Below are 144,179 nucleotides of genomic sequence, written 5' to 3'. Positions count from 1 at the left end.
CTTATATGTTTCAATAAGATCACCTCTCATTCTTCTATACTTCAATGGATACAGGCCCAACCTGTCCAGTCTTTCCTTTTTTTACTCGCTCCTGGGATGTGGGTGATGCTGGCTAGGCCAGAATTTATTGCCCAGCCATAATTGCCCTTGAGAAGGTTGTAGTGAGCCGCCTTCTTGAAGCACTGCAGTCCTCGAGGTGTAGGTACACCCACAATGCTGTTAGGAAGGGAGTTCCAGGATTTTGATCCAGTGACAGTGAAGGAACAGCGATATCGTTCCAAATCAGGATGGTGTGTGGCTTTGAGGGGATCTTGCAGGTGGTGGTGTTCCCATGCATCTGCTGCCCTTGTCTTTCTAGATGGTAGAGGTCGCGGGTTTGGTAGGTGCTGTCGAAGGAGCCTTGGTGAATTCCTGCAGTGCATCTTGGAGATGGTGAACACTGCTGCCACTATGCATCGGCGGTGGAGGGAGTGAATGTTGAAAGTGGTGAATGGGGTGCCAATCAGGCGGGCTGCTTTATCCTGGACGATGTCGAACTTCTTGAGTGTTGTTGGAGCTGCATCCATCCAGGCAAGTGAAGAGTATTCCATCACACTCCTGACTTGTGCCTTATAAATGCTCGATAGGCATAGGGGAGTCAGGAGGTAAGCTACTCACTGCAGTATTCCCAGCCTCTGACCTGCTCTTGCAGCCATGGTATTTATGTGGCTGGTCCAGTTCAGTTTCTGGTCAATGGTAACCCCCTAGGATGTTGATAATGGGGGATTTAGTGATGGTAATGCCATTAAACATTAAGGGGAGATGGTTAAATTATCTCTTGTTTGAGATGGTCACAGCCCTGGTACTTGTGTGGTGCGAATGTTACTTGTCACTTATCAGCCCAAGCCTGGATGTTGTCCAGGTTTTGCTGCATGTGGACACGGGCTGCTTCAGTACCTGAGGAGTCACGAATGGTGCTGAACAGTGTGCGATCATCAGTGAACATCCCCACTTCTGACCTTATGATGGAGGGAAGATCATTGATGAAGCAGCTGAAGATTATTAGGCCTAGGGCACTACATTGAGGAACTCCTGCAGTGATGTCCTGGGACTGAGATGATTGACCTCCAACAACCACAATCATCTTTCTTTGTGCTAGGTATGACTCAAACCAGCGGAGGGTTTTCCCCTTGATTCCCATTGACTCCAGTTTTGCTACGACTCCTTGATGCCATACTCAGTCAAATGCTGCCTTTATTTTTATTTATTTATTTTATTTAGAGTTACAGCACTGAAACAGGCCCTTCGGCCCACCAAGTCTGTGCCGTCCAACAACCACCCATTTATCCTAACCCTACACTACCCCCATATTTTCTACCACATCCCCACCATTCTCCTACCACCTACACTAGGGGCAATTTATAATGGCCAATTTACCTATCAACCTGCAAGTCTTTTGGAGGTGGGAGGAACCCGGAGCACCCGGCGTAAACCCGCGCAGACACAGGGAGAACTTGCAAACTCCACATAGGCAGTACCCAGAATCGAACCCGGGTCGCTGGAGCTGTGAGGCTGCGGTGCTAACCACTGCGCCACTGTGCTTTGATGTCAAGAGCAGTCACTCTCACCTCACCTCTGGAGTTCAGCTCTTTTGTCCATGTTTGGACAAAGGCTGTAATGAGATCAGGAGCTGAGTGGCCCTGGCGGAACCCAAACTGAACGTCAGTGAGCAGGTTATTGCTGAGCAAGTGCTGCTTGATAGCACTGTCGACAACCCCTTCCATCACTTTGCTTATGATTGACAGTGGACTGATGGGGCAGTAATTGGTCGGTTTGGATTTGTCCTGCATTTTGCGTACAGGACATACTTGGGCAAATTTCAGATATGCAAATACTTCAGCGTTGTCTTTTTCACTGATGTGCTGGGCTCCCCCATCATTGAGGATGGGGATATTTGTGGAGCCTCCTTTTAGATGTTTAATTGTCCACCACCATTCACGACTTGATGTGGCAGGACAGCAGAGCTTGGATCTGATCCGTTGGTTGTGGGATCGCTTAGCTCTATCACATGCGTGCTTCCGTTGTTTGACATGCAAGTAATCCTGTGTTGTAGCTCTATCAGGTTGACACCTCATTTTTAGATATGCCTGCTGCTGCTCCTGGCATGCTCTCCTGCACTGCTGATTGAACCAGGGTTGGTCCTCCGGCTTGATGGTAATAGTAGAGTGGGAGAAATGCCAGCCATGAGGTTACAGATTGTGGGTGAATACAATTTTGCTGCTGCTGACGGCCCATAGTGCCTCATGGATGCCCAGTTTTGAATTGCTAGATCTGTTTGAAATCTATCCCATTTAGCATGGTGGTAGTGCCACACAACACGATGGAAGGTATCCTCAATGTGAAAACTTCATCATCACAAGTATTGTGTGATGGTCACTCCTACCAATACTGACATGGACAGCTGCATCTGCGACAAGGTGAGGACAAGGTCAAGTAGGTTTTCCTCTCTTGTTGGTTTCGTCACCACCTGCCGCAGACCCAGTCTAGCAGCTATGTCCTTTAGGACTCGGCCATCTCGGTCAGGAGTGGTGCTACGGAGCCACTCTTGGTGACGGGCATTGAAGTCCCCCACCCAGAGTACAATCTGTGCCCTTGCTACCCTTCGTGCTTCTTCCAATTGGTGTTCCACATGGAGAAGCAGCGATTTATTAGTCGAGGGGGTGGGGGGTGCGGTAAGTGGTAATCAGCAGGAGGTTTCCTTGCCCATGTTTGACCTGAAGCCATGTGACTTCATGGGGTCCGGAGTCAATACTGACACTGTGAGTCTGTAAGCTATGATTCTGTGAGTATGCCTATGTCAGGCTGTTGCTTGACTAATCTCCCAATTTTGGCACTAGTCCCCAGATGTCAGTGAGGAGGACTTTGCAGGGTTGACAGGGCTGGATTTGCTGTTCTTGTTTCCAGTGCCTAGGTCAATGCAGAGTGGTCCGTCCATTTTATTCTTTCTCTTACACTTTATAGTGGTTCAATACAACTGAGTGGCTTGCTAGGCCATTTCAGAGGACAGTTAAGAGTCAACCACATTGTTGTGGGTCTGGAGTTACATGTAGGTAACTCCAAACCAGGTAAAGACAGCAGATTTCCTTCCCTAAAGGCCATTAGGGAACCAAATGGGTTTTTACAACAATCAACAATGGTTTCATGATCATCACTCGAGTAGCTTTTTAATTCCAGATTAATTAATTGAATTCAAATTTCACCATCTGCCATGGTGGGATTCGGAACCATGTCTCCAGAGCATTAGGTAGGCATCTGGATTACTAGTCCAACAGCATTACCACTATGCCACTGCCTCCCCGTTCTAAGATATATCCTCATAAAATAACTCCTTCATCCCAGGAATCAATCAAGTGAACCTTCTCTGAACTGCTTTTAATGCAATTATATCACTTCTTAAGTAAGGAGACCAAACCTGTACACAGTACTCCAGATGCGGTCTCATCAATGCCCTGTACAACTGTAGCAAACTACCCTACTTTTATATTCCATTCGCCCTTCAATAAATGACAACATTCCATTTGCTTTCCTTGTGATTTGTTGTATCTGCATATTAACTTTTTGTCAATCATGTACCAGGACAGCCAGATCCCTCTGTACACAGAATTCTGCAATCTCTCTCCAGGTAAATAATATACTGCTTTTCTATTCTTCCTGCCAAAGTGGACAGTTCACATTTTCCCACATTATACTCCATCTGCCAAATTTTGCCCACTCACTTAACCTATCTATTACCCTTTGCAGATTCTTTATATCGTCTTCGCAACTTACTCTCCTACCAATCTTTGTATCATCAGCAAATTTAACAACCGTACATTCTGTGCCTTCATCCAAGTCATTTATATTGTCACGGAACTGTATTTATTTTCTCCTCAGATTAAAACAGTGTGCCTTTAAGACTCTGTTTGAAACAGTGTGCCTTTAAAACAGGAAGAGAAGCTTTTGGATTTCTGAGGCACAGTGTGCCAGCTGCATTTGTTACTTTGGCCACAGCAGGAGAGAGAGGGCACATGGCATAATGTTTCAATTTGACTGTGCGTAAAACTGGCAAAAACTGGTCTGAACCAGCCACCAGCGAGGCATGCTACTGGAGAAAGGAGCTGTCTATTCTCTCTCAGCAGAAATTCTACAAGGAGCTAAAGGCTGAGTTAATTGCTTAAGGAAGAAAAAAGCCTTTTCTTTGAAGAGACCATTTGTATTGCTGAAGGTAGCAAAACTCCTTTTCTTTACTTCCAAGCCAGGAAGCATTTTGTCAAGATTGAATTTCTTTTGATTGACTATATTTTCTGGAATTCGCCGGTGGTCTTGATGCCTGCTGCAGCCGAAGTGTTTTGAATGCATATCTACTGAACAGACTATTTCATCAAATCCGCATGGAGTCTTTGAGTAGCATTTGATTATTTTCACATTAGAATACCTCACCCATTAGGAACGTAACCCACAAAGACATACTTATTTATTTATTCTTAAGAAACAGCTAAATTTTAAAACATCCTTTTTTTAAAAGTACCCGCTCAACTGTGATTTTCGAATGTATGTGTGAGTATGGGGGGTTAGGTTAAAATAAGAAGTTATAAGGTCTTTAGACATAGATTCATCTTCATAGTCTTTAAGATTTAGTTTTTAAGTTAATTTGTTGTTGTCTAAAGATACATAGTTGGTTCTGTTTTATTCTGAGGGTTATTAGAGTGTTTAATTTGGCTGTTTTCTGGTTGGGTGGGAAAACTTTAATAATATGCTGCAACCTGTGGAGTGATGGGACTGAATTGACAGTGCATTTCTCCCGCCTCAGTTGTAACAATATAGACTGTAAATAGTTGAGGCCCCAGCACTGATCCCTGTGGTACTCCACTAGTTACAGCTTCCCAACCTGAAAATGACCCATTTATCCAAACCTCTCTGCTTCCTGTTAGCTAACCAATCCTCTATATATAATATGCTACCCCCTACAACATAAGCTCTTATTTTGTGTAGTAATCTTTGATGTGGCACCTTATCAAATGCCTTTTGGAAATCCAAATACACCACATCTACAAGCAAATGGCATGTTGGCCTTTATTGCAAGGGGATTGGAGTACAAGAATAAAGAAGTCTTGCTACAGTTGTGTGCAACTGTGTGCAATTTTGGTTTCCATATTTAAGAAAGGATATACTTGCATTGGAGGCAGTACAGCGAAGGTTCAGTAGTTTGGTCCCTGGGATGAGAGGGTTGTCTTATGAGACAGGCTGAGTAAATTGTGTCTGTATTCTCTGGAGTTTAAAAGAATGAGAGATGATCTCATTGAAACATTCAAGATTATGAAGGGGGTCGAGAGGATAGGTACTGAGACATTGTGGGAAATTTTATGCTCTCCCCCGCAGCGGGTTTGAGGTGGGGAGAGCATAATATCTGGTGGGATGGTGGCAGGGCGGTGGGTTTCTGCCAACATCCTACCTCCTCCAAAATTTAGTCCAGGGCGGGAAGGCTTGTGAATGCTTTCCTGCCCTGCAGCCAGTTGAAACCCTTAACTGGGCAATTAACCCCAATTAGCCGTGCAGCGGGTGGCCCTGTCGCCACACGGGAAGCATGGCATGAAAACTGTGTAGGTTGCTTCCTGACTCTGGTGGGGATGGGAGGGTGCCTTGTTAAAAGGCATTTAGTGCCTGAATGAGGTACCCAGCATTGGGCAGGGGAGGGCCCGCTAGAGCCACCCCCGCACCCGCCCTTGCTGCCAACCCCACTCCCCCAACAACCCTGCAACCTCCACCCCGCAAAACGCCTCCCATCCTGACCTACCTGTGGCCTGGGTTCCGCAATGCTCCTTGGCCTTTGGTAGGTGCTCCTTCAGCAGTAGCCACTGTCTCTGTGGTGGTGCTGCAGCTGCCAGTCTCTGATTGGCTATCACCTCTTCAAGGGCGGAACTTCTGGCGATGGGGTCCTTGATCCTGTGGAAGGCCCACAGCTGTCCACTTAAGTGCTTGATTGGCACTAGATTCAGCAGGCCTTCCGGAGAAGAGGTGATGCGGGGATCTCAGCATCGCTTTTTCCAAACGTCGAGACCCCTGCTACCAGAATAAAATCCCAGCCATTGTTTCCCTTGGCTGTGCAATCTAGACCAAGGGGGCAGGATGTGAGGCCGCTCACTGAGGACTGAGGTGGGGAGAAATTTCTTCACTCAAAGGGTTGTAAATCTTTGGAATTCACTACCTAAGAGGGTTGAGGATGCTCCATCATTGAATATACTTAAGATTGAGATGGACAGATTTTTGGTCTCTCAGGGAATCAAGGGATATGTTGAGGGGCAGGAAAGTGGAGATGAAGCCCAAGATCAGCCATGATCATATTGAACGGCAGAGCAGGCTCGATCGGCCTTATGGTCTACTCCTGCTCCTATTTCTTATGTTCTTAAGTTCTAGGAGATACTTAAAAGGTTGGCAAAGCTCACCCAGTCAGGATGGAATGCATTCTAGGTTGCTGATGGAAGTAAGGGTGGTGATAGTGGAGGTTCTGGCCACAACCTTCCAATCTTTCTTTAATATGGGACGAAAAGTGAGACCTGGGATCTATGTACACAAAGTTTTTGAGATGGCAGGACAAATTGAAAAAAGCATATGAAATCCTAGGCTTTATAAATAGAGGGATAGAGTAAAAAAGCAAGGAAGTTATGCCAAACTTTTGTAAAACACTGGTTGAGCTTCAGCTGGAGTATTATGTTCAATTCTGGGCATCACATTTCAGCAAGGACATCAATGTCTTGGAGATGGTGCTGAAGAGATTTACTAGAATGGTACTAGGGATGAGGGACTTCGAGAGATTAGAGGTGGGATTGTTTTCTTTACAGCAGAGAATGTTAAAGGGAGATTTAATAAAGATGTTCAAAACTTTGAGGGGTTTTGATGGAGTACATAACTTTTTCCAGTGGCAAGAGGGTCGATAATCAGAGGATAGGAATCAAAGGCAATTGGTAAAAGAACTAGAGGAGGGATGATGAGAATTTTTTTAAGCAGCGAGTTACTCTCTGGAATGCACTGCCTGAAAGAGTGGTGGAAGTAGATTCAACAGTAATTTACAATGGTGAGTGACTAAATACTTGAGGGGAGAATTTGCACGGCTATGGGAATAGGGCAGGAGAGTAAGACTAATTGGATAGCTCTTTCAAAGAGCCGACACAGGCGTTAAGGCCAAATGGTCTCCTTCTGTGCTGAATGATTCTGCGATTCTATATACAGATATTTTTTATATGTTAAATTAATAAGGCTAAGAAGATTCATGTTTTCATAACCATATTAGCCTTTCAAAATGGAAAAAAAGTTATTACAATGGCAAAATTGGGTAGCGGGAACAGTAAATTCAAATGTGTTCTTTTCAGAAATATAATTTGAAAGATTGAACCATACCAGAAAGTCATTTAGCCAAAAAGGCAGGAATGTTACAAACCATATGATAAATATAACATGTCAGCATTATCTGAATTTAAGTGGGTTTGTTCTCCACCAACTTGTTGCAGTTGAAAATGTCAAAGACGGCAGAGTGTTTTGACACAGGTAGTTCCCACATCAGGGAGAAAGCCCTACACCTACCTCTGGAAGGAGAGCATTCTTGAAATCATTGGATCTGAATGCTCTGAACCCCCAGATGATATATTGTCAACAAAAAGGAGGTGTCCGTTTGTGAAGCAAAGCTGCATTATACAAGGATAGTAGCTGCATGTAGTCTACAGGCACATGAAGGCTTCTTTGTAAATTCATAACAGGCAGTGGGAATGCAAATTTTAGAGCATATGGGAAGGGGTTAAGGATAAGTGCAGCGAATGGGAAAAACCATTTGAAATAGTAAGCTGGGTGGGGGGGGGGGGGGGGTGGTGGGTGGAGTGTACAGAAAGAGGGAATTGGGTCGAGAGGCTAAATGGCCTATTCATGTTCCTATGAAAGGTGTACCTCAGGGCAGATAGGAGAGAGGTTGAAGAGAGAGAAGGATAGTGAAGGAAACATGAAGAAAAGTGTGAATGTGACACTGTTTATATGCAAGTGCACAAAGCATTAGAAATATAAGGCTGAGAATCTGTGATTCTGCTGTACAACTGTAACTAGAGGAGATCTGTGAGCCTGATCCCATCAGAATTCTCAGTAGTGACAAATTTTCAGATTATAAGTGGTCACCCATGACAACATCAATGGGTGACTACTGGAGGCATGGGCAGAAAAATGTGGCACTTGCCAGCCACTTGCTGTCAATGTCAGTAGATCTGGCTTCAAAAAGCCAAGCATATTTTACGAAAGAACAGATTTCATCATGGCCACAAGTTCATTCCTTGAGTGAGCCAAGCTTGGAGCACTCCTGTGCACTCTACTGAGCATGATACCATGTCAATGTCCAGTACATTCAGAGCAGAATAGGCAGGAGCAATGAGAACTCCAGTGGATGATTGCGGGTCCTGCCTTTTCTTATGTCAGGATGCAAGGGCAGAAAACCTATCCATTCAGCTCCATTGTGGATGATGCCACTGCCCCAAAGATCAGCTAACCCCTGTCAATAACAACAACAACAACCTGCATTTATATAACTCCTTTAATGTCAAAAAACATCCCAAGTTCCCCATAGCAGCTTAAAATGAAGTAGAAACATAGAAATTTAGGGCTGTGTTCACTGTGGATTGGCTTGGTAAATTGGGGCCCAGGTCAGTGACTAAACCCAGTGACCACCTCCCAAGTTAACCATAGGCGTTTTAGGCATTCATAGGCAACTAGTTGATCCTGAGCCAATCATATTTCCATAGGTGTCTAATGTCAGGTACTGTGAGGTTTATATGTCGTCTGTGCTCCCTTTCAGTCCCATGTCGCCTAAATTAATGCAGGAAGAACAAATGGTAGCAGTGCTTCTCAGCTGGAAACTGCACAGTGTTTGCTGCATGTCTGTTATTTCAAGTCCAGTTAAAAATAAAAACAAAATGAAACACTGCTGCCCGGAATAATTTAATGGAAAGTTAGTAGTGGGCAGTGCTAGAGGAACAAAAAATCTGCACACAGACCATAACTGGCTTTGACAAGCTGACTAATCCAAATGAGTACAATACTTGTATTAAAGGTTTTAGCAATTTCTGTTGATAGCCTGAATTGTCACTGCTCACCCAATTTGCCTTGTTCTCCATTGGGTTTAATGCCTGAAATAGTGGATCTGGCCAAAATTTGGGCGCAAGAAATAGAGTTGGCTTAAGAGAAAAGGAAAACATTTGGAGTTAAGTGATCCTAAATGTTTCACCTCAGACCGGATGTGCTGACAGCAGTCAAGATCTCCAGGTAAAATACCTTTTACTTTCCATTTGTGAATTTATGTATTTGCAGGGCTATGGTGAAACAGCAGGTGAGTGGGACTAATTGCTTAGCTCTTTCAAAGGGCCGGCACAGCCCCAATAGGCCAAATGGCCTCCTTCTGTGCTGTAAGAATCCATGATTTTATGAAATTCAAATATATAAGTTAGATCACTCGTTGGAAAGTAGGAACACTAGTGACCCAGGTATTTTTTTTCCAGATAATTGGATGTTTTATCTATTACTTGGAGTATACAGCCATATTATCAATTTACTGATGGAATGACAGTAATGAACTGCATGTTGTGAATCTTAACATCTCTGCCCCATAGCAAAATAATTGCTAGCATGGAAAAATCTCGTGTGAGTGTCTGCATATGAATTTTATTATTACCTGAGCATATAATACAACATTTATTACCTTAATAAATTACAAATAAGATATTATTCAAGAGCATGTGAAATCATGGCCATGTGGTTTCTCTGTAGCATCTGCTAATGCTTAGTAGAGTGCCTTTTCAAAAAAAAACCACACTGCGTTTCAGTATATTTAGCAGAGCAAATTAAATCTGAAGCATGTAAGGTGGTGCACTTATGGTACAAATCAGGGTCAGAGTGCCACATCAAATTATTTTTACAACATTTATAAAAAAACAAATCTTTACTCCAAACAACAACTTGCATTTATATGAAGACTTTAACATTGTAAAATGTCCCAAGGCTCGTCACAGGAATGTTATCAGTTTGACACCGAGCCATATAGAGATATTAGGAGAGTTTGGTCTGGTTTAGGGAGGAAGTTCCAAAGCTTAAGGCCGAGGCAGCTGAAGGAACAAATGCAGGACATCAGAGTGGAAACCAGTTAATGGGGTCGATGGTGTAATTTTTCTATTATATTTATGCTGCCAAGTAAGTCTTAACAGCTTAAATAGGTAGTTTCCTGACCCATTTTCACATTGGAATGCACCTTATCTCTGAAAGGATGAAGAGGATGAAACAGCTATGTATGATGCTTTGTTAATGCTGTGGCCATTTTCTCCTTAGCATGAACATAAGCAAAAGCAAATATAAATTCACACTTGGCCCTGAGTACCATGCGAATGTAACTTATTGCTTTTGATTCATCTTTGATGAGATGTCCTGTCAATACTTCACAGCAGAATAATGTATTTTATATTGTGCTGGTTGTGGCAGGTTTACCATCTTAGTCAAAGTAAAACTCCTTTGGCAATAACTGCACATTAAACTAAGTCTATCTCTGCCAAAAGACATGGTCAACAACAATAATTTGCAATTCTATACCACCTTTAATGCAGTGTCTATGGATTCTGATGTAGTATTTATAGATTTCCAGGTGGTGTTTGATCGGGTGTTAGAGAAATTCAGCTATATGGTGTAAGAGGAAATGTAGCAGAATGAACAGAAATTTGGTTGATGGACAAGAAGAAAAATTAGAGTAATGGGTATTGCTTGGATTGGAGAAGGGTTGAATGTGCTGTACCCCAGGATCAGTGCTGGGGCCACTTTTCTTCTCGGTCTATATGATTTGGACTTGAATATAAGAAAGACAATTTTAAAGTATGTTGATAACACTAAAGTAGGAGATTTGTTAAACAGTGATAAGAAAGATTTTAAGAAGACAAAGGGGTAGATTTTGACTTTATGCAATTGTGTAAGGCTGGTGATTGCAAATTGGCAGCTCGTTTACAGCGTTCTTGATTTTTATTTCTATTGATTTCAATGGAAGTAAAAATTGGGAAGGATGTCAAAGAAACTACCAATTTGCTTTCACCCATTTTATACTTTCACACATCAAAATCTACCCTATAGACAGTTCAGCAGAATGGGTAGACAGGTGGCAGATGCCATTAAATGCAGATAAGTGTTAGATATTAGATTTTGGGAGACAAAAACAATGAATGGGAGTATAGACTCAATGGAAAGTCACTAAGTGGTGTACATGAGTACAGAAACCTAGGGACTCAAATAAATAATTTCCTGAAAGTGCATGCAAGAGACTGTAGATAAAGCCATTAACCAAGCACAATAAGATAGTCACTCTCTAAATAGGGGTGTTCAGTACAAGAGTAAAAACTAAAAATGAATTCATACAAAAAAATTAAGCCACAGTTAGAGTATTGTGTGTAATTGTGGGCATCTTATAGAGAGGATACAAAAGCCATAAAGCACTTTCAGTTTTAGATTCATAAATGTTAATGCCAGGGATAGGAATCTATAGTTATGAGGAGAAACTTGCAATATTGGTTCTATTTTCACTGTAGCAGAGAAGGCTGAGGTGATTTATTCGAGGTTTTCAAAATTATGAAAGATTTTGATGGTGAATAAGGAAAGACAATTTCCTCTGATTGGGGAAGCAATTATGAGGTGTTATTTGTTTAAAATGAACATTAAGAGAGTAAGGAGAAAGTTTAGGAGTTTTTATTTACACAGAGGATTGTTAGAGCATAGAATATGCCACAGGGAGTAGTTGAGGAAGATGCCATCGATTCCTTTAAGGGATAATTTGATAAATATTTGAAACAGAGAATGATACAAGGCCTTAGGGAGCAAATGGGGTGCGAGAATAGCTTTAAATTGCTTTAGCAAATAGTTACCACAAACACGAAAGGGTGAGTTGCTTCTTTCTGTATTGTGAATATCAATTGTTCTATGACCTTCAGCAGAGGTGTAAGGAAACAATGGTCATTAAGCCAAAGGAGAAGAGATTATAGGGGATGTCCAGAAGCTTGGTCAGAAATGTGGGTTTTAAGGTTGGTTTTAAAGGTGGAGAAGAGGGTGTGCAGATGAGGACAGATTCAAGGAGGGAATTCCTAATGTTTAGTTGGAGCAAATTGTGGATTGTCCAAAAATAAGTGTCATAAAAGTGGTCTGGCAGCGTAATGATAGTGGGGATGTAGATCTGCGTGTTATCAGCATATATGTGGAAGCCAACCCTTTATATGCAGACAATGTCACCAAGGGGCAGCATGTAGAAGAAAAGAGAAGCAAGAGAATGGCTCCTTGGGGGTTTCCCAAATGGTAAGGAGGTATGTATATCTTGGATTTGACCAAATCTATGCTGTAACTTGACTGAATTTAATGTACCAGTATGCCTTGAAAAGCTGAGGACTGTGTTACTGGGCAAACTTCTGTAAGATGGGATTGCAGAGTTTCAAGCTGTTCTAATCTAAACATGGTTACTTGATTGATCTAGATTTTTGAGCTGTGTAAGCAACCGTCATTGTCTGTAGCAAGCTATGAAGTTAACCTGATTAGAACTAGACAGAGGTATCAGACTAGAAAACCGCAAGGCTACGGTTGGGACATTTGCATCTCAGATAAGGAAGTGGACTTGGAGAATTCTGGAGGACAAATCTATAAGCCACTGCAAAATGAGGAATTCTGCAACCCCTGCAGAGATGGCATTGAGGCCCACTGGCTTAAGATAAAGAGAAGCGATACCAACGATGGACAATCGTTAACGAGGTCTGGGACACGTATATATTGGGAGGCCGGCCAAGTTTTGGGGTATAAAAATAGCAGTTCGAAGACACTCACATCTGCTGCAGTGAGTGGGGCAACTTGATCCTTTGCACAGAAAGAACATAACAGTCACCACCAAACTGATCACTCACTACAGTATGCATGTATGCATGCTGATGTTTGTTTTAATTATTATTTATGCTCATGCTTGTTTCTATTCATTATTGATTTTAAGTGAAGAAACTATTATCTTGAAATATTTGTCCTGAATTCTCTTTTCCACCACTGGTTCCAACTTTGAGTACTGTTAGACTGAGGTAAATGTAGTTACAAGTCTTACACAATGCAGGGGTTGGATGAAAAACCATTGCTAGAGATACTCAGGCTATGATTAGGTAGGTGGAAGTGGAAACCAAAGAGGGAAGCTCCAATTTGCTGGATGACAGAGGAGAGACAGTGGAGGTGCTGCAAAGAAATCAAGGAAGGTTAATACACCATGGCACCATGGACTGCCCTCATGCATCTATTAGTGACAGACCAAGATTGGTTTTGGCAGCAGTCTGAGAGAACACCATTTGTCCTATTCTTTTGAATACAAGTAGTGTGGGGGGAGCAAATCAGGGGAAAACAATGCAGTGTCATCTCATTAAGCTCATTAAAAAATATATTGACACAGTGAAGGATGATTTTTTCCTTTCCCTTGTCTGTCACAGCTAGTCAATGGATGAGTACTACAGTCTATCACAATTTCAGTCATAGACCATTACAAGCCATTATTTTAAAAAAAAAATAGTTCAATGCATTCCCCTAAGCCAAACACGAATTATGTTCTCATGCTCTCAGCTGACCAGTGCAGAAAATAAGCACTCACTATCCTACAGTCTGTCATTTCACATAGCTCCACACTTGTTAAGGGCCAGTCTTGCTAAGCATGTTAGGCTTCTGTAAATAAAAAACATTCCTGAAGACTGGCATTAGGCATTTAAAGCTTCAGCTATTTATAGTGCAGTCTGTTCAGTGACTCTGAGAGATGGAACTACTGAGTCATAATACCAACCACTGTTCCCAACAATCTAACAATAGAAATAACACCTATATACTTTTATGAAGTTCTTATTATTGTGATTTTAAGCATAGCAGCTCACTGCAGTCAGGCTGTTCATCTTGGTAACTCCTGTGACGGCTGACATTGCTTTTTATACATACTAGTTTATCCTGTGTGGTGTTTTCATGATAAGTGCATGTTACTTTATTTGACATTGACTGGAGTGTTATACTATGTCATGACAATTGTATTATTGTCCTATAAAATAGAGCCATGTTTACTGTAGTCTGGGCCTTTAAGTTTACAGAGTTTTATTAGAATAGATATTTCCTAGTTTTTCTCTTCATTAAGCCTTATATCAACAGGCTTTTGTTCGTGACATTCTGAAATTGAAGCTCAAAGAAGTAGCCTAAGATAATTCTCTACAAATTGATCCTTTTGGATGAATTTTTAGACTGTAAAGTGATGTACACAATTCCTGCAGAATCTACTGTATTTCAGCTCCTTCTATGCAGTGCCAGTTCATTATAGGTCAGGGGCATAGCAAAGTATTTCTTACTCTGTCCAACAATGAATTTAAACTACAACCTCAGAAAAGCATTCTCTGCTGCATTGATGTGACTTTTTGTTTTCATTTCTTGCACCATTGATCCCTGGCTCCTCTCTGAGATTGATTTTGATACTGTTGTGCTACATCAGTACTAGCAGTTTAACATGTTAATGTGGACAACAAAGAATCAGGTTCTTATTCACAAAATGGGCTGGGTATTAACTAGGTGGTGGGGAAGCCATGTTGTTGTGATGAATTGGGGGGGGGCGGGGTTGTTGCTTTGAGGTCAGAAAATTCAGAAGAATGGGTTTCCCTCATGTCCTGCCAAATCTAATGGCAGGACATGCTTCGCGTTTTTGTCTCCATTTCAATGCTGCAGATAACCAGATTGTGAGGCTGGCATGCTGCCTTTAGGGTAGGCTTTCAGCACCAGGCCACAGCCAGGGAGCAGTGGGGAGGGAGAGAGGTAAGGATCAGAGACCTTGGGGGTAGATCATAAGAGTCGGGGGTAGATCGGAAGATTTGTGGAGGAGACCGGAGGCCTTGGAAGGGCAGGCAGAAAAGTTGGTGGGGGGAAATCGGAAGGGTTGGTGAAGGGGAGGGGAGATTGGAAGGGTTGGAGGGAGGTTTGAAGGGTTGGAGGGAGATTTGAAGGGTTGGAGGGAGATCGGAAGGGTGGGAGGAAGAATGGGAGAGTTGGTGGGGGGAGATCAGAAGCGTCAGGGGGATCGAAAGGGTTGGTGGGGAGAGATCAGAAGGGTTGTGGAGGAGATTGGAAAGCTGTGGAAGAGTTTGGAGAGTCGTGGAGGAGATTGAAAGGATTGGTGTGAGGAGATTGGAAGAGTTGAGGGGCTGTCTGATTGCAGGGGGTGAAGCAGATAAACAGGATCCTGTCGGTAAGTGGAAAGGCACTTACCACCTGAATTCAGCAGTCCTTATTTCCTGAGACACAGAAAACTCAGGTGGCCAGGGCTAAATTTAAAATACTCCTGAGTTCCCCATCATCACAGATGCCAGTCTTTAGCCACTTTGATTCACTCCCTGTGAAATCAAGAAATGGCTGAGTGCACTGAATACAGAAAAGGGTATGGGTTCCAATAACATCCTGGCTGTAGTGCTGATGACTTGTGCTCCAGAACTAGCTGCACCCTTAGACAAGCTGTTCCCGTACAGCTACAACACTGGCATCTACATAACAATGGGGAAAACTGCCCAGGTATCTCCTGTTCACAAAAAGCAGGACAAATCCAACCCAGCCATTTATTGTCCCATCAGTCTACGCCCGATCATCAACAAAGTGATGGAAGGTGTCATCAACAGTGCTATCACTTACTGAGCAACAACTTGCTCACTGATGTTCAGTTTGAGTTCCACCAGGACTACTTGGCTCCAGACTTTAGTATAGCCTTGGTCCAAACATGGGCAAAAGAGCTGAATTCAATAAGTGAGGTGAGAGTGACTGCCTTTTGCATCAAGGAGGCATTTGACTGAGTGTGCCATCAAGGAGCCCTAGCAAAATTGAAGTCAATAGGAATCAGGGGAAAACTCCCCACTGGTTGGAGTCATACCTAGCACAAAGGAAGTTGGTTGTGGTTGTTGGAGGTCAATTATCTCAGCCCCAGGCCATCACTGCAACAGTTCCTCAGTGTTGTGTCCTGGGCCCAACCATCAGCAGCTGCTTCATAAATGACCTTCCCTCCAATATAATGTCAGAAGTGGGGATGTTTTCTGATGATTATATAGTGTTCAGTCCCATTCGCAACTCCCCAGATACTGAAGCAGTCCGTGCCTGCATGCAGCAAGACCTGGACAACATTTAGGCTTGGGCTGTAGGTTGCAAGTAACATTGATACCACACAAGTGCCGGGCAATGACCATTTCCAACAAGAGAGATTCTAACTACTTCCCCTTGATATCCAATGGCATTGACATCGCTGAATCCCTCACCCTCAACATTTGGGGATGGGATCACCATTGACCAAAAACCGAACTGCACCAGGCAAATAAATACTCAGGCTACAAAAGCAGGTCAGAGGCTGGGAATTCTGTAGCACTTCCTGACTCCCCAGTGTCTATCCACCAACTACAGGGCACAAGTCAGGAGTGTGATGGAATACTCTCCACTTGCCTGGATGAGTGCAACTCCAGCAACAGTTAAAAAGCTCAGCACCATCCAGAACAAAGCAGCCCGTTTGATTGGCACCCCATCCACCATCTTAAACATTCACTTCATCCAAAAAATGATGAAAAAATGACGCACAGTGATAGCAGTGTGTACCATCTACAAGTTGCACTGCAGCAACTCACCATGTCGCCTTCGACAGCACCTTCCAAACCCGCTACATCTACCACTAAGAAAGACAAGGGCAGCAGGTGCATGGGAACACCACCACTTGCAAGTTCCCCTCACCTGCTCACAGCCTCATTATAATATTTAAATTTCCAACCCATGTCCAGGGAATGGGTTGGTTGTCTGTACCCCTGACCCATTTCCAATAACACTCAATTGGTCGGGTTAGCCTCAGGATTCAAACTTTTAACATCCCACCCAACCCAAACACACCAATTCTTGGGGTTAAAATTCTCGGCAGTGTTTGTTCTGAATACTTGAACATTTTGGGTTTAATGGATGTGCTGCTTTGATATAAACCATACGCTTCTCATGTGCCATACGATTCTTTAAAATCAGTAGCTTTTTGTGTCATATGTGAATGTTAGCACTGCTCTGAACACAAGCATGTAAACTGTATCCACACCACTGTCAGAGTCTCCTATTGTACAGTTGACATTTTTTGCTAATTAATTTGCATCTCCCAAGTTATCTTTACATATCTGCATAAATTTTAATAATGAGGACCCAAAGGCAAAAAAGCCCTTCATAAGTTGGAAGAAATGGAATCTGCTAAACACATGGGGAATTGTCCTTTATGTGGGTTACATCATAATTTGAATAAGTTTGCTCTGAAAAGATAATGATTGCATGGAAAAAAATGGCCTGGATGATTCATTAGTATAGTTTATGAATCATTAGTAAAAAAGGAATACCTTTATATAGTAAAAGCAAGATTCAGAGCAGGATTTTACATTATTGCTAATATAATTTATTTATCAAAATGGTATTCATTCTAACATCTGTTTTCTTGTCCCTAAGTATTCATCCATTTTATTCTTCCCATGCTAAACAATGCTCATGGCTGCAATGACAGGCAGGTGACTTGCTGCCAAGCTTTTGCCAGAGTTGCCACAAGGAAGTATGTGACTGCCGCATAGATAATTATCATTTTATCCTAATGTGCCTCAGAACTCTGTGTTCATTATTCAATTCGATGTCATCAAATGCTGTTTGACATATCGAAAGAAATTTTAACTTGATAATTTTCATATTGTTCAAGCACAAATGTCCCACAATTCAGCAGCAAAACTGCTCTCATTACATTTAATGAATTTATGTTTCAGGGGTTTAAAAAATTAGCAAATGTCACACAAATTCAGCAGAATTTTTTTTATCCCTGCTGGCTCAATGATTAAATGCTTTGCATGATGTGGTACTCAACCTTTCAGGGGTAATTTTGACTTTCAGTAACAATGCAAAATGGGTGATAGTGATTCGGCAATCCATTTTGACATCTCACTCAATGTTTATTTCCATTGAAGCTAATGTGTGAATAATGGGTATGGATTTGGGAGGTGACAACATGTTCAAGGTCTTTGGAGAGAAAAGGGAAGTTGGGGTTGTGCGCTATTTGCAAAGGCAAAGAGGTTGAAAGTGGAGGGGGTGGTGATGGTGATTTTGAAAGAGAGGGTAACAGTAGCTGAGGAGAACATAGAACATAGAACATAGAACAGTACAGCACAGTACAGGCCCTTCGGCCCACGATGTTGTGCCGAACCTTTAACCTACTCTAAGATCAAACTAACTACCTACCCTTCATTCTACTATCATCCATGTACCTATCCAAGAGTCGCTTAAATGCCCCTAATGTATCTGCTTCTACTACCACCGCTGGCAGCGCATTCCACGCACCCACCACTCTCTGTGTAAAGAACCTACCTCTGACATCTCCCCGAAACCTTCCTCCAATCACCTTAAAATTATGCCCCTTGGTGATAGCCCTTTCCACCCTGGGAAAAAGTCTCTGACTATCCACTCTATCTATGCCTCTCATCATCTTGTACCCCTCTATCAAGTCACCTCTCATCCTTCTTCGCTCCAATGAGAAAAGCCCTAGCTCCCTCAATCTTCCTTCGTAGGACATGCTCTCCAGTCCAGGCAGCATCCTGGTAAATCTCCTCTGCACCATCTCTAAAGCTTCCACATCCTTCCTATAATGAGGCGACCAGAACTGAACACAATATTCCAAGTGTGGTCGAACCAGGGCCTTATAGAGCTGCAGCATAACCTCGCGGCTCTTAAACTCAATCCCCCTGTTAATGAAAACCAACACACCATACGCCTTCTTAACAACCCTATCAACTTGGGTGGCAACTTTGAGCGATCTATGGACATGGACCCCAAGATCCCTCTGTTCCTCCACACTACCAAGAATCCTGTCTTTAAGCCTGTATTCCGCATTCAAATTCGACCTTCCAAAATGAATCACTTTACACTTTTCCAGGTTGAACTCCATCTGCCACTTCTCAGCCCAGCTCTGCATCCTGTCAATGTCCCGTTGCAACCTACAACAGCCTTCCACACTATCCACAACTCCAGCAACCTTCGTGTCATCGGCAAACTTGCTAACCCTGCCTTCCACTTCCTCATCCAAGTCATTTATAAAAATCACAAAGAGCAGAGGTCCCAGAACAGATCCTTGTGGAACACCACTGGTCACCGAGCTCCATGCTGAATACTTTCCATCTACTACCACCCTATGACTTCTATGGGCCAGCCAATTTTGTATCCAGACAGCCAACTTTCCCTGTATCCCATGCCTCCTTACTTTCTGAATGAGCCTACCATTGGGAACCTTATCAAACGCCTTGCTAAAATCCATATACACCACATCCACTGCTCTTCCTTCATCAATGTGTTTTGTCACATCTTCAAAGAATTCAATAAGGCTTGTGAGGCATGACCTGCCCCTCACAAAGCCATGCTGACTGTCTCTAATCAAACCATGCTTTTCCAAATAATCATAAATCCTGTCTCTCAGAATCCTCTCCAATAATTTGCCCACTACCGACGTAAGACTGACTGGTCTATAATTCCCAGGGTTATCCCTATTCCCTTTCTTGAACAAGGGAACGACATTTGCCACCCTCCAATCATCCGGTACTACTCCAGTGGACAGTGAAGACGCAAAGATCATCGCCAAAGGCGCAGCAATCTCTTCCCTCGCTTCCCGTAATATCCTTGGGTATATCCCGTCTGGCCCCGGGGACTTATCTGTCCTCATATCATTCAAAATTTCCAGCACATCCTCCCTCTTAACCTCAACCTGTTCGAGCATATCAGCCTGTTCCACGCTGTCCTCACAAACGACCAGGTTCCTCTCACTAGTTAATACTGAAGCAAAGTATTCATTTAGGACCTCCCCTACCTCCTCCGACTCCAGGCACAAGTTCCCTCCGCTATCCCTGATCGGCCCTACCCTCACTCTGGCCATCCTCTTGTTCCTTACATAAGTGTAGAACGCCTTGGGATTTTCCTTAATCCTACCCGCCAAGACTTTTTCATGTCCCCTTCTAGCTCTCCTAAGTCCATTCTTCAGTTCCTTCCTGGCTACCTTGTAACCCTCTAGAGCCCTGTCTGATCCTTGCTTCCTCAACCTTAAGTAAGCTTCCTTCTTCCTCTTGACTAGCTGTTCCACATCTCGTCATCCAAGGTTCCTTCACCCGACCATCCCTTCCCTGCCTCATCGGGACAAACCTATCCAGCAGTCGCAGCAAGTGCTCCCTAAACAACCTGCACATTTCTGTCGTGCATTTCCCTGAGAACATCTGTTCCCAATTTATGCTCCCCCGTTCCTGCCTAATAGCATTGTAATTCCCCCTCCCCCAATTAAATATTTTCCCATCCCGTCTGCTCCTGTCCCTCTCCATGACTATAGTAAAGGTCAGGGAGTTGTGATCACTATCACCGAAATGCTCTCCCACCGAGAGATCTGCCACCTGGCCTGGTTCGTTGCCAAGCACCAAGTCCAACATAGTCTCCCCTCTAGTCGGCCTATCTACATATTGAGTCAGGAAACCTTCCTGGACACACCTGACAAAAACTGCTCCATCCAAACTATTTGCACTAAGGAGGTTCCAATCAATAGTAGGGAAGTTGAAGTCACCCATGACAACAACCCTGTTACTTCTGCACCTTTCCAAAATCTGCCTCCTAATCTGTTCCTCCATGTCTCTGCTGCTATTGGGGGGTCTATAGAAAACTCCCAACAAAGTGACTGCTCCTTTCCTGTTTCTGACTTCCACCCATAATGACTCAGTAGACAAACCCTCCTCGACGACCTCCCTTTCTGCAGTTGTGATACTATCCCTGATTAACAATGCCACTCCCCCACCTCTTTTACCTCCCTCCCTATTCCTTTTGAAACATCTAAACCCCGGAACATCCAACATCCATTCCTGCCCCTGTGATATCCAGGTCTCCGTAATGGCCACAACATCGTAGCTCCAAGTACTGATCCATGCTCTAAGTTCATCACCCTTATTCCTGACACTTCTTGCGTTAAAATAGACACACTTCAACCCATCATACTGGCTGCAACTTTGCCCTGTCAACTGTCTAACCTTCCTCACAGACTCTCTGCACTCTGTATCTGCCTGTTCAACAGATACCCCATCCATTGATCCGTTGCTCCGGTTCCCATCCCCCTGCCAAACTAGTTTAAACCCTCCCGAAGAGCTCTAGCAAACCTCACGCCCAGGATATTGGTGCCCCTCCAGTTCAGATGCAACCCGTCCTTCTTGTACAGGTCCCACCTTCCCCAGAAGGCATCCCAATGATCCACATATCTGAATCCCTCCCTCCTATACCAGTTCTGTAGCCATGTGTTCAGCTGCACTCGCTCCCTGTTTCTAGCCTCACTAGCACGTGGCACCGGTAACAATCCTGAGATTACTACTCTGCTCGTCCTGCCTTTCAGCTTCCAACCTAACTCCCTATATTCACTTTTCAGGTCCTCATCCCTTTTCCTAGCTATGTCATTGGTACCGATATGTACCACGACCTCTGGCTGCTCCCCCTCCCCCTTAAGAATCCTGTAGACTCGATCAGAGACATCCCTGACCCTGACACCCGGGAGGCAACATACCATCTGGGAGTCTCGTTCGCGACCACAGAATCTCCTGTCTGTTCCTCTAACCATTGAATCTCCTATCACTATCGCTCTCCTATTCTCCCCCCTTCCCTTCTGAGCCACTGAGCCAGGCTCAGTGCCAGAGGCCTGGCCACTGTGGCTTTCCTCTGGTAGGTTCCCCCCCCCCCAACCGTATCCAAAACGGTATACGTATTATTGAGGGGAACGGCCACAGGGGATACCTGCACTGTGCGCCTATTCCCTTTCCCTCCCCTGACGGTCACCCAGCTACCTTTATCTTGTAACTTAGGTGTCACTACCTCCCTATAACTGCTCGCTATCACCCCCTCAGCATCCTGAATGATCCGAAGTTCATCCAGCTCCAGCTCCAGTTCCCTAACGCGGTCTGCGAGGAGCTGGAGTTGGGTGCACTTCTCACAGATGAAGTCAGCAGGGACACAAGTGGTGACCCTTACCTCCCACATTCTGCAAGAGGAGCATGCAACTGCCCTAGCTTCCATCCCCTCTGCTCGAAATTGACAACAGAGATTTTAAAAAAAAGGAAAACCTTACCTTACCAAACCCTCCACACAAGAGTCCTTTTTTTTTTGGTTAGAGGAGGAGGATGGATGGGAGACACTACAGGTGTAGTGTTTCGGGTTTAGCCACTGCCCGAATATATAGGTTCACTTACCCAGCAGTCCCCTGGTCCGCCGAAACAAAATATAAGTTATTTTAAACTGAAACTCACCTTCCCAGCTGACACCTCGCTCGCACTATCGCTGCTTCAGAAAAAGCTTCAGAAGAAATCACTTACACTGTCAGGGAGCATGGAGGCCAAGGTGGTTTGTTGGGTGGTCGTGAGTTTCGTGGGAATGTGTTTAATGGAGCAGGAAATGGGTCTCATGGACAAGATAAACTCGGAGAGGGTATAATAGTACAGATAGGAGAGAAACTGGAGAAAATGCAGGTTCAGGGTCAGAGTGCAGGAGAGGGGATTGGGAATAAGATTGTCTTGCTGAACAAAGGAAAGGGGGCAGATGAGGCAGAAACAGCTGAATGGATGGTCTCAATCGTAATGATAAAAATGCCGTGAGTTCCTCATACTTGTTAGAGGTGAGGGTGGAGGAGCCACGGGAGAGGGTTTTAAGAAGATGGTTGATAGTGGGGAAAAGAATCTTTGTTTTATCTTTGTTCTCCAATCGGATCCTGTTGGTGTGAGTGGTTTTGGCAAAGGCGAGCAAGCTCGATGTAGTCAGATCTGCCAATGGATGGCTAAACTATGGGCTGAATTTTATGATCCCGTCACCGCACAAAAAGGTGCCGTTCCTGCTTGTGATGTGAATGGGTGCGCTGCTGTGATTACCTGGCAGGCGGTCATTTGCATAATGGTGTTGGCCGTTCACCCAATCACATGGTGGGGGCAATGATGGAGACGCCGTCCACAGCATCACCTGACATTCCCCCATTCACACACAATCCCCTTGGACACTGAGCATAATGGCAATGGCCACTGTAAACCCCACTTCCCCTGTGCTACTCTGGTTAAGTTACTTTCCCTTTTGCCGCACCAAGGTCTCTTGCTCGGTGGCGCCATCTTTTCAAAGTTGCAAACCTGAAGGCACATGAGTGCCACACGTCAATCACAAAATTGAGAAACCTTGGTCGGATTGCAGTGAATTAGGTTCTAATTTACTTAAAGCAACATTTCTAACAATTAAATGACGATGCCTTCGCTTTAGGGTGTCAGTATCACCACGGTACTTCCCTGCCTCCAACAAATTCGGCACAGTATTGCGGCGAATTTTGTGGCGGACAGCTCCATGGAGATTCGCAAACTCCTCATACCACCAAACACACCTCTGACAAGAGAACAAAATTCAGTTCCATATGTGCATCAGCTACACTCGAGGGATGAAAGGTCACTGACCTGAAATGTTAACTGTTTCTCTCTCCACAAATGCTGCCAGACCTGCTGAGTATTTCCAGCACTTTCTGTTTTATCTCAACTTTGTGCCTCTTGGACTTGAGATATCAATGAAAACGCCATGCAGGCCATGCAAGTAGCAGCACATGCAGCTGCCTGCCCCAGGGAGTTGATGTAAGTCTGCATAGCACTGCTAGAAGTGGTGGTACTCAAATGAATTTCTCCCCCTCAGTATTTTACTGAGTACAAAGTAATTAAAGGTGGATGTGAGGAAATGGCTTAGCAGGTTGTCAGCTGCAGAAGTATTGTGGTAAATGGAGGATCAAAGGCTGGACTGTTCAGAGTTTGAAAATGCCATTGTAAGCGACTTAAGATTTTATTCTGAGGCAGAGCAGAAGAAAGTCAGCATGGAAGGGGGTAGCGGAATGTGGGTGATGAAGGACACAAGGAAGTGATTAGAGATGGCCTCGTCTGTGATTGAGATGATAGGAATATGAGATGGAAAAGTTGAAAGGGTGTAACTATTGGTGGGAGAGTTTATGGCTGTCATGCAGGCCCCCACCTGCCAAGAATGAGGCACACAGATATTTTGCCACATGGACATTAAATTTTAAAATTGTTGCTGGGAAGAAAAGAAGGCCTATTACAAGGAGTTGCCGAGCCCCTGACTGGAAAGATATTTGCATAGTGATAGACGGTGCTGGAGAGGACGAGGGGGCCGCTCCCTGCTCCAATTTAATCCACAATTGACTTTTGAATACCAGATCTTGAATGCTAGCATTCCAGGTTAACTGCTAGGATGGCCCATTTACACAAACAGATGTGGTCAGACCAGTTTAGTCACATGACTAACTGGCTGTTGTTTTTTTTTATTTGAACTTGCCACAGGGAATTTGAACTCAGAAAACTGTTTGCTCCTGGACTAAGAACATCTCTCTCCTGTCTGCTCCCATCTCTTTCTCTTGGAACTGAAGACCACAGTGAGCTCAAAGCACAGGAACAAGAAATTCTTCTGATAGTGCCTCAAACCTCTACTTTATTTTTGCTTCTGCACTTTTCTGTCTCTATTTGCATATGCGTATCGCGTATGCATACTAGCGTGTGGTGCGGCATGTATCCTCAGGCATTAACCAAATTAGAGTTTAAGTTTTAATAAATTTCACTTTTCTTCTTTAAACCCAAGAAGGCCTGTTTTGTGCTCATTTCTTGGCCTTATAATTGGAAAGCAGTGAACAAGGATTCACCAAGAGAAACCTCAAAACACAGTGTTTTTAAAAACATAAACCCTGTTACAATAAGACCAGGTGAAGGCTAAAAAGGATCCCTAGACACCTTTCTCACCTGCTCATAACAATGCGGAGGGAGAGTTTTAGGGAGAACAGAGGGGCAGTGAAATTAAAGGAGAGAGGGCAAGGTGAGTTGAGAGATTAAAATCGCTGAGAATGAGGAGTGGGTTCAGAAGCCAAGGGAGCAAAGGAGGGATGATAGCTCGTGAGACACCTTGGATAGGTGAGAACAAGGATTGTATAGGAGAAGCGAGAGAAATATTATCAGCCATGAGCCAAGTTTCGATCAAAGCCAGGATGTCAGAGGGAGAAAGGATGTGCATAGTTATAATTCTCCAGTCATTCATGAGGTGTGGGGGAAGTTTGACGAACCAGCTAGTCTTTTCCCACCTGCCATTTTTGTATGTCTGCATGTTCATAACATGTGTCATGACCACTTTTTTGTCATTTGCACCTCTGCCACAGCCTCTTTGCCAGGCACCCAAGTTTGTGACTGCTGGATTGATCACATTAAATTAAATCCTCCAATCTTTCTGTCTATTTCACTTGATGTAAAGAGCACTTAACAGACTGTCCCAGACAGTGGAAATTCAGAATTCTACCAATCAAGTACCATTTTGAACTTGTGCTTATTTTGTATCTTGGTAAGCTGACAAATTTAAGCAAATGTGGAAGATAACATCCATATTTTTATGTGGTTCCAAAATCCTGTAAAATGCAGCAATTTTGATGCATGTGGGAGCACTGTGCATTTCGGAGAATAGACCTGCTTCAAAGCTATGCTTGATCCAAATTGTTAGAGGCACAAAAGATACATGGAATGACTAACTTGACCATTTTGCCTCCCTCTTGTAAAGTGCTTAGTCTCTGTCTTATGCTTTCTATACACAGCATGCCTGAGATTAATCGGGATCATGACCTTGCACAGAATTAAGGGCCTGCACCTTCACATTGTGAGACACAGCATACTGGAGCACAACCATGCCTACTGGAGACAGGAATACATTTTTCAGCTGTTCATCACATCTCTTGAGTCTGTGGAAAATTCTATAATTTAGTTTGCAAAAAAAAAAATCCCCTTATTGTACCATGCCATGAATGATGAGATTTTTTTTTTTGTAACATGACATTACTTTCTACAAACAGTAAAATTTAGAACTACTTTTAACGGATGTTAGCAATGTTCTCATTTTAATGATACCACAGCATAACAGTCTTAGCATGTATCCATTGACATGGGAAAACTCTCCGTCATGCATCCAAAAGGCTCACCAGACTTTCAAAATCTCAATAATTTATAAAAAGTGCCAAATCACAGCAAATCCTGTTAACTGAATTATACTGATTGCCTTGACTCTGATTAATTAGGTAGGAAAGTTACCAATGAAGAACTAGCAATCAACCAAAAAGAGTTACCACTAAACAACCACCAAGCAGAAGAGAAAGCATTCAAAATACTTTTTAAAACTGCTTTCAATCATAATCTTGCATTATCAATAACTTGAGGATGTAGTGCTTTAATAACATTATTGACATAATATACAGAAAATAGGTAAATAATGCTAAAGAATCCACTAAATGTTACCTACTGTTCCTTATAAATCCCTTTAGAAATTTCGTTCTACACAAGGGTTTCATTTTCTGAGTCTGGGGAGCTCTACTCAGGCCCTGGACCTTCTATTTACTTGGCCCATAAGTTGCTGAATTCACAACTGAGCACTTTCAAATTTGCCTAATTTTACACCATTCATAATGTACTTGTGAAACTCATTGTTCCTTCTAATATGGAGTACCTTGCACTTGGCCCTTTTGAATTTTGCCCGTATTTGAATATCATCTGCTATTGTTTTGCCCACATAGACTTGATCAACTTCTAAAAATATTTAATTGTTTCGTGAGAGCCTTTTGTAAATCTATATTTGAAAGAATTAGCACGTTTGTATGGTGGAATGCATTCTTTTTAATGTACCAAACCTGGCTCAGTGATTGCACTCTCTACCCGAGTCAGATGTTGTTGGTTCAAATCCCAATCCAGAGATGTGAGCAGAAAATCAAGGCTGACACTCCAGTGCCATACTGAGGAGTGCCGTCTTTTGGATAAGACATTAAACCAAGGCTCCATCAGCACATTCAAAGAGCAGAGGCATTCTCCTCGGTATTCTGGCCAATATTTATCCCTCAATCAACATCACCAAACCATATTATTTAGATATTATCTCGTTGCTGTTTGTGGAAGCTTGCTGTGCGCAAATTAGCTGCTGTGTTTCCACGATACAACAGTGACTACACTTCAAAAGTATTTTATTGGCCATAAAGTGCTTTGGCACAGCCTGAAGTTGTAAAAAGTGATAACATAGTAGACTAATGATCTGGAGACATGAGTTCAAATCCCACCATGGCAGCTGGGGAATTTAAATTCAGTTAATTAAATGAATCTGGAATAGAAAGCTGGAATCATTATGATGACCATAAAACTACCGGGTTTGCATAAAAACCCATCCGGTTCATTAATGACTTTTAGGGAAGGAAATCTGCCCTCCTTACCCAATCCGGTGTACATGTGTCTCCAGAACCACAGTAATGTGATTATCTCTTAACTGCCTCACTCAGTAGTATCAAACCGCTACACAAAACTATAAAAAGAATAAAACCAGACCGACCACCTAGCCATAACCTAGGCACTGGAATCAGACACAACAAAGGCACATCCAGCTGAGTCACCCCTGCAAAGTCCTCCTTGCTAACATCTGGGGACTTGTGCCAAAATTGGGAGACCTATCCCACAGACATATCAAACAACAGCTTGACATAGTTATCCTCACAGAATCATACCTTTCAGCCAACATCCCAGACTCCTCCGGGAGGGGGTGCTCCGTTCCCAGAAATGGCGTCCGGCGCCACTGTGAAGGCATCACTGCCATTATTAAAGGGCTTCAAGCCCTTACATGTAATTTGAATTTTTAAAGTTCTATACATGATAAAGTAAAAAATTTAAGAAAAGATTCAAGCTCCTGTCCCACCGGCCCCATGACTAAACAATTTATTAATTGCCCTTTCCACCCCACAAAAAACTGCTTGTGATCCAGACCTGTCCCCCCCCCCCACAAAGTTTATTAACTTTCACCTTCAAACCTTTCCAACCATCCCGTCCACCAATTTCAATAGTTTTCCCCGCTCCCACCCCACCCCTGACCTGAAAACTTACCTGCTCTCCCCTCCGAACCAATGTGCTGCCTCGGATCTCCGAATGGAGATCCGAATGCACGAGCGTCTCGGCAACCGACCAGAATATGACAGTGGGATGGCCGACAGGAGCAGGTAAGTCATTAATTAATTAATTTAAATATTTAAATCCTGCTCCCGTCGCTGAGCAGCGGGGTGGGGGGGGCCACGAGGCCCTGCCTCTGGTAACATGGGGTGGGGCCTTCCTGGCATCGAAGCCCATGGTGGGCTTCTCCCGGAGGCATTTTACGGGCCCTCCTGCCATGACCTCTGACGTCGGGGGGCCTGATAAAATTCACCCCCCTGTTTGACAAATTTAGTAGAGATTTTTGAGGATGTAACAAATAGGGTGGATAAAGGGGACCAGTAAATGCAGTATACTTGGATTTTCAAAAGGCATTCAAAAGGGTGCTGTTCAAAAGCTTAATATGCAAGATAAGGGCTCATGAATTTGGGGCAATATAGTACTATGGATGGAGCATTGGTTAACGGACAGGAAGGGATAAATGGGGCATTTTCAGGTTGGCAGGCTATAACTAATGGAGTACCTCAAGGATCAGTACTGGGGCTTCAGCTATTTACAATCTATATTAATGATTTAGATGAAGGGACCAAGAGTAACATATCTAAGTTTGCTGCCGATACAAAGTTAGGTGGGAATGTAAGTTGTGAGAAGGACACAAAGAGGTTGCAAAGTGATACAGACAGGTTAAGTGAATGGGAAACAAAGTCATAGATGGAGTTTAATGTGGGGAAGTATGAAAAAATGAACATACGAACGTATGGACATACGAACATACAAATTACGGGCAGGAGTAGGCCACTCGGCCCCTTGAGCCTGCTCCGCCATTGAATCAGATCATGGCTGATTGGATTGTAACTTTGGCTCCACATTCCCGCCTACACCCGATAATCTTTCACCCCCTTGCTTATTAATAATCAATCTACCTCTGCCTTAAAAATATTTAAAGATTCGGCTTCCACTGCCTTTTGAGGAAGAGAGTTTCAAAGACTCACGGCTCTCTGAGAGAAAAAATTCTCCTCATCTCTGTCTTAAATGGGTGACCCCTTATTTTTAAATAGTGATCCCAGTTCTAGATTCTCCCACAAGGGGAAACATGCTTTCCACACCCACCCTGTCAAGACCCCTCAGGATCTTATATGTTTCAATCAAGTTGCCTCTTACTCTTCTAAGCTCCAGTGGACACAAGCCTAGCCTGTCCAACCTTTCCTCATAAGACAACCTGTCCATTCCAGCTATTACTCGAGTAAACCTTTTCTGAACTGCTTCCAATGCATTTACATCCTTCCTTAAATAAGGTGACCAATACTGTACACAGTACTCCAGATGTGGTCTCACCAATAGCTTGTATAATTGAAGCATAGCCTCCCTATTTTTGTATTAAATTCCCCTCACAATAAATGATAACATTCTATTAGGTTTCTTAATTACTTGCTGAACCTGCATATTAACTTTTTGTAATTCATGCACTAGGACGCCCAGATCCCTCTGCATCTCAGAGCTCTGCAATCTCTCACCATTTAGATAATATGCTTCTTTTTCATTTTTCGGGCCAAAATGGAAAATTTCACATTTTCCCACATTATACTCCATTTGCCAGATTTTTGCCCACTCACTTAACACATCTATATCCCTTTGTAGCCTCCTTATGTCCTCTTCACAACTTACTTTCCTACCTATCTTTGTGTCATCAGCAAATTTAGCAACCATACCTTCAGTCCCTTCATCTAAGTCATTTATATAAATTGCAAAAAGTTGAGGCCCCAGCACAGATCCCTGTGGCACACCACTCATTACATCTTGCCAAACAGAAAATGACCCACTTATGCCTACTTTCTGTTTCCTGTGAGGTAGCTAATCTTCTATCCATGCCAATATGTTAACCCCTACACCATGAGCTTTTACTTTCTGCAATAACCTTTGATGTGGTACCTTATCTATTGCGCTAATACCATCATTAATTAAAAGAGCCACCCCTCCACCTTTTTCTAGCTTCCTGTCCTTCCTAAATGTCATGTACCCTTCAATATTCAGGTTCCAATCTATGTCATCCTGCAGTCATGTCTCTGTACTTATCAAATGTTTCTGGAAATCTAAGTACAGTACATCCATTGGTTCCGCTTTATCCACAGCAGGTTACTTCCTCAAAGAACTCCAATAGATTGGTTAAACATAATTTCTCTTTCACAAAACCATGTTGACTCTGCCTGATTTCCTTGAATTTTTCTAAGTGCCCTGCTATAACATCTTTAATAATAGTTTCTAACATTTTTCCTATGACAAATGTTAAGCAAGCTGGCCTATAGTTTCCTGATTTCTGCCACTCTTCCTTTTTGAATAAAGGAGTTACAATTGCTATTTTCCAATCTAATGGGACCTTCCCCAAATCTAGAGAGTTTTGGAAAATTAAAACTAACACTTCAACTATCTCACTCGCCACTTCTATTAGGACCCTAGGATGAAATCCATCAGGACCCAAGGACTTGTCAGACCGCAGCTCCAACAATTTGCTCAGTACCATTTTCCTGGTGATTGTAATTTTCTTGAGTTTCTCCCTCCCTTCCATTTCCTGATTTACAGCTATTTCTGGGATGTTACTTGTATCCTCAATAGTGAAGACCAATGCAAAATACTTGTTCAATTCATCTGCCATCTCCTTATTTTCCTTTATTAATTCCCAGCCTCACTTTCTATAGGACCAACACTCACTTTGTTAACCGTTTTCTTTTTTAAATATCTGTAGAAACTCTTACTATCTGTTTTTATATTTCTAGCTAGCTTTCTTCTGTACTCTATTTTTTCCCTCCTTATCAATCTTTTAGTTATTTTTTGCTGTTTTTTATATTCTGTCCAATCTTCTGGCCTGACATCCATCTTTGCATAATTAAATGCTTTTTCTTTAAGTTTGATATGATCTTTAACCTTTTTAGTTAACCATGCATGGTGGGTCCTCCCCTTAAAATTTTTCTTTCTCATTGGGATGTATCTATTCTGTATATTTTGAAGTATCCCCTTAAATTTCTGCCACTGCATCTCTACTGACCTATCCCTTAACCTAATTTGTTAAATCACTTTAGCTAGCTCTGCTTTCATGCCCTCATAATTGCCTTTAAGTTTAAAATACTACACTTGGACCCATTTTTTTCGCCCTCAAACTGAATGTAAAATTCAATCATATTATGATCGCTGTTACCTAGGGGTGCCTTCACTCTGAGGTCATCAATTAATCCTATCTCATTGCCCAATACCAGGTCTAGGGCGGCGTGCTCTCGGGTTGGCTCCAGAACGTGCTCTTCTAAGAAACTATCCTGAAAACATTCTATAAACTCCTCATCTAGGCTCCCTTTGCCCATCTGATTGTTCCAGTCTATATGTAGATTGAAATCCACCATAATTATCACCGTACCTTTCTGACAAGCTCCCATTATTTCTTCCTTTATACTCTGTTTTACCATGTGGTTACTGTTAGGAGGCCTGTACGCCACTCCCACGAGTGACTTCTTATCTTTATCATTTATCATCTCTACCCAAACCGCTTCTACATCCTGGTTTTCTGAACTTAGGGCATCCCTCTCTATTGCGCTAATACCACCATTAATTAACAGAGCCACCCCTCCAGCTTTTTCTAGATTCCTGTCCTTCCTAAATGTCATGAGCTCTTCAATACTTACCTGGAAGAGTGGAGCGGAGTGGACCTGGGAGGAATCGGCATCAGAGAGGGAGAGGATAAATCCAGTCAGAGGCTCGAGGCCCACACTTACCTGGAAGAGCGCACCTGGGAGGATAAACACAGACACAGTCTGGAGTGTTTGAAAAAAACATCAACAGTGACATCACAGGAAAGCTGCAAGGTGATTGGTTGGTGAGTAACTGCTGTTAGGGGATAGCTCTAAATAGCTGGCTTAATAACTAAAGTAAGAAAGGTCTACAGTTTATTTTCATATATAGTAAGTAGTGTTTTTTAGGGAGTTCTGTAGTAACGAGGACCAGGGAAGAAGGGCCCTAGAGTAATTGATATTATTTGATATTAAGCATCTTCCAAAAGGTTTAATTTGAAGGGTTAAGTCATGGCAGGAGAGCTCAAAGCCGTGGTGTGCTCCTCGTGCTCTATGTGGGAAGCCGGGAACAATTCCAGTGCCCGGGACCAGCATGTGTGCAGGAAATGTCTCCAGCTGCAGCTCCTGGAAGCCCAGGTTTCAGAGCTGGCGCGACGGCTGGGGACACTATGGAGCATCTGCGAGGCGGAGCGTATCGTGGATAGCACGTATAGAGAAGTGGTCACATTGCAGGCTCAGACTCCACAGGCAGGAGGGGAATGGGTGACCACCAGGCAGAGCAAGGGGACTAGGCAGGCAGTGCAGGAATCTCCTGTGGCTATTCCCCTGCAAAACAGATATACTGCTTTGGATACTTTTGGGGGGAATGGCCTCTCAGGAGAAAGTAGCAACGGCCTAATTCGTTGCACCGGTTGACTCTGCTGCACAGGGGAGGAGTAAAAAGTGTGGGAATGCAATAGTCATAGGGGATTCAATTGTAAGGTGAATAGATAGGTGTTTCTGTGGCCGCAAACGAGACTCCAGGATGGTATGTTTCCTCCCTAGTGCTAGGGTCAAGGATGTCTCAGAGCCGTTACAGGACATTCTGAAGGGGGAGGGTGAACAGCCAATGGTCATGGTACACATTGGTACAAATGACATAGGTAAAAAAAAGGATGAGGTCCTAAAAGCAGAATATAGAGAGTAAGGAAGTAAGTTGAAAAGTAGGACCTCAAAGGTAGTGATCTCAGGATTACTACCAGTGTCATATGCTGTTCAGAGTAGAAATAGCAAGATATATCGGATGACTACGTGGCTGAAGAGATGGTATGAGGGGGAGGGTTTTAGATTCCTGGGACATTGGGACTGGTTCTGGGGAGGTGGGACCAGTCCAAACTGGGTGGGTTACACCTGGGCAGGACCGGGACTGATGTCCTATGGGGAGTATTTGCTGGAGTGGTTGGGGAGGGTTTAAACTAAAATGGCAGGGGCATAGGAACCTTTGCAAGGAGTCAGAGAAGGGGTGATCAAAGACAAGAACAAAAGACAGTAAGCGGAATAAGAAAAGTGATAGGCAGAGAAATCAAGGGCCAGAATCAAACAGGGCCACAGTGAAAAATAGTGGGAAGGGGACAAGTAATGTTAAAAAGCCAAGCCTTAAGGCTTTGTGCCTTAACACGCGGAGCATTCGCAATAAAATGGATGAATTAATTGCGCAAATAGATGTAAACAGGTATGATATAGTCGGGATTACGGAGACATAGCTGCAGGGTGACCAGGGATGGGAAATGAACATCCAGGGGTATTCAGTATTTAGGAAGGACAGACAAAAAGCAAAAAGGCAGTGGAGTTGCATTGCTGGTTAAAGAGCAAATTAACGCAATAGTGAGGAAGGATAGTAGCTCTGACGATATGGAATCTGTATGTGTAGAGCTGAGAAACACTAAGGGGCAAAAAACATTAGTGGGGGTTGTATATAGACCCCCAAACTGTAGTGGTGATGTTGGGAATGGCATTAAACAGGAAATTAGAGATGAATGCGATAAAGGAACATCTGTAATTATGGGTGAATTTAATCTGCATATAGATTGGGCAAATCAAATCAGTCACAATACCGTAGAGGAGGAATTCATGGAGTGTATACGGGATGGGTTTCTGGACCAATACGTTGAGCAGCCAACTAGAGAACAGGACATCCTAGACTGGGTATTGTGTAATGAGAAAGGAATAATTGACAATCTAGTTGTGCGAGACCCCTTGGGGATGAGCGAACATAATATGATAGAATTCTTCATCAAGATGGAGAGTGACGTAGTTGATTCTGAGACTAGGGTCCTGAACCTTAATGAAGGAAACTACGAAGGTATGAGGCGTGAGTTGGCTCTGATGGATTGGGAAACGTTACTTAAAGGGATGACGGTGAATAGGCAATGGCAAACATTCAAAAAGCGCATGGATGAACTGCAACAATTGTTTATTCCTGTCTGGCGCAAAAGTAAAACGGGAAAGGTAGCCAAACCATGGTTTACAAGGGAAATTAAAGATAGCATTAGATCCAAGGAAGAGGCATATAAATTCACCAGAAAAAACAAAAGACCTGAGGATTGGGAGCAGTTTAGAATTCAGCAAATGAGGACCAAGGGATTGATTAAGAAGGGGAAAATAGAGTACGAATAAGCTTGCGGGGAACTTAAAAACTGACTGTAAAAGTTTCTATAGGTATGTGAAGAGAAAAAGATTGGTGAAGACAAATGTAGGTTCCTTACAGTCAGAAACAGGGGAATTTATTATGGGGAACAAAAAAGTGGCTGACCAACTAAATGCATACTTTGGTTCTGTCTTCACAAAGGAGGACACAAATATCATACCACAAATGTTGGGGAACACAGGGCTTAGTGAGAGAGAGGAACTGAAGAAAATCAGTATTAGTAGAGAAATGGTGTTGGGGAAATTGATGGGATTGAAGGCCGATAAATCCCCAGGGCCTGATAATCTACATCCCAGAGTAAGTGGCCCTAGAAATAGTAGATGCATTGGTGGTCATCTTCCAAGATTCTATAGACTCTGGAACAGTTCCTATAGATTGGAAGGTAGCTAATGTAGCCCCACTATTTAAAAAGGGAGGTAGAGAGAAAGCAGGGAATTATAGACCAGTCAGCCTGACGTCGGTAGTGGGGAAAATTCTGGAGTCCATTATCAAAGATTTTATAGCAGAGCACTTGGAGAACTGTGGTAGAATCGGACAGAGTCAGCATGGATTTATGAAAGGAAAATCATGCTGGACAAATCTACTAGAATTCTTCGAGGATGTAACTAGTAGATTTGATGAGGGGGAGACAGTGGATGTGGTTTATTTGGACTTTCAGAAGGCTTTCGACAAAGTCCCACATAAGAGATTAGCATGTAAAATTAAAGTGCTTGGTATTTTATTTATTTAGAGATACAGCACTGAAACAGGCCCTTCGGCCCACCGAGTCTGTGCCGACCATCAACCACCCATTTATACTAATCCTACACTAATCCCATATTCCTACCACATCCCCACATTCCCCTACCACCTACCGATACTAGGGGCAATTTATAATGGCCAATTTACCTATCAACCTGCAAGTCTTTGGCTGTGGGGGGAAACCGGAGCACCCGGGCGAAAACCCACGCAGACACAGGGAGAACTTGCAAACTCCACACAGGCAGTACCCAGAATTGAACCCAGGTCGCTGGAGCTGTGAGGCTGCGGTGCTAACCACTGCACCACTGTGCCACCCATTGGGGGGTAGTGTATTGCGATGGATAGAAAATTGGTTGGCAGACAGGAAACAAAGAGTAGGAATAAACAGGTCTTTTTCCGAATGACAGGCAGTGACTAGTGGGGTACCACAGGGATTGGTGCTAGGACCCCAGCTATTCACAATATATACTAATGATTTAGATGACGGAACTAAATGTAATATCTCCAAATTTGCAGATGACACAAAACTGAGTGGGAGGGTGAGTTGTGAGGTGGATGCAGAGAGACTTCAGGGTGATTTGATCAAGTTAAGTGAGTGGGCAAATGCATGGCAGATGCAGGTATTTATGTGGCTACACCAGTTTAGTTTCTGGTCAATGGTAGCCGCTAGGATGTTGATCATGGGAGATTCAGCGATGGTAAGGCCGTTGAATGTCAAGGGGAGATGGTTAGTATCTCTCTTGTTGGAGATGATCATTGCCTGGCACTTGTGTGGCGCAAATGTTACTTGCCACTTATCAGCCCAAGCCTGGACATTGTCCAGGTCTTGCTGCATTTCTACACGGACTGCTTCAGTATCTGAGGAGTCACGAATAGTGCTGAACATTGTGCAATCATCAGCGAACATCCCCACTTCTGACCTTATGATTGAAGGAAGGTCATTGATGATGCAACTGAAGATGGTTGGGCCTAGGACACTACCCTGAGGAACTCCTGCAGTGATGTCCTGGAGCTCAGGTGATTGACCTCCAACAACCACAACCATCTTCCTTTGCGCTAGGTATGACTCCAGCCAGCAGAGGGTTTTCCCCCTGATTCCCATTGACCTCAGTTTTGCTTGGGCTCCTTGATGCCATACTCGATCAAATGCTGCCTTGATGTCAAGGGCAGTCACTCTCACCTCTCCTCTCCTCTTGAGTTCAGCTCTTTTGTCCATGTTTGAACCAAGGCTGTAATGAGGTCAGGAGCTGAGTAGCCCTGGCGGAACCCAAACTGAGCGTCACTGAGCAGGTTATTGCTAAGCAAGTGCCGCTTAATGGCACTGTTGATGACACCTTCTATCACTTTACTGATGATTGAGAGTAGGCTGATGGGGTGATAATTGGCTGGTTTGGTCTTGTCCTGCTTTTTGTGTACAGGATATACCTGGGCAATTTTCCACATTGCAGGGTAGATGCCAGTGTTGTAGCTGTACTGGAACAGCTTGGCTAGCGGCGTGGAAAGTTCTGGAGCACAGGTCTTCTGTACTATTGCCGGAATATTGTCAGGGCCCATAGCCTTTGCAGTATCCAGTGCCTTTCGGTCGTTTCTTGATATCACGCGGAGTGAATCGAATTGGTTGAAGTCTGGCATCTGTAATGCTGGGAACATCAGGAGGAGGCCGAGATGGATCAACTCAGCACTTCTGGCTGAAGATTGTTGCAAATGCTTCAGCCTTATCTTTCGCACTGATGTGCTGGGCTCCCCCATCATTGAGGATGGGGATATTTGTGGAGCCACCTCCTCCAGTTAGTTGTTTAATTGTTCACCACCATTCATGGCTGGATGTGGCAAGACTGCAGAGCTTAGATCTGATTGGTTGGTTATGGGATCGCTTAGCTCTGTCGATCTCATGCTGCTTACGCAGTTTGGCACGCAGATAGTCCTGTGTTGTAGCTTCACCAGGTTGACACCTCATTTTGAGGTATGCCTGGTGCTGCTCCTGGCATGCCCTCCTGCACTCTTCATTGAACCAGGGTTGGTCTCCTGGCTTGATGGTAATGGTAGAGTGGGGGATATGCCGGGCCATGAGGTTACAGATTGTGGTTGAGTACAATTCTGCTGCTGCTGATGGCCCACAGAGCCTCATGGATGCCCAGTTTTGCATTGCTAGATCCATTCGAAATCTATCCCATTCAGCACGGTGGTAGTGCCACACAATACGATGGAGGGTATCCTCAATGTGAAGGCGGGACTTCGCCTCCACAAGGACTGTGCGGTGGTCACTCCTACCAATACTGTCATGGACAGAAGCATCTGTGGCAGACAGATAGGTGAGGACGAGGTCAAGTATGTTTTCCCCTCTTGTTGGTTCCCTCACCACCTGCCGCATACCCAGTCTAGCAGATATGTCCTTTAGGACTCGGCCAGCTCGGTCAGTAGTGGTGCTACCGAGCCACTCTTGGTGATGGACATTGAAGTCCCCCACCCAGAGTACATTTTGTGCCCTCGCCACCCTCAGTGCTTCCTCCAAGTGCTGTTCAACATGGAGGAGTACTGACTCGTCAGCTGAGGGAGGGCGGTAGGTGGTAATCAGCAGGATGTTTACTTGCCCATGTTTGATCTGATGCCATGAGACTTCATGGGTCCAGAGTCGATGTTGAGGACTCCCAGGATAACTCCCTCCCTACTGTATACCACTGTGCCACCACCTCTGGTGGGTCTGTCCTGCCGGTGGGACAGGACATACCCAGGGATGGTGATGGCAGTGTCTGGGACATTGTCTGTAAGGTATGATTCCGTGAGTATGACTATGTCAGGCTGTTGCTTGACTAGTCTGTGGGACAGCTCTCCCAACTTTGGCACAAGCCCCCAGATGTTAGTAAGGAGGACTTTGCAGGGTCGACAGGGCTGAGTTTGCCATTGTCGTTTCCGTTCCCTAGGTCGATGCCGGGTGGTCCGTCCGGTTTCATTCCTTTTTATTGACTTCGTAGCGGTTAGATACAACTAACCATGGCTTGCTAGGCCACTTCAGAGGGCATGTAAGAGTCAACCACATTGCTGTGGGTCTGGAGTCACATGTAGGCCAGACCAGGTAAGGACAGCAGATTTCCTTCCCTAAAGGACATTAGTGAACCAGATGGGTTTTTACAACAATCGAGAATGGTTTCATGGCCATCATTAGACTAGCTTTTTTTCATTCCAGATTTATTAATTGAATTCAAATTCCACCTTCTGCTGTGGTGGGATTTGATCCTATGTCCCCAGAGCAATACCCTGGGTCTCTGGGTTACTAGTACAGTGACAATACCACTACGGCACCGCCTCCCCAACTAATGAATTGATCAAGTCTTATTTCATATTTGATTGATTTAGATTAAATTAAATTAAAAGCTTACTGATATACTCACCCCTGCCAGCTTTCTGTTTCCCTGCTCTGTCTGTTGATTGTGACGTCACTCAGATGTCACTTTTTGATTTTTTTTCTTCTGCTTTGCTCCCACTGCTCTCTCTCTGGCCATCAAACTTTTGGCGCTCTTTTTACATCTCTACTCTGCTCCCGCTGCTCTCTCTGACCTCTGACCTTTTGGCGCGCTTTTTGAATCTCCGCACTGCTCCCGCTGCTCTCTCCATTTTAATAGTAAATAAGAAAAGCATAATTTTTTTAAAAGCCATGAAAGTTTTAAATGTTGATGTTCAGAGAGACTTGGATATACTAGTACAAGGAACACAGAAAGTTAGCATGCAGGCACAATAATCATTTAGGAAGGCAAATGGCATGTTGGCCTTCATTGCAAGGGACTGGAGTACAAGAAAAAGGAACTCTTGCTACAGCTGTATAGGGCTTTGGTGAGACCACACCTGGAGAACCGTCTGCTGTTTTGGTTTCTATATCTAAGGAAGGATATATTTCCCTTGCAGGTCGTACAGCAAAGGTTCAGTAGATTAGTTCCTGGGATGAGAGGGTTGTCCCATGATGAGAGGCTGTGTAAATTCTCTGGAGTTTAAAAGAATGAGAGGTGATCGCATTGAAAAATACAAGATTCTGAAGGCGCTTGACAGGATAAGTACTGAGAGGTTGTTTCCACTGGCTGGGGAATCGATAACACGGGGGGCACAGCCTCAGGATAAGGGGTCAATCATTTAGGACTGAGATGAGGAGAAATCTCTTCACTTAGAGGCTTGTGAATTTTTGGAATTGTCTACCCTATGCGTTCGCAACCATTTTCAGCCAGAAGTGCCGAGTGGAATAGTCATCTCGGCCTCCTCCTGAGGATCCCACCATCACAGAATCCAGTCTTTGTGATATCAAGAAATGGCTTTGCGTACTGCATACAGAAAAGGCTATGGTGCCTAACAACATCCCAGCTGTGCTCCAGAATTAGCCATGCCTCTAGCCAAGCTATTCCAGTACAGCTACAACTTTGGCATCTTCCCAACAATGTGGAAAATTGCACAGGCATGTCCTGTCCACAAAATGGACAAATTCAATCCAGCCAATTATGGCCCCATCATTCTACTTTTGATCATCAGCAAAGTGATGGAAGGGGACATTGACAGTGCTATCAAGTGCCACGTACTCAGTGATGCTTAGTTTGAGTTCCGCCCGGATCACTCAGCTCCTGACCTCATTACAGCCTTGGTCCAAACATGGACAGAAAAGCCGAATTTCAGAGGTGAGAGTGACTACCCTTGACATCAAGGCAACATTTGACTGATGGGAATCAGGGAAAATCTCTCCACTGATAGTGGTTGTTGAAGGCCAATCATCTCAGTCCTAGGATATTGCTGCAGGAGTTCCTCAGGGCAGTGTCCTAGGCCCAGCCTTCTTAAGCTGCTTCATCAATGACTTTCCCTCCATCATAAGGTCAAAAGTGGAAATGTTCACTGATGACTGCATAATACTCAGTTCCATTTGCAACTCCTCAGATGCTGAAGCAGTCTGTGCCTACATGCAGCAAGACCTGAACAATATTCAGGTTCTGGCTGATAAATGGCAAGTAACATTTGTGTCCACAAGTGCCAGGCAATGACCATCTCCAACAAGAAATAGTTTAATTACCTCCCACTGACATTCATGGCATTACCATCGCTGAATTTCCCACTAACAACATCCTTGGCGTCACCGTTGACCAGGAATTGAATTGGATCAGCCACATAAGTACTGTGGCTACAAGAGCAGGTCAGAGGCTGAGAATTCTGTGGCAAGTGACTCACCTCTTGCCTATCCAAAGCCTTTCCACCATCTACAAGGCACAAGTCAGGAGTGTGGTGGAATACCCTACACTTGCCTGGATGGGTGCAGCTCCAACAACACTCAAGAAACTCGACACCATCCAAGAAAAAACTGCCCACTTGATTGGCATCCCATCCACCACCTTCAACATTCATTCCCTCCACCACTGGCACAACATGGCTGCAGAGTATAGCCACAAGATGTACTGCAGCAACTCGTCAAGACTTCTTCGACAGTACCTACCAAGCCCATGTTCTCTACTGCCTAGAAGGACAAGGGCAGCAGGTGAATAAGAGCAAAATACTGCGGATGCTGGAAATCTGAAATAAAAAACAGAAAGTGCTGGAAATACTCAGCATCTGTGTAGAGAGAAACAGAGTTAACGTTTCAGCTCTGTGTCAGGAGAAAGGGAAACTAAAGACTGAGAGTGGAAGAAAGGCAGTTATGGAAGATCAACAATTTAAAAAAAATGTCTGTAAACCACTCAGTTGGATATCAACTAAATTATGTAAAAGATTGTGTTGAAAATGACTACATCAAAAAGTTAGAAATTATGAAATTCCTGGGAAATTTGCATGATTCAAAAGACTAAAACACTTGTGTCACTTAGCACATCCTAAAATTCTTTCCAACTCATTTCAAAAGGCATGTTGGTAATTCACTCAATATTATATATCCTTAACAGTAAAATGGATATAAAATACCTAAACTAAATTATAAAAATAGCACGAAACTTCCACAAATTAGCTCTTGGACATTTAGATGCCCTGCATTGACTTTCTCTCCAGTCATACTAGCTTACTTCTCTCTCAGGAACTTTGACCTCCTATTGCTCCTGCAGCTCCTGTTATTCAGGTCAGCTTCCTTAGCTGATATTTTCCAGACCACTGCATATGCATCACTTGAATGCCCATTATCGACTTCAATTTGCCTTTTCGTCTTCTTTCTGCTGCCCCATCCCCATGGTGCACATGCAGAGCCATTCAGATTGATGCACTTGCAAGCCTCCACAGTGGGGACCCTAAAATGCTCTCTACTTCCTTTGCAGATTTTTTCTAAACATCTTTTTCAACTATTTTACTGTCACCAGAAATAAGTAAAATGTTTATAGCCCCAAATAACCACAATCATGAAATAATGAACACACCCTGGGATGGATTTTGTAGTCCCACCACCAGGAACAGCAGCGGGCCTGGAACATGGTGGCCATCCCCTATCGGACCTGTGCTGCCTTGCCATGATCACACAGTGAGCTTTACATATTGACGGCGGCTGCCCCTCCAATCATGTGGGGGCGCGGCCTCAGTGACGCCATTCATGGAGTGACCTGTTGAAGCAGCAGGTGCTGCCGTCATTTTTAAAAGGCTGCCAGCCCTGCAAACAGCACACCATAACGTAGAGTTCACTCCTTCCCCCCCACCCATCAGAGTGCAGAGTTTACCCCTTCCCCCCCACCCCCATCAGAGTGCAGAGTTCACCCCTTCCCCCCAACCCCCATCAGAGTGCAGAGTTTACCCCTTCCCCCCAACCCCCATCAGAGTGCAGAGGTTATCCCTTCCCCCCCAACCCCATCAGAGTGCAGAGTTCACCCCTTCCCCCCCAACCCATCAGAGTGCAGAGTTCACAACTTCCCCCCAACCCCCATCAGAGTGCAGAGGTTATCCCTTCCCCCCTCCAACCCCATCAGAGTGCAGGGTTCACCCCTTCCCCCCACAACCCATCAGAGTGCAGAGTTCACAACTTCCCCCCAACCCCCATCAGAGTGCAGAGTTTACCTCTTACCCCCAACCCCCATCAGAGTGCAGAGTTCACCCCTTCCCCCCACCCCCATCAGAGTGCAGAGTTTACCCCTTCCCCCACCCCCATCAGAGTGTAGAGTTCACCCCTTCCCCCCCAACCCCATCAGAGTGCAGAGTTTACCCCTTCCCCCCACCCCCATCAGAGTGTAGAGTTCACCCCTTCCTCCCCAACCCCATCAGAGTGCAGAGTTCACCCCTTCCCCCCCAACCCATCAGAGTGCAGAGTTCACCCCTTGCCCCCCAACCTATCAGAGTGCAGAGTTTACCCCTTCCCCCCAACCCCCATCAGAGTGCAGAGGTTATCCCTTCCCCCCCCAACCCCATCAGAGTGCAGAGTTTACCCCTTCCCCACCCCCCCATCAGAGTGCAGAGTTTACCCCTTCCCCCCACCCCCATCAGAGTGTAGAGTTCACCCCTTCCTCCCCAACCCCATCAGAGTGCAGAGTTCACCCCTTCCCCACCAACCCATCAGAGTGCAAAGTTTACCCCTTCCCCCCACCCCCATCAGAGTGCAGAGTTCACCCCTTCCCCACCAACCCATCAGAGTGCAGAGTTTACCCCTTCCCCCCACCCCCATCAGAGTGTAGAGTTCACCCCTTCCCCCACCCCCATCAGAGTGTAGAGTTCACCCCTTCCCCCCACCCCCATCAGAGTGCAGAGTTTATCCCTTCCCCCCACCCCCATCAGAGTGCAGAGTTCACCCCTTCGCCCCACCCCCATCAGAGTGTAGAGTTCACCCCTTACCCCCAACCCCATCAGAGTGCAGAGTTTACCCCTTTCCCCCACCCCCATCAGAGTGTAGAGTTTACCCCTTCCCCCCACCCCATCAGAGTGTAGAGTTCACCCCTTCCCCCCACCCCCATCAGAGTGCAGTGTTTACCCCTTCCCCCCACCCGAGTGCAGAGTTCACCCCTTCCCCCCCAACCCATCAGAGTGCAGAGTTTACCCCTACCCCCCCAATCCATCAGAGTGCAGAGTTTACCCCTTCCCCCACCCCCCCATCAGAGTGCAGAGTTCACCCCTTCCCCACCTTGGTGGAGCCAGCTTTCCCTGGACGGGAAAGTGAAGGGGCGTGAGTGCTGCTCATCATGTTGAAGATCGGGATCTGAAGGTAAGATCACTGTGGTTTAGATTTTAATTCATACAAATATATAAGTTAAATATGTTAACTCGGGTCCCGTCGCAGAGCAGCAGAGGGACCACCATGGAGCTTCCCTGCTGCAGGGACGATCGGGCCCGACAATCCCAGCATCAGGTTCTGTGGAGGCCACTGCCACCATCCCCGCACCCACCCCCCAGCACCACCCACCCACCCCCCCCCACACCCCACCCCACCCCCGCCAGGGAACACCTTGTCAGGCTGGGAACAAAATTCAGGCCCCAATCTCTCGATCTTGGCAGATGCATTATATCATACCCTCTGGGCCAGTGTTAAAGGTACAGGAACATGTGGTGTGCACTTAGACAGTGCTCCAGTCCTCATCTTCTCAATGGAGTAAGCAGACAAGGGGGACAGGAGCTCACAACCTTCAACAAGCAACTCATTTGTATTAAGACTTTCTTCTCCAGGACTTTCAGGAATGGGGGTAGTTTTCTGTCATCTAAGGAACAGGAGGACAAAGAAACCCTTATGTTAGTCTTATTAAACCCAGAGGAAATATTAACAGATAGTTATTGTGCCCTGCAAGATGCATGGGCCAAATTAGTATTATTACTATTTTTTGTACTGTACATTTACAAATCAACCATTCTTACACCCCGAAAACATTTTAAGCTAATAATTTGCTTTGCCAGCTTTTCAGTTTCATCAAGCAAGCCAACTTTTCTGTAATATTTTCTGGCTGTAAGTGCACAGCCCCCACGGCTACTGACTCACTGCGAGTAACAGCACAGGAGATCCATTAGTCGTAATATAAAAATAACGTTCGGTATAATGAGTTTAAAAGGCTGTAATTTCGGCTGGGAGTTCAGTTGATAACTAAACCACGCGACCTTTACCCATCCATTATGAGTGTGGAAAATGAAGTAGGCTATTTATAACTAGTGCAGTAAGTGAAAGAAATATAAAAAGGAAAGCATGAGTTATATATAGTAATATGGCCTTTTTGTCCTTCTGAACATTCACTGTTCAGCTTTGCTCGACATAGTGTAATAACACAGATTGGATAAGAAAGATTGTTGTCCTAGTATTGTTCTTTTAAAAAAAAACTGAACTAAAATTGGCTGCCAGCCTAGTTAAACATACACAGCCAAAAGCCATAAGAACATCTTTTTCATTAATAACTAAGTTGTTTGGAAAGCTTCTTGAATGTTATGGCTACAAGAATTGTGATAAAGATTGATTATATATATTGACTCGTTAGAAGGTGATATGCCTTTTCGCGAAAATATAAATATAATTTTAGCTGATTGAGTATTGCAAACCCTGTAATTCAAAACAGAAGCTCAGTTAGTATCAATGAGAAGGTTTAGAATCTGCTGTCTTATCAACTGCAGTTTTAGCAAGCCTGCCATTTTAATCTAAAACCATCTGTAATCTTGTTGTGCCAACAGTTAATTTTGTTTGCTACAGCTATAACAGACACATGCACAGTTTTTCTTTGCAGTGCATTAACAGATTATCCATTATTTTATACAGTTTACTATATAGAGGAGCTAGAATATGATCCTGAGCTATATTAATATGTCCCATTCTCCATTACCAGACACCAAGCAGTGTTGCCACTCTCCTGTCTTTGTTATTAGTTATTTGTTCATATACATATCGTACTGTACATTTTACTTTGTTCTACAAAAAGCGAAATTATTCATTATTACATGCCTATTATGTAGTTTTAAAAAAATCACCTCTCATTCTGCCAAAAGTGAAGCATTCTTTTCTTTTAAACTGCATATTGAAATAAACATAGAAAATTGTGGAAATACAAAGATCAGTCAGCTTCTGAGAGAAAAGGTTATTGATGTTTCAGGTGCGTAACCCTTTAAAAAAAGCTTTTCTCACTCTAGATGCTGACTGTCCCATTTCCAGCATTTTCTCTTTTGTTTCAGATGTTCAGCCTTTGCAATTTTTTCTTTGTATTGGTAGTTTTCATTTCTGCATCAATCTATGTGTGCAGACAGCAGTAACAGCTGGCCTAGAAATATTGACAAAGTTATGTAACACAACAGAAGCAACTGTTCTTGATTAGAGCAGACTAATGTTTTCTCACGTATTCAGGGAGCAGAAACAAGACTGAAGTTGGGAGGATTGTTATTAAATACAATGCTGAAGGAGTGTAGCACATTCTAATCAGCTCTTGTCCTATCCCCGGTGGGGTGATATATAAATGACAATTCTCCTTCACATCCTAACATCAGCCCAGAGTTGATTTAAAAATCAAACAGTCCAGCAGAGTAGATATTGGGTGAAGATTTTAAAACAGGATCCTGATCTGGTACTGAAATCATGAGGAAGTGTTAACAGTCATCAGAGGGCAGGATGAGAAGAGCGTATGTAAATATTTACAGCTTGTAACTTTACCTTGGTACATGTGGAAGTTAGCAGCATTGCAGATCTGTAGAATCTCTTGAGCATTTCAAACATCTCATGATTGGACCTGTGAAAGGTGAGATGACACATGATTGGTCCTCTCACTACCTTGGAGTAGATTGGGGATAACATTCATTGGCTGAAAAGGAGGATTCTTCCTGACCAGTGACTTCAGAAACAATTTTGGCTTCTGCAATAGGTTGAGTGGAGATGATTTATCTGCAATGACAAAACCCATGTTTGAAACTACTTATGAGCGCAAGTACACTGGAATTCAGAACGTACAGTTGGACATTTTTAAAGAAAGAACATGCATAAGTGAAATGCAATTACAGAAACAATTTTTACATGTAATTTTGATGCTTTGAAGACTGCATTTTAAAGATACTTATTGTACAGGGAAATTACCTGGAATGTGAGTGTAATTAAATTACCAGACATTGGGGGCTCCCAGGTACATGCTTTACACTTCAGTATTCTGAAGATCTATGCAATATTGTCCTCCAGCCATTAGAGTTTTCTTTGGTGACGTTAGAATAATTTTATCATGGAGCAGCATTTGGATTTGGGAGGGGTTGGTCAGTTAAAGCTGGTAAAATTGACAGTATGTTGGGAAACTGCCTCCAACCACCACCAACCACTACCGACCACCCCCCCCCCCCCCCCCCCCCACCCCCCCCAATCCCCGCCACCCCCAGCTTCAGCATTTCACTCTTGTGTATTAGGCTGCATGTGAGAAACCCCCTTGGGAGAGGTGGATTAGCAATGAACATATATCAATGTATAATTAGAGCGATATTGACACAGATTTTTCAGCTTAACGTATGATCCACAGGTTTCCCAGGCTTCCTGAAACTTGTCAATGAAAGCAAGGTGAAAACACAGCGGCAATTGAGAGAGTCAATCAATCTCAGGGAAATATGACATGACATATTCAGTACTCAACTGCTTTCTTAGTTGGTAGTGGAAAAGGTTTTTCACATTGCAAAACTGCCTTTGTATTCTCCTGGGCTCCATTTTTAAATTTTACCACCAGCAGTATGATGTCATGATAATTTGAATTAATTAACTTTTTCATTCATTCATGGGATGTGGACCTCACTAATAAGGCCAGCATTTATTACCCATCCCTAATTGCCCTTGGGAAGGTGGTGGTGAGCTGCCTTTTTGAACCACTGCAGTGGTGAAGGTACTCCCGTGGTGCTGTTAGGGAGGGAGATCCAGGACTTTGATCTAGTGATGATGAAGGAACAGTGATATATTTCCAAGTCAGGATGGTTTGTGACTTGGAGGGGAACCTGCTGCCGGTGGTGTTCCCATGAGTCTGCTGTCCTTGTCATTTTAGCCGATAGAGGTCATGGATTTGGGAGGTGTTATTGAAGAAGTCTTGGTGAGTTACTGCAGTGGTGCACACTGCAGTCACAATGTGTCAGTGTGGAAAATGGTAATGTGTCAGCATATGTTCGTCAAGTGCATTTTGAGAGGATAGATTGAATAATGGCATCTAACTTGTGAGTGGGTGCCAACGATCGGTCATTAGAAAATGCTGCATTTCTCCATGGACATAGGTGTAACAATTTTCCACCGACCAGCTCTAACAACTCACCATGTAGAAAATCACATCATTCAGCCTCATGCCAAATTTGAGGTAGCTAATGTTGGATCCAAGGAATCCAAGTCAAGAGGCAGTACTGGTGTTCTGCCTGTAGATGTGTTTAACATTCTTTATAAATATAAATGTATAGTTTACTATTTGTGCTGGTGACATCTGTATCTGAAAAGTAGTGCACTACCAATATATGTTTTAATATGAAAAAAAAATGACAGTTTATATATAAATTTATTTTATAAATCAAATCAAATCAAAAATCAAAAATATATCTTGAATTATTTATATTGTATTGGGATAGCCATTGAATGCTGATCATGTGGCTAGATTTAGCATGGCTGCTCTCTGCTTCTTATTTCTCAATGTTGATTATGCTCTTCAGGTTGCTGCCACTTCACTCTTTTCCTACACAAGGCTATAAATATTAGGGATATCCTATAATGGCTTGGAATTCTCTGCAATGGTGACTTTGGTGACAAAAACCATAGGTTAAATCATTGTTCCTCCTAATCCTCCAGTTATGCCACATTTGCTGAAAAAATATTTTAAATATGCTGCAGTGAGCACAGCAATGGATCGAGAGCAGCATGGTTAATGTCTGATACACATGCAAGGTACAGAAGCTTGAACCAGAATGGAATAACAGAGGACAGGAGAGATTGTGGTGGAGAATAGGGAAATGGCGGAAAGAATAAACAATTACTTTTTGTCTGTCTTCACGGAAGAAGATACATAAAATCTCCCAGAAATACAAGGGAACAAAGGGACTTGTAAAAATTAGAAATTGAAAGTAATTAGTATCAATAAAGAGACAGTACTCGAAAAATTAACTGGATTGAAGGTTGATAAATCCCCTGGACCAGATGAGCTACATCCCAGAGTATTGAAGGAGGTGACTATAGAGATAGTGGATGCATTGGTGGTTATCTTTCAAATTCTATACATTCTGGAAGGGATCCTGCAGACTAGAAAGTAGCAAATGTAACCCCATTATATAAGAAAGGAGCGAGAGAGCAAATGGAGAACTACAGACCTGTTAGTTTGATGTCAGTAGTAGGGAAAATGTTAGAATCTATTATAAAGGATGTGATAGCTAGACACTTGGAAAATAATGATATGTTTGGGCAGAGACAACATGGATTTATGAAAAGGAAATCATGTTTGATAAGCCTGTTGGAGTTTTTTGAAGATGTTACTTATGGCATTAATAAAGGAGATGTGGTGTATTTGGATTTTCAAAAGCCTTTTGATAAGGTCCCACACCAGAGGGCTGTGGAAGCTCAATCATACAGCATGTTCAAGACAGAAATTGATAGGTATCTGGATACTATTGGCATCAAGGGATATGGGGATAGTCGGGAAAAGGCGTAGAGGTAGATGATCAGCCATGATCTGTTTGAATGGCGGAGCAGGCTCGACAGGCCAAATGGCCTACTCCTGCTCCCATTTCCTATGTTCATATTTCCTATGTCCCTATGATGCATTAGGAGCAATTGTTCTGAATTCAAAAGGTGGAGATGGGTCACAGTATGTACAGACAGAATGTGCAGATTGGGTTTAATTTGATTGATGAATTTGTACTGAAACAGTATAAAAGATACAAATTGGCATTAAGAAGGGACCCATATGCTTAAGGTTGTCTCCTGGACTGCATACAATCCATAACCGTATTTTGCTACTAATTGCAATCCATTCTTTGCACACAAGCTCAATAAATATGAATATAAAAATAGCAGCAGTTGGGGAAGATCAGAACATAAAAAACAAAAAATGCTGGAAATATTTGGCAGGTCAAGCAGCATCTGTGGAGAGAGAAACAAAGTTCATATTTCAGATTAGTGACCTGAAACATATTTCTGATGAAAGATCATCAACCTGAAATGTTAACTTTCATTCTTTCTCCACAGATGCTACCTGGCCTGCTGAGTATTTCCATCATTTTCAGTTTTTACTTCAAATATCCAGCATGTCCAATATTTTAGTTTTGTATTTTTTTTAAATCAGAAGATGGCTGGCTGTCAGAACACTTATTTAATTACTTAATTGAGGTTGATGATTTCAATGAAGTTCTTAGAATGTCAGTAAAAAATCAAGCACCATTCTGTATTTGTCTCAGTGGCATTAATTTAGCAAACTTAATCTTACCATTGATTTAATGGAGATGGAGCAGTACAATTTTCTCAGTAATGATCTCTGTGGAGCAGTGCAAATGTCCTAGCAGATTCTGACATGGAATATGTAAGTGCATAATTTACTCATGCCATACATTCCTGGAATTCCTGCACCATAATAATGGCATAATATTGCCCATTGCCACCCCTTTCTCAGCTAATCAGTGTGAAACCCTCATCTCTACCTTTATTACCTTTAGACTAAATTATTCTAATTCTCTCCTGGCCTCCCACCATGCACCGCCTGTAAACCTGAGCATATCCAAAACTCTGGTGTCTTTGAAAGAATATCGGGAATGTAGGACCAATCTGAAACGAGGAATTAAGAGGGCTAAAAGGGGTCATGAAATATCTTTAGCAAACAGGGTTAAGGAAAATCCCAAAGCCTTTTATTCATATATAAGGAGAAAGAGGGTAACTAGAGAAAGGATTGGCCCACTGAAGGACAAAGGAGGAATGTTATGCTTGGACTCAGAGAAAATGGGTGAGATTCTAAACGAGTACTTTGCATCGGTATTCACCGAGGAGAGGGACATGACGGATGTTGAGGTTAGGAACAGATGTTTGATTACTCTAGGTCAAGTCGGCATAAGGAGGGAGGAAGTGTTGGGTATTCTAAAGGGCATTAAGGTGGACAAGTCCCCAGGTCCGGATGGGATCTATCCCAGGTTACTGAGGGAAGCAAGAGAGTAAATAGCTGGGGCCTTAACAGATATCTTTGCAGCATCCTTAAACACGGGTGAGGTCCCGGAGGACTGGAGAATTGCTAATGTTGTCCCCTTGTTTAAGAAGGGTAGCAGGGATAATCCAGGTAATTATAGACCAGTGAGCCTGACGTCAGTGGTAGGGAAGCTGCTGGAGAAGATACTGAGGGATAGGATCTATTCCCATTTGGAAGAAAATGGGCTCATCAGTGATAGGCAACATGTTTTTGTGCAGGGAAGGTCATGTCTTACCAACTTAATAGAATTCTTTGAGGAAGTGACAAAGTTGATTGATGACGGAAGGGCTGTCGATGTCATATACATGGACTTCAGTAAGGCGTTTGATAAGGTTCCCCATGGCAGGCTGATGGAGAAAGTGAAGGTGCTTGGGGTCCAAGGTGTACTAGCGAGATGGATAAATAACTGGCTGGGCAACAGGAGACAGAGAGTAGCAGTAGAAGGGAGTTTCTCAAAATGGAGACGTGTGACCAGTGGTGTTCCACAGGGATCCGTGCTGGGACCACTGTTGTTTGTGATATACATTAATGATTTGGAGGAAAGTATAGGTGGACTGATTAGCAAGTTTGCAGACGACACTAAGATTGGTGGAGTAGCAGATAGTGAAGGGGACTGTCAGAGAATACAGCAGAATATAGATAGATTGGAGAGTTGGGCAGAGAAATGGCAGATGGAGTTCAATCAGGGCAAATGCGAGGTGATGCATTTTGGAAGATCCAATTCAAGAGTGAACTATACAGTAAATGGAAAAGTCCTGGGGGAAATTGATGTCCAGAGAGATTTGGGTGTTCAGGTCCACTGTTCCCTGAAGGTGGCAACGCAGGTAAGTAGAGTGGTCAAGAAGGCATACGGCATGCTTTCCTTCATCGGACGGGGCATTGAGTACAAGAGTTGGCAGGTCATGTTACAGTTGTATAGGACTTTGGTTCGGCCACATTTGGAATACTGCGTACAGTTCTGGTCGCCACATTATCAAAAGGATGTGGATGCTTTGGAGAGGGTGCAGAGGAGGTTCACCAGGATGTTGCCTGGTATGGAGGGCGCCAGCTATGAGGAGAGGTTGAGTAGATTAGGATTATTTTCATTAGAAAGACGGAGGTTGAGGGGGGACCTGATTGAGGTGTACAAAATCATGAGAGGTATAGACAGGGTGGATAGCAAGAGGCTTTTTCCCAGAGTGGGGGTTTCAATTACTAGAGGACACGAGTTCAAAGTGAAAGGGGAAAGGTTTAGGGGGGATATGCGTGGAAAGTTCTTTACGCAGAGGGTGGTGGGCACCTGGAACGCATTGCCAGCGGAGGTGGTAGATGCGGGCACGATGGAGTCTTTTAAGATGTATCTAGACAGATACATGAATGGGCAGGAAGAAAAGAGATACAGAACCTTAGAAAATAGGCGACATGTTTAGAGAGAGGATCTGGATCGGCGCAGGCTTGGAGGGCCGAAGGGCCTGTTCCTGTGCTGTAATTATCTTTGTTCTTTGTTTTTTTTGTCTGTATCCTAACACACACTGAGTCCCCTTCATCCATTAGCCCTGTGCTTGCTGACCTAAATTATCTTCCCATCCAGCAACGTATCAATTTTAAAATTCTCATCCTAGATTTCTAATGCTCAATGAATGGGACCTTCTGTGTCTCTAACCTCCTTCAGCCTTACAGCTCTCCAATATATCTGCACTCCTCCGATTCTAGCCCCTTTTGCATCCCAGATTTTTCTTGCTCTAGCATTGGCAGCCATGTCTTCAGCTGCCTTGGCCCTAAGCTCTGGAATTTCCTCCCAAAGACTTTCTACCTCCCTCTCTTCATGTTAGATGCTCTTCAAAACCTACATGTTTGATCAAGCTTTTGGTCACCCGTCCTAGTATTTAATTATGTGACTGTAAAATTTTGTTTCATAATACTCCTGCAAAGTGGCTTGGGAGGCTTTACGATGTTGAAGGTGCTATATAAATGCAAATTCTTGTTATTATACACTGTTACTATGGCACAGGTTTTCAGCAAATTCAGGCAAAATATCAGAAACTATTTGCAACTTCTGCATGATGAAAATAATTTTTAAAACTTCAACATATGAAATCAACACTCAATGTGAAATTCCTATATTTCTTTCAACCCCAATGAAAACCCAGGGCTGGATATTGAGTTGGAGCTGTGGCTCCCGACGCCATGCCGAAAAGCTCGCATCTGCCTTTTTGTGCCTCCCACCCCAACCCACGGAGCGATTTTCCTGTCTTTTTTAATCTAAGTTTCAGGAGGCAGAATCCCTGTCCCTTTAAAGACAAGTATCCCGGCTCCAAGAGCTGCCAGACAATCAGAGGGCTGGCAGCTCAGCGGTATCGGCAATGTCACTAGGCATGGTGGCCTCTGCTGGTACTGCAGAGGCCTTGGACCCAGGCCCAGCGCTTGAACCCCGGATCTCTGTCAGTGAGGTGGGGTTGCTGGGGTCAGTCCAGTAGGCCATGGCGAGGGGATTAGGGGGGTGGTTTTACAGTCAAGGAGAGTGGGGGGAGGTCCCAGGGGGTAAAGTGGTTTCCGGCAGGGTTCCTCTGTGGGCCACAGATTGCCCAGGGAGGAGGGACCACCCCTCCAAGCCCGCAGGAACTGTATCTCGTGTTACAAGGCGCCCTTCCTAAATGTCGGAGGCACCCTCTGCCACTGGTAAGATACCAGCAGTGGCAGGAAGAGACCCTTAATTGGTCGTTAATAGGTCACTTAAGGTCTCAATTGGCCTCTCGGCAGGAAGGCCTTGTCGGCCTATCCTGCCCCTGGGAAGATTGACTGGTGATGGGGAGGCGACGGGCCCTCTAGCACCCCCACCACCCGTCAAGATACACCCTGCTACCCCCCAACCCCCACTTCCGACTCCGCTCAAAGGATTATATAAAATCCCGGTCCCTGTAGCTAATCTGAATGGTATTTTAGCTATTTAAAGGAGCACTTTGGACATAGATGGACAGTGAATTCTCCAGCTAAAGCCCTTTAATGATAATTTATTGACTAACATTCAGAATTTGATCCCTGATTTGTGGCAATTTCAGTTGTAGGGAACTATAAAGGAAGGGGTGGGAAGAGAGCAAGCATCAGCTAGGATCTGTCTCCTGCACCACCTAGTGATCTTTAGTGGAAATGGGTTTCAAATGAGAACAGATCAGTTGGCTTAGGGTTGATCAAGCTAACATGCATGTCTCAGCTGATACAGTAGTTACTTGGCTAAGGTAACTGAAGGTGGTTTACACTCAAGCAATTATACCTCAGCAATGTTGGAAGAGGAGAGAAAACCTAATTGGAAAATTATCTGATTCAATGTGGTACTGAATCTAAAATAATTTTTGCAAGTGCAACATTGCACAGTCGAAATGCTACAAATCCAGTATATTTCATCTCCTGGTCATTTGTTGCTATTTAATTTGTCTTCCTTTTCAAGATTAAAGGTGATTGAATCTAATAGTAGTTAGATTACACAGATCAGCAGGTAGCTAATATTTATTGTGCATAATCTAAATTAGAGCTTGTAAAAGGGAAGAAATTATTAATTTGCGTTTCCTTCACTTGACACAGATGGCAAATGAAAAATGGCAACTAATGTAGACATTCGGTGGAAACCAAAGGGTTGCAGAGTTCATTTAAAATACACAGTTTGTTAAATACAAAAGACGGAATTTTAAACTGATAGTCCTTGGCCAAAGGTGGGACCATTAGTGGGTGGAGAACCTATTGGATTCTGCAGTCAGCTCTTTAACTGAGCCCTGACATTAGCATCCCAGTTCTGAGTTCCCTGACCAATCAGGGAGGACGGGCGAGATGACACATTGGATCTGTTAAAGGAAGGATTTCTAATTGAAGGGACATGACATGGGTAGAAAATCTCACCAGCTCTTGGTGTTTTCAGGCTGCAGCAACCACAGGAATGGAGAGGAGACATTGGGAAGGCTGCTCCCCAAGTGTCTCACTATTACCTAGAGATCCTGCTGTGGGATCTGAGGGACTGCAGTGGTGATCTTTCCCAAGGATGGGAGGAAGAGGACAACCTCTCCGACCAAGCAGGTGTGGATGGAAGTGACCGAGGAAGTCAGCAGCAGAAGTGCTATCCCTCCAACCTGGAGACAGTGCACCAAGAGGACCAGGGCCTCAAGAAAGCATGACAGATGTGTGGCATATCACTTTCATGTGCCAAGCACCACCCTCTGACTTGTCCAGCATTCTCCTGCACAGCACTCCTCAGGTCAGTACGCCTTGCAGCTCCACTCATTCCTCTCTCTGCAGGCACCTCATATTCTCATCTGAACAGCCAACAGTCACACTCACCCTTCTCCTGTTGCCCTCTTGCATCCAAGCCTCACAGTCACCTTCCACAAATGGTGTCCTTCCCTCCTCTCCACACAAATCATTATGAACACTCATAACTCTCTATTTTCTCTCCTTGCCCATCTGTTCCATTGGGAATTAAATCTTTTTCCAGAAGGCTGCAAATGCCAGCAACAACCTGCCATGAAAACCTGGGCCTCCTGAGGCACTGGTACTCGCACATGTGCTGATCCTCTGCCTGTATACCCTGTGTCGTGAGTATCGCCTCCTTGGAGCTGGATATCTATGTCCATCCCCCTGTCTTGTGGAGCGACATGTGGTTGAGGAGAAGGCAACTGGAGGTATTGCTGGTGCTGCTCCAGGTGCTGCGGTTGGTGTTGGTGTTCCTCTCGTTCTTCATTAGAAGTGCAAGGTAGAGCTGCATGATCTGTTCCCATGCCGTGGTGAAGGTTGGCAGCAGGGAAGTGAAGCTGAAGGTGAATGAAGTGCAAGACAGATGAAGTGGCTTTCAAGAAGTTGTCAACTACCTGTCAAGCAGTGAAAGCACTCTCTGAGAAGGAGTGCTGTGAGCAGTAGCCTCTCACCTGGCCATGCCTGAAGCTCTTGAGTTTCACTGATCAAAGCTTCCCAGCCTGTCAGTTTCCTCACTGTGCACTCATCTCGGTGACACTGGTGAGTTACTGACAGCTCAGGAAACAGGTCCACTGGCTGTTGAAGCCAGAAACCTTGGTTAAAACGGAACTTAATGATCTATTTTAATATTTAAATACCTTATCCAACAGCTTGGGGGGGTGGGTGATGGTGTCCTAGCTATCATTCAAACCTGCCAGGTGAAACCCGGAAAAGAGCAGGATGATGTTGGGATTCTGACCCAACTTCATTTTTAGGGGATTTAACTCCCCGCATGTTTAGTTTAGTTTAGTGATACAGCACTGAAACAGGCCCATCGGCCGACCATCAACCACCCATTTATACTAATCCTACACTAATTCCATATTCCTACCACATCCCCACCTGTCCCTATATTTCTCTACCACCTACCGATACTAGGGGCAATTGCTAATGGCCAATTTACCTATCAACCTGCAAGTCTTTGGCTTGTGGGAGGAAACCGGAGCACCCGGAGGAAACCCACGCAGACACAGGGAGAACTTGCAAACTCCACACAGGCAGTACCCAGAATTGAACCCGGGTCTCTGGAGCTGTGAGGCTGCGGTGCTAACCACTGCGCCACTGTGCCACTGTACCCAAACCCCCTTCCAATTACCTGTAAAAATTCTGCCCAAAGATTTATTTTTAGGTACAATACCAAACTCTCGACAACTGCAAAGAAAGTTGAAGTACCTACAGATATAGAACCTCAAATGACTCTGGGATAAGCTGTCTACAATAAATAACAAAAAGAAATGAGGAAAAGTAAATCTTTGTGAGACTCACACATGGCCAAAGAGTAAAAGAAATACTTGGGCAGAATGAAGGGTGGCCAAATGGAACTTATTTGTTTAGGTCAAATGCCTCAATTTCCTGTTGGATGCAATTATTGTAATTGATTTCAGATTGGATGTTAACGTTTTTACTGGCAGAAAAATGATCTGTGATAATTTTGTCATCTAAATCTTGGTTGAACTGGATGATTTGGGTTGATTGCAATGAAGACATGAACAAGATTGATCCAAATAGACAAGAATAATAGTGACATTGAAGACATTTGAAATGCTTTCAAACCATCCTTGTACAAAAGGAAGCCATGTATTTCCCTATATTAAAAGAAGGGCACATGGTAAAACAAAATAAAATTGCCTAACTAGTTACGATCAAAGACAAATTTCACCTGAGCAGAAATATTTTTACAGGCTTAAAGAAAATAACTCTCAGGAGAACAGAGGCAGATAACAAACTCTGATGAAGGTAGTGAAGGCTGTTTCTAGAGCAGTCAAAAGGACACTAGGGATTAGGACTGTGGAAATATAAGATAGAAATACTGAGCCCTTTTTCAGTTATATTTGGAGTTAGAAGGTCATAAAAGACAGTGAAAAGGTTATTAGAGAATTCTGAAATAGCTTCTGGAAAAGACAGCTCTGTAATTATGGTCAGACTGTAACACTCCCCAAACCCGGGAGCTGGCTAGGAGGCATGGGGCATGGGGGGACGTAAAAGAGGGTTGAGGGAGGGGGTGCCGTGCCCGTCGCCCACCCGCCCCACTGCTACTTCATCAGTGGTGGGGAGGTGGCAGACAGCCCACTTGCCATTAGGCCAATTGAGGCTCCTAAGTGGCCATTTAATTGCCACTTAAGGGCTTCTTCCCGCTGCCGCTGATATTTTATCAGCCGCGGACGGCACTTCAGCACCTGAGGAGGCCATCCATTAATACTTGGCAGCCTCCTTGTGGGCTGCAGGGCCCTCCTGCTTGGGCACTCTGTGGCCCACGGAGTGTTCCCCAGCAGCATGGACCGCTCTCCAAAACAGCCCCCCCCACCCTAGACTCCCACTTCCCCCCACCCTTGCTAGAGCCTAGCCCATTGCCCCGGCAAGGCCTGCCCCCAATTACCTGTTCCGGAGCCTCTTCAATTGTTGCTGGTCCTGTCTGGGTGCAGTCCCAGCAGTGGCCACCACTCCCAGTGGCGCTGCTGGTACCGAGGAGCTGCCTGCCCTCTCATTGGCCAGCAGCTCTTGGAGGTAGGGCTTCCGTCCCCAGAGGGACAGAAGTTCCGACTGCAGCCAATTAAGGGCCTGAGACATGCAAAATAGCAGCATGGCTTGCAGGCCTGGCGGAGGTGGGCTCGCCCCTGGCTTTCCAGATGGAGGGGGTAGAGCCACTGCCCCACCATTAAATTCTGACCCAGGCTTTCACCTGAAGAGTACACTGGTCTTGACTTCCCAAGTGCAACGCCATAGGAGATCAACTATTTAATTTTAAAAAGTTGCATGTGTATCAGATTCTGACTGACATCATGAAAAATTCTACCATTATGTGAGAAATATGATTTCAAACCACACCTGTAGAGTTTAAATTTCTCATGTGTGGAAATGGTAAAGTTGCAGTTGTTACAACCAGGTGCAAAAGGTGTCTAGGGGTCTGTTACTATCTTCATCTGATCTTATTGTAACAGGGTTTAATTTTAAACACACTGTGTTTTGAGCTCCCCCTTTGTGAATCCTTGTTCACTGCTTTCCAATTATAAGACAAATAAATCAATTCACACAGGCTTTCTCAGGTTTAAAGAAGAAAGATTAAATTTTATTAAACCTTAAAACTTAAACTCTAATATGGTTCACGCCTACGGATATACAATGCACCCACGCTAGCATGCACACGCAACACACACGTGCAAATAGGAACAGAAAAGAGAAGAAAAAAAGATAAAGTGGAACAGTTTGAGGCAATATCTTGTTATGGTGCTTCGAACTTACTATAGTCCTTTTGTAAGTAGTCTTGCTTTTTGTTAGGGCCTCGTAATCTTCTTAAACTTTGTTCACGTAGGAAACCTTTCTCTTCGAGTTTCATGTGTTTTCACAAGATTCAGTTCCATGGGAAGGAGATGGAAGCAAGCAGGAGAAAGTTCTGCTTCAGTTCCAACCGGGAGCACACGGCATTCTGATTTCAATATCTGCGTTTCTGGTTTAAAACTCCCCTAGTTGCCCAGCAGGTGGTCATGTGACCGACTGGTTTGACCAGGTCGCTTCTGTGTATTGGGGGGCAGGAACTGTTTCCCTTTGTTTCCACATTGGCCGGTACTATGCAAATATCTTTCTAGTCAAGGGCTTGCAATTTTTAAAAAGTTTTTAATGCTCATGTAGCAAAATAATGTGTGTTTCAGTCTAGGCAGGTAGGGGGTTTGCCTGACACAGTTTAAGGTTAAAAAGGAACCCAGTAGAATTAGAATCTGGGTCCAGTTCCAAGCTATTAATATACTGCTTTAGTTGACCATTTTACCATTTCTATTTGTTGTTGTTGCACCACGGACATTTGACAAAATTATTAACTCAGCCACGGACATGGGGGCTATTAATCTGTATATAAAGTGTATAGCCAATCTAATGCCATCAAAACATAGTCTGATTTAAAACGTATTTCTCCCTATTTAGTGAGATACCTGCCATTGTTTTGGCTTGCAGAAGTAGTCAATGTCCGCCCACACACTTGATGTAGTGATGTGCAGAATTTGGATAGATGTTCATCTATCAGGAGTGATCTTGATCTCTTTCTCTTCTCTCTTTCTCTCTTTCTCTCTGTCCATCTCTCCCCCCTCTCTCTCTGTCCATTTCTCTCCCATCTTTCTCTGTCCCGTTTCCATCTCTCGGCCCTCTCTCTCCCCTCTGTGTCCATCTCTCTTCCTCTATCGCTTCCTCTGCTGGTGCTTGTTTTAAGGGCTGGCTGACTCTCAGCGTGCTCCCTCACTGATGCGCCATGCCCCTGGCTGTGTGCTGTCCCGCTTCCTGCTCTCCCCTCAGCCTCTCCCTCCCTCTCCCCTGCAGCAGCAATTCGCACTCACTCCCTGAATTGTGCAAAAACAGCAGGAGTGGCCGATCCCAGCGCGCCTGTGGCGCGAACTATCAATCAGCACTCACCCTGCCTGGACAGCCCGCTGTCAGTCATAGACACTGAGCAATCACAGATAGACGGCCACCATATGTCAGACACAGGTCCTGCCTACCCCCTCTGCCTGACGTACATTAATAGGAGAGCTGTCAATCAAAGCCGAGCCCCGAGCAGTCCGCTGTCGGTCACAGAGGATTGGCGGGCCGGATGCAAACCTTGAGTGGGCCACTATGTTATTTTAAAGCACAAGATTAAATGCTTGGAGCAAGACATTTAAAATTACCCTGGACCTCAAAATTATTTCCACGGATACTGATGTTCGTGTATGGATACGTTTCCGACGCTTGGTAATGTGTCAATAATAGAGGTGTATGTGCAGGATAATTTTCATACTCATTTTATAACTTCTTTAGTTGGCATAGATAAAATGGTGAATGCATGAAAAGAAAATATAGCAATAAAAAAGGAAGGTTTGTTGAGGTGGCGAGATTTTGGGGAAATGATTTAAATTGACAGCCGTTTGATAGAAATCTTTAATGCTGTACTTGACAGTCTGTACAAAATTTCACTTTCCCCCCTTATAAAGAAACAAACAGCCTACCTCTTTCTTCCTATCACCATTTATTTTTATAAAGGAAAACATTCAGATTACTGCAACAAAGGTTAATTGGGTAAATGTATAAAACTTGCCTTTATACAGTGTCTTTCATATAGAAAAGCATCCAATCTGCCTTTTAGATTTAGAGATACAGCACTGAAACAGGCCTGTGCCGACCATTTATACTAACCCTGCACTAATCCCATATTCCTACCACATCCTCACCTGTCCCTATATTCCCCTACCACCTACCTATACTAGTGGCAATTTATAATGGCCAATTCACCTATCAACCTGCAAGTCTTTTGGCTGTGGGAGGAAACCGGAGCACCCGGAGGAAACCCACGCAGACACAGGGAGAACTTGCAAACTCAACACAGGCAGTACCCAGATTTGAACCCGGGTTGCTGGAGCTGTGAGGCTGCGGTGCTAACCACTGCGCCACCCCTTACAGAGGTATAATCAGACAAAAATAGATGAAGCTTCAGAAGTAGCTGTTAGATGAGGTCACTAGAAGATGTGCTTTAAGGAAGATCTTAATGAGGAACGTCAGATGGAAAGAGTGAGCGGTTTAGGGAGATAGTTCCGGAGTGTGAAACCTGGATGACTGAAGGCATCGCTGCCAATGCACGGGAAGAACATACTAGAAGCCAGAGTCAGGGGAACAGAAAGTTCTTTAGGGAGAGGGGTGTTGTAGAAGTCAAAGATAAATCTGTTACATCATGTACATGTCTAAATATCTTTATTCCAATTAATTGGGCAACAACGGCATTCTATAAAAATTACACTCCTTGCTCAATCTCCGGTTTGCGCAAGTAGGAACAATAGCACAATTGTCAACCTGGAAATCCTCTTCTCTTTCTGACAAAAAAAATTTCCTCCTTCTGAACTTGGCACGGTCAAAAAGGCACCCTGTAACAAAATTTAATTTCCAAAATCTTTGAACAATATTCTCCGGGTTTAAAAAAAAACAGCTTTGTCATTGCACTCAATTAGATGCTGAAGATATTTTTTCAAACTACCCATCACAAAGTACGAATGCTGTACTAGTTTGCTCTAGCATATAACTACAATGGGTTTTAAAGTGAAAAAGTTAATTAGTGTTATTTATTGGTGTTGGATGTGGTTTCCTATTTGGCTATGGATAATGGATATGATTATAAATCATCTCTTGACAGAAGTTAAATTAGATCTAAATTACTAAGTGGGGAGGGTATACCAGACATGTAAATTGGGCAGGAACAACCAGTAAAAGCAAACATTGCAGTGTAATCAGAATTAAGGTTAAATGTAATTATATTAAATTTAATTATAATTTTTCCCATATACGTAATACAAGGAAGCTTATGATTTGATTAAAGCTGCACTGCTGCTACATTGTTGCCATGGCATTTCTTTGCAATACAACAGATTAGACTAAACAGACTTATTGGAAAGCTTATTGTCCTTGGGTTAAATTGGAGAAAGTTCAATTATAATCAAATCTTGTTTGCTGTATGTACATTTCTAAGAACAGTACTGATTGGAAACTTGGAAAAAAAAACAAGAAAACAAGAAAGCTGCAAATTCATGTTTTCCAGCAAGCTAATCTCACCATGGACTGTTACCCCTGTATCCGCAAATTGATTGCACTACTGGGACCCCAAGGAGAACAAGTGGTTGCATTATATTATATTTAATATATCCCAATATTAACCGGGACAGTTTTAGTGTGAAAAGAATTGAGGGAGCAGAATTCTTGAGGTGCATTCAGGAGAACTTTTTTGGCTAGTATGTAGCAAGTCCAACAAGAGAGGGCGCAGTTTTAGACTTAGTTTCAGAAAATGAAGCTGGGCAGGTGGAAGGAGTGGCAGTGGGAGAGCATTTTGGTGGTCGTGATCATAATTCAGTCAGCTTTAACATAATTATGGAAAAGGACAAGGATAGAACAGGAGTTAGAGTTCTCAATTGGGGCAAGACCAATTTTACTAAGCTGAGGAGTGATTTAGCGAAAGTGGACTGGAAACAGTTATTTGAAGGTAAATCAGTGTCCGAGCAGTGGGAGGCATTCAAAGGGAAGATTCAAGGGGTTCAGAGTAAACATGTTCCCACAAAGAAAAAGGGTGAGACAGCCAAATCCCAAGCTCCCAGGATGACAAGGCGCTTACAGGGTAAGATAAGGCAGAAAAGGAAAGCTTATGTCCGACACCAAGAATTCAATACTAAGAAAGGTGAGAGGAGTATAAAAAGTGGAGGGATGAAATCAAAAAGGAAGTTAGGAAAGCAAAGAGAGGGCATGAAAGAATACTGGCAAACAAAATCAAGGTGAACCCAAAGATGTTTTATCAATACATTAAGAGTAAGAAGATAACTAAGGAAAGAGTAAGGCCCATAAAAGAACAAACCTATGTGTAGGGACGGAGAATGTTGGTATTGTTCTTAATGAATACTCTGCATTTGTCTTCACAAAAGAGGGGGATGATGCAGATATTGTAGTTAAGGAGGAGTGTGAAGTATTGGATGTGATAAATATAGGGAGAGAGGAAGTATTAATGGGATTAACATCCTTGAAAGTTGATAAATCACCGGATGAAATGTACCCCAGGCTGTTAAAAGAAATTAAAGTAATTGGTAGAAAGATTAGAGGGGAGATGAGGAAAAAAATTTTCATGCAGAGGTCTGGAACTCACTACCTGAAAGGGTAGTAGAGGCAGAAAGCCTCAACACATTTGAAAGATGTCTGGATATGCACCTTAAGTGCCGTAACCTGGAGGGCTATGGGTCAAATGCTGGAAGATGGGATGAGGCTGGTAGCTCATTTTTCGGCCAGTGAGGTCCTTTCCTTCAGCTCTGTTGGAGATGACTATTTTGTCAAATTAGGCCACAAAAAATGTCTGTACCTGTGAGCAGGTAACACCCATGCACAGATATTATGCAACTGGACTGCACAAAATTGTATAAAAACAAAAAGTGCTGGAAATACTCAGCTGGTCTGGCAGCATCTGTGGAGAGAGCAGAGTTAACCGTTTCAGGTCTCTGACCTTTCAATGGAGGAGACAGAACAGCCACCACTGATGATGTACAGAGGTGGCCGCTCCGTCCCCGGCAACGGCGTCCGACGCCACGGCCATTTTTAAAGGGCATCAATCCCTTCAGGTGAATCTACATCTTTAAAGGTCCAGCCGCACAAACACTTAGAAATAAAATGTTATTTAAACTTTGAATCCCACCTGCTGTTCCCCCCACGACTGAGTTCTTAATAAATAAAATGACCAGAAAACCAATTTTTATTATGCCGAAATTTCACCCTGCAACTTCAGCACCATTGACCCCTTCCCATCATCCCCACAACCAATCGGAGCAGTTTTCCCCACTCCCTCCTCCTGCAAATTTCCCTCCTCCCCCCTCCCCACCAGTGTCATGCCTTGGATCTTTGTATGGAGATCCGAAGGTACGGGAGTTACGGCCAGCAGCTGGAATATCGGCGGGGGCGGCTGTCGCTACCAGGTAAGTATTTATTCATTACTTTTAATATCATTATCATATGGAGATGAAGGCTCCACTACCGAGCGGTGGGGGGCCACACCGAGGCTTTGCCACCACGGCCTTCCCAGCAAGGGGCTGGTGGAGGGCCTCTCCTGCAAGAATTTTCTGGGTCCCCTCCCCGCTACCACAACCCCGATGTCAGAGGGCTGGTAAAATTCAGCCCTATGATGCAAATTGAAAACATTATCTGCCACAGATTCTGCCTCAACATGTACTGCAGCAACTTGTCAAGTATTCTTCGACAGCACCTCCCAACTCACAATCTCTACCACCTAAAAGGACAGGGGCAGTAGGTGCATGGGAGCACCACCACCTGCAAGTTCCCCTCCAAGTCACACACCATTCTGACTTGGAAATATATTGCCATTCCTTCATCGTCCTGGGTCAAAATCTTGGGATATATTGACTTGCCTGAAGCCAGGCAAATCCCCCACCTGCCAAGAATGAGGCACACATTATTTCGCCACATGAACATTAATAACTTTAAAATGTTGCTGGGAAACAAATTTTAAAAACTGTGCACCTGGGAGGTGGGTGAAGTGCAAAATGAAGAGCTTGACTGCAAGACAGATTCAAGGTAAGGCTTTATTGGAAGCTTTCTGAAAGGGCAAGAGTGGCAGGAAATTGCTCTGTATTGGTACATCCCGAGCCTCCCTTGCACATACATCATTGCGTCTTGCCTGCAGTCCAATGGGTCCCTCATCTTACATCACATAGTCAGCTGGCTCCTCCGCATCCTCATTTTTGAAGGAGGCATTGTGATCAGCGATGTTTTGTACATATAGGCCTATGATCAAGGCTTTAATGTAGCTGCCAAATTAAATTCCTTTTGATTACATGTGACTTCAGGATTTAAAAGAAACTAATTTAATTTGTTTTTCCTGTGAAAAACAAAATCTAATGGCTTTACCTTGATTATTCTGTCATTACTTTGAAGCATACTAGAGTCTTATTCAGTTGTTTTTGAAACTTCTGAAAGGGAAAATATAAGTACCAAAAGCATAAATTGGATTTTTAAAAAATTGTATGGTTTTGCAGCATTTTGGAGTCTAAATTGAGAAGATGTCCATGTCCACACCATCACAATTTCCTCTGAAAAAGAGTGCTGTACTCAAAACAGATGCTTTACAACACAGTTTTAATAGGATGGTTGATAATAGGCAGTCTGGTTTCATTCCTCTTGAAGGATAGATTCAGTAAGTCTTCCTATAATACAATTTTTAGAGCCAAAGCACTCATCCGAGGTAAAATCCTGTGCTGTATATTCTCTGTAATTCTATGTAAAAATCTAAGATTTCACCATATACTCCCATAGTTTCCACCTTGAACATTGCACAAAATCAGAATGAAGGAGTTCTGAAAATCCATGGAAACAATGCCAATGAATTTCTTGAACCTTAGAATTCTATGATCGCAAACTCATGATGTGCCCTACATGGTCATCAAGCCAAAAAGCCAGTTGTTTATTTCTGATTAATGACAACCTCCAAAATACATCCCATAAGCCAATGAATCACTTTAATAGCCACTGATACCAGCTAGTTTGATCAGTAGCTTGAGCTCACCAAGGTCCCCCTTCTCATGGACAGAAATCACAAGTGGAACATCAAGAATATACATAGCTCAAACAGAATTGATGAGACTCCGAAGAGGCAGCTCCAAGGTGAATTGGTAGTTTCCAAGATTATTGTCAAATGTTGATGGTTGGTAATGCATACATCTTTTCACAATATAAGGATAATGTCTGATATTGTCAAGAAAACACGATATGTCAAATGAGAGACTTTTAATTCATAGGTTGGAAACTTACATTAAACTTTTAATGGGAAAAATCCTGTAGTTAAATAAAGAAAAACAGGCAGCCAAGATAGCCAGCTCAATTTGCATCTGAAACACCTTTTCACATGCCAAAGACCGACCCAGAGACAGTAGTGTGAGCTGCATGGACCCAGGACAATGGTTTGCTCGAAGTGACTGAATTACCTAAGATCGCTTCATTAGCACAGCATTCAAGGCAATCCTAACACCTTGACTTTGAAAGAGCAAACCCCCTCCAAGTGTAAATATTGGCATCCTGGGGCCTGGGGAGCCAATTCCAAACCTTGAATCTCATTAGAAGGTTCCAGTGAATACACTGAGGCAGTCATGTGACCGTCTGTCCCTCTCTGTGAAAGCTTTGAACAAAGACAGACGGGCAATAGGCATCCACTGTTTCTAACGATGACATATGACTGGATATAAAACAAAAAATGTGATATCCCACATTTTATTTTCTAACTATTTACGCCAAATCACAGTACTATAACAGTCCATTGTTAAATATCTTCTCATTACCAGCATCTCAAGTTCCTCTATAAAAATGTTGGTCTTGGTAGAACATATAGAAACGGAAGTGTCCAGAGTCCCTTTGCCATTTGCTATCTTATTGAAACATACAAGATTCTGAGGGGGCTTGACAGGGTAGCTGCTGAGAGGATGTTTCCCCTTGTGGGGGAATCTAGAACTAGGGGGCACAGTTTCAAAATAAGAGGTCTCCTTTTTAAGAAAGAGATGAGGAGGAATTTCTTATCTCAGACGTCCATTAATCTTTGGAATTCTCTTCCCTAGACAGCATTGGAGGCTGGATCATTGAATATATTCAAGGCTGAGTTAGATTTTTAATGTACAAGGGAGTCAAGGGTCATGGGGGGCTGGCAGGAAAGTGGAGTTAAGGCCACTATCAAATCAGCCATGATCTTATTGAATGGCGGAGCAGCCTCAAGGGGCCAAATGGCCTACTCCTGCTCCTATTTCTGATGATCTTGTGTAAACTAAAAGCAAACTACTCCAGCTGTTGGAAATCTGAAACAAAAACAGAAAATTCTTGAAATACCCAGGCCAGGCAGCATCAATGGGCCCTTCCACAGAACTGGAGGATATTAAAGGTGAACACTTAAAAAGACAAAACAACAAGAAGGGGCAAAAGGACAAAGTAAACAATGACACTCAGCAATAGAAATGGAATGACATGTAAAGTGTTTAAATAAAGAACAGGAGGTAGTTAAATGGCAGAAGTAAATAGCATGAGACAGTAGGAAGCCTGAGAAAAAATTAAAGAAATAAATGTATACATGAGAAACAGTGTATTAATACCTAAAGTGCTGCGGATAGGCAGATAGAAAGGGAAGCGTTCCAAATGTGTCTCTTCCCAGCAATATAATGCAGTTTTCCTATGGTTGAATTAGGATGGGGATGTGGGGACATTGTATAAATTGAATACTGGTGGAGTTTGCATGAGTAATCCCATTGTGTTGGTGAGTTGATTAGTTCAGGGGCTGGAGAAAATCAATGCGCATCCTTTATTTGGAATCAGATAAGTGCATTTTTTTTTGTTGATATATTATGTCAAGTAGGGGAAGAAGTTAGTCTTCGGTACCAATTTAGGAAGAATTATACAACTGCCATCACGATAGGTTCTTGGGCTTTGCAATCACCTGAACCCTTGCTGTGGGTGGAGGCGCAGAATTGAAATAGGCATGAGGATCACAATGCACAATTAACCCACGCCCATTTGTCACAATGCAGGTAACACACAAGCTTCATGCTGTCTGCTCATTTACACAATTGGAGCATGCAGCACACTGTTGAGTGGCACTTGGAAGATAATTTGGGGAAGTGTGAAATTACCTATTTTGGAAGGACAAACAGAAAAGCAGAATATTCTATACCTGCTGAGAAATTGAGAAATGTTCCAGGACTTGTGTGTCCTTATACATGAATCACAGAAAGTTAACATGCAGGTACATCAAGCAATTAGGAAAGCAAATGATAGGTTAGCCTTTATTACAAATGAATTGAATACAAGAGTGAAGAAGTCTTACTGCAATCATCGAAACATAGAAACATAGAAAATAGAAGCAGGAGTAGGCCATTTGGCCCTTCGAGCCTGCTCCGCCATTCATTATGATCATGGCTGATTATCCAACTCAGCCAGTTCCGGCTTTCGCCCCATACCCTTTGATCCCTTTAGACCCAAGGGTGAGATTTAGTTCCTTTTTGAAAACATTCAATGCTTTGTCCTCAACTGCTTTCCGTGGTAGCGAAGTCCACAGGCTCACCACTCTCTGGGTGAAGAAATTTCTCCTCATCTCAGTCCTGAAAGGTTTACCCCGTATCCTTAGACTATGACCCCTGGTTCTGGACTCCCCCACCATCGGGAACATCCTTCCTGCATCCTGTCAAGTCCTGTTAGAATTTTATAGGTTTCTATGAGATCCCCCCTCACTCTTCTGAACTCCAGCGAATATAATCCTAACCGACTAAATCTCTCCTCATACGTCAGTCCCGCCATCCCAGGAATCAGTCTGGTAAACCTTCGCTGCACTCCCTCTATAGCAAGAGCATCCTTCCTCAGATAAGGAGACCAAAACGGCACACAATATTCCAGGTGTGGCCTCACCACTAACTTCAGGGGGAGTGCAATGAAAAGTTACTACACCAATTTCTGGGGTGAGGGATTGTCTGATGGAGGAGAGATAGACTGGGAATATGTTTCCTGGAATTTAGAAGAATGAGAGGTTTAGTTTAGTTTAGAGATACAGCACTGAAACAGGCCCTTCGGCCCACCGAGTCTGTGCCGACCATCAACCACCCATTTATACTAATCCTACAGTAATTCCATGTTCCTACCACATCCCCACCTGTCCCTATATTTCCTTACCTACCTACACTAGGGGCAATTTATAATGGCCAATTTACCTATCAACCTGCAAGTCTTTGGCATGTGGGAGGAAACCAGAGCACCCGGAGGAAACCCACGCTGACACAGGGAGAACTCCACACAGGCAGTACCCGGAACTGAACCCGGGTCGCTGGAGCTGTGAGGCTGCAGTGCTAACCACTGCGCCACTGTGCCGCCTGCTAGGTGATTTCATTGAAACATATAACATGCTTAAGGCCTGGATAAAGTAGATGCTGGAAGCACGTTTCCCTTGGCTTGGCATCTAGAAATAGGGGTTACAGTCAGAATAAGGAGTCAGCCTTTTTATGACTCAGATGAGGAGAAATTTCTTCATTCAAAGGGTTGTGGATCTGTGGAATTCTCTACACCAGAGGACTATGGATGCTCAGTTGTTGAGTATATTCAAACCAGAGGCTTATAGATTTTTGGACAGTAAGGGAATTAAGAGAAATGGGAATAGTGTGAGATGGTGGAATTGAGGTATGGAATCAGCATTGATCATACTGAATGGCCAAGCAGGTTCAAAAGGGCCAGATGGCCTACTCCAGCTCCTAGTTATGTTCCTGCATTCCGAAAATATATTGCACCACACTCACCAACATACATTCCTCTCTGCTCCCATGGCCAGTGGTGGGGCTGAAAAGATTGAAGATGTCTTTATGTTCCTCCCTCCTTCCCACATCTCACATTCCCTTTATCCCAAGCTGATTACCAAGCTGCAGATGGTGTAAGCATGCATCTCTTGCCTTCCCTCATCAGAACCCTACTTTGTGCCTTTCTCCTTTCAGATACTCAAAAACTGCCAACTGGCTAAGCAGGAGCATGAAGTGCAAGAGACTGATGAAGATGAAACACTGTCACTCAATCTCGCACTCGCAGCCACCAGCTCAGATACGGGAACAGCATGCACTTTAGAGGGTAGCATAGAGGCAGGATCTGCATGTGGTGAATCACTTGGCATGATTTGTCTGCAGGTAGGGCAGGGAAAAAGATAGCACAGGTGCCAGCTACCTGGAGGGTGAGGGCACAAAACAGTTTTGCTGCAAAGGAATCAGATGAGGACTTTTATGCAGTGGCATGAAGAAAAAAGCTAATGGGCATGTACAAGGACAGGCTTGGTGCATTGGCAGGTTAGCTAGAAGGCCTGCTATCACTGCCAAGGATAGCAGGATAGAGGAGTTCAGCACAAACTTGGCACAGGGCTTTGTGCATAGCTTGGAGCCCACCCTTTACAGCTTGAAAGTGGTGGCCAACTCCATGAGAACACTTGCAAGCCCAGCCATGATGCAGTGTTTGAAGACCTATATCTCAGCTTCCAATGCAGCACAAGCAGAAGCCACTCACCGTTTCAGTACTGCAGTGGAAGCTCAGACTGAAGTCATAGAAGTTCAGTTTGTTGCTATGCAAGCACAGCTTAGTGTTATGCAGACTCAGTCTGCTATCATCATGGCTGTGGATACGAACACGCAAAGGGGTTTCTAGGGTCTCACAGCAGTCCAGCAATCTGCACTTCACCAGATTACAAGGATTGCGGAGACTTCACCACAGGGGAGTGGTAGTGGCTCAGTGGAGCACTAATTTGCTGTCCAACCTCAAGATGGCAGAATTTGTCCTTCCACTACTGCCACTGTCCTTGCTGTTGCCTGTCAACCGAGACTGCTGCCACTAAAGCCCAGCCTTCTAGGCCCAGAGTTGCTGGAGGGCATCCTGTAAAGCTATCTGCACTCTCTCCCACTGAAAGACAGGGGTCTTCCACCACCCATGGTGCAGCTACTGGCATAGTACTGTATAGCAGCACTAGGTCAAGCAAAGGCGCATAGAAGACTGGCACTAAGGGAATTGCCAAGGGTGATTAGCTGACTTTTGTATGAAATATTGGATGCTTTTGTTTGATAAATTTGGTTTGGAATAGTTGCTTTGGGGTGGCTTTTATTTCAGCATTGTAGCCAAGAGATGCGATGGTCAGTAACAGAGAGAAGGTAACCTATGAGACTGTTGTTGAATGGGAAATTGGGGCTGCATTTACTGGCACCGCCAGTTGATCATGGACATCCTGGCCAGAAAAGGGATGCGTTGGTTGCCTCCTTCCCCTCCTCTGCTAGTTGCTCCTCATAGCAAGGTTGTGTAAAATGCAGATCATGATGAATGGTGAGTACTGCAGGGATCTTCCAGAGCAAACCATACAGCAGAAGCATTGCTTGAGCACCCCACTGGTCTAATCAATGAGATTTTGTGTGGTAGCATGCCTCCCTTTATGTGCATGCTGCCCACATGTTTGGCTTGTGCATTGGACTCATGAACCAGGTGGTCAGCAAATAGGCCTGGTCTCTCTGATTTAATGTGGTGGTTGTAATACTGATGGTACACCCAACTGGACTGCTGCCAGGATACCAGGTATTCACCTGCATGATGTGCCAAGCATGATCACATACCAACTGCACATTCAAGCAGAACCCTTTGCGGTTGTAGTACATCTCTGCATTTAGATATGGCAGCCACAAAGCCACGTGTTGGGCCAATAGCACATTACACCATAGAGAAACCCACTATCCTGGTGACATCATGTGCACACTCTGCCTACTTCTTTCCAGTTAGAGAAAAAACAAAATATTCCATCTCAAGGTGTATGGTAGCTGTGTTATCTCTTACACAGCAGTGCATGGCAAACTGGAAGATGTTAGAGCTGTTGTCTGCTCCAGCCTGGAAGGATCCTGACACAAAGAAGTTCATGGCCTCAGTGACCTGGACAGCCATTGGGAGCACTGTCCTTGGCCAGCTCTGCCTACAATGGTGACAGAGTTTAATCAGCAGTTCCTTTGTAAAAGTGGCATTGCTCCTCACAATTTTTTTTTATTCATTTGTGGGATGTGTGTGTTGCTGGCAAGGCCAGCATTTAGTACCCATCCCTGATTGCATTCAGAAAGTGGTGGTGAGCCACCTTCTTGAACCACTGCAGTCCATGTGGTTATAAGTTCACCTATGCCGCTGTTAAGGGAGGGAGTTCCCAGTTTTTGACCCAGGAGGGTGTGTGGCTTGAAGGGGAACTTGCAGGTGGTGGTAGTTGCGTGTATCCATTGCCGTTGGTCTTCAATGGGGTAGATGTAGGGGGCTTGGAAGGTACTGGCACCTTATAGATGGTACATACTGCTGCCCCTATGTGCCAGTGGTGAATGGTGTCTGTCAAGTGGTATGTTGGAACTGAACGCATCCAGGTGAGCAGAGAGTATTCCATGGTACTTGCTGTAGAATTCCCAACCTCTGACCTACTCATGCAGCCATATTACACATGTGGCTGGTGCACTTCAGTTTCTGGTCACTAGTAACCCCCAGGATTTTGATGATGGGGGAATGCAGCAATGGTAATGCTATCGAACATTAAGAGGAGATAGTTCAATTCACTTATTAGAGATAGTCATTGCCTGCTACTTAGAGCCCAAATGTTACTTGTCACTTACAGCCCAAGCTTGAATGCTGTTCAGGTCTTGCTGCATATAGACATGAACCACTTTAGTATTTTCTGAGTGACGAATAGAACTGAACATTGTACAGTCAGCAAACATCCCCACTTCTGGCAGTATGATAGACAGGAGATTATTAAGGAAGTAGCTAAAACTGGTTGAACCTCAGGGGCATGTTCTGGGACTAAGATGATTGGCCTCCAACAAGCACAACCATATTCCTTTGTGCTAGGTATGACTAACCAGTGGAGGGCTTTTCCCGATTCCCTTCAACAAAATTTGTTAGGGAGCTGTAACACCACGTAGTCAAATGCTGCCTTGCTGTCCAGGGCTATTGACCTTACTTGTTTAGGCCAAGGCTGCAATGAGGGCTGCAGCATTAATAAACAGGTTATTTGTAATTGCCATTTGATAGCAATAACACTACCTTCCATCACTTTGCTGATAATTATGAGCAGAATAACATTGCAGTTATTGGCCAGAATCAATTTGTCTTACTTTTTGTAAACAGGCCATACTGGAGCAATTTTCCATGTTAGCAGTTGATGCTAGTGTTGCAGCTGTACTGGAACAGCTTGGGTAGGGGCACAGCTAATGCTGGAACATAACTAACACTACAGTTAAAAATTGCTCTGAGGAGGCTGGGTGGCATGGCCTTTTATTAGGATCCCAGTTCCTGCGTTTACGAGCAGAGGCAATGTAGAGGGGAATAAGCTGCTCAATCTCCCTAACATGTTACAGGTCAAGAGGAATAATAAATTACTACTATCAGGTCTGGGTGCAAGGGATCTGAACAGAACCCTTGAAGGTAGAAACAAGGCTGTCACTATAAGCCACACAATTTCCTGTGGACTGTAGGGGTTTAATAGTGTTTACTTATTTTAAATAACACTAACAAACTCAGCAGTAGCAATAGAAAGCAACCAACAACTAATCTAAAAAGCCTGCACTGGTACCTTGAGGGGTCTTAGCTACAGTGGTAGTCAAAAATGCTGATTTGTATATCAGCATTATATACTTATGAATGTCACAATTTGCCTACTCTGCCTGTTTGGTGTATGATCCTAACACTTGTGTTAATGCCCTCACCAAAATAGTAAATATAAGTTACACTAGAAGTGTGAATCCCTTTTGCAGTGAAAGTAGCACCTGTACTGCTAAAAATGCAGGTACCACAGAGCCAAATTTTGCTGTAGAGAGATCTGTAAAGCCAAGTTTGAAACCGATGACAACTTGCATTTATATAGCATGCTTTAAAAAAAATCCTAAAATGATTAACAAATATAAAAAATGGATGCCAAGCCAAAAGGGTGGGGAATAAAAGCTTGAATTAGATATGGGTTTTAAAGAGAGTTAAGGAATAGGAGGGGGGGGGGGGGGGGGGGGGGCGGGTGGAGAAATGGATTTAGGAAGGGAATTCCATATCATTGGCTTATTTGTGCCTCTTACCTTCCCTTTTGCCCAGAGTCAGAAAGTGTTCTGGAGACATTGCTGAAGGAAACTACAGATATACCCAAAGATTTAAAAACATGAGAATTGAAAACTGAAGTTATTACAGGAGGAGGCAATGGGTTTCTAGGTGAGCAGGACTTGGTATGGAAGAGGAGGAAGAGCTGAGGTTGAGTGCATAGAGGATGGAAGCCCACTCAAGGGAAACATTTAAAAAAAGTTGAATCTAGGTGGCGACAAATGCATAGACTATTGTTTCAGCAGCAGCTGGAATGAGGCAGCGGCAGGCCTGACAATATTGCAGAGGTGGAAATAGGTGATCTTTGCAATACAGAACACTAGTGGCACAAGCTCAGCCAGGGGTCAAATAAGACATTGCCTTAGGTTGAACCACACTATGAAATCTCAATGACTGGTGAGGGGGAAAAAGGAATCAATGGCAATAATGGAGGCTGTGGTAGTAGCAGAGATGAACATTGCTAAATGTTAAGCTTCATGTTTTGTAACAGGGCTCATGGATACTGGGGTACAGAAGTAGAAACATTATCCAGGAGCAAAACTTTATAGACCTTCTCTGCAAAACAATGATCCTTTGAGAATTTAAGGTTAGCCCTTTAATCCCAGGCATCCTTCTAACCCCCTATTTCAGGGGTGGTCAACTGATCAAATCATAAGAGCTGAAAAATCAGAGATCTCTATCAGCATTCAGGTTTCATGCAAGTTTGGGCTTCAACTTAAACAAAGTGAACCTCTGTCTGCTCAGAGGCCAATACATTAATGTCCATGAGTCCTGCTGGCAGCATAGCAAGGTCACAGTACTCCATTGCTGTACAAGTACATTAAAAAAAAGGACAAGGAACAGAAAAGGTGATACTCAACTGGAAGAGGTCTAATTTCAATGAGCTGAAAGGGATCTGGCAAGCTTGTAAGTAAGTAATTTGAGACCTCCATTGGCAAGATCAGTCTACACACATTAAAGGGATAAAAAAGGAAAAAAGTATCCAAAGCTAGAGCTCCCTAGATGACTGGAGGTATAGAGATTAAGTGACAGAAAACAGTTCATGGTAGATTTCAGATGCATAGTACTGTAGATAAAATATAGGAAGTACAGAGAAGAACTGAGAAGGAAGTAACAGGCAGAGAATGTATGAACACAAATTAGCAGCAGGAGTAGGCCACTCAGCCCTTCAAGCCTGCTTCACCATTCAATAAATTCATGGCTGAAATTACTCCACAATATGATTCGGACAAGGTGAGTGAGCAAATGCAGAATAAATATGAGCTTATCCACTTTGGTTGTAAAAACAGAAGGCAGATTATCTGAAAGGTGATAGATTGGGATAAGGGGGAGATGCAATGAGACCTGGGTGTCCTTGTACACCAGTCACTGGAAGCAAGCATTCAGGTACAGCTAGCAGTTAGGAAGGCAAATGGTATCTTGGCCTTCATTGCAAGAGGATTTGAGTACGGGAGCAAAGATGTCTTACTACAGTTACAGGGTCTTGGTGAGACCACATCTAGAGTATTGTGCACAGTTTTGGTCTCAGAGGAAGGATGTTCTTGCCATGGAGGGATTGCAAAGATTTACTAGGCCGAGTCCTGGGATGGCAGGGATGACATATGAGGAGATCAGGTCAATTAGGCTGATATTCACTAGAGTTTAGAACAAGAGGGGATCTCAGAAACCTATAAAATTCTTAATAGGTCTAGACAGGCTAGATGCAGGGAGGATGTTCCGATGACTGGGGAGTCCAGAAACCAGGGGCCAGTCTCAGGATACCGGGTATGCCATTTAGAATGGAGATAAGAAATTTCTTCAGAGGATGGTGAACCTGTGGAATTATCTACTGCAGAAGGCAGCAGAGGCCAGGTCATTAAATATATTCAAGAAGGAGATAGATATATTTCTTAATGCCACAGGGATATGGAGAGAAAAAGTGGAAACAGGATATTGAATTAGATGATCAACCACGATCTTGGAGTGGGCCAAATGGTCTACTCCTGCCCCTATTTTTGTTTATGTTATTACCACTTTGAGGTTCTGCTTCTTAATTTGGTGCCCAGTTTCTCACACTATGCAGAACCCCTTTCCTTGTCCTGCCTTTGTTGGTGGTACCTACATGAACCATGAGTGGATCCTCCCACTATATGTTCTTCTCCAGCCTGAGCAGATGTCCTAAACCCTGGCACCAGGCAGGCAAGACAGCTGTCTAGACAGAGAAAAGACTAGTGGACAACTTAAAGTTCCCATTTATAAAAACAGTTTAAAAAAAGTCAAAGGGATGAACCAATTAGGGACCAAAAGGAGACAGAGGGTGTGGCAGGGGTACAAAATGAGTAACAAGAAATGCTGGAACCACTCAGGTCTGGCAGCATCTGTGGAAAGAGAAGCAGAGTTAACGTTTCGGGTCACTGACCCAAAGTTTCCCTTGAGAAGGTGATGAGCTGTATTTTTGAACTGCTGCAGTCCATTTGGGGCCGGGGGGGGGGGGGGGGGTGGGGGTGCGGTTTACACCCACAGTGCTGTTTAGAGAGAGTTCTAGGATTTTGACCCAGTGACAAAGAAATGGTGACAGAATTCCAAGTCAGGATAGTGTGCGCCTTGGAGGGGAACTCACAGGTGGTGGTTTTATGCATCTACTGGTACAATTCTCATATGGTATAATTAGAGGGCACAGGAAAGGAGAGCTGGGACTTTTAGATCAATCTTTGAAAACATGGGATTGTAGGCTTGGTAAAAAAGGAGGGATAGAGTACAAAAACAAGGAAGTCATGTTCAAAAAGCTAGTTAGGCCTCAGGTTGGAGTATTGACCAATTCTAGACATCATAGTTAAAGAGGAATGTCAAGGCCTTGGAGTAAAAGGGATTAGAATGGTACCACAGTTGAGAACTTCAGTTAGGAAGAGATCAGAGGTGGTGAGATTGCCTACAGTAGAGGCAGATATTTAACAGTTGTACAAAATTATGGGGCTTTAAGAAACTTTCCACTGGCAGGAGGGGTGGTAGTCAGAGGACAGGTTTAAAGGTAATTGGCATTGGCTCCAATCTGATTCTATGACTAAAAAAAGCAGAGTATTACATTCAGGCAGCATATTTTAGAAAGGGTGGTAGAAGTAGGTCCAATGGTTACTTTCAAAAAAGGGAATTGAATACATACTTGAAGGGAAAACAATTGCAAGGCTATGGGGTGGGGAGGAAAAAAGTTGTAGGGGAATGAGACTTAACATGATAGCTCTTTAAGAGAACTGCCCAATGGTGGCCTTCTGTGCTGATTAATATGTACAAGCCATTCAGTGCAATAGCTAAATACTGTAGATGCTGTTAATGATAAACTGCTGGAAATAGTCAGGCAATATTTGTTGTTATTGTTGCAGGTGAAACAAACTTTCAGGCCCCACAGATGCTGCCTGACAAGTATTTCCAGAATGTGTACAAATTAGTTGATGTGTTGAGTTTACACAAATCCAGTTCCAAGAGGCTTGGTTCCCCAAAAGTACAAATTTGAGCACTACAAAATTGTAATCCAGTTGCACATGTAGCAATGGAATATTGTACACTAGACCATCAGGCACAGGAACAAAAACAATGACATACTTGATTTCTATTTTCTTGAATGCTAGTTTATGGCTAGTGCATAAGAGTCTACTAGAACAGCTGTAGATTGACTATGTCTATTGCCAGTAAAGGGTAGGAATATTTTGACCAAATAGAAGTTTGTGCACATCCTTTGTAGTGGCTCTAGTTCAGGTCAGGACCAGTAATTCAGTGCTTTGATAAAGGCAGGAAGGACAACTTTTGAAATAAAAAATTGCTGAATTTATAAATTTAAAAGAACCTCTTAATTAAAAAGCATTGCAGTGGTCAGGGTTAAGCCAGAAACTCTGCAGTGGTCATTGATATTAAAATTTAGACCATTAAAATCAAGCTTCATTAGTACTTTGCAGGAGCAGCCAGTTACTTCATCTGCAGACAATGCTAGTTCCACTTCCTTAGCTTTCCCCTTGCAGAAAAAAGCCACCCAATTTGCACTACACCATATAACCAAAAAGGTCAATGAGCCACCGTTCAGTAGTGAATCAAGTTAAACATTTCTATAGTGCCTTTCATAATCAGGATGTTCCAAAGCAGTTACAGCCAATTGAGTACTTTTGGAAAGTTACGAAATGAAGGAAACCAATGCAAACAACTGGGCCTCAATTAATGACTGGATAACCTGTTTAGTGATGGAGGGATAACCATTAGCTGGGATCAGGGAAACTCCAAGCCATTAAATATCATGGGATCTTTCAACTCAAGGGAAAATGGCAATTTGGTCTAGTGGCTTACTAGAAGAGCACCTCAAATTGCACTACTCAGTAATGCATGGAGGGTTAGCCTAGATTTTGTACTTCATTTGCTGGTGGGTTTGAACACACATCCTTCTGATTTGGATCAAAGAGTGCCACCACTAAAGCACTTAAATATCTAGCAATAAATATGCAGCCCTTAAAATAATTTTTCCAATGTTGCTTGCAGTCCACAAATAGTTGCTGCACTTCCTACAGTACAACTTTCTGAAGTGTAGTTATTGTTAATTGTTTTTGGAATTCAAGTTTGTGACATGCTAAATAGGCACAGGCTTAGACAAAAGCTCCAGAACTGTTTTTTGGGTGGTGGGGGGGGGGGGGGGGGTGGTTTGGAGGAAAGCAAAAAAAAAAAATTGTATTACTAAATAAAACAGTTTTAACATTTAAACTTTATCTAAACCCTTATAGTATGGTAAAGTGGGAAAACTTAGAAAATAGGGCACTATATATAGACACTATGGCTAGAAATTTACACTATGCCAATGAGGGAGATAGCATAAAATGGAGTGGAGGCTCCAGGAGGCTTTTCTGACCGGCTTCTGCCTCAACCACCCTTTACATAGGGCAGGGTGGGTGAAAAACAGTTCTGAAGGGTCACTGACCCGAAATGTTAACTGCTTCTCTTTCCACAGATGCTGCCAGACCTGCTGAGTGGTTCCAGCATTTCTTGTTTTTAAAAACCTTAAAAAGGAGTTTGGTGAACCTTTGTTCCGCTCCCTCTATGGAAAGTATCTTTAAGGAAACCAAAACTGCACAATATTCCAGGTGCAGTTTCACCAAGGCTCTATGCAAGACATCTTTACTCAAATCCTAATAAAAAGTAGACTTACCACTTGCCTTAATTGTTTGCTTTCATTGAAGCATGAACAAGGACACCCAAATCCCTTTTTGAAATTCAACACTTTGCAGCCTTTTACCATTTAAGAAATACTCTTCCTACTAAAGTGGATAAATTCATTTCTCCACATTGTATTCAATCTGCCAAATTTTTGCCTGCTTGCTTAGCCTCTCAAATCCCATTGAAGCGTCTTTGCCTCTTTCTCTTCAGTTTGGTTATCTGCAAATTTTGAAGTTACATTTAACCTCCATTTCCAAATATTTGATAGATTGTGAATAGCTGGACCCCCCCCCCCACCCTCCCTTAAAAGCACTGATCCTTGTGGAACTCCACATGTACCAGCCTGCCAATCTGAAAATTGCCTATTTATTTCTACTGCTTTGTCCATTAGCCAGTTCTCAATCCATGCCAGTATATTACCCAATTCCATGTGCTCTAGCTTTACTAACCTCTTCTGTGGGACATTGCCACATCCCCAGTTCCCCTTTATCTATGGTACAATTAACTCTAGTTTGTCAAACCAGATGTCCCTTTCATAAAAATTGGCTAGTCAACATGGATTTTAGTACATGTCCTGTTATCTCATTATAGATTTTAGCATTTTTCCCCAAAGCTGTTGCTAGGGGAACAGGTCTGTAGTTCCCAGTTTTCTTAAATGGTGGGGTTACAACTGCCACCTTCCAAAGTGCAGGAAGGATTGTAGAGTCTATAAATTAAAAATCACCAATGCATCTCTAGCCACTTTTTTCCAATCTGGAATGTAGATAATGTCATGGGGATTTGCTTGTACTTCAAATATTTAGCAGTTTATTTACACTAGTCCTTTGATCCTCCATTAGTTCTGGAGGTTTAGTATTTTCCTCAAGTGTTAGTTTCTCTGCCATTTCCTTATTCCCATTATAAATTCTGACTACTTGTAATAGACACACATTTGTTGTTGCTAATGTTTTTCTTTTACATACCTATAAAAAGTCAGTCCATTTTCATCTTTGTTTACTCAATCTATTCTTAATTTTTCTTGTCCTCCTTTGCAGAATTCTAAGATGCTACCAATCCACAGGCTTTTTGACAACTTTATATACTCCCTTTAAGTTTAATACAATCAATTTGTTAGCCATGTGGAGCACTTTGCTTTAATGCACAAACACAGCAAGGATGTACAACTAACAAGTTACTTGGAGCTTAAAGATTTTATATAATTTGGTGCTACAACTGATTTGGCCCCCTGGATTACCAATTCCTCACCAACCCCTCATGTATGCATATGTGGAAAGATTACAATTGACTTCATCCATCAAGGATATGGCCATGTCACTAAAAACTGCTACCACATTTGAACTATGTTTGCAGCATGTACCTCAAGATATGCAATAGTGGTGCAGATACACAACTCCCTCACTAAAATCCAATTCACACAAGACATTCATTTCTTTCTACCTGCATATGCTGGTGTGAAAAGTGAAACAAATACTTCCAATTCTTTACACAGGGAAGCAAAAATTCTACATCTATTTTTGAAAATGTAAATATTCAAAGGCTGGTCCATTGGAAACAAATGGAGAATACTTTGATACTAGAAGATGACAAGAGTTGCCAGCTGAGGCTCAGTTACAAGCAATTCTTCCACCATCACTATGGAAGATCAAATTGGCTTTCACATTTCCTCCAGGTAATTGAACAGCTTAAAAGCAAGTTCAATAATCTAGTGATCTCTTAAATTCCCCATCATTTGAATGTTTCCCTCCCCTTTAAAATGTTAACTTTTCCTCAAGTCCTGCTGCAGCTCATGTCTAAGGGACAATATTTGAGTCAAGAGCATTGTTAGCAAACTATCCAGCTGCAGGGATTACCAATAAGCCAGATACCATATATCTGAAGCACATGTACAGGAACTGGGATTCACTGGATATTAGTGAGCAAACTGGATTTTGCTTTTTGGGGGGAAAAAAAATGATCAAAACCAAATTACAATGTGGCAACCAAGTTCAGAATTAATCTTGGTTTAGAAGGTGACAACTCATGTGAAAGTAATGAATTTACCCAGATAGAAACTAGACAAATTCCAGTTACAAATTAAAGTTTATTTGTTGGTTAAATCTTTATGCTGAAAGACTGGGTTCTCAAAACTAGTGTATCGCAGGTTCTTCTTTTGCCAGGTTTGCCAATTAAAGTAGGCAACGACACCAGCAATGGTCAAAAGAGCTGAAATTTAAAAAAAATTAGTATTAGGCAGCCAAGTCAAATTTGACAAAAGTTAAGTGACTAGTAGCTTGATACTTGCATCAAATGTTAGAAAACCAACAACTTTAATACAAATTAATGACACATGCATTACTGGATAAAACACTTGTTAAAGGCAATTAAGAGTCAAAAAAAAAGTCAAAACATCTCACCAATAACAAAGATGACCCAAATAGCAATAGATCCTCTCTTTGACTGGTTCTCAAGAGAAGCACTTGAATTCACATCTGAAATGAAAGTGTTTTAAATATTCCATACACAAGTGACTCAAAAATGTCAAGAGTTCAAAATGCTACACAATTTGAGAAAGCACCTGGGTCAGAGTGCACAATGGGAGCCAATTACATAATCATGGAAATCTTTTCTACATAGGCCAAGTAGAATAAAGTACTGGAGCAATCTGGTGTAACTAGCTTTACTTTTAACCAAATTAACCACAAATGGCAATCGAAGTTTTCACTTTACCCTCCAACTACAGCAAAAAAGTTGGCCAAAGTAAATCTAGAATTTGTAGAATGCTCTGAATATACCAGGTTGCCACAAATGGTTTTAGCTTTATTGCTTAAATAGGTTATTAAAATCCCTGAGGTGCAGTTAAATTCCATTTTCAACAAAGTATTTGAAACATTAGGTTCCTTTGTTTGAGTTTTCTGGGATTAATGCCAAATGTAGAAGATAAGGTGGGGTCATTTTCAAAGCTACTTAATTACTGTAGGAAAAATATATAGTTTCACATTAAAATGCATCCATGCTGCTAGTCAATTCTGTATTACCTCCAGAAGTAGCCACGATTGTTGGCAATACAGTATTTAAACTGAAGGAAAATTCTTCTGAGGCAGCACTTGAAGCCACTGTAGACAAATTTGCTGGTAAAGTTGCATGTGCAGTTACTGTAAAAAAAAAAGGAACCAGATCAGTAGTGAGTTCAATATGGAAAGCAAGCTTAAAATCATACTGTGAGCACAATTCTCATTCAAGGGTAGCCACCCATAGTTGCGAAAACAACAAGTTAGTTAAGCTACACCTTTAAGTGCCAACTATTTGGCTAGATCACAATATCAAGCAAAACCAAGCCTTCAAGCAGTTTCAATTGGTTGTTTGCACCTTGAAGTGCAATAAATGATTGCATGCAAAATGACTCCCGTTCAGCTGTCTCCCTCTTCCCTGTGAAAATGAGCTATCGGTTCTAAAGAAATGGTTAATTGCAAGTAGTGGCTAAGTGGAGACTTCAGGTGCTCTGCATCAAGTCAAATTTGCATTGAATGAGTTTTATTGTCCAGTGTATAATGGACAAGTCAACACATTCACTATAAGCATTAGGGAGACAGAGCAGCCTCATGACTATTTTCATAAGCCATTAGACTGCTAATGCCATTTTGAACCAGTACAAGTTAATACTTCAGTCTACAACATGACTTTATACTTGCAAATACAAGTGTAACATTACAGCTGAATCATGTTAAATTGTGTCTAATGCTAGTCGGAAATTCATTTTGCTTCTTTAGCCCATCTATTGGTTAGATGTTGCAGACTGGAACAAATTTTGGGTGCCTAGTATTTCTGCAGATACTATGAGGTTATGAAAAAAATCAGTCAACTTCAGTTGGAAGTGACAGGTTAGGAAACATACCTGGGTGGCACTGCTGTTCATCATTCCTCAACTCCATTCCAGATGGACACACACAAGTATATTTTGCTGAGTGACTGTTAATTTGAGGAGCAGGAAGACACATGTGTTCACAGGCTCCATACTGTTTACACCAGTTTTTTCCTGGGAATAAAAAGTTGCATGTAAAATCAAATTTGTGAAATAAAAGCTCCAGTTCATTGGTGTATGTTTGCAATTCAGAGATAACTTAATTTTGGTTCTGGTTTAAGAAAAATGAAGTCTCAATGGAATATACAGAGTACAACAGTACCAAGTCTCCATGCAGGAGGTCTTAACATATGGACTTCACAAACTGGAAACACCAGGTGTTTATAGTTTTAGCATTTAACAAATCAATTTGCAGAACATTTGTACTGTTTCTCAATTGGAAGTCAGCTGAATGTTTGACTCTATCCTTTCCCCAATTTGGGCCCAGATTTAATGTATAAATCAATTCTTAGGAAAACAATTCAGTCCTAACAGATCACCCCAGAATACAGAAGCATAGCGAATCTAAAACTCAGACGGAGCCCACATTATGGAAATGCAGAAAAAAAAACAGACCCACAAAGCTGCCAGTTGACTGCTTATGGCTTAATGCCAGGATTATGAAGTGAAAATGCCCCATAGCAGTAAATTGAATATCAGAAGAGCGAGCCAAAATATTTGCATGAAAAAAAAAGGGCTGAATTTCATTTTCCGATCGCATTCTAGATTTCTTACCAGGTGCCTGCATTAGCTCATGATAAACCATGAGGTCTTGAGGTTCAACATTTGAGGCTAAAACCTTAATGTTATTTCCAGTATACTTGTTGGCTTCATAAATTGCTTTGTTCTCTTCATCAGCCCAGAATACATGGTCCTGGAAATACATTCAAGCTTTATGAAAGTTGTCATTTAAATTTAAACATGCACTTTTTTTGCATGTACAGTTGCTAGTGCAATCTAAATTGCACTAGTTTGAGGATGTAGCTTATCAAAGCAGAAAGTAGGCTAGTTATAATATTCTAATTTTTTTGAACAGCTTATTCATTTTTGAAAATTTTAATTTTCACAATTTCTGGTGTTTCTTACCCCCTCTTAATTTGAAGCAGGAATTCTGCATTTGGCTTTACATCTCAGCACATCTAAAATGCAACTTCCTAGTCTGAGAAGCTGCATTCCATTCTTTAGAATTGCTTATTCATAGATGCAAGATGGTACACAATCTTTGTAGCTAGAATACAAGTGTTGCCATCCACATCTCAAATTGTGCTAAAACTAATGCATGCATGATTACCTCAAATAATCCAACAGCACTGGGATGTGCAAGGAATTCCTGCGACTGCAATACCGTTCTTCTATTCTGACCATTTAAGTCCACACTTGATAACACATGCAACTTTGCATCTATCCAATAGAGACGGCTTTTCACAAGATCTGTGGATTTGAAGCATTTTTAGAAGCTTGCAATAAAATCTACCTTTAAAACTACCTTACCAAAAAGGTGACTCTTACCAAGTGCTATGCCAATTGGCCACTGAATCTTGGCAGCAACTACAAGTTGGCGGTTCACACCATTCATGCCTGCTTTTTCAATCTTTGCTGGGACACCCCAATCTGACCAGTAAATAAATCTTTAAAGCAAACAGATCACAATTAAAAACAGATATCCTTGAAGTGCCCTAGTAATTGCTTTACTGTCCTTAAACAAAAAATTTAAGACAAGCTTTTACACTATTTAACACAAAGACCCTTTGCAACATTTTTATAAAACCTCCCTACCCCTCTACCTTGCTTCCCTCCTTTAAAGATACTCAAAACATAATTGACCAAGCTTTTGGCCATCTGACCCAATATCTCCTTTTGTAGCTTAGTATCATATTTTGTTTAATGTTCCCATGAAGTACTTTGGATGTTTTACTTTAAAAAAAAAGTGTGTTCATAACATTTAATGGTTTAATAACCATTTAAAATGGATGGCTTGATCAAACAAGATGCATAATAGCATTTGCTGGCTCACCAGATTACTAAAAAGATAGTTCTAGCAAGTTGAACTGTTAATTGTGTTGTGAAAGTTGGTAGACTATTACTGAATGGAGTAATAACCAGGATCTGAAGTGTCAATTCTCCAGCTAATCTAATACACACTTGTACAGAAGCAGAGGTTATCCATGTATAAACATCTACTCTTGCTGTCATTCACTTTGGCTAATTCCAGTCTTTAATTTCCACCTTGTGCTTTAGTAGGACAGGAATTTTGTCCATGGCTTTTTGACTGACCTCAACGCCCTTCAATCACAAGACAAACTGAATGTCCAAGTCAAATGATAGAAAGTCTCCATTCTGGATTTTAAAATTAGTACAATACTGCAGATATTCAAACCAAAAACTAATTCAATGCCAGAATGACATGGTCTTGAAAAATTTAAACTACAGCAAAAGTGCACTGAGTATCTATTTTTGCAGGTACCCTTTTGTATTATTCATACAATGCATGAATCAATACCCTGAAAATGGATCAACTGCTACAGAAGCTGGTTCCTGGAGGTCAGTGTCAAAGAGGATCTTCTTTTTGGTTCCATCAAATGTTACCACAGATAGAGTTTTAGTGCCACGATCAGTCCAGTAGACATGCTTGTAGATCCAATCCACTGCAATTCCCACAGGGATTTGCAAATCACCAATGACTTTGTAAACACTAGCTTCACCTTCCCATTTATTCACAGGCATACTGCAAGAGAATGAGTACAAAGTAGTTAAAGCAAACTTTATTGGTCTATTTGGAACCAAGTCATTTAACTGTTCAAGGCTCCTGGCAATTCCAACAATTGAATTGCCATGTGGTATACTGAAAACAATAGAAAGGTTTAACAGAATAGCATCTATTACCTGAAGATTGCTCGCTGGCCCAAGTCAACCCAAAAGATTTTCTGTTCTGCAATGTCAGCATCCAGTGCTACTGCATTCTTTTGCTGCACAGCTACCTTTGTGTACTCTTGGTGATGCAGTCCTAGCTTTCTAATGTCATGGCGATTGGTGAAGATCAAATGTGGTTCTTTGCCTACAGTCAGTTCAAAAAAGGTTCATCACTAATGAAATCCCACTTTAGAAAAAAGGAAGCAGCATGGTTAGAGTTAAAATCTGGCATTCAAAAGTAACCAAAATGGATTTCTGCATTGCTTGTGAAACCAAATCAATTTATTTGAACAGAATGTATTAAAGGGAAATGCCATTCTTCCAAATTCTAGATGTAGCCAAAGATTAAAGCATTAAATAATTTGATATGTCAGATGCTTAACTGTTAACTTGCTATTTTACTGAAGTTAGTAACAGGTGCCTGTCTTTAAAGAGTTTAAATCTGCAAGAGAAAGGAAACATCTTGAATGAGCATTGAGATTAAATTTGTTCAGTATTTCATGTTCATTTGGAGAGTCAGTAATTCAGGAAAATGAAAAAACTATGGAATGATAATTGAATAATGAAGCAAATGTTAAAGGTCTCCTGAAACACTTCAAATCCTTGAAGCTGAATTAATGGGGTGGAGCAGGGTGGAAGAGGGGATGTAAAGAGCCAAAATATTAGGCTCTGGAACCAAGTGTCAATTTATTATCTGAACACCACGTGCTAACAAGTTACAAGCAGCATAGAAATATCTACTAAGGTCAAACATTGACTTGGATATATCCATATTACATTCTTGTTTCACAAGCTTTTACTTGCCTAATGCCTTGCAAGCTCCATTAGCTGGATCTATGCGATATCCTGCATTACATTCACATTTATAACTTCCTTCTGTATTTATACAAATTTGACTGCAGGAGCCAGGATTATGGCACTCATTGATGTCTGGAAAGAAAAAATACATTAGCTTCCAAGAAGATTTTTCTAAATAAGGAAATGTCAAAATGTCAACTTACCTTGACAGGTTTTCTTGTCAATTAATTCAAAACCAATAGGGCATTCACATTCATAACCAATGACAAGATCCTGGCAGATGTGAGAGCAACCTCCATTCTTCTTCAAACACTCATTTTGGTCTAGAAAATAAAACCCTCAGTTACAAGTATTCATTGCACACAACTTTTAAAAAACCCTCCAAGCAGACTTTTCAATACACCAATTTGTTAAACTCTAGCATTTTCATGTATGCAGAGCAATTTCAATTTGGTGCTTAATATCTGATCAACCATATACCAAGAATGGATGCCACATTTTTTTGTCAGAGAGATGAAATTTAAACAAAAGGAATTTATGAACCATTAATTGAAATCCAAGAAAATGTATTACTCAGGAGAACAATTCAGTGATTACTCTAGTGTGCACAGTTGAATGTGCTCAATATACAGGATTGAACCTACTTGCAGCAACAAACAGATCAACATTTTAGGTGCAAACCTGTCAGAGGCAAAGCTAAGCAGTGTCTGCTTAACTCAGTTCTGATGCAATATAGATTACTTTCTTTATGGCCCTTTGGCAGTTCTAACTTTTCTTTATATACTTTGTGTTCGGTGGACCAGGATGCCATTTTATTGGTAAAAAGATTATATTTCTATAGCACTAATTCACTTACTACATTTATCAAGCTCATCACTCCAGTCCTTGCAGTCCTGCTTGTGGTTGCATACTAGGGTGATATTTATGCATTCTCCACTTCGACATTTGAAGTCAGTAGGCCCAGTGCATTCTGAAACTGGAGCAGAAAAAACAGCACATTGGAACATTTGCATGATTGCATTACCCAAAAGGTAATAATCATATTGACTTACTTTTCTTACAATGGAGTTCATCACTACCATCATTACAGTCCCTAAATTGATTGCACTTCTTATTTCCAGGGATGCAATCACCATCATTACATCGGAAGTGATCAGGTCTACATGTCCGAGCAGCTGAAAAATTAAGATGGAGGTATTCGTTCAGTTTATGAATGGAAAGATCACTGGTTTTCAAAATGCAGTCCTAGACTCAATCTAGAAAGGACACCAAGGCTACTTTTTTTTTTTTTAATACTAGTCAGCCATTGACCAAAATCAGCATGTCTTTTTTGGCTAAAAAAAAACACAACTTTGTATTTTCAACAGTCAATACAGATGCCACACTACTTGCACAAAATTCAGGCTCACCGGATGGGGTAATTAGCAAAGATGGTGGATTGGTTGAATAAACTGGTCATTTTTAGGTTGGGAGAATGTAACTAGGTTACTGCAAGGATCAGTGCTTGGGGTTCAGTTATTAATCTATGACTAATGAGGGGATTGAGTGCCATGTATCAAAGTTTGCTATCAAGTTAGATGGAAAAGTAAGCTGAGGGGGCTGTAAGGAATTATAGATAGCTTAGTGAGTGGGCAAAAATATGGTACATGGAATATGTGAGGAATTGTGAAGTTAACTTTGGAAGTGAAAATAGAAAAGCTGATTTAAAAAAAAAAGTGACTGGGAAAGCAAAATAGTATGTTAGTCCCTTTTCTGTAATGAAGGCTGTCATACAAGAGTAAGAAGTCTTACAATTATATAGGGCCTTGGAGAGACCACACCTGGAGTACAGTGTTATTTTGACCTTGCCAAAAGAAAGGAGACACTTGCCTTGGGAGGGAGAGCCGTGTGCAAGTGCATGCACACTCAACCAAGCAGAAAAAGTATGGCTGAAGTAAAAGAATCTGAAAATAAGGGGACTGCAAATAAATCTACTTACGGCAGTTAGCTTCATCACTTCCATCTTTGCAGTCAGCATCACCATCACAGTACCATCGGCGGTGGATACATTCACCTGAATCACAAAGGAACTCACTCGGAGAGCAGGCCATGGGAGGGGGGAAGGTGCGCCCACAGTGTTTTGGTGATTCATCAGATTTATCAGCACAATCCACATTGTTATCACACACCCAACTCAAGGGTATACATTCTGAACTATTGCATTGAAACTCATGAGTGCCACAGATAGATGAAGCACAGCCTTTTTCGTCACTTCCATCACTACAGTCATCCTCACCATTGCAGACAAATGACTTGGAAATGCATCTGCCACTGGAGCAAGTAAATTCTATTGCATTGCAAGTAATTTTACCTGAAAGAGAAAGTAACTTGTCATACCAGCTTTGTTGAATGACATTTCTTTAACCTACTGACTGGCATTTATGTTTGGAGAAATTGGGAACAGCCAAAAAAGGATGACTTTGCTAGTAGTTTAGGATGGCCACCTAATTTGCAATATTATCTGACATTGCAAGGCTTATGGAGGTGGAGACAAAACAGCTCCTCATTTCCCAGCAAAAACCAAGACTCAGCAAGTTTAAGGGAACAACCCATTTTAGAAATACTAACTTATGTTAGAGTTAGAGACGGTCATATGACAAGCCTCTCCCCATGTAGTCTTAAGCTGGTTTCTCTGCGAGAGAAGCTCTGGACTGACTTCTGCAGACCAATGTTTGTGGCAGGGGGGGGGCCTCTTTTAGCTTAGAAGCTTTGAACTCTGCCTGAGGAAATACAAAGACTGGAAAATTGCAGCAGTGTTGAATGGCAGAAGTATTGTAATAAATTTAAGTTATGTTAGACACAAGCCAAAAATCTTGCACAAGCCATAGATTAAATGCTAGTTCAAATAGAAACAGAAGGCAGGAAAGATAAAGTTGGTGTCATTTACTGTAATGAAATGTTGAGGCAGAAACTTGACATTTAGATTAAAGAAAAAAAAAGGGGTCAAAGGGATATGGGAATGAAGTGGGAAAGTGTTATAACTGTTACTGGTTTGGCTGCATGGCCAGCTATAACTCATTTCTATGGTTAAAAATTTCTAAACTGAAGCAGCCTTGGGTTCTTAGCACAAGTCTAGGTTGGAGAAATAGTGGAACGCTACATACAATTTGTCGTCAATGCCATTTAACTTGGCAGTGTACCTAGGCTGCAGGTTGCCATTGCTGCAACTTATTTGACTCTTATTAAAAAAGCTGAAAATTAAAATCATGATACTGCAGAGTTGCAATAGATTGGCTATAAATTTATATTAACTGTTGCAACTGAATTGAGTAGACTTAGTTTTTTTTCCATTTGGATTTCTCCACCACTGATGGCCTTACTTTCTCCACATTTGTGAAGACAAAAAAAAAAATGAACATTTTCTTCAACTTACCACAGCCAATCTCATCACCACCATTACTACAGTCCTTTTCACCATCACACTGCCAAGCAACAGGAATGCATTGAAGAGAGCCAGGACCACAGCTGATTTCATGGCCAGGACAGGTTGTTTTGTCTGAAAAAAAAAAATGTTCTCAATTCTATTTATTTCAGAAATAGTCAGTATTGGGTAGATGAAGGAAGGTGACAAGAATTCTTGATTAGCAATTGCTTGCATAAAAACCACTGACCAACAGTAAATAGAAAAAGGTTTGCAGAGTTAAGAAAAAAAGTGGACTCCCAGATGTTAGAGCATACAGTAGATGACAAAGGAAGCTTGTCAGAGCTCAAAACTGCAGAAAGCACAGGTGAAATTAAAGCAATTAGGAAAGCCCAGGGCAGGAAATTTGACAAGTAAAAATTAAGGAAAACTGATGTTTTATAAAATGCAACAGGGCTGATTAGAGATCAAAAAGGTAACTTGGAGCTGGGAGGTATGGCCATGGTTCTTAATACTTTACATCTGCCTTCATAGAGAGGCACAAAAAACAATCCAGTTATGAAATATTGGATGAGAGAGAAACTGAGTTTAGCATCTTTGGACTGTGGATAAAAAATTCCAGGCCTGGGTGAACATGTATCCTAGGCTAGTAGAGGCAAGGAGAAAAACAAAGTCAAGGTACAGAAAGAGGCCACTTGACCCATCGTCAGTGCTGGCTAAAAAAAAAAAATCCACCTATCCCAATCCCCTTTCAGCATTTGGTCTTTAGCCCTGCAAATTATAGCACTTGGTGTATAGCCACACTCCTTTTGAATGAGTCTCTGCCTCAATACCTTTTCAGCCAGTAAGTTCCAGACCACCCTTGGTGAAAAAGCTTTTCTTCATCCCCCCTCTAATCTTTCTACCACTAAATCTATACCCCTCACTGACCTCTCTGCTAAAGGTGAAGAGCACAGTCACCTCCATTTTATCCAGGCCCCTCAAAATTCTGATCTCAGCCTGTTACAAGAACCCCAGCTTACCAAATCTTGCCTCAACTGCATTTTCCCCAGTCTTGGCAACATCCTTGTAAATCTCCTCTATACAGACTAGTGCAATTACATACTTTCTGTAATGATTAGTGCACCATTTGGTCACCTCAAGTTGTGACCTAACCAATGAGTTACAGTTCCAGCATAACCTCCCTGCTCTTATTCTATACCTCAGCTAATAAAAGAGGATTCCATATGCATTTTTAACCACCTTAAAATAGACCAGTCCTGCTGCTTTCAGAGATCTGGACATTCACTCCAAAAGGTCCCTCACTTTCTCAATACCTCTATTTGCCCCAATCATGAATTCCTTCACCTTGTTTGACCTCTGAATGAATCACCTCACTTGCCCAGGTTGAATTTTATGTACCACTTTTCTGCCCATCTGACTGGACCAATATCTTCCTGCAACCTACAGCTATCCTCTGCTATCTACCACAGCCAATTTTCATCTACAAATTTTTTGATCATGCCCTCCCCACATTCATGTCCAAATCATTAATGTATACTACAAAAAGCAGGGGACCCAGTATGAGCCCTGTGGAATGTCACTAGAAATAGCCCTCCAGTTGTAAACACACCCAATTACCCTTTGTTTCCTGCCACAGCCAAATTTTGTATTCACCCTGCTGCATTTCCCTGGATCCCATGGGATTTTTTATTTTTTATTTTTATTATAAAGTCTACCTGGTCAAAAGCCTTGCTAAAATCCATGTAGACCATAACTGCACTACCCTCATCCATCTTCCTTGTTACTTCAAAACATTTGATGAAGTTGGTCAAACAAGATCAGCCCTTAAATCCATGCTGAGTATTTTGATTAACCTGTGCCTTAAGTGACAGTTTCTGGTCTCAGTAGATTCCAAACATTTGCCCACTATTGAGGTTAGACAGACTGGCCTGGTCAGTTTATCCCTCACTCCCTTTTTAAAAAGGGAGAACTGCTAAATTTGTCACTAGCCCTCTGGCACCACACTTGTATCCAGTGAGGACTGGAAAATAATGGTCAGGCCTTCTGCTATTTCCTCTTGCTTTTTATAATAGCAAAGGGTAAATTTCATCTGGCCCTGGTAATTTGTCAACTTTCAAGGATGCAAATCCCAATAATTCCTCTCCATGTTAATCACATCCAATACTTCACTCCTCTTAAACTACAATATCTGCATTGTCCCCCTCTTTCATGAAGGCAAACAAAGTATTGATTATGAACCATACCAACATCTTCTGCCCCTACATATTAGGTAGTCTTTTTGGTTTTATAGGCTCTTTCCTTAGTTATCCTCTTACTTCTAATTTATTGATAAAAGATCTTTGGGTTCACCTTGATTTTCTTTGCCAATATTCAGGTCTTTTTGCTCTATCAATTTCCTTTGATTTCACCCCTCCACTTTCTATACTCAACTTTCTGTAGTGAGTTCTGTCAGACAAATATTGGCTGGAATTTTACACCACCCCAGTGGGGCAGATGGTGGAGTGGGGGCAGCATAAAATTGAGCAGCAGGCTCTGGGAGGCCTAGCCACCCTGATTCTGCCTGAGTTTATGGAGGTCTGGTGGGGGGGGGGGGGGGGGGGGGCAGGGAGAGAGAAGTGGCCTGCCTGCCCAGTCAATTAAGACCCTTAAGTGGCCACTTAAGGGCCCTTGCCCACCTCCACAGGTATTTTACCCATGGCAAACAGGTGTGCTGGGGATGTGAAAGGCCACCAGCTATAGCAGTCAGCCTTTCCACACCCTGGGGGAGCACAGGGTGCCCAATAGAGGGCCGCCCCTGCCTCCCAACCCTAGGATCCAAGATGCCCCCCCCCCCCCAAACAACCCTAGCCTCACCAGGGCACGACCAATTCCCCTGGTGAGGCTGCCCGAACTTACCTTCTGTCCTGGTTCCATTGAGGAGTCCTCAGCAGTGGCCACCACTCCTTGTGGTGCTGCTGAGACCAAGAACTGCCAGCCTGCTGATTGGCCAGCAGCTCACTGAGGCAGGACCTCCTCCCTCAAGTGGGTGGAAGTCCTGATTTGGGCCAATTGAAGCCTGGGGATCTGTAAAATAGGATGGATCCCCAGGCTGGGCAGGAGTGGGATCGGCACCGACATTTATGTCAGTACAACTCCTGTCCACCCAGCTTAAAATTCCAGCCATTAGCTTTCCTTTTCTGCCTGCTTACCCTGCATGCTCAACATCCCTGGAGCTCTAGCTTGGTCAGTCTCACCCTTTTTCTTTGGAGGGTAACATTTACCAATCTACAGGCATGCTGAAAGTTAACATTAGACCAAGTAATTACAGACTACTCAACTAGACTTGTGGTGGGCAAATTAGAAAAAAAAAATAGAATGAATCATTTAGAAGGCACTAATCAAGGATGGCTAGTATGTATTTAAGGGAAGGTTGCCTCTTAACTGTTGATTGGAGGGGTCAATGAGGGCAATTGTTTGCAGCATTGTGAATTAGCAAGGCTTTTAACAAGGTTCCACTGGAAGACTGGTCAGAAAACTCCTGGGATTCAAGTGAAAGGAGCAAGTTGGATCTAAAATTGGTTCAATGGCAGTGGTAGATAGTCCTGAGCCCTGTGGAACCCCACATCAGCTTTCCTAAGTCCCTTACTTTGTGGTACATGTAGATAAATAATTAGACTTAAAATGTAAGGGGCATAATTACAGGTACAAAATTGTCTGTGGATGAGTGAGGAAAAACTGTCAGAAGATATCAGTGGACTAGTCAGGTGGGCAGAAGTGGCAAATGGAATTCAAATCAGAAATTTTGTATTTGGGAAGGCAAACAAGGCAAGGAAATACACCAAGTGTTAGTATCCTAAGTGTAGGGGAATAGAGGGACCTCTGGATTAGTGTCCAGAGATCCTGAAGCTAGTAGGACAGGTAGACAAGGGAAAATATCCCATAGGCCACCCTATCGGTTTATATTTCTGGCATACAACAGATCATGCCAGAGCTGGATAAAACACTAGTTAGGCCACAGTTAGTGTACTGTATGCAGTTCTAGTTGTAATGAAATATAGGTACAAGAGGCTTAATTAGGTATAACTTAGATACAATTAATACATTATACCTTTCAGAATTAAAAATTGAATAAATGGTCAGTTTTCAAGACTTAAATTCCCTTACGGAATAGTTTTTTAGTTTTAGTTTTAGAGATACAGCACTGAAACAGGCCCTTCGGCCCACCGAGTCTGTGCCGACCAACAACCACCCATTTATACTAATCCTACACTAATCCCATATTCCTATCACATCCCCACCTGTCCCTATATATTTCCCGACCACCTACCTATACTAGGGGCAATTTATAATGGCCAATTAACCCATCAACCTGCAAGTCTTTGGCATGTGGGAGGAAACCGGAGCACCCGGAGGAAACCCACGCAGACACAGGGAGAACTTGCAAACTCCGCACAGGCAGTACCCAGAATCGAACCCGGGTCCCTGGAGCTGTGAGGCTGCGGTGCTAACCACTGCGCCGCCCCATTCATTCCACCTTCATTCCAAGGTTTCTGCTACATTGAAAACAGACATGCTACCCATGTTCTGTACTGAACTATAATCCTAATTATTTGATAATGTTAATGATAGACTGACTTGATATGGTACAAGGTACAAAAGAACCATCAGATGATCACAAATGTAATGTTACCTACAAAAAAGCCACAAACCCAATTTAACCCAAAGGTAAAAAGAGTTATTGCACAAATTTAATTAAAAATCTTAAGTATAAAAACACTTAGTGTGACTATGACACTAACTAAATAAAAGCTCAACTTCATAAGGGAATTCAGATTGGGGATAAGTATTACCATATTGATAAAAGCAGGGGGGAAAACACTTACATTCTAAAATATGTTAATAGATTAGGAACAGTATAAAACTAGAGTTTTGAATAAAAAAGGTATTGAAATTCCTCAATACTTCAACCTAAGAAAAGCTGACTGCATGACAAGAATTCTGCTCTTGTTTTATCAGGAGGCTTACTTAGGGAATTTAAGATAACAGTTTATTTTGAAGTTTGATGGATATTCTAAGATTTTTGCTGTAACATGAAGGTTGAAATTTGGGATTTAGAAATATGGTTTTACATCTTAGTAATTTGATATTGTATACTTATCCACTTAAGTGTATTGCCTGTTAAATGCTTTAATATAAAAAAAGTTAGTCGCATGTAGCATTCTGTATATAACTACAAGAACCCCTTTCTAAGTAGAGATACATAGAAGAGTTTCCCCAGACCCTTATATCTGGGATATTTATGACCGCCTATTTTTTTGTCTCTTTAATTATAGCTATCTAAAAGATGGTAATATTCTGTGACTTGTCTTTCTTTGGAGGGAAAAAAAATTCAACTTTGGACCCAAATAAGTGTTTAAGAGTTTGTCTGGTTTGAACTTAAATTCATAGGCATGTACTTCTGATTTGATTTAGTCCCCAAGGGGTTAAATCACTTTAGTCATTAGATTGTAGAAGGATATCACCCTAGAGGGCATGTTGCAGGAATGGAGAATTTTACCTTGAAAGAAGCTAGGGTTGTTTTCTTTGGAGAGGAGGCAGATATTCAATTCAAATTTCAAGGGACCTACATAAGCCTTTCCTATTCACTATTTCCCTTAGAGATCATAACTAGGGATATACATTTAATGTGATTGGCAGAAAGGTTAGAGGGAAGTCAGAATTTTTCTTGGCATTGGCTGGAACTCACTGCCTGAAGGAGGGTGGTAGAGTCAAAAACCCTTACATTAAAAAAAATGGTATCATAATGAGCCAAGAGCTGGAAAGTTAGATTTGACTCGATAGCTTTGGCAGTTGATGGGCTGAAAGGCCTGCTCCTGTGCCATTTCTACAATTCTACCACACATTCTGGGGAAGGTGACAAAGTTCAGGTGTAGGGTAGGTTTCATTTGCAAAGGCATGCAATGGTCAATGGCTCACAGCACCATAGATAACGTTGTTTGCTAGATCTCTAGTCTATATAGAGTGGTTGTCTATATCATATTGGGCACGATTGTCTCTTCACAAAGACTGTTATAGTAGTTACTCTTGGCAGAGCCAAGCTCACTCAACTGCAGACCATTGCCTCTGTCAGACTGGCCACATCCAGGAAACTAGAGAAATCTAGGATGTTAGCTGATAATTGCCAGTCCAGTCTGTGGGACTCTAGTCTAATTAATTCCCAAGATTTTCAGGGCCAGGTAGGCTGAGAGTTCCAGCACTTTGGATTGTTAATAGGTCTGTCCAATTTTTTTGTTATTTTACAAAAATCTAGTCATGGAAAATTTGCAGGGTAGACCAGAACATTCATGTAAAGAGAGTTTCAGCATCTGGTGGTTTAATAATCCAGCATCTCTTTTTCCAGCTAAGGTTATTACATTCTATTTCATGATTTGCCAGTCACATTTCAACATTATAGCACTGGACCAGTTGCCCAGAGATAGCCTAGCCAGTACCCAAAGTTAAATTGGAAAAAAAAAAGTTGAAGATTAAATCTTGCCTCACTTAACCAAAAAGGTTACATTGCACTCAAGAAAAATTGAGTTGTTAAAAATCACTTAATCAATGCAAAATTAGGAATGTGGGAAAGAGCTTTCCCTTGTAGGCCTGCCCCTCTAGTTAGAAAAGTCACTTGAACTTTGAGTGCCACAGATTTCTACCTGCTATGAAAAAACATGAGTAAACATTTAAAAAGTTCACTTCAGGTTCCAAAACTATGAATGCTGCAGGAGGTCTAGTGTACTAAATTTAAAATAGTCAATGAATTAAAAAGGTAGATGAAATACAAATTTGGACTCAAATTGGAGACAATCTAGTATGGAACCAGTTTTGACTGGTATTGAGGGCAAAAGGTCAGGATTTAACATTAAAAATGATACTCAGCCATAAATTGTGGGGCTGGGTAAAGATTGTTCTGAATTTGATCAGATGGGGCAGAAAGTCCAGTAAAATGCAAGTATTCTCTAAACATTATATACAGTCAAGAAAGAGATGTCAAGTCTACTAAAATAAAAGCAAAATACTAGATGCTGGAAATCTGAAATAAAAATACTGGAAATACTTAGCAAGTCTGGCAGAATCTGAGGAGAGAGAGAACTGGTCCTGAAACATTAACACTGCTTCTCTCCACAGATGCTGCCAGACCGGTGGAGTATTTCTAGCATTTTTTTTTTTAATGTCAAGTCTACATTAGGACAAGTAGACTCATGTACACTGAAAACATGAAAAGTACTTACAACAGGCTTCTGTACTTTCATCAGATCCATCTTCACAGTCAGCTTTACCATCACACAGCCACCTACTAGGTATGCATTGTCTGTTCTTGCACAAAAACTCCATTGTTCCACAGGAATGAACTAATGGAAAAAAAAACACTCACCATGTTTCTGGAGTGCAACACTGAAAGTCTGCTTTCCCACTGCAGAGAAAGTGTGTGTATTGAAGGAACAAGTCATCCTTTCTAACCAAGTGCTGGAACAAAACTAGTTTTCAAAGTCCTTAAAGTTTTCTCCCACCTTGTGAATATCTGGTTGGTTGTTAACTTCTGGGAGACTAGCATCTTGTATGCAAAAAGTAGCTCCATGTTACACATTTAAAAAAGAATGTTGGTCATTCCTACAATCTGACCAGAGTTTAGGCAGGTTATTTTACCCAAATTCTGCAAGTGTAAATACACAATCCTTGCTACAGCACCCAGACCACTGATCAGATGCTGCCTGCTCATTTAACAATTTGTTTTAAACCTTAAAGTGTTATAGGCTACATTGTCTATTGAAATAAAGTAGTATTTGCAATAATAGCAAAGAAATATTGTTCACTCACATATACCCATTCCACAATGTAGTCCATCCTTCTGCAGCTCCATTCCAGATGGACATACACAAGTGTATTTTGGATAGTGATTATTGATCTGAGGAGCTGGGAGACACATGTACTCACAGCTTCTGGTCTTCAGATTCTCAGCACACCAGTTTTTGCCTGTGAAACAAGAGTTAAAGTCTAATTCTCAATCTGGATCCTTCTGGCAAGAGGACAGTTCATTTCCAAATCTAATAACCAAGTTGGTTTTGAATACTATTTAAACTGGCTTATGTTGCCAAGTATATTACTAATATTACGTCACCATATTTAGATATGGTTATTTAAGCAACACTCAACACTAGCATGTCAAACCACAAGTGATGTAGCCATTTGTTAAAAAAGTTTGCCATTTTGACACTGCAGTCTTGAACTTGGTACATCTCGATGTAGCATTAGAACTTCAAACCAGGTGACTGCTAAACTCACTACCTTGGATCTGTTGCAAAAGGAATTATTTGCTTTTCACCTTATTGAAATCTGTTTTTTTTTTTTTTTTTTTTTTTGCAGTGTTGTCAATAGAGATTTCCACTAATCTGGTCTTTACCAGCAAAGTGCCCTGTACAGGGGATCTGTGGTGTCTGAGTAGGGCAAGCAGTGAGGCTCTTCAAAACAGATTAATGTATCCTCAGACAGGCAGAGTTCAAACCAGGAAGTAGGAGCAGGAAATAAATTTGTTTTGAACAAATGGAGAAAGCAAAATATTGAGAAAGATGGTGTTGGAGGACATAGTGTTAAAAAGTTAACATGCAACATTTGAGGGAATGAGGCTCTACACATACAAAAATTAAGGCCATGGAAGTTGTTCAGCTGTAGTTGCCACTGAGTTTTTAAAAACTCACTCCTAAAAATGTACCAGCTCTAACTTGTGTTAACTAATGAACAAGTACTGCAAGTTCAAACCACATGTGATGTGTTGATTAGCAATGACAGCAATCATCCTGTGTATGTGCAGTGTGTTTGACAGCAAGTTACAGATTTTTGTTTGTGTTGACACTAGAAGTCAAATTTACTCCATAACAGTACTGATGCCTTGCTGTAATTATAGCAAAAATCTAGGCCATTGCCTTGATGAGGCTTTGTGAAACTTATTTGGCCAATGGCGATCAAATCCTGAAACTCATTTCATTCCCCACCCTTCCCAAAAATGTTAGTTTTCCAGCATATGATCCAAATGAGTTTTATGTAGCTAATGTGTAGTTAAGACAGTGAATTTGGAGATATTCTCCATAGATCAGCCTGTTTTGGAAAGTCAAGTTCTATTCTGTTCAGTCAGGAGAAGAAAATCAAGTTTGCAAACACAAGTTTTGGGATGACTTCAGCCAGAGAAATTCTGGATATCTGTTTTGGTTAATATAAGAAAATCTTGATGAATGAGCTGTAATGTCAGAAAATAGGACAAAAAAAAGTTATACTGACAGTTCTGTAGTTATATTAGTAAAATAAAATATCTAGCCTCATCTCAAAAGGGGAAGGAAAGTGACAGAACCATAGTATGACATACTTTAGGTAAACAAAATGGGCAAGAGCAACAATTTTGTACCTGCTGGTTGCGTGAGCTTATGATAAGCAATGATGTCTCGAGGTTCAGTAAGGTTGGCAGCTAAAAGCACTATATTGGAACCAGTAAATTTGTTGCTTCCATACACAGCTTTATTTTCTCCATCAACCCAGAACACACGATCCTGGAACAAGATAGCATGTATGTTATGCAAATCTCATTTTTGTTTCTATAAGTGATTATGTAGTAATCATTTATCCATACTGAGGCTTAACCTCCCAAGCAAATTGGAGGTTTACATTTTCAATCCCATTTAGACAGCAATTCAAAAAGCAGTTGCTACAATGCTGTCCAGTCTGAGTCACAATTTTTAACCCATGGTTAAAACCATGTTCTTGGAGGGGCAAAAGTGCTGGCCCTGGCACCCACATCCCAATTGCTCTGGTGAATGATGGCTTCATGTCTTCCCAAACCAGCATTCCATTACCCTTAAAGCTTGGAGCGTGAGGATTGAAGTACAGCTTGCTTAACTTGGCAGGAGAAAGCCACAAAAAAAAGTATCCTGACTGTTAATTTGCATCTGCAGAATGCTCCTTCAACCCTTATGCCACTAAAGGCCTCATTTGTGCTTACTACATAAACTGACTTGAAAACTGCAGTTGTCTTGCCTTCTGTAGTTTCACCCTACTTTTAACCCCTTCAAGAATTCCTCAAAAGCTGCTTGCCTGCCTTATTGACTCCTAGTCTCCAACTCCAGGTCATTAAAGTTAAAATCCTACTTCTACAACCTTAGACTTGACCATAAGGCATTTTTGTTAATTTGGTCTAGTTCTCTGGAACTTTCACCTTTCAAACTCCACACTAAAAAAGCTTTCTAGCTCTTTTAAAAAACTATTCCATAAAGCTCATTGGGACATTTTGTACTAGGGTTCTTTTCAAAATGCAAGTTGCTGCTTTAGTAGGAGCACTTGCAGAATGAGACTTCCTGCTGGTTTCTTACTCAAGTCCTTCCCAAGCTTGGCATTTGCTCCTAGCTCAAACATTACATGAATTGTGATCTTTTCAAAATCTCAGCTGAAAACCCAAATTAAAAAGATTTTTTAAAAAGTGACTGCTAGCAGTTAAAATGGCCACTGAAACACCCTACATTCCAATGCATGGAGGTGAAGTCAAATTGTCTGGTCAGTCCTCTGCAGAACAATGCCTTGAAGTGGAGTGCATCACCTAGCCAGTCTCTATTAAGGCATTAAAGGCAATCACTTGATGTTAAACTGGCAGAGAATTCCTAGGCATGGATTCGTTTTCAGGAGGAAACAGGCATCATGTGACAGGCCCACCATGTGTTTTAAGCAGAGGCTTTCTTGGTAGTAGACAAGCAACTAGACATGGATCAGAAAAGATCCGATTGGGGTCCATCTCTCCAGTCCACCTTCCAAGCTTTGAAACCTGCCTGCTGGCTGTAACCACCCAAGTATCACTGGTAGACAGAGGCCCGATTAAGGAACTCATGGGCATTGCTGTTCCCAGGATGACAAAAACTGCTGTTCACATCCACAAGCCAAAAGTTTCAGGACTACTGAGTTTTAGCTAGAAGCCAGACTGTATACCTTTCTATGGAGAGCCAATTTAAGTGCAATAAAGCCAACCTCCATCTTGGTTAAAGAAAACCTGATGGCTCTTATAGCATGTAAATAAGACTAAATGGAACTGGCAAGTACATTCACTTCAAGAAATAAACCTGGTTGTGGTCAAATTGGGGGGGGGGGGGGGCAAGAGGGGAGCCCTTTGACCCTTCATCCAATTATAAATCTGCTTTTAAAAAAAAGGTAGGTTTTTTGACATCTAACATTCACAGGTCTGTTTTCCACGAACAAAGTGGAGTCAATTAACATAGGATTGGAAGCCAAATAGGTAATGCCTTTACTCCAAGCAGAGAAGCCCAAGCAAGTTTAATAATGAATACTAGATATAAAAAGTAATCTCTGGTCAATTAGATACAGGGTGGATGAGGTGCAAAGAGATTGCTTTAGTGTCATAGAATTGTATTCAGATTAAGAACAGTGTACCTTTAAGGCAAAGGGTCACAGCAAAAGTGAGGTCATATGGTACAATGTTTCAATTTCACTAAAACCAGTTTTCAGCCAAAGTGTGCTTACTGAAGCAAAGAGTGGTCAATTTCTCAGAAATTCTACAATGAGCTACAGGCTATGCTAACTGCCAGAAGCAGTTTGAAGAGATGGTTTGTACTGCTGAAGGTTGCAAAATTCCTTTTCTTCACTGAGTTCCAGCCAGCACACTTAAATTGGAAGTAAAGTTTTAAAGCAAAAGTTTGATTAGACCTATTGCTGTACTCATCTTTGAAAGACTGATGCTTGTGGCAGCCAAAGTGCTTTAATGCCCATTTATTCAATGGCCGTTTCAAATCTGTATGGAGACTTAGTGGCATTTGATTTTTTACACTGGGATACCTCATCTGGAGAATAACCCAAAGACCAACAATACAGTTATTTATTAACAGCTAATTTTTTACATTTTTAAAAAGGAAACTGGTTAACTGATGTGTGAGAGAATGGGAGTTCAGTTAGAATTAAAGGTCTTAGACACAAGTTTGATTGCATTTAGTTAATTTGTCTAAAAAGGTCTAGTCTATTTTATTCTGGGAGTTACTAGAGTGTTCAATTTAGCAGTTTTCTAGTTTGGTGGGGAAAAAAAAAAAAACTTCAATATGCTGTGACCTGTGGAGTGATGGAACTGAATTGACTGCATTGCTCCCACTTCAGTCATAATAGAAACAATGGAAAAATTGAGGTTATGAATGGGGAAACTAAAATGTTGATTTGCAATATTGCAGTTTTTGCCAATTGAAAAGGATACAAACTATCCAAAAAGGTTCTGAAGTTCACCTTGCATCTACCCAAGCTGATGGCATAGAAGGCAAACTGGAATGAGGAGTGTTCAGCTAGAGGTCATGAAGTGTCTGCTTACTGTAGTTCTCTTTCTCCACCCCCCCCCCCCCCCCCCCACACCATGTTAGCAATATACATGTATATTGCTATCACATGGGACAGACTGATATGGGGAGACAGGCAACTTGGGAGGAACAGCTACTATAATGCATAATTCTCAAAACTGCTAGATCTTCTAGAAGCGAGACACAAGGATTGTCGAACAGCTTTGTAAACACATTCTATTCACAAGTTAACTTGCCTCAAATATGGTGACTGCAAAAGCATGAGTGAGGAATTCTTTTGACTGCAGTACAGTTCTTCTGTCTTGCCCATTTAAGTCTACACTTGATAACATGTGCAGCTTCAAGTCAACCCAATAGACACGGTTTTTCATGAGATCTGTGGACAATGATACATTGTGTAAGTTTTTAAAAAAGCTATGCCTTGTTTTAAGATTAGCAGTCTACTCACCAAGAGCAATGCCATATGGCCATTGAATATCTTCAGCCACCAGAAGGTTACGGCCATAACCATTCATTCCTGATTTTTCAATTTTTGCTGGCTCACCACAGTCTGACCAGTAAAGAAACCTTTAAGAAGCCAAGATAGTCAGTCATAAACCAGACCCATGAAATGCAATGCCTTAAAAATATCAATAGCAGTTGCAATAAGTTTTGTTGCATCCAGGTGAAATCTAGGATTTGTCACTTCTATAGTCTAGAATAGTCAGTGCTCAAACTCGTGGTGGTGACAACTGAAGATGTGATATTCAAAGTTATTGCAGCACAAATAGAGTTGCATAGGTCAGTAATAAAATGGCAACATGTGAAAGTTAATCTGATGCTTTTCCTCAGTCTTCACTACTTAAAAGATATAGATGAACATATCTGAAAGATTTAAAATTTCTACTGTCAGTTCTCATCCCACTTCTCAACGAGCTACAACAGTCAATTGTAAATCTTTCCTTCCTACTTTTCATTCACCCAGGTGATCTGAAAGGTTTGATTACCTGCTATAACATGGCTATGGATCCAATTTCATAAAAATTACAAAATTATATTAAAATTACATGCTTGTAGGGCAAGCCACAACAGTCCAAAGAAATTCAAGAGAAACAGCCACAATTAGGACTGAAGACAACATTCATGAATGTTGAACAGCCAGTATTATATTTAAAGATATGCTGCTTTTTCAGTATGAGGAAATGTATCAAATGTGCAACAAAAATTCAGTACCCAGATAGTGGATCAACAGCTATTGAAGCTGGCTCCATTAAGTCAGTATTGAAAAGGATTTTCCTTTTGATTCCATCAAAGTCAGCAACAGATATAGTTTTAGTGCCACGATCAGTCCAATAAAAGTGCTTGTAGATCCAGTCCACAGCAATTCCCACAGGGATGCCTAGATCTTTGACAATGTTGGACTTGCGAACTGCATATTCAGGTTTATCCATGGACGCACTGTAAAAGTAGTTAGTGTTTAATGCATGTTATAAGACAAGAACCTAAAATAGAAATTTACTAAATCAGTTTAGGAATTTCTAAATTAAAGCAGAAATTTGAAAATTAAAAAAAAAGTGAAGCAGAGCATGTGTCACATTGTCAACTTACTAGAAAGTTAAGCAGTACTCAACTCCCAGCATTGCAAGCTGGTTTTAAACAAGGATGGGCCAAAGTAACAAGTCAGCACTTTAAGTTATGCAGTGGGAAGAGAAGATAATATTTCTAATTCATTAGGAACTTAGTGAATCAATTGTCAATTCAATGGAGGAGCATTTACACATGTTCCCTATGCAACCCAATGCTGAAGTGAACTGGTGGCATGTCAAATTGCACAGACATTGAGACCAGATGTAGCACCCAATTTATTTTGCTATTAACAATCTACCTGAGTGGTTGCAAAGATAATGGAGTACCTACCCTGATCAGAGCACATCTGGATTTACAAATAGAAACTCATTCAAGTGGTAAATCAACTGTACTGTTGTCTGACAGGTTTGTTGTTAATGACATCACTATAGAAACAATAGGTTATAATGGGCATTATATTACTGGCTCCTAGATGGAGCCCAGCATTGTAGTCAAAAGTACATGCCAATGTCTACAGTGTCAACCATCAATTCTGCCATTTGCCTGCAGGGTGGGATTTTGTCCTTTGTTTAGGCTTGATTTTTAAATGTTTGTGCTCATGTAGTTACTCCATGAGCAAAAAGTTTCTTGAAGCTTTGTTTCCAGGTTGTACATTGGCAGCGATAGAAACCAAACTTAAGTTGAAGATTGAGCACTTGCTCACTACACAATGACAGTCTGAACTATGCATTTTGGCCCAACATCTAGCTTCCCAAATGTACACTAAACAGATGCTAAACTAGGTGCCTTAACAGGATCTAAATGTATTGAGATTTGTATTGGAATATTGGAAGTCCATTTCCAGATACAATGCAATTATTCTCAATGTGAACTTGTGCAAGTCAGTGTCCAGACCAAGATTACATAGAGTTTATGCTGTTACATGTTACATGCTGTTTATGTAGCAAAATCACAAAATACCTAAAGATTGCTTGCTGTCCCAAATCAGCCCAGAAGATCTTTTGTGCTGCAACATCAGCATCAAGTGCTACAGCATTTCTCAACTGCCGAACTACCTCCGTATATTCCATTTGGCGCAATCCGATTTTCCTAATATCATGGCGATTAGTGAAGACCAAATAGGGCTCTTTCCCTATTAGAGAAAGGAGAAAAGTAATTTGAAAACTAAACGGTTTAAAATGTTTAAAACTTGTTCTGAACAGTTCTACAGGTAGCAGACCTTCAGTGCCTTAATGACAATGCTTCAAGCACAAACCTGGACAGCAATGTTAGCTGTTCAAAAACAAAAACATACTGACTGGATAATTAGAAATAGTGACCAGGCAAACATTTCTACAAAACATTGCATAAAATTAAGTATTGATAAACATTAATTTGGGGTTATTAGGACAAGTATAGCAGAACAGCATGGGGATAATATGCAGAAATTCCTTGGAACAATTCAGTGGCAACCACTGTAGAAGTGTTTAAATGCTCTATTTCTTCTGTAAACAGTCCCTCCATCCATTTTCACATAAAATGAGAACTTGTGTCCAAAAGTATAGAGAATTGGTACCAATACTGTTCCAAGTTGCAGTATGGTATTGCAAAGACATGTCAAATCAGGTGGCTAATGTAGAAGGCAGAAAAATGGGACTGGATTTCACTATTAGGATCAGAGTGGGAACAGAGGCCAGCCACTAATGTGCAGAGTTGCTCTTGGTGAGCAAGTTAGTCTCACTCCCCTGCCTTTTGCCCACAAGAAATGGGCCTTTCATATAGAATTCTTATGAAATTTATACACAGCATTGATTGCTAGAGAATCTCTAGGAGAGTCAGGACAGCATAGGCTTGTTATTGCTGCCAAGGAGATGATTCTAGCACAGGCTCTGAAACATGATGTTCTTAAAGCCAAGGTGGGATCTCACAAGTAAAAGGTTAAACAATGTCCTAGCAAGCAATGAGCTGTGAGATGACTCCATATGCTTGGAATAGAAATGTGGGGGGGGGGGGGGGGCGGGGGGTGGTATTACCTTGCACTATGTTAGTCACAATTTATTTCTGGGGGCTGGTGAGTGAATAGGAACAGGTATTTCAGGGGAAAAAAAAAAAAAAAAGGGTCTTTGGATAGGAGAGCTTCAATTAGATCCATGCTGGCTGCAGCTTAACACTAGTTAGCTGAAGACTGATGACCCCCAAGGATCAAAGAGAACAACACTTCACCTCCCTCGTGAGGCTGCCAACACCATTCTGCCCCACTAATCTGGGATTGGCAAGTGGTTATGGATCATATCTATTTAGCTTATGCATAGAGTGCTTACACATTTCAGCTGTTGTTTAAGCTACTTTCAAATCACATCAGTAGCTCGTCCCCCTTTGGGTATTGGTGACTCGAATATAAATCTTACCATAGCCCTGCAAATGGTTTCTTCAGGTGCCAATCAAATTCCCTTTTAATAGCCTATGTTGTAATTACCACCACAGGCAGCACATTACAAATCTGAACTACTTGCTGCATGGAGAGCTTTTCCTTGCACCATTTTTTTGCTATTCACTTTAAATTTGTGTTCTCTGGTTCATGACCCTTCTGCCAATGGGATCCTCTCCAAGAGAAAGAACCCCAGATCTAGCTGCAATTAGTGAGTATCTTACACACATTTGTTGAAAGTTGAAGATGCAGTAGTAACAATGGCATCTCAGGGCTAGGTCCTGGCTTGCCATTATCCTTAAATGGATAAGAGTGGTTCTTAATTTCCTTCTACATGGACGGAAGGAAGAAGAAAGACTCATTTAACAGTCAAAAGCACTAGTTTTTGAATAAAGATTCTACTTACCTATTGCCTTGCAAACTCCATTTATTGGATCCATTTGATATTCTTTGTGACAGTCACATTCAAAGCTTCCTACTATATTGATACAAATTTGACTGCAGGTTCCAGGATTTTGGCATTCATCAATATCTAGTAAAAGTTAAGCCAACATTCTTTAGTTTTGTGAAGCTATTATAAACATTTTCTATTACCTCCAGATACCTCAAGTTTACCTCTACAGATTTTGTCATCAACCAACTCAAAGCCAGCAGAGCATCCACATTTGTAGCCAATAACAAGATCCCGGCAGATATGCATGCAGCCACCATTGTTCACCAGACATTCATTCAAGTCTGCACGAAATCAAGAGATGTAGTTTTAGTACTTTCAGGATAAATATTTAAATCAGCTAGCTGTAGAATTCAAGTGTCTTGCCATTGATATGCTGTATACAATATACAAAGTTGCACTTAATCTACATCCCATGTTTGTATAAAACCTTTAAAGTATAAGCTAGATGAAGCCACTTAACAGGCTTTCACCAAGGCAGCTAGATTTGTGCAGGATCACTAAATTAAAAGCAGACTAAGCAGCAATTCATTTAATAGACATAGGAAACATTACACAGCCTCCCAGCTGGATATAGATTAAGCCAGCTGCTTCAGACAATTAGAGAATGGGGGTAGAGTTTCTGCTTGGGGTAAAAATCAACTCCAAATCAAATTGCACCAGTTTCCCCATGCAAGTTTCAGCTCAACTCATTTCATTACAAACTCATGTACTGGTGCAAACCCCAGCCAATGTCCCAGACTCCACCATCCCTGGTTATGTCTGGTCCCAGACAGGATGACCCAGGAGTATACAGTCAGGAACAAGTGGCCCTAGGAATCATTGACTCCAGACACCATACAGTCTTATGGCATCAATTCAAAGAAGGAAACTCTTGCTTGCAACTTTGTTAGTACTTTATGCTAACCACCACTGGGAAGCAGCACAATGTACCAAGGTCACAGAATGAAGCTTCAGTGCTAGTCACCTAAAAGTGGCTCAGTAACAATACTAAACTTGTTGGGTTCTGAAGACCATATCTACCAGACTAGAGAGGAGAACCAACATGAGGAAAAACCTACTTTACCTTTTCTTCTAATCTACCAGAGATGGATCTGTGTCAGTGACCAGTCCTTGGAGACAAAGTTCCACCTTCACAAATAAAGATTCTCATGTCGTGGCACTGCCACTATTAAAATGGGATAAACAGAACAGACCTAGCAGCTCAAAACTGGGCAATGAGGTGCTGTGGGACAGCAGAATTTTAATCTAGTCTATAACCTCATGGCCTGCCATTTCCCTCACCATCATGCCAAAAGATCAACCCTGGTTGAGTGTTGGACAGCATGCCAGGAGCAGCATCAGGCATGCCAGCCTGGTGAAGCTAAAACAAGACATGCATACCAAGGCAATTCCACATTCAATGGATCAAAGCTCTGCAGTCCTGCCAGTCCATTGAGAATGTAGTGGACAATTAAACTAGAGTCAACATCTTCATTTGAAATGGCAGAACCCAGCAAAGTACAAAAGACAAGGCTGAATAGTTCACTATCTTCATCTAGAAGTGTTAATTGGATGATTTCATTTCAGCCTGAGGTCCAGGCATCATAGTCTTCAGTCAATTCCATTCACTCCATGGTAATAATGGCCGAGTGCACTGGATACAGAAAAGGCTATGGGCCCCAACATCCCAGCATTAGTGAAGACATGTGCTCCAAAACTAATTGTACCTTTATATTTAATGGCATTACCATTGCTGAATCCCAACATCCTGGACATGACAAATACTGTAGCTACAAAGTAGGTTAGAGACCAAGTAATTTCCACTATTTACAAGACAAGTCAGAAGAAATGTAATGCTTAGTGTCTGGATGAATGCAGCACCAATACTCAAGCAGCTTATCTTCTAGTTTAAAGCAACCCACTTGATTGCATGGATGAGTGAATGTTTATGGTGGATTGGTGTGGCAGGGTTGGTGACATTGTTGGTATACCCTGCAGCCACAAAGATGCAGTGTAGTAATTCATCAAGGCTCCTTTGACAGCACCTATGCAGAAATCTCATGGGTTTGAAAGGGAAGCAGGTACATGGAACATTACCACAGTCCCTTCTGAATCACTATCACTGCCAAGTCAAAATCCTGGAACTGCCTACCCAATAGCATTGAGTGTACCTACACTGGACTGCAGCAGTTCAATATAGCTCACCACTAACTTCAAGGGCAATCAGCAGTAAATTCTGATCTTGCTTGACCAGTGATATCCATATTCAATGAACACATCTGGCAGTTTTAAAATGACATTTAAATGAATTCAAGAGTGGTAACTTAGTAGAATGAATAGCTGGAAGTGAGTTTCATGAAAAGCATGATTAAAAGGTGACAATTCACCATTAAGTAACCAGATTAGTTGAAATACTTAATGCAGTTTAGATTGTGGTAGATTATTCAGTTTAGTAAATTTAAGTCAACTTTGATAAATTAATGTCCTTTTATCCAATGATGCAGCTTAAATTAAGCTGGGGAAAAAAAAAAAGAGACAATTGATTAGTTTTTGCCATTGTGAGAATCTAGCAGAATGCTTAGTGTAAAAAAAAAAGTGGGATGAATGAGTTACATTTGAAATGTTGCAACCCTTTGTACCAAAAAAAAATTTGAGTGGAAACTCTAGGCCATTAGCTCAAATGATGCAAAATAAATTGGCTAGTGCAATTCTTAGAACTGAAGAGCCATTGAAGGACTGCAAATAGACAAGGACAAATGGAGGCTTAGTTCAACTGTATTGAATTGTCAGTCTAGACTATGCCAAAGTCTGAATCAGATGACTGAGTCTCAAGGTCAGTGTGACCACTGAGTCAAAAGCCAACACCAAATAAAGTTTTACCTATTGCCTTTTTGGGATCCAAGCACTATTCTTGGACCATGAACTATTACCCAAAATCCATACATGCCAATCTGGGAGGTACACTGACCTTAAAAAGGCTTCTTTTTCCAAAATAATTTACAGATAGTTAAGCCTGGAAGTACACAGTGGACAGACTTGGCATAACCCATACTGCAGGTATACTGAACATTCTAGTACAGTTAACAGTCAAGGCAATTTAGAAAATTACTGTTGAAGGAATTAGAGGCATACCCTCCCACCACCTCAATTGGAGGCCAATTTATGTAGGTTTCAAGGCAATTCAAATAGAAACATTTGAATAAAAGTAATTTACACTAGGATTCACCTTTGATAAACAGCTGAGCCATTATAATTAAAATGGCACAAGAATGTCAGGTATTGCTCAGAACAAATTAGTCAAGATTTAGCTTAATAAAAAAAAAACTGATGATTATAAAACACCAGTAGCTGGAACTCAAGTTTCAGGCAGTTAGTGAGCTTTGTAACAGCTTGCAAGGGATAAAAGGATACCATTAAAAAAAAAAAGTTTAACAGAAAGATAGCAAGAACAGATGGTTAATATTGTAAATTTGGAACTAGGAAGTGGTTGACAGTCCACAGTAAAGAGCTCAAAATGCCAGTTAAACAAGGAAAGCCAGCCAAATTTAAAAAAAACAGAACTAGTCAAGTCAAAAAAGGAACTTTAGACAAATCTCAACGACAATTGTTTCCACCCCAGGGCATTAAAGAATTTTTTTTTGCAGTCATGATCATCCAACACAAATTTTGGAATGGTTTGAATCAGAAAATTACATTGGCAGTTTAAGGATAAGGGAGATAAACTTTGAAATTATAGGCTACAGGCCAATATCAGTTGTGGGGAAGCTATTTGAATCTGTTTAGGGACACTGAACAGCTGATCAGTGAGCCAGCTACATTTGTAGAAGGGAAGTCACTCCTAATGACATTTATTTTTAGGCAACTAATGCAGTAGATAAGACTGTCCATGGGTGCTCCAGGAGTTATTTAACAGGATTTCCATGAGACTCAAATGGGCACATAGGATTGGAGACTATTTTCTCAGGCAAGGAATTGGAAGGTCATAATGGAGTTAGTCTATTAGTGCGCTAAAAACCCTATTTCAAGAGGCTGGCTTGCATTCCTTCAATTAGATGAAGTTGTGATCTGATGTTTAAAATAAACACTACCAACATTCAAAAGAAAAGGTCACAATTTTAGAGCCAGGCTGTTCAGGGGTGATGTTGAAGCATTTAAGAGTAATGAAAAACCTGGAACTCCCAGAAAGCTGAGGATAAGTCAAATATTTCAATGGTAGGTAGGTGCAGGATTAATCATGCAATTGGATAAAACAGGTTCAAGTGGTTGAACAAACATATGAAAATAAAAATGTATACCAATCAGTTGGAGTGTAGGATTGAAAGTGACAACCTTCAGATTAGGTTGCTATCCCATTTTACAATAGTAATTCAGCACAACATCTGTGGTAAGGTAACTGATTTCTTCCCCCCACTCCCAGTCATTTACAAAAATTTGGTAATTTGTACAATTCACATTTCCTCCATCTATGCTAAAATTCTTATCTAGTCACTGGGTCCCAATTTACATTTAGCTTGTGTTGCTAGAGAGCAGTTTGACCCTTTAATTTAGTTAATTACACCATTTAAAGACAAGATGGAATTATAACCATTTAAACTCAGACTTAATTCTCACTTACTACATTCAGAAGGCTCATCACTTCGATCCTTGCAATCTTGCCAGTGGTTGCATACTTTGGCAATGTCTATGCATTCTCCACTTTGACATCTGAAGTCAGTTGGCATTGTGCATTCTGCAACAGGGAAAAAAAAAAAGTTTGAATGTCACCTAGTGACAGGGAAGCTCATCTTTGAGAATGCAACCTACTTGCTTTGCCATGATATAAATTATTCATTAAAGTGGAATAGTTTACTGTTAGTACTGTTGGAGGTATTGTTTCAAGGTACCTGGACGGAGTTGGGTTCCTGCCTCAAATTTTATTGGTAGTCTATTTAGTGATGTTTGGATGTTGTAGACAATTATGAACCCTTCAAAGGCTGATGTAGTGGATAGTTAGTTCCTTCAAAGGAGTTAACAGAAGATATTCTGGCTATATTACTCAAAACAGCAAGTTGATCAGGCTAAAATCAGACATGGTAGCTCAAGAGCTTAGAATACAAGTAAACTATATCCACTTTTAATGCTTTGATACCCAGTAACATCTTGCATAGATCATTTCCTGTTACATTCCAAGGGCATAAGATTGTATACCAGCTTAGTCACGTGGCTCAATCACAAGTACTACCAAGCCTCATTCTTCTTCCAGAACAAGTCTAGAGCCTCCAATGTAATGTCTAGCCACTTTCCTCTTGCATCAACTACTTGAAACCCCATCTTCACCTTATGATTTGTTAACTAAGCACAAAGCTGCTTCTCTCCATTCCTATGAATTAAATCAAACTCCTTCCAAAATCCTAGTTGAGCCCTCAAGTTGTACACAAGACAAATCCTTTTAACCCTATTTTCTTGCTTAATTACTTCTGACCAGCTTTCTTCCTTGGCTATGCTAGCTGACTCAAGTTTTTCCCCTTCAGACAGACATGCTTCTCAAAGTTCAGTCCTCACCAACATCTTCAATGTCCTGCTGCTTTCTAAATGTAGCCATCCAAGTTTCTGCTCATAGGGAAAAGTTAACTAACCTCATTAACCCATCTTGACAGCATTAATATATTGCTCCTACAAATTTTAAACATTTGCTTAAAAAAAAAGTTATTCAGAACCATTGCCTAAAAGCACACTGAAGGAAATACAGCAGTAGGATTTTAATAAGCTGGTGTATAACAGTACTTTCAATTACTAGATGAATGCAGTTTTAATGGTTTGAAGGGAAAGTCTTACTGGTACCAGGCAGTGAAATCTCAATTTGATGGTTGCATATTCTTACCATTTTTACAGTTCACTTCATCACTTCCATCACTGCAGTCCTTAAATCCATTACATTTCTTACTTTCATGGACACAGGAACCACCACCACATCTGAAGTGATCTGGTTGACAAGTGTGAGGAGCTTTTAAAAAAAAAAAAGTGACCTTGTTAATAACTGGTAAGCAGAACATGTTTAATCAGAAAAGGTATGAAAGCTAATTGTATTGTGTTTGGGGAAAAAAAAAAATCAGCTTTTAAAAAAAAAAGTAGCTTTGGAAGCCAACTTTCATTCCATGGATAGCTTCCAAATTGAATATTCCCACTAAATGGTTATTGCTGACATGGACTTTAAAAATCAGACAATTGAGCCAATGTCAAGAGGTGCTTAGTTCCATGGAAATGAGAAAAAATGAGCAACTGTTAAGTTTTACTTACGACAGTTTATTTCATCGCTTCCATCTTTGCAATCACGGTCACCATCACAGTACCACTGGCGGTGGATGCATTCACCTGAATGACACTGAATCTCATTGTTGGGACAGGTTACAGGAGGTGCCAGAGCATGTCCACAGTGTTCTGCAGATTCATCAGACTTATCTGTGCAGTCAATATTGTTGTCACACACCCAGCTTGAAGGAATACACTCCAAGCTATTGCACTGAAATTCATGGGCACCACAGATAGATGGAGTACATCTTATTTCATCACTGCCATCACCACAATCATCTTCACCATTACACACAAAGGATTTGGAAATACATCTGCCACTGGAGCAAGTAAATTCTAGAATACTGCAAGTAAGGGTAACTGCAAACAAAACAAACTTAATTTTAAATTGTTTCATTAAGATCTCATGAAAAATGTTGAGATGACCAAAAGATGCTGGAAATACTCAAGATAGTGAGAACATTTCAGAACTTCTGAAATGTTCTCTTCAGATGCCATCTATTTCCAGACATTTTCAAAATGGACTTTTCTTCAGTCCAATATACCACATTGAGATTGTCATTTCAGTATTTGGATACATGTTCACTATACATGCAATAGTTACACATTAGAATGCTTGTACAAGATATCAGCATTTTATACTGCAATAAAAAACAAGGTTGAATCTAAAAAGCAAGCACTTCAGTTCTGTGCTCAAGTGACCTTATAAATCTGCATGAAACAAGGTGCTTTATTTACACAAGATAAGGAATGAATTCTAGAAGCAAGGTAGAGTAAGTCAGTCATTTGAAATCACATTAAAAAAAGTTTAATGGAAGTGGCAAAGTAAAAAGGGAGGAAGTTGGAGTAGGGCTAAAATGGCCAAATGGTATTGTTAACAGATGAACACATGAGACAAGATAACCAACAGCTCCAGGGTTATGCATTGGCAGAATTTGATTTATTTTCTAATCCAAGTTCAAAAACACATTAATTGCCCATTTGCAATGATTAATGGTACTTGATGTACATAGTGTACAGCTGTTGGTCAAATTGGAAATGCAAATCAACTCTGCACCAGAGACTTAAGGTACTGAAATTTAGTCATTTTAATTAGTCACACCCAATTAAAAGTTCATAATTACTTCATCTGTATTTGTATTCAGAATTTTAGTCAAGTTATATTGATGAAATTTTGAAATGTGTTAAGGATTAAATATGCAGACTTAAGTTGCAACATAAGAGCAGGGAAATCAACTTACCACAATTCTCCTCATCACCACCATTAGCACAGTCCTTCTCTCCATCACATTTCCAGGCTACAGGAATACATTGAAGAGATCCACGGCCACAGCTGACTTCATGAATACCACAGGTGGCAACATCTGAAAGAAAATAAACCAAAGGCTATAACCCACAGAAAGAGTCAACTATTTTATTGTAAAAGCTGTTTGGCATGAAATGGAGGCTCAATTATTCAATATTTGAAATGAAAGTGCAGAAGTCCATTTATCACTGAACTTCATTTTTAGTTAATTTCTCATGCTGGGAATATTTTCTATTTGAAATAGTTCATACTGAACAGCCATGATAGAAGCATTGATTTTTGCTATTCAAATCTATTAAAAACAGTACTTAAATCAAAAGCTGCCAATATTACCTTATTACAAAAAAGCTGTCTGGTGCTCAAATTTTATCCAAAGATTTGAAGTCATGGAAATTTACATGAAATCAGAAGTAGCATTGCAGTTTCATGGTTAGGTATACCTGTTTGGCAGAGTTGTCCATGCTCCAATTTCATTCCAGATGGGCACACACATGTGTACTTTGGAGAGACAGTATCCTTCAGAGGAGCAGGGAGACACATGTATTCACAGCTTCCACTCTCATTGCACCAGTTCTTGCCTGTAAACAAAGTTACTGGTCACTATAAAGTATTTGATATTTAAGCCAACAGTAATATAATCTCCAAAGCTATAATAAAAATTTGCAATCAAAAAAGCATGTTTTGTACCAATTGCTTTTTACTTGTACTTCACATGCAAGGTAGACATTAAAAATTCTGTTCTAGCTTTTCCTTCACTTGGCAGTTTTAAAGATTAAATCCAAAGTTGCAATATCAACTGTTAAATATACAATTTGAATTGTGGATTCCCTTATAGGAATTTGACAAGGTCATTGATATTGTACTGCATTGCCAATCTATTCTAGGAAAGGGAGTTGCATGCCAGCTTATCAACTGATGGCATTGCCAGTTAAAGTGGAAACTCATTATCCAGAATGAATCTTTCACCCATGTGTAATCAAGAAAACTCCAAATAGCTACTGTTTAGTTGAATTCATTAGCCTGTTATTTCATGCAACAGGCAAGAGAAAGGATTTTAAGATGCAAGCACAATTTTTCCCCCCTACTGTTGAGAATTATGTAGAAGCAGCTAGATTTACCAGTGAAACACAATACCAAAGCACCAGAGGAGTGTATTTACAATTGGATCCAAAATGTTTTAGAATTTATGGACAGACAGAAGAGTGAACTTTCTTTAATTAGAACAAAGGGAGTAGCTAAATATTTGTCCTTGGAGGATGAAACTGGGGCATTAATGAGAAAAGGAAAAAAAAACGACTTACAAAATACTTCAAAGTTTAAGACTCAATAGTAGAAAAATCAAGGAAAAAAAAAGACCCAAAACAAAAATCCACCATCACTTGATAAAGTATTAGGAAAACCAGTGGGACTAAAGGCTGACAAGTCCCCTGGACTGGATGGCCTGCATCCTATAATCCTAAAGTAGCAGAGATAATGGATGCATTCATTGTAATCTTCCAAAATTCAAGATGTTGGAAAGGTCCCAGTGGATTGGAAATTGGAAATAAAGCCCCTATTCAAGAAAAAGGAGGGTGACAAAGCAGGAAACTATAGGCCACTTAATCCAACATCTGTCATTAGGGAAAATGACTCAATTTAGTAGGACATTTAGAAAAAATACAAATCAGGTAGCATGAACATGCTTTATGAAAGGGAAATTGTGTGAAAGATGAGTTAAAGAATGCAGCAAGCAGGGTGGATAAGGGGCACCAGATGTAGTGTATTGGATTTCCAAAAGGCCATTGATAAGGTGTCACATAAAAAAAAGTTACTATACAAGAACTCATGGTGGTAGGCCAATATATTGCATAGATAGAGAATTGGTCAACAGGAAATAGGGGCACTCAGGTTGGCAAATTAGTGTGGTGCCACAGGGATCAGTGCAAGGACATCAATTGTTTCCAGTCTATATTAATGACTTAGATGAAGGGAGTGTATTGTAGCCAAATTTACAAAGATGGTAGGAAGGCAAGTTGTGAGAAGGATACAAAGCCTGCAAAGGGCTAGAGATAGGTAGTGAGTGGGCAAGAAAGTGATAATATTGGAGGGCAGGAAGAAAAATGACAGTTATCTACTTTGGCAGGAATAGAGAAGCAGATTTAAGTGGAAAAAGCGCTACAGAATGCTGTGGTAGAGGGCTCTGGGTGACATCAGATGAAATTTTAAAAGTTGCATGCAGGTACAGAAAGTCATTAGGAAGGCAAATGGAATGTTGGCCTTTACTGTAAAAGGGGATGAAGTAGGGAAATCTTGCTGTATAGGGCATTGGTGAAACTTTATTGCAGTTTGAGTCATTTGGAGAGAATAGGCTGGAATTTTAGGTTAGGCAGGAGGCCCTACCCACCAGCCAAAAAGTCAAAGTGAGCCTGCCTCTGCCAGGCATGGGAAGTCATGCTTGCATTTTTCACTCCCCAGGCCCTTGGCAGGATTTCTGCCTAATGGAGCTGCTGGCCAATCAGCAGCTCTTAACCCCAGCAACACTATTAAGAGTTTTGTCGTCTAGTGGGGCAGTTGGGATGTGGGGGCCTTTTGTACCCAGAGACCCCACAAAAAGTCTACTATGTTTTAACTGAGTGTTCTTAGGGACTTTGCTACCTGGCTTCTGTGTAAACAGCAGTGGAAGAGAGGCCCTCAAGTGATAGTTAATTAGCCACTCAAGGTTCTTGATTGGCCTGGAGCAGGCAGGTTCTCTGCCACCTTGTGTAAAATTGCAGCAGGGCAGGAAGGTGAAGGTGTCAGGAACAGCTGCCCCTCAATTTTTACAGAGCCTCTATCACCAGCCCACTCATTTGGTGGGTGGGGGTGTTTAAACAGGGTAGTTGCTGAGGATGTTTCCTTGTGTGAATCTAAAACTAGGGGCCAAGTGTCTCCCATTTATGAGATTCTTCAGAGGGTCATTAAATTTTTGGAATTCTCTAGGATAGAGTGTCAACATATTCAAGGCCGAACTACATGGTTTGGATTCTCTCCCCCCTTGGAAGATGGAACTGTCCACCAATTTGAAGGTCAGTGGTGAACCTGCTTCCACCTGGCCTGGGATCCAACCACTTTTTGCAGTTCCCCAGCTTTTAATTGTTCTGAGATAGGACTTCCACCCACTTGAGGAAGTCCCACCTAATGGAGCCACTAGCCAATTAGGAGGCTAGCAGCTCCTAGTCCCAGCAGTGGCACTGCTGGGACTGTAGCCCAGCTTCATGTTGGGGAGCCCTGGAACCAAAGCAAGTTTTTGTTGCCATGCAAAGGGTGATCAACCAGGCCCCAGTAAGGTGAGAAATAAAAAAAAATAAAAAATTGTGTTGGGTGGTTGGGACAGCAGAGTGACCTGTCAGGCACAGGGTGCTTGATTATGAGGGCCTCCTCAAGGCTGTCAGAGCTGTCTGCTGTTACTAGGTGGCTTTTCACAGGCCTGGGCTGCCTGCCATGGGTAAAATCCCCATGGTAGTGAGGGGAGGTCCTCAAGTGGCCACTTAAGGGCCTTGATTGGCCTAGGGCAGGCAGATCATTTTTCACCACTGTAAAGTGGTGGAGGTGGGAGCAGTTTGGGAAGGGGACTTTCCCTCCCAATCATGTCCCCCACAAACAAATCCACCTGTCCTGCTTTTTTTTTTGGGGGGGGGGGGGGGGGGGAGGAGATGGAAAGAAAAGAAATGTAAAATTCTGGCTCATTTGATTTACAAAAACAAAAAGGGAGTTGAGGGTTATTGGGGCAGGCCATGATTTTCTCAATGGCAAAAAGCAGATACAAGGGGCTGAATGGCCTACTTCTATTTTGGAGATTAATACACAAGATTAGAATGTTGTAGCAGTGTAGCTGGATGTCAGTTTGTACAAAAAAAAGAAATCAATACCTTTAAAAAGTTACTGAAGAGACCCAACTAGAGGTTCGCTTTGTGGCAGTGCCCAAAATTGCCACTGTGGAAACAATGAGGTAACTGGCAAAAGGTACAACTAAAATTAGACTTGTGAACCAATGGCTTGTTTTCAACAACTTACCAGGTAACTGAACTAACTCATGATAAACTAAGAGATCCCGTGCTTGCTTGAGATTAGAAACAAGAGTCTCAAGATCAGCTCCTGTGAATTTGTTGGCTACATAGATTGTTTCAGTCTCCTCATCAGACCAGAAAACGTTATCCTGGAACAAATTTGATTTCAGCTATTAGAACTTAGTCAATACATAACCTTGCCATGACTGTTTGAATTATGCATTTATTATTTAGTGCAAGCTAACCAAAGTATAAACTGATAAAGTGGACTGGAGTTAATCTAGTACTTGCAAAAGGATCAACACAAAATGAAAATAAAATCTTGGCTTTCTTCAGAAAGAACAAAAGGGACTTGAATTTCACAAATAGAGTTTGATTTTAAACTACAAGTGGGTCCTAGACAAGGTGATTTACACTGAGACTGAAACATTTGCAGGACTAGGTTTGAGGCCAGGTCATTTTAACTACCTTCATTTGCATGAAGGTCAGGTGGATGCAAATCCTATGGCACCATTTCAAAAACAGGAGAGTTACCCCAGTGTCCTGGCAAATGTTCATCCTTCAGTGATAATTGCCACAATGTTTGTGGGAGCAGTGCACAAATTAACTGCTTCTTACATTACACTTCAAAAGTACTCATTGATGCATTTTGGGATGCAAGTGGCCATGAAAAGGTGCTATAAATGAAAGTCTTGCTCACTCACCTTGAAGGGTCTTTACCCAGACAGCTTCTGACTAGTCTTTAGCTAGTAGTAAGCCATAAAAAGCTTCCCTGTTCAGATCCCAATAAAAATCTACTTTAGGCTTCCAACTTGGATAAATTAATGAGGCTCCTGCTTGCTTCCAGCAGTCACCTCAGCCAGTGAGCAGTTAAAATGGGTGGACAAAAAACAAAGCTCACTGCTCCATTAAAAAACCCTGCCCAGCAATTCAATATTCCTTTAGTGTCTGGGCCATGATAAAATCACTTACATCTTGTAGCCAATTCTGCAAAGATGCCTTTAAATACCAATTCCTTTTCCCATTTTTTTTTTTTTAAAAACAAAAAAGGTAAGAGGCTAATAGATTTTATTTCATGTCACATTAGAGGTGTATATTCTAGATTTTAGCTTCAATACTCAATTTTAAATCACAAATGGAAGCTAGTTTTGGTTAATATCAATGCAATCATCTTTTAAACCTAACCTGGTTATTTTCACTCAAATGTTGGTTTAGTAACTTTTGGCCATCTCATTGGCATCATTATTTTGCCATTTGTTTAACAGATCTGATTAAATAAAGCAAGCCACTTGCAGAGCAGAGATCAATTTGGAAGTGTTGTGTTGCTTGGAACAATTATAAAACCTTGCACTTATATGTGCAATTTAAATTGAATCATTTTGTACAAATTGAAACTTAGGGCCATAAGTGATGATTGCATTATATTTGCAAGACTAATCTTCAATACAATATTCTGTAGGATTTGCAAGTGTTGCCTTACCTCAAATACTGCAATACCGTAAGGGCGAGAAAGGAAGTCTGGTGACAACAGCACTGTTCTTCTATCCTGTCCATTCAGACCTACACTTGACAGTGTGTGCAATTTTGCATCAACCCAAAACAGGTAGTGTCTCACAAGGTCTGCAGAGAAATTTGAAGTATTGGATAATTGAACTTTGTGAAGATACTGGATGCCGCTTTTAAATATTAAATCTAGTCTACTTACCAAGTGCAATGCCATTTGGCCATTGAATATCTCTAGTAACCAAGAGCTGTCGGTTAACACCATTCATTCCTGCTTTTTCTATCTTTGCTGGTTCGCCCCAATCTGACCAGTAAATGAACCTAAAAAAAAGGGTCAATTACAAATTTGAAAATTCTGAAATGAAGTTAATTGAGCATTTGTTAGCTACTTCAATTATGACAATTCAAAATAAGTTATATTCTTGGGACTTTAAGATCTCAAGTTTGACCTTTAATTGAAGTTGCATTCAATGTAATATTTTGTGAGTGGCCATTAGAATGGCACAATATAAAAAAAAGAAATTTGGATGGGCTTCAACAAGCATTACTGAAGTGTTTTACAACCATAAAGTTGTGAACACAATTGCAAGACCCTTATGCCATCACACTTGGAAACAGTTTCCACTTTAGTTTTGTCCAGAATCTATTGAGGTCACTTATGCCAATTCTAAATAGAGTTGATTGTACTTTTTGGCTCTTACCCAAATTTTAATTCCATTCCTGGGAGTGAATGGAATAGACCATTTACACTTCAATCCATTTTAACTGCATTAGGGGGTCAAATTTACAAGGTAAAATATTTTGCTTTTCTTCCCTATCCTCTAGGGAGGACTATTAACAGTTATTTAATTTAACCTGTTATGAAAATACAGTTTAGTCAGGAAAGAGTTCACAGAAATTAACTTCATTTTGGGATACATTAGTTTTTGAATTAGTGCATACATCAAAATGGATTTAAAATTTTAGTACCCAAATAGTGGATCAACTGCTACAGAAGCTGGTTCTTTTAGGTCAGTGTCAAAGAGAGTTGTCCTTTTAGATCCATCCAATGTAGCCACAGATATGGTTTTAGTACCACGATCAGTCCAATAGATGTGCTTGTAAATCCAATCCACAGCAATTCCCATAGGAATGCTTAAATCTTTAGCAAGGATAGGCTGCCCAGCTGTGCTTTTAGCTCCTTTCATGGACATGCTATTAAACATAACAAAACAGTTAGTAGCCTCCACATCCACTTTTGTCATAATCAAAAATGTTGATTAACCATTAAAAGCAAGAAATCAGCACCCAATACTGCAAAATGGGACTGACCTATATTAGGACAAGTAGTTAGTTGATGAAGCCAAATGTGTGCCATTGCATGCAAACCAAAGATCCTGCCTCACATACAACTACCATTAGAATATCCATTACTAGATGCTGTAACAAAATGCAATTTTTTCTCTGCAGATTGCTTGGGAAGGCATGTGCCCAAGATAAAACTAATTTACCCCCCACAAAATGCTGATGCATTTCCATTTTCTCTATGAATGGAGTAGGTTTAAAAAAAAGCAAGTCAGAAATTATAATGGTTTATTACTGTAGTTTGCCATGAAAAGTTAATTTAATCCTGGGGTAAATATTGATGCAAGAATGTTGCAGATATGAACAAACTTACCAAAAATACTGTGAATCGGAGTTAAATACACAAGAGCAGCTGCATGAAAGCTATGCTAGTGTTGAATGTCATCTACCCAAATGGTGATGTGTTCAGTGCTTTACTTTACCTTAAAATTGCCTGTTGTGCCAAGTCAACCCAGAAGATTTGCTGCTCTGCAATGTCAGCATCCAGTGCAACAGCATTTCGCAGCTGCAGAGCTATCTGGGTGTACTCCTTGTGATGCAGTCCTATTCTCCGAATATCATGGCGATTTGTGAAAATCAGATAAGGTTCTTTGCCTTTGAAAGGTTTAACAAAAAAAAAAAAAGATTCTAGGTTAGAATCTTCAAGAGTGCACTTCAATATAGAAGTTTTATATAACACTATGAACAGATGCTGGGAACAAAGGAAAAAAAACATGGAACTGGGAGTGAGTTAATTCAGTTTTATATTTAAAAAGTACTGTTTAGTGTAATTAGGTTAAGAGTGACTCCAGTTGCTTCATCAGCCTGCATGCACAGGTCAGACAGATGTGCAAGTAATCCTTATAAATTGGAAAAAAGGCATTGCAGATGTGCATTTAAACTTATGGCTGTATTGTCTGAGACATCCAATTAGCCCCATTCCCCCTACAAAACATTCCCCTTCAAGTCTTACAGAATATGTTCAATAATGCTAGATTAGTCTTAATCAAATTACTGCTGATGAAAGGTCACTGACCTTAAAATGTTAGCTCTGCTTCTCTCCAAATGCTGCCAGACCTGCTGAGTATTTCCAGCACTTGGTTTTCACTTCTGATAGAATGTGAAATTAATCTAGCTAGTTATTGTACAATAAAAAATTGTACTTGCCTACAGCCTTGCAAACTCCATTAGCAGGATCCATATGATATCCTTCATAACATGTACATTTATAGCTTCCTTTTAAATTAATACATATTTGGCTGCAGGTCCCAGGGCTTTGACATTCGTTAACATCTGAAAAACATTTTCCATATTAATAGAAAATCACATTAAATTCAAGGTTAGACTCAAAAAAAAACAAGACTTACCATCACAGGTTCTCTCATCAATCAGTTCAAAACCAGCAGGGCAATCACATTCATAATCAATAAGAAGGTCTCTGCAAATGTGAGAGCAATCTCCATTGTTTACCAAACATTCATTTAGGCCTGTAGGGGAAAAAAATGCCAATCAGTATTTCTCTAAAACACTTCTATATAAAATCAGACTTCTTTAGGATTAGTCAACAGGTCCATTTAATTTAATGTACATTTGTTTAATCCTGTATATTCAGAAACATACAATATAGAGAATCTGCCCAAAATAAAAAAGCTTGCTTGTAAAAAAAGCAATGTTTAGATCAGAAGGAGACTCACTAGGGTCTCCTAACCTTGAGAAAAGCAGCTATATGGTCAGATGCCCATGGCACATCTCCTCAAATAGATGCATTTATTATATTCTACAAATTTAACCCAATCTTCCCTACATATTTGGGTGCAAATCTAACTTGCTTTTGTTGATTACTTGACAGGCTAATTCAATTGTGCAAAGATGTGCAGCAGGTCAGAAGATTGGGCAGACTAAACAAAGAATTACTAAAAGATTGATGAGGGAAAAATTAGAGTATGGTAGAAAGCTAGCTAGAAACAAAATAGGAACAGGAGTAGGCCCTTCAAGCCTGCTCCAGCTATGATTGGAATGAATGGCTATCATCCAACTCAGTAATCTGTTCTGGCTTTCTCCCTACATCCTTTGATCCTTTCACCCCAAGAGCTACATCTAACTCCTTGAAAACAATGTTTTGGCCTCAACTGCTTGTTGTAGAAAATTTCACAGGCTCACCCTCTCTGGGTGAAGAAATTTCACCTCATCAGTCCTAAAGGTTTACCCCATATCCTTAGACTATGACCCCTGGTTCTACACTTCCCCACCATTGTGAACATCCTTCCTGCATCTACCCTGTCAAGTCCTGTTAGAATTTTATAAGTTTCTATGAGATCCACCCACCCCCACACACACTCTTCTGAACTCCAGCAAATATAATCCTAACTGACTCATGCATCAGTCCCACCACCCCAGGAATCCAGTCTGGTAAACCTTCACTGCACTCCAAGGAAGGATGTTCCTGCTAGGAGACAAAAACAGCATACAATATTCTGGGTGGACCCTGTATAATTTACAGCAAAATATGGAGTTTCCATAGATATTTAAAAAAGAAAAAAGTCAAAGGGAGTGTTGATCCTATAGAAATTGTCTGAGGAAATTACTAAAGGAAAAAAAGATGGCAGATGGATTCAACAGGTATTTTGCATTAGTCTTCACTAGAAGATACAAGTAACATCCCAGAAATAGCTGGGAATCAGGAAGTGGGAGGGAAGAATGCAATAAAATTACAATCACCAAGGAAGTGGTATCAAGCAAATTTTTGGAGTTGTGGGCTGACAAATCCCTGGATCCTGATGGACTTCATCTTAGGCTTCTTTTAAAAAAAAAAGTGGCTAGATAGTTGGTGTTGGTTTTAATTTTCCAACATTCTAGACTTGGAAAAGTTGTTAGATTTGAAGATAGTGAATGTAACTCATTTATTCAAAAGTGGAGACAAAGCAGGAAACTATAGGCTACTTATCAGTCTTAGGGAAGACATTAGAAGCTATGAAGATGTTAAATCAGGCAGTGTCAACATGGCTGAGACAGGGAAATCATTCACCAATTCAGAGTTCTTTGAAGTAGTAAGATGTGCTGCAGATAAAGGGGAACTGGTGAATGTGCTATACTTTGATTTCTAGAAGACATTTAAAGTACCACATCAAAAATTGTGGCAAATAAAAGCCCATGGATTAGGGGCAACTGGCTAGCTAACAGAAAACAGGGACAAATGAGTCATTTTCTGGTTAACAAGATGTGCCACAGGGATCAGTGCTGGGGCCTCAACTTTTAACAATTTACATAAATGACTTGGATGAAGGAACTGAAGGTATGGTTACTAAATTTGCTGACAAAGATAGGTAGGAAAGGGGATGAGGAAATATGGATGCTAAAAAGGGATTATAGGTTGAGTGGGTGGGTAAAGATCTAGTAAATGGTATCTTACATGAAAGTGAAATTGTCCATTTTGGCAGAAAAAAAGTATTATCTAAATGGAGACTGCAGAGCTGAGATGCAGAGGGATTGGGTGTCATAGTACATAAATTGCAAGAGGTTAGTATGCAGATACAGCAAGTAATTAGGAAAGTTACAGAAATTACAATGGAAATTTAATAGGGCATTGTTGAGACCACATCTGGAGTATTGTGTACAGTATTGGTCTCCTTAAAGAGATGTAAATGCATTGGAAGCAGTTCAGAGAAGGTTTACAAGACCAGTACTTGGAATGGAGAGGTTGTTTAGGAAAAAGTTGGACAGGCTAGGCTTTTATCTGGAGTTTAGAAAAGGGGTGACTTCATTGAAACATATAAGATTCTGAGGGGGTCTTGACAGGGTACACATGAAAAGGATCTTTCTTTTGTGGGAGAATTTAGAACTGGGGTCACTGTTTTTAAAAAAAAAAAGTTACCCATTTAAGACAGACAGATGAGAGATTTGGGAGGGTAGAGTGTCTTTGGAACTCTACCAAAGAAGAGTGGAAGCAGAGTCTGAATATTTAAGGCAGAGATAGATTCTTGATAAGTAAAGAGGTGAAAGGTTATCAGGGTAGGCAATGTAGAGTTGAAGTAACAATCAGCCACTATCTTTGAATGGCTGAACAGGCTTGAAGGGCTTAAGTGACCTACTCCTAGTCTGTGTTCATAAGTATGAATGCTTTTGATACAAGTCAGAGGACCATAATGAATCAAATCTTTAGGCCATTCTCAGTAGAGGCAGAAGTGGGGCATGGGCTGGTTAGAATGCAAAGGAAAAGACCTGTAACATGACTCCCTAGGAAATTGATGAACTTTGGGTTTGTTTTATTGCACTACTAGAAGGATTGCATTAATAGTTTCACCCCTTCTCCCCCACCAACTGCCCTGATGCCACCCCCCCACTATCTAGTGGAGAAGTATTAATGCAAACACAAAATAGGATGCAAGTCAGGCAAGTAAAGTGTTTCAGGATCTGAATGTTAGAGGTTTATAGCAGTTTCATTCTTAAATAGCCATGTGAGAATGAACTTGGGGGGGGGGGGGGGGGGGGGAAGAATGTGCTGCTTTCCACCCCCCCCCCCCCAAATTAGGTGGAATATTCAACTTGAAGTTAAGGATTGATTCTAGAGACTGAAATTTGAAATTGCCAACTGATTTAGAAAAGGGAAAGTGATTTGTCAATGCTTTTTGAAAGGCCATTGAATAGCTCCAGATATTGGAAATTTTTGCTAGCTTCACAAACATGTAGCAAAAATCTCCAAAAAGAAAATTTCTGGAAATACTTGGGTTAGGCAGCTTCTGTGGAAAGTTAACATTTCAGGTCAGTGACCTTTCTTTCACATATATGCCCTCCCTTCTCATACTGCCAACATGTCAACTTTGTGCAATATGTACCATTATTTTCTATGTTTTGAATAGGGATTACTAATTTGACTACAAGCATTAGTAATTCACTAGATTTAAAAAAGATTTTAAACTTTAGTGCAGAAGATATTTAAAAGTTGATCAAGTTACTATCCTGCAACGTCTGACTGAAGTTTTGCACAAGTTAGTTAAGAGGAGTGAAATTTTCCATGCAGAAAATCTCAACTCCAGCTGACTCAAAAGTATTAACAGGAAAGCTTTGAATAGAGGGGAAATAAAAAGTCATACTTTAGCCTTCACTAGTACTGGGAATAAATTATAGCATGTGACGAGAGGTTTAGAAAGCCAGAGATCATGGAGATTGTTATGCAAACTTGGAGTACAAGTGCTATAAAGACTACCTACCACATTTGAAGGGCTCATCACTCCGATCTCTGCAGTCCCATTTGTGATTACACACTTGGGTTATAGCTATGCATTCTCCACTTTGGCATTTGAAGTCAGTTGGATTTGTGCACTCTATATTTAAAGAAAAAAATCAGTTTAAGTGAATGTTAAATTTTTTTTTTTTATATATAAATTGTTAATGAATTATGCACCTACCATTCTTGCAGTTGGCTTCATCACCAGCATCAGAGCAGTCTGAAAATTCATTACATATCTTGCTTTGAGGAATGCAATCACCATCACTGCATTGGAAATAATCTGGTCTACAGGTTCTAGGAGCTAAAGTTAATTCAAGTTTTAAATCCATTAAAAATGGATTAATGAAATCAAGTAATCAGACATATACTACATAATCTGCATGCAGTTTGGTAACTCAGATTCCATACTGAAACCAAAAACTGTAATGCTACATCTGAAGTGCTAGTTCTAGCAGAACAAACTCTACCTTAAAGACTGATTGATCATAGAATTCAAAAATCTTGCAACAGAAGCTTATCAAGCTAAAGAATATTCATGAAGTTCTGAACAGATTTATGTTAAACTTTAGCAAACACAAACTGCAGATAGCTGCAGTCAGCCATTCATCCATATTTTGCAGAGAGAGAGAAATTGGTTCATTTGCCTGCCTGGTGGAGAAAAAGCTAGTATCTACAGGATAAAACCCATTTAATAACCAGACAAAATTAGTAGTCGTAATTATAGATGCTTAGCAGGAAGGTTCCTCCACCTGATTTTTTTTTTAAACTACCATTGTTAATGTGGATAGGAGCATCCACACCAAGTTAACATTTGGGCATCTTGCAAAATGCACAAGTTGGTACTCCATCTGTTGATAAAGCAATGCAAGATCCCATTGAGAAGTTATGTGCAAGTGAGATCAGGATTTAAGTTAAACTACATTTTGCCACTTTGAAATTAAAGTGGCAACAACTATACCTACAATAGTAAATACAGATTGAAAGTAAACATCTGAATTTCAGACATTCTTGGAGGAATGAGAACCCTTGTTCAGTGAGCAAAATATTGGATTAGAAAGAAACTTTCTAGCTTTGCTCAAGATGGTGAAAAAAACAATTTTGTTCCATACAGATAATTAATGCAAATCATTCAGCTATAGATATCCAGTTTGGCTCACTGATACACTCTCCAAGTCAGAAGGTTGTGCATTCAAGCCCTACTCCAGGGAGTAGAGTAGAATAAAAGCAGACACTCAAATGTAGTACTATGTTGATGTACATTTTGGACAATGCAATTAAAACCTTTGCTGCTGCTTAGAGAAAAGATCTCATTGTACCTTTTAAAGGCCAAGGGAGTTCTCCAAATGTCATTTTTTTTTTTTTTATAAAGCCAGTTACTTGGTCATATTTAATGTTTGTGGGACTTAACTACAAACTGGCTGCTGTACACTACTTAACCAGTTGGCTATGAAACTTTGTGGACATGCAAATTCTTCTTTCCTGCTCTAGTCTTAGTAAAGAGTTAAATATCTGTTCAGAAAACTAGATGCATAATTTTGACAATTCAAATGCCTCAAAGTTACCCACAATTTAGCAAATTTGAAAAAAGCCTAGTACCCAAGAAAAAAAAAAAATTAGACTTACAGCAGTTAACTTCATCACTTCCATCTTGGCAATCGTCATCCCCATCACAGTACCAGTGACTATTGATGCAGTCACCTGAACGACATGTGAACTCCTTGGGAGAGCAGGTTGTAGGAGGAAGGGTGTGTCCACAATGCTCTGGAGATTCATCAGACTGATCAGTACAGTCAACATTGTTGTCACAGACCCAATTTAAAGGGATACATTCAGAACTATTGCACTGAAACTCATGTAGGTGACAGATAGATGGAGAACAGCCTTTTTCATCACTTCCATCACCACAGTCATCTTCACCATTGCAAATAAAGGTTTTGGAAATACATCTCCCACTAGAGCATGTAAACTCTAGTATACTGCAAGTAAGAGTGCCTGAAAGAGATAATGTTTTCAGAACAGGTTATTGACTAGAACGCATTCAAATGCAGAAATGAAGTATGAGTTTACAGTGTTTTTCTTGTACATCCCTCAACCTTGTACATTCCACCTGTATGCAATGTGCATTCCAAAAAATTGAAGCAAAGTGCTGTTTGTGAAAGTTCTACTACTGATTAACTCTGCAGTAGGATGTTGAGGAAGTGGATTTTTTCCCCCTTAGCATCAAGTGAGGGCAGATGTTTAAACAGCAGCCTCAACATTTATTCTGCATTCACTTACTCTTCCATAGAGACTCCCTCACTTCAATGCATGTCTGGGTTATCAAAGCCAAGTCAAACAGCACACTGGTATATTATAATGTTCCATAGAGGAAGGGAAACTCCTGGATAATGAGCCAAAAGGAGTTTCACAAACTGTTTTTAAAATCTTGATCCACTGAACAAGTTACTGAAAATACAGAACCAATTATATTGGAGTACAGTAATCAGTAAAATACATGAAGTTTAATTCATTTGTGTCCTTGTACACAAAATAATCAGCTTAATCTTGAGCTGCTATAAAGTACTGCAAATGAATGCAATTAGCCAAAACTCAAATGGTAATTCATAGAGTAGCATGACTAATTACAGCAATGATTAGCTTCTAGCACAATTTTCTTGGTGTAAAAGATACACTATGGGATGCAACTTGCACTTAATGTAATCTTTTGGCCTGGTTGTGCTGATTTTTTGGCAAATTGCAAGACAATGCAAGTGAGTGGAAATGGTATATTTTCACCTATCAGATGATAGTTGCTCTGGCAAGAGCACAGACCATCCAGATCAGCTATATGGTAATTGGAGGTGGTGGTTCCAGATCACTGAGCATCTGGAAGCAAGTGATCCATGGAGTGTTTCAGGCTGTGTATTCAAAATACCCAGCCTGCATCATACTTTTAGGGTTGACAACTTCAGATCAACTCAACATTACAAAGTCTTGGCCTATTGCTTTCAATATTGTTGCTCCAGGATACTGAGCAGGTCATGGAATGATCCATCATGTCTATGAAATGAGAAATTGTTCAGTGTCAGTTTTGTAACTGTCCATTGACTGTCCTGTTAACAGTAGGTAAACCTTTTGGTATAAGGAAATTATATTTTAATTGATAGAGCAATTACAAACAGGTTAAACCAAGTATGACATTGTGTACACACTTAATGGGAGCAAAGGCAGCCATAAATGGAAACTAAGTAGGCTAAGCTGGAGGGTGGTCCTCTTGTCTCAAAAAAAGGATTAAAGGGTCAAAAATTTAAAAAAAGTCCAAAACCACAAGATCTAGGTCAATACATCTGTTCTTTTGAATTTGTTCAAGTGAGTATGGGAGCATGGATAAAGTAAGGTATATGGTTTTGAATGAAATGTTACTGGCCCAGATAAGGTTGTGGTTATTGTGGGTGGGGGGTGAAAATTTGCATTCAGCTTATTTTTTTTTGTATGACAAAAAGGAGAGTTTAGTACAATAAAAGTTGTACTGGAGTGATATTGGTTAAACCCCATCAAGAATCCTGCAAACTTGACAATTTTACTTATTTACAGTAGACAAAATAAAATGAAATTAAGCACAATTTCCATTAGGAAGGAACCCAAGGTGACCAAAAGAAGTTGACAAATTGAGTCAAGCTAATAGTTATTCATAAATTCAGCTAATTATTTCACATTAACACTCAACATGTTCTTATTGAAGCCAATAGAAATAAGCTCATTTCAGAAAATCAGATAATTCTCAGTATGCAGGAGAACAGTTTAAATCCATGCAAACAATTTTACTGCAGCCAAATTATAGGTGAAAATTTATTCTATGAAACTGAGGCAAAACACTTTAGGCTGCAGAGTTAGTTTGGAGTACACCAAGTTAATTCAAGTTTTTGTTCCTCCAATTCTAATCTTGTCTGTTAGCAAAGAACAAAGTTGACTCCAGATAAGCTCAATTAACCTACCACAATTTTCTTCATCACTGCCATTATCACAGTCCTTTCCTCCATCACATTTCCAAGAAGCAGGAATACACTGAAGAGACCCAGGGCCACAGCTGATTTCATTTAAATGACATGCATGTGTGTCTGGAACAAAAATTATAACAAAGGTTTTCAGTCTCACCTACTGTAGGTGAAGACAAAGGTATACATATGCAGAATTCTCCTTCCTAGAGTGTTATTTTAATAGGATGGATTAGAGATTATGCAATTTAAATTGTCAGGATGCCCCAACATGAGACTCAATTTATATCTTGTCTTTAAAAATACTGAGTCATAACAGCATTGTAATGATGGAAATATTGTTCCTGTGAGTGTTTTAAAAAATGTTAATTTCACTTTCTACTACACAAGCACCCAAGATACATGCATTTATGGTCAGATTAGTTTATTTGCATAAAGCAAAACCTGTAGCTGCACATGAAGCCAATAGATGCAAGAAGGTTATGCAATGGAGGCAAGGGGACAGTCATTCTTCAGTAACAGGGAATGTAGTGTTAGAGTACTAAACTCAAATACATTACACATTGTAAATTGAAAAACAGCAAATATAACTCCACTATGAGAGCAGAACAGGAGGTAGGTCAGCCATGATCTTACTAAATAATGGATCAGGTTTAAAGGGACTATATGGCCTAACTCTCTAATGTTAGGATGAAGCATGGAATGTTACAAAGTAAAGGATTAAACAGGATCCAGAGCTTTCTCAATCCTTCCCAATACAATACTTACGACAGATATCTGGACTTTCATCTGATCCATCAGCACAGTCAGCTGTCCCATCACACTGCCATTTACTAGGCACACAATGTCCACTGTGGCATACAAAGTCAGAAGTTCCACATGTGATCTTAGCTTCAGGAAAGAATACATTATTAGTATTTACAGTTCCAAGTCTACTAATTTCAAACAACTCAAGACCAACACTTCCCCATGGAGGACATCTTCACAAGAGAATACTACAGGGCATTCTACTGTCACTTAGTCATTGGAATGACTGCCATATAGTGAACGCATTTGAAAGTTTCAGTTTTATCCTATATTTTGTCCAGCTCCAGTTACTCCAGGGTTTCAAAATGTGAAAGCACCATTTATTAGAATGGCAGTGTTGAGGGACTTCAGTTACCATAGAATTAAAGAATGGTTATTGCACAGAAGGCAAATTGGCCCTTCATGTCTGTGCTGGCTGAGAACTCAGCAAGTCTTACTCCCCCACCCTTTCCCCTATAGCCCTGCAACTTTCTCCTCTAGAAAAAGTATCCAATACCCTTTTGAAAGGCAATTGAATCTGCCTCCACCACACAAGGCATTGCATGTTAGTTTGTAGCCACTTACTGCATAAAATGAGAGAGTCAGTTTGGTCAGTGTCCTAGTTCTTGACCCTCTACTGATAGAAATAGCATTTCTCCATTTATTGTCCATGATTCTTATCAAATCAGAATCTTTCAAGAGCCCCAGCTTTGCCAATATATTCCTGTAACCCCTCATTTTCTACACCCTACAAATCCTTCCTAAACAGAATGCTCAGAATTAGACAATACTCCAGTTAAGGCCAAGCTTGTTTTACATAGGTTCATACACTGGTTTGTACTCTGCTTTATAAAAAAAGTCCAGGATCCCATATGCTTTTAATGCACTCCTCAACCAGCCATGCAACCTCAATGTTTGTTAATATATCCCCAGGTCCCTCCACTCCTGTATCCCCTTCTGAATTTATATTACCCCTCCTTGTTCTTCCTACAAAAAAGTTGTACTTCACCCATTCCACCAGTCTATGTCTTGGTCAGATTACAATATGCCAAGTTATGCCATTCACAAATTGACAATTGTGCTCTGTATACCCAAGTACAGGTATTATGAAAAGCAGTGGTCTAGTATATCAGCTGGGAAACCCCCACTGTATTCCCCCTCCCCCCACCAAACTGGAAGTACTGTTTCACTCAACTTTGTATCCATGCTGCCACTGCCCCTTTTATTCCACAGGCTTTGACTTTGCTGACAAGGCTATTTTATGGCACTTTATCAACTGCTTTTTGAAAGTCGATGTACACCACATCAACCTTCACCCTCCTTCAAAAAAATGTGCAAACAAGTTAAGCTAAGCACAGGGCAGCACAGTGGTGCAGTGGGCAGCACAGTGGTGCAGTGGCTAGCACCACAGCCTCACAGCTCCAGTGACCCAGGTTTGATTCTGGGTACTGCCTGTGTGGAGTTTGCAAGTCCTCCGTGACTGCTTGGGTTTCCTCCCACAGCCAAAGACTTGCAGGTGCATAGGTAAATTGGCCATTATAAATTGCCCCTAGTTTAGGTAGGTGGTAGGAAAATGGTGGGGATGTGGCAGAGAATGAGATTAATGTAGGATTAGTAATCAAGAAAAAAAAAAAATGGGTGGTTGATGGTCAGCACAGACCCAGTGGGCTGAAGGGCCTGTTTCAGTGCTGTATCTCTAAATAAAATAATGATTTTCCCCTCAACTAATCTGAGCTGGTTTTAGCATTAATCCACATTTGTCCAAATGACTGTCCTAGAATATTGTTTCTAAAGTCTTTCCCGAAGGTTAAACTGTAGTCACTGTTCATCCTTACACCTTTAGGAAAGGATGCAGCATTTTCAATTCTCCAGTCCTCTGGCAACTCCTGTCTCCAAGGGGAATTGAAAGATTATAGACAGTGTCTCCAATTTCCATCCTTCCCTCAAGATGCTTGGATTCATCTGATCTGGTTCTGCTGCCTTAAGTGCAGCCAGCCTAATACCTCCTCTAACAATTTAGCCCACCTTGTGTCAACTACCTCCTTTAACCATGGCTTGGGCAGCATCTTCCTTTGTTTAAAAAACAAATGCAAAGTACATATTTAGTACTTTATCCATTCCTTTTGCATCCATGTGCAAATTCACTTTTTGGTCCCCAGCTGGCCCCATGCTTTACTACTTATACTATAGAAGACTATTGGATTCTTGTGTTACCTGCCAGCTTCTCATTTACACTTCCTCTGAACCTTCTCTATTCAGCCTGGTTCTCAATTGTATCAGTTTGAAATCTGTCATATGCCACCTTCACATTACACATGTCATCCAGGGAACTCTGGCTTTGTCTGATCTACTTTAACCCCCAATCATGGGAATGAATCTTGACTACCCAAATTATGTCTCTTGAAAGAGAGCCCAGTTACAATTTTGCCTGCCAATCTTTGACTCCAATTTACTTAGGCTAGATCTGTTCTCATCCCACTGAAATGGCTCAAAGTAAAAAAAAACCTAGACTGCTCCTTGTCCTTTTCTATAGCCAACTTAATTTATGGTACTATAGTTACTGGCTGCCAAATGTTCAGATACCTAATCCACCTCATTTCTCCAATTCAGTACTACCCCTTCATTGGGCAGTGAACATAGAGGTAGAAAATTCTCCTGAACATTAGAAACTCTTTCCCCCCCCTGACCTTTATCCCAGTCTATATTAGACTAGAGAAAGTCACCCATTATAACTGCTCTATAGTTTAACACCTCAACTGAACAAATTTGAAGTTAATCGTTCCCACTTGTTAGTGGCCTGTAGAATACACCTAGTATAATGATAGCTATAACCAAATTGATTCTGTGACCCGACATCCTTACAGCACTAATTCTCCTTAAATCAACACCACAACCTCTCCTTTCCACATTTTCCTGGAGACTTTGTACCCAGTCACACCCTTGAGTCAGGTCTCCTGTTAATCACAAGATTATATTCCCTTCATCTATCTGCACCTCACCAATATTACCAGTGTACATTCACATACATACACTTTAAACCCAATTTGGAATTTATTGTATTCTCATTACCCAATCTAATGCCTTACTATTTCTTACTCTAGAAGTATCTGTCTCTCCCAGAGAGAGATGTAGCAACTTGAGGAACAGGATTATTCTTTTAAAATTGAGGATTTTTAAACCCCCTCTAAGAGGGGGAGAACTGCTTCCACTGTCAGGTGTCAGTAATGAGGGTACAGATTTAAAGCAATGGCAAAAAGAGGATGAGGGGGAAGGATGAAAGACAGACTTGCATTGTTATAACCACTGGATGGTTATAAATTTCTTTGAGACAATGAGGAATTGACATATTATTGTAATGCAACCAATTTTATGTACAAATTTCCCACAATCTGTTTGTTGTTGATTGATCAAGACACCAGTGATAACTGCCCTGCTTGTTGAAATAGTGCTATGGGGTCTGTTACATGCAGAGCAGGCAGACAGAGCCTTGGTTTAATGTCTCATTCAAAAGATAGCACTAGAGTGCAATGTCAGCCTTGATTTTTGTACTAAGTCCAAGTACTTGAACCCAGAACCTTATGACAGGCAAAAGTGCTACCAAAAAATGAGCCATAGTTGACAATGGTTGAAGTACATTTAGTAACTTTCAAAACTGAATTAAATACTTGGAAAGGAAAAGTAAATCTGCAGGGCAATTGGGAAAGAACTGGTAGTGGGATTAATTGAATAGTTCAAGAGCAAACCAAGCACACTGACCAAAAGCCTTCTTTTTAAACTATATGGTTCTGTCTAGAGCCTTAAAAGAAATAAATAGCAATTGATATGAAGCAACTTGGATTTACTCTATAGTAGAACTCTAGATTAATTTAAATCTCATTATTAGAACACAAGTAATTATGCTATTTACAAGTGTCACTTGTTGCACTTTCATACATTGATGGCCACCACTATTAAGCCAGCATTAGTGGTACAACACTGCTCAAGTACCTGCACCAAATATGAGATTTAAAATATTTATAGCTTCTAGACCAACATTTGCATAAAACAAGCCAGTGTTGCAGATGAATCATGCCTTAAAAGAACACATACCCAATAGCTTCTCAGAATATGTTTAGTGTTCCTATCCTTGGGACAGGATGTCCCCAAATTACTGTAGCAAGTAGTGATTTAAATTATACACTAGAAAACATTGCTAATTTCCAGAATCCCCTCTTCCCAATTTACCTGCTGCACTTCAGTAGGTAACTGGACAGCTTCTACATGCATACTGATCACTCAGGTCTACTTGTAACCACTGAGAAGTTATGAGCTTTGCTGTTGTCAAACTACCACAAAAAAAAAAAAAGACAAGCCAAGTTCTCTTTGGCTATTTACTCAGGTTGAGTAAGACAGCAAGCACATTGCACAGCTTCAAACTCCCATTTCTCGTTTCCAAACCCTTTCAACACCTGCCCCTCCCCCAGGCTTGAATTTAGGCCACAGGAATGCAGACCATCAACTCAATTTCTTACCACAATCATTTTCATCACTACCATCAGTACAGTCATCATCTCCATCACATTTCCACAGTAATGGTACACAGCGGCCATTTCTGCATTGAAACCATGATGCACCACAGGAAGCTTTCGATCCTTCAAAAAAAAAAAAAGAAAAATGTTGAACTATTAAGCAAAAGTAGAGGTTAGATATTGCTCTTATTGGCAAAATCTTATTTCTCTTCCCTTGTGATACATAGGGAAGAGATTCAAATTATATTAAATATACCTTTTCTCAAAAGGCTGCATTTGTCAACTCCTTATAGACAGCTTTACTATTCGGAATTATTTCAAAGTTGAATGTGACAGTCCTTGACAATGTAGTATTTCACCAAGTGCGACACCAAGGAGCCCATGTAAAAAAAAGTCAATGGGAATCAGGGAAACTGCTAGTTGGAGTCAGACCTAGCACAAAAGGAATGTGGTTGTTGCATTTGGAGGCCAATTATCTCAGTCCCAGGACATTGGTGCAGGAGTCTACAGGGTAGTATCCTAGGCCCAATCTTTAGCTGCTTCAACGATCTTCTGTCCATTACAAGGTTAGAAGTAGGGCATTCACTGAATTGCCATGAACAGTTCCATTTGGAATTGTTCAGAAAATGAGCCATTGTTTGCATGCAGCAAAACCTGGATAAGATTCTGGCTTAGGTTGATAAGTAGCAAGTAACATCCATGCCACTCAAGTACCAGGCAATGTGCATCTCCAATGAGACACTAACCACTACCCTTGACATTCACTGGCATTAAACATATCAAGGTCATAACCAAAAAAAATTTAACTGGCCCAACCATAAATACTATGGCTACAATAGGTCAGAGGCTAGGTATTCTACTATGAGTTGCCTAAAGTGTTTCCACCACAAGTCAGGAGTCTGATGGAATATGGTCCACTCACCTGGATGAGTGCAGCTTCAGAAGTCAAAAGCTTAACATCCAAGACAAAGCAGTTTGCTTGGTTGGCACCCTAGCCACCATCACCAATGCACTATGGTTGTCTGCAGTATATAACATCTACAAGATGTATTGCAGCAAATTATGACTTCTTTGACAGCACCTCCCAAACACTAAAAAGGACAAGGACAGCAGGCATATGGGAATATCAGCCCCTCCAAATCATACTACCCTGACTTGGAAGTATAATCACTGCTCCTCTGTCATTGGGAGTAAATGCTGAAATTTGCTATCCAAAAACACTGGGGGAGCTTCAATATGGTCAAGAAAACACCAGATGCCAAATGAAAAATATCAAGTCAGTTAGCAACTTAAATTGGGCTTATAAATGGAGAAAATCCTACAGTTTTGTTTTTAAAACTGGCAGCCAAGATGGCCACTACAATTCACAACTGAAACTATTGCACATTTCAAGGCCCAGAGACAGAAGTCTGAGAAGCCCTGGATCCAGAACAATGGCTTGCTCCACATAATTGAATTATGTAGAATTACTTCATTAGCATGACAGTCAAGACAATCTTGACACATTGAAGAGTTTAATCCTTCAAAGGCAGAGTGTAAATATTGACATCCTGGGGCCTGTGGAGCCAATTCTGAACCTTGTATTTCATAAGGTTCCAGAGAAGCTTGAAAACTGCCTGTGATTGTGGACCCTTCAAGCTTACAGACTGCTACAGCTAGAGACCAGGGCAAGAGAGCCACCTATAAGCCTGCCTCCAAGAAAACCCTGAGCAAAGTGAGTCAGCCACAAAGTGCACTTTGACTTGACAAAGTTGTCAAGAATACAACTCCAGATGCAAGACCACTTATTTATTCTGGACTTTAATCCAACAAAGGAACCTACTTTCCACCTTGTAATCTGTGCATGATCCTTGTCTGAATGTGATAATGAATAGTTTAAAATTTTAGATCAGTAGTTGGTTGAGTATAATAAGCCTGTCTGTTTTTCATAAAAACCATTCAAAAAGGCAAGATAAAATACTCATTTATTAAGCACAACCACTTTAAAAAAGTAAGCAGCCTTGTTGCAGTCAAAGAGAAAGGGCAAGGGGGTGACTGACCCCCTTACCTGGCAGTAATACAACCTAAAAACTGCAGTGGTTTAAGGTGGCAGCTTACCACCTTCAATGGTAATTAAGGAAAAGCAAATGCTAGTTTGGGCAAGACTTGATTTTTTTTTATAAATTTAATTTGATCCTCATTTAAGACATTACACAGTTCATATTCTACATGAAGAATAGATTGTTATTTGGCTGATAGGGTTGGAACTACAGGGTATGAAAAGACATCCATTTAATGAATATAAAATGGTCACTAAATGTTATTTAGTTAGTAATCCAGAAATGTATTAGTCAATTTCATTTTTAAAACTAGGAAAAACAATTGCATTCATGGTGCCCTTTACAAACTCATGATCTGAAAAACTTATGCATGATGAGTAGGAAATGTAGCATCCAATCTGCACACAGCAAGGTCTCAAATATTTAGAGATACAGCACTGAAACAGGCCCTTCGGCCCACCGAGTCTGTGCCGACCATCAACCACCCATTTATACTAATCCTACACCTGTCCCTATATTTCCCTACCACCTACCTATACTAGTGGCAATTTATAATGGCCAGTTTACCTACCAACCTGCAAGTCTTTTGGCTTGTGGGAGGAAACTAGAGCACCTGGAGAAAACCCATGCAGACACAGGGAGAACTTGCAAACTCCACACAGGCAGTACCTAGAATTGAACCCGGGGCACTGGAGCTGTGAGGCTGCGGTGCTAGCCACTGCACAGATGATCAGATTTAGATGTTGGTTCATTGATCCTAGCCAGGACAGAGCTTCTCTGCTTTCTGAATGGCACTATGGGATCTCAGGTTCAACATTTCTCCTTCAGTAGTGTGAGCTCACCAGAGTAGAACTTGAACACACACTTTGACTCAAGAGACACAAGTTCAACCACTGAGCCAAGGCTGGCTCATTTCCATCTCAGGAGGAAAGACCACATACATAATCCTAATCACTACCCAATTAATAAATTTAGAACCTCTAGTGTTAAATCAGCAATGTGGCAAGTATCATTCCATTCTTCATATTCTTTGAAGACAAAGTCTTCACAATGTGAATGATGGGCACTTTTAAAGTAGTTATGAACTCAATATATGAAATTCATAATTAAAATGAAATTACATCACAGCCATGATGGCTGTGACAGGTTGAAGCCATTTCAAAAACACTCATGACCCAATTATACTGCAGAACTACAAAATTGAAGAGAACACACATCAATTTTCAACACTGAACTTGATCAAAAATAAGGTTAGTGAAAACAAGTGCATACGCTATTTAAAAAAAGAGACTTATAATAAATGTTAGAGCTTTTGGCTGAATGGAGGAGAGGTGGAGGGTACATTCAACTTCCATAATGTTATTAGCGATTGCATTCAACAGATGTCAACATTTACTGTTCAATGAGCTAAAATTGTATATTCTAATAGATAAGCGTTTGGATTAACTACTAGAAGCACTTCCTGAAAGCTGCCCACTTTGTTCTACAGGTGGGCTATTAAAAAGATAGTAAATTGAAAAACTGGAATCGTCGTCCCTGGAATTAGAGACATCAATATAAAATTTAAAACGTACTTTGTTCGGAGTTCTATACAAGGAAAAAAAAAAATAGGTGGCCCTATAGTGAAACAGTAAACGTACTAGGACATAATGCAACATTGTATTGTAGATAGTTTGTAAGTTGTGTTCATATTTTCCTCCCAGTGAAGGCTTGAAGTTTTAAACTACGTCTACAGACCAGCTCCAATTTTAGAACCTAGAAATAAAATCACATTACTCACCATTTACGAACCGCGTCGGATTTAAACATACTACTAACAGTAGCAACCAGGCTACACGAACAAGAATCATGGCACGCCTTCAAGCAAAAGCAGGGACCCGAAAGTTTGCTTTCTCTAGTGATGGCTTAATTCCTTTTCGCTATTCCCCTCCAACTTAACTATACCAAGGTAGAAAAATATGTATGTATACTAAGCTAGTCCAAGGACTTGCTTTTATATCACATTTCCTCTGCTATCCGGAACTAATTCCTCAATGTGTGCCCCTGAACCCAATTACCTTATTAACTAACAGCGGGGCAAATCCGGATCTGTCGCTATATTTACATAGTTGATTGGAGTCGGACTAATGATGACTGATCAGTTAAAGTTTATCATTTCTGTTGGTTCACTGATCTCACCAATTATCTCATGACGTGATTTTATTTTTTTTATTTAGAGATACAGCAGTGAAACAGGCCCTTCGGCCCACCGAGTCTGTGCCGACCATCAACCACCCATTTATACTAATCCTACATTAATCCCAGATTTCCTACCACATCCCCACAAAGGAGTTTAACTCTCAAACTATTAAATACCACCTTTCCCTATCTTTTATTTCATTTAAATTTACCAGGACTGAAAGAGAACTTTACTGTCACTCAGCTATTAGAATATACCAATTTTGCTCATCGAATTATCAATGTAAACATCAGTTGAACACAATCGCTAATCACATTATGGAAGTTGAATGTACGATCCACCTCCTCCACATTCAGCCAAAAGCTGGCAGTAGCTAACATTTATTATAAATAACTGTTTTTTCAATAGAGTATGCACCAGTCTTACTTTTGATCAGATTCAGTGTTGAAAATTGATGTCTATTCTCTTCAATTTTGTAGCTCTGCATTTTATTTATTTATTTAGAGATACAGCACTGAAACAGGCCCTTCGGCCCACCGAGTCAGTGCCGACCACCAACCACCCATTTATACTAATCCTACACTAATTCCATATTCCCCCCTGTCCCTTTATTCCCCTACCACCTACCTATACTAGGGGCAATTTATAATGGCCAATTTACCTATCAACCTGCCAGTCTTTTTGTGGTGGGAGGAAACCAGAGCACCCAGAGAAAACCCACACAGACACAGGGAGAACTTGCAAACTCTGCACAGGCAGTACCCAGAATTGAACCCGGGTCGCTGGAACTGTGAGGCTGCAATGCTAACCACTGCGCCACTGTGCCGCCCCAGCGTTAGGGAGTAGGTCACTTGAGTGTTTCTGAAATGGCTTCAACCTGGCACAGCCATTATGGCTATGACATAATTTCATTTTAATTATGAATTTCATATTTTAATGTTCTGAGTTTATAATATCTACCCTAAAAAGTGCCCACTGTGACGAGAACCAATATCACTGGAGGGATGGTAGTGGAGGCAGTGAACGGTAATTCCGTAATAATTCAGTTTTTAAAGATACAAACTTCTAAGTACCTCAAGATCGAAAGAACTCAAATTTAACTTATCAAATATTAACATATCTTGAGAGGTTGCTCATTTGTTTGGAACTGGTTAGAATGAAAGTAATTCTTTAAAATGAAAATTGACAATTTTTTGTGAGTTTCTAAATATAATGAATGTTTGACTACCTTTAAACATTGCTACATTCGATTAAAATGATCTGAGTGACATTTTCAATTCTTGTTGTGTCTGAATATTCATGAATGCATTACATTTTGGGTATAATTAGATGACTATGCAGGGGTGTGATTAATAAGGAATGATGAAAGAATTAAATTAGTAATGGACATCTACTAAAAGGCAGTTCAAAATATCAGCTTTGAAAATGACAGTACAGGATGCACTTAAAGGCAACCGAGGCTTTTTATGAGAGTAGGGCAATATTTACTTTCATTAGTAAATTGTATACAATATAACCAAACAAACAATTTAACATTTGTAGCACAACACATGTTACAGCAGATAGGTTTCCCTTGCATCGGTACAGACCTCAAGATCTCCCATCTGACTTCAAAAAGATACCAAAAGGAAAATATAATTATAATTATAATTTATAGAGTGTGGATATAAAGCAATATAGATAATGTACTAATAAGTCAACATAAAAAGAAAATCAGAAAGCTGATGGCCTTGGGGACAGCCTGGAGTTCATTTGCTGACCACTTAGAGTCTAGGGGTTAGATTTTCATTACGGAGCCAGGTCTGGTTTTGAGTCAGAAACCTGCTTCTGGTGGGAAGGAGATTCAGATTGACTTTTTCAAATGGAAAATCCCTTAGTTGGTATGGAGATGGGTTTCCTGTCCACTTAGAGCCAGTGGGGCCAGGAATGGAGGTAAGTCAGATCAAGTGTGGGACCCACGTAGACACCCCATGGCAGCCATGACTGAGGCTGCTGGTTGTCCTGGGGGAGAGATCCGCAGTGTGTGCCAAAATCTTCCGCAGCACCAGAGGAAAACAAGATTTCACAGGGGAGCTGGAGGCCTGGAATTAGGGGCAGGGCAGATCCTCACTTCTCGATGCCCGCCTGGATCTAATGCTGAAGGCTGTGAGGGAGAGGATGGAGGTCCTCTTCCCAGAAGGTGGCAGGAGGAGGCCACCTCATTGTCCAGCAGGGACCCCTCTCTGTTCATTATTATCTCCCTCCACCACCCACCCCCCCACCCCCTCCCCCCCCACTTCCTCCTCCTCTCTTACCTCCTGCTCCTCCCCCGATAATTTGTCTCCTTCCAGGACCTCACTGTTCTCAAGGTCTACACCTCTCTGGAGGGCCATGTTGCAGAGAGTGCAGCTAACCAACACAATGACTGAGAATCTTGCAGGAGGGTTTTGGAGGGTGGCAAGACCCAGTGGCCAACCTCCAAGAATGCAATCTTTAAATCGCATGCACCCGCTCCTGCCTCCAGCAGGTCTTAAAAATCTGGCTCTGGGACTCTAGGAGACCCGAGCTACACACGTTGTCCAAGATCTGATATGCATTATCTCCCATATGTCTACATAATGTATTCTGTTTACAGAATATGTTAACAATTGATTCTAAAAGATAAGTTTAATAGTACATTTTTTCTTTTGTGGTTTAATTCTAGTACAACTGGAGGCAGTCTGAATACTAATTGGCCAATTGCTATGTGAACAATTATGAATGATTATATATTCCACATTTTCTTACGCTACATTTATAGTACAGAACTGCTTCTGAAAGAAGCTACATTTGCTATGTTTGCAGCTTAACCCACCTCCTGGTGAGACAGCCTTGTTCTCTTTGCAGTACAACTTCCTCAACAGGACAGAAAAAATTAAAACGAAAAATCATGTCCACAGCTACCTCCTATACTTCATGCTGTTTCTCCCTGTGCTGTAAATTAATCTATTTTACAACTACTTACTGACATGAAGGCTCTCTTTCAATTAAATTTGAGGAAATAAAATCATATATTAAAATAAAGTAGGAATGGAAGGGTATATTTTTGGAAAAACAAAACATCTGATTTCTCAACTGGGAATTGTAGACACTTGCATATACAGCTTTGATTAACTAGTTCCTCTGAAGTGAATTCCCTTCCTCTGCCCTCCAGAAAATGTTGTATTGGCCTTGAAACCATTTATTTATTTAAAATTAAAGTGCCAAATTGTTTACATGTTTTATAAGAAGAGAAATGACAATGCCATGTTCAGCAAAACCCTAAGCAAAAATTCAGATTTTTAATTTTCCTTTTATTTCCTTTCTCCAGTTGCAGATGAGACTTTTTCAGTTTAAATTGTCTGAAGAGCTTGGTTCTTTTTTAAAAAAACTAAGAGGCCTTATGTGCCTTTAAGACTGAGAAAAAGGACTTTCTGTGAACAGTGACTGCAGATGCTTGATGTTTGAAGAGTGCAGATTGCAAGACCGGTTTCTAAACAACCACGAAGAGTTATGACCATCTTGTGACTTGGATTGTTGGAGAGTTTCAGTTTCAGTTTTGCAGAGTGAAAGAGACCAGGGAGCTGGACAAGCAGCTAGCAGTGAACTGTAGCTGTGCTTTGCTGATAGACCAGAAAAAAAACCTACTCTCTGCAACAGACATTTTTCATCTCTTATAAAGAAATACTATATTTGAGGTTTGGTTTTGACCTGCCTGAAGAGAGAGAAATGACCCAGGGAAAGAGGAATTGCTACACTCTGTGGAGAACACTGCTTTGGCGAAAGGAAGTCTTGTGTTTCGGGTATGGCAGGTTGCTGTTGCCACCAGTCTCAATAAACCCTGCCTCAAGAGTGAGTTTGTTGCATTTGTGTATTTGGAAGTTCCTGAAATCTCAAGAATGTTTCTACTGTTTGTCCACTACTTTAAAATTAAGTAGACCTGCTGCTACAATCTGTTGCTGAAAGATCTGCATGATACCTGCTGCTGATGAATTGCCTTGAATGCCTACCCATCATAGACTGTATATCAAACATGCCTGGAGAGACTTCGAGTGGCATCTGGCTATTCAACTCTGGGACACCTCACTGCTCCGGAAGTTACCCAGTTATTTTATTATTCCTAAGAAACAGTTCTAATTGAAAACATCATTTCAAAACTGGATAGCTGTTGGTTTTGGAATGTATGTATGTGCATGAGGGTTAGGGAGAATAAGGAGTTGTAAAATCTTTTCATACATATTGATTTATCTCATTATCATTTAAAACTTGGTTTATTAATAAATTGTTACTTTTTTGTTGTTTAAAGAAACTTGGTTTGACGTGCTTTATTCTGGGGGATAGATAAAGTATTTAATTCAGCTGGTTTCCAGTAGGTAGGAAACTACTAATATGCTGTGACCTGTGGAATAGTGAGACTGAAATAACAGTTCATTACTCCCGCCTTGATCATAACAAAATATAGAAAGAAGGATTAGGAACAAACATAGAAATATTTAGGCACAGAAGGAGGCCATTCGGCCCATCGTGTCTGTGTGATTAAAAAAATAACGATGTAGCCAATTCCCACCTTCTGGTTCTTGGTTTGTAGCCCTCTAGGTTATGGCACCTCAAGTGCATATCCAAGCGTTTTTAAAATGCATTGAGGATTTCCGCCTCTCCCACTTATCATGCACAGAAGGAACCTTGATGAACAATGAAATGGAAGACTTATAAATTTAAAAAGTCCATTGCTAAACAAAATCACAAGAACTTATGCACAGTCAAAATGGAGTAGCTGCCATGTGACCCCTCCTGTACTGGAATTCCACAAACTCAACTGCAAAGGAGAGGCTTGTTAACCTCATCTGAAATAACTCTGGGGAGAACTCCTTTGAAATTGAAAGGAGCTATTGCATATTAATGACTCTGGTTGACATGAATGGATTAACAGAGGATGCTGGGGAGATTCTGGCTCATAGCCAAACCACGATGAATAAGTTGTGAAGCAGCAACATCATAACAGAATGATTCCCATTCTAACATCAAACGATGACCATGGTTATCATATCTTGGCCCATTGTGTAGTTACAACAGGGAAGAGGACCACGTGTCTCCTAACAGAAACTAATGTGAGAGATTTTTACTTTAAAAAGATATCTCTCTGGAAAGAGAGAGAGAGGGCAGATCAAGCCAACAACACAGAAAGCCTGTGAGAAGGATTCAGCAGACAAGAGAAGAGCCATGCTGTCCAAGAACAGCAACCACAGCAGAGACATCATAAACTGACTTTGAAACTAACCATCTGTGAAGGTAAGAAACTACACACCACCACCTTTGGGCTGTGTTACAACCACTAGAGCTCTACAATACCTCGGCAAGTTCAAGACTACGAATAA

At 41.3% G+C, this 144,179-nt stretch overlaps 1 protein-coding gene across 1 annotated transcript; it reads right to left on the bottom strand.

The window, feature by feature from the left end:
- Window positions 1-79,991: 79,991 nt before the first annotated feature.
- On the bottom strand, window positions 79,992-141,179 carry LOC137368823 (low-density lipoprotein receptor-related protein 1-like). Its single transcript, XM_068029028.1, is given in 44 exon segments — window positions 79,992-80,113; window positions 80,305-80,379; window positions 80,926-81,042; window positions 81,783-81,923; window positions 82,524-82,662; window positions 83,080-83,219; window positions 83,298-83,416; window positions 84,289-84,513; window positions 84,672-84,843; window positions 85,503-85,628; window positions 85,700-85,819; window positions 86,353-86,485; window positions 86,487-86,671; window positions 87,475-87,846; window positions 88,909-89,031; window positions 96,150-96,269; window positions 96,736-96,891; window positions 98,315-98,456; window positions 101,480-101,619; window positions 101,692-101,810; window positions 102,456-102,680; window positions 103,770-103,941; window positions 105,623-105,748; window positions 105,832-105,951; window positions 110,265-110,378; window positions 111,510-111,632; window positions 111,926-112,297; window positions 113,179-113,301; window positions 113,684-113,821; window positions 117,276-117,417; window positions 118,749-118,888; window positions 118,974-119,092; window positions 119,741-119,965; window positions 120,538-120,709; window positions 121,262-121,387; window positions 121,462-121,581; window positions 125,302-125,622; window positions 126,945-127,313; window positions 129,296-129,418; window positions 130,064-130,186; window positions 134,593-134,712; window positions 136,412-136,443; window positions 136,637-136,689; window positions 141,102-141,179. Coding segments are annotated over 44 exon segments (6,762 nt in total).
- Between the last annotated feature and the right edge of the window lie 3,000 nt (window positions 141,180-144,179).

Source organism: Heterodontus francisci, chromosome 4 (assembly GCF_036365525.1).
Source record: "Heterodontus francisci isolate sHetFra1 chromosome 4, sHetFra1.hap1, whole genome shotgun sequence".
In the NCBI taxonomy this organism is placed as follows: Eukaryota; Metazoa; Chordata; class Chondrichthyes; order Heterodontiformes; family Heterodontidae; genus Heterodontus; species Heterodontus francisci.
Note: the sequence above shows the minus strand (reverse complement) of the source record. Positions and strands in the feature narration are given on the sequence as shown.